The sequence below is a fragment of the Eriocheir sinensis genome, chromosome 6 (assembly GCF_024679095.1).
Source record: "Eriocheir sinensis breed Jianghai 21 chromosome 6, ASM2467909v1, whole genome shotgun sequence".
Classification (NCBI taxonomy): domain Eukaryota; kingdom Metazoa; phylum Arthropoda; class Malacostraca; order Decapoda; family Varunidae; genus Eriocheir; species Eriocheir sinensis.
This window is the reverse complement of record NC_066514.1, coordinates 20,767,248-20,880,466: the sequence shown is the minus strand read 5'-3', so window position 1 is coordinate 20,880,466 and position 113,219 is coordinate 20,767,248. Positions and strand designations below refer to the sequence as shown.

At 44.2% G+C, this 113,219-nt stretch overlaps 1 protein-coding gene and 3 long non-coding RNA genes across 4 annotated transcripts; 2 read left to right on the top strand and 2 right to left on the bottom strand.

The window, feature by feature from the left end:
• Positions 1-6: 6 nt before the first annotated feature.
• LOC126989997 (uncharacterized) lies at positions 7-2,338 on the top strand. Its single transcript, XR_007743937.1, has 2 exons — positions 7-224; positions 461-2,338. It is a non-coding gene; the product is annotated as an uncharacterized LOC126989997 (long non-coding RNA).
• A 12,895-nt stretch (positions 2,339-15,233) lies between these two features.
• On the bottom strand, positions 15,234-36,697 carry LOC126990005 (uncharacterized). The gene is made up of 3 exons (XR_007743942.1): positions 36,587-36,697; positions 20,477-20,695; positions 15,234-15,420 (listed from the first exon to the last, which is right to left on the bottom strand). It is a non-coding gene; the product is annotated as an uncharacterized LOC126990005 (long non-coding RNA).
• A 3,578-nt stretch (positions 36,698-40,275) lies between these two features.
• LOC126989926 (dnaJ homolog subfamily C member 3-like) lies at positions 40,276-91,170 on the top strand. Its single transcript, XM_050848529.1, has 10 exons — positions 40,276-40,443; positions 45,839-45,949; positions 48,081-48,280; positions 53,290-53,433; positions 58,832-59,013; positions 62,326-62,476; positions 75,184-75,373; positions 78,984-79,152; positions 86,588-86,697; positions 90,225-91,170. Exons 1-10 carry the CDS (start codon positions 40,365-40,367, stop codon positions 90,389-90,391), a joined length of 1,503 nt encoding a protein of 500 aa, XP_050704486.1. The 5' UTR covers positions 40,276-40,364; the 3' UTR covers positions 90,392-91,170.
• On the bottom strand, positions 90,839-103,710 carry LOC126989934 (uncharacterized). Its single transcript, XR_007743898.1, has 2 exons — positions 102,819-103,710; positions 90,839-91,704 (listed from the first exon to the last, which is right to left on the bottom strand). It is a non-coding gene; the product is annotated as an uncharacterized LOC126989934 (long non-coding RNA).
• Between the last annotated feature and the right edge of the window lie 9,509 nt (positions 103,711-113,219).

Here is a 113,219-nt window from a genome sequence, read left to right as displayed (position 1 = left end):
TAATTTCATTTCAAACTTTCCAGGGAGAATTATTGTGTCAAAAGATGAGTCTAATGCACACTGGCAGCAAAATGATTACAAAGGCTTTGCACCCAATGTGGATTGGGATACAGTTGACTTCAAGAAATCTCCTGCAATCCAAGAATTACCAGTTATCTCAGCTATTTGTGAACCCTTAGAAGGAGAGACAGTAAAGGTGAAGAATGGCAAAATAAAAATTAGAGGTGAGTGAAGCAACAGGCTTTAGTGTCTCATTACACTTAATTATTCTAATGTAGGATTTGGTTTTGGTATGAATAAAGATTTCAAAGTGGATTTCTATGACCCTTCCCATACTGTGGCCATACAAAAAAACTGGGGTGTAATGGTAAATATACTTTTAATATAAGGGGAGTAGTCTTCTAGACTAAAAATATTATGATTCCTAATGATCATTTCATGATTATTATTTCTTTGGCAGGTTATGCATGGAGTGGTGGCGGCAGGAAGATTGTTAGGGTTGATGTCTCTAGTGACGAAGGCAAAAACTGGCAGGCAGCTGATGCGCTGGAGTCAGATAAAGCACGCCATCCTCGAGCATGGGGCTGGACCATCTGGACAGCAGAAGTACCGGTACCTAAGGGTAAGTCTAAGGTGCAGCTGTGTGTCAAGGCTGTAGATTCCCAGTACAACACTCAGCCAGAAAACTTTGAAAACATATGGAATCTTCGTGGGGTGCTGAGTAATGCTTATCACAGAGTTAATATTAATTTGGCTAAGTAATTTTGTGCCATAAATGTTTAGATGGCATACTTAAGTCATTGTTCAAAATGAAATGAAATAGATGAATATGAAAAGTATTTTTAGTGGACTATCCAAAAAGTTACAAAAATAATATATTTGTTATTTTCTTAATGTATCAAAAATGATAGTCCTGACACTTATGTACAGTGCCCTTGCATCCAGCGTGTGTTTGTCCAGGGCGTTTCGTGTCCAATGCAGCAATTTTGGGATATTATTATTATTATTATTATTATTATTATTATTGTAACACATTTAAAATGGTCCAACGTGTAACTAACCGTGGCCCACAAGTGGCCCAAATCCACAAATTTCTGTAACACATGTAGTCTATGCATGTAAGAATTTTTATTGTATTTTTAAGGTTTACTCGACTTTCAATTTCCAACTAATATGGGGCAGCACCTGTCTGGGAATCCAAAATTGCTACAATCTGGGGAAACGGCCCATTCACAGACGTTTACAATACTCTCTGACAGTCGCCAATATTCAGTACTTGCCCTGAACTTTTACCACATTTTGTCCAGCACATGCTTCTTTCTATGAAAATCAGGCAATAAAAAATGAAATGAATAATAAAAGCAATCGTAACAAGTAGTTGTTCAACTGATAATTGTAGACTGATAAGGATGTATGTCTCAAAAAGAAAAAGTTTATTGAACCAATAGGTTTGTCCAATATTAATTTTGTCCAACACAAATTCCTGCATTGGACACAAGGCCACTCACTGTACTTGTATATACAAAATAATTTTTATATAATTCCAAGGCGAATAATCAGTTAGCTCACTTTCTGTAAATCCAAGTCCAGGGCAGTAAGAAGGTTATTGCTGATGTACATTTGCACAATATAGATCACAAAACACCTAACTAAGGTGATGAGCCAGCAGCTCTGCAGTAGTTTACCACCATTTTTTGAGTAGAATCACTGATCCATGCATTAAAATTCAAACATTATATTTATTACTATTGAAGATATCTTGTCAGGGGTTTCGATATTAATTGCTTACTAGTTAGTGCTTAATATCTTTAGTGTAGTAAGGTTTTGGATATATGTATTTGACTTTCAGTACACACACTATATTGCCATTTACAACCTTTTACAGTACTTTAACTGGCTAACACCTATGCCTTAGTGATTAGACCTTTAAAAAGTTTTTAATTTGATGGGAATGTGGGCGTATGGTCTCCTAGCAAGGGAACACAACTGTTGACGAGATAAGTTCTCAAGTCTTTCCTCCAGGCCTTGACCTCCCCACTTCACAGGTGAGGGGATTTATGACCATTGTCATAAGTAACATGGTGCTAACACACACACACAGTGAGTATAGTAGGAAATGGGATTTTATGTCAAAGCTGAGTATTGAATGATGCACTATTGTAAATCAATAAATAAAACTACCTTGTAATTTTCAATTGATTTTGATTGGTAAAGTATGCTCAGTATCCACCTACCATGAGTCATTAAGACAATGTGTATCTTAAATATTACTTCAATGTTTCGTCTTCTGGAGACTTTTCTTTACGCAAGTGATGCAATAAAAATGCATAGAAATTACCACAGGTTATATGAATTCCCACAGACATTGCATAATCTTTATTGAATATAATATAATACTAAAAAATGTTACCTGCACAATGTGGTGGTCACATAAAAATTTGTGGATTGTAACTTCTTGCCATCTTAATTAATATTTGCATTCATAAATGTCGTAGTAGTAATTTTGTGTGGGTTAGTCACAATAGTGGGCTCATCTAAAGACACTAGCATCTCCATACTACATATTCTACTTTCATTCTCTGTAGGTCACCTATGTCATGAAATACCAAATTGGTTTCTTCATCACTAGAAAGTAGAATGACAGTGGATTACTACTGTTGAAAAAGTGAAATAGATATGAGTTCAAATCATAAATGGGGTATTAAATGTTTATACCGCTTTTTATTCCATGCTACATTTTTTTTTAGCTACAGTCAATGGGGGAATACGCCGGGGGGTGCATCACCTCGCCCACCCTATAATGCCAAGTGCAGGGGATTACTCATCTCCATGCAGGCCTCCTTCCCATCCCAAGTACCTCTCGGGAGGCTGTATCGACTTGCTCAAGCCACAAATTCTGTGGGCATCCCCTCGGCCTCCTCTGCTCAGGGTGAAGTAGTTCTTGGCTCTCAAAGTGCCGCATGTGGAGGTCAAGTCTCTGGGACTAAAGGTCTCCTCGGCCAAAACCAAGGTCTAGTCATTTGGATGCATGCTGGATGACATAATTCAATCTGTTAATTCATGTGGTGAGGATGTCAAGGTTACCAAAAGTTTCACATATCTTGATAATGTTGTGCATAACAATGGTGGGTCATACCAGGAAGTCACTCGATGGATTGGCCTGGCCCAAGGTGTTATGGACTCACTCAACACGAGTATATGTCGTTTTCAATATTTATGCAGGTGGACAAAGATTATAATCTTTGTCACTTGTGCTCCCTGTCTTATTGTATGGTTATAACATGGACACTTAATAGTGACTTGGAGAGGTGTGTCAATGCCTTTAGTACCAAGTACCTTCACAGGATCATGGGGTATCCCTGGAATGACTTTATACTGAACCAGCGACTCCTTAATGAAACAGAATCGAGGCCTGTTACCAGCTGAACTCATGAATGACAACTCTAGCTATATGGGCATTGGGCACATGGCATGCCTACCAGACATCAATCCTGCACACAGGGTTTTTTCTGTATGAGACAACCCTGAATGGAGGAGACCAAGGGGATGGTGGGCCACGTAACTCATGCCCGAGGAAAGTCGATCAATCCTGCCGGGAAGGAGTTGAGATGGAAAGGGTAGCTGCATGGGAGAGCTTGGTAGGAAGGACTCTTGGCAGTATAGGCAGTGAGTGAGTGAAGCAAAGCCCCTGGGCATATTCTCCCCCAGCCCGTCATGGCGCAGGCAAGTGTTTATAGAGGCACCATCTTCTCTTTGCTCATGTTGCCCCCCAGAACTCCTCCTTGATTCCCTTGGACAGTTTCCTCTAAAGTCTGGGTTGATGGGTGGTCTTCAGGACAGCATGTGGGTATTTTTTTAAGCCACTCGGCAGTGACTGAAAAATCCGAAGTGGTAGCGTGGGGATTCGAACCCGCATCGTCCATCACGCGGTGAATGTGGGCCCAGCACACTACCACTGCTACCACTCAGGTTTCAGAGGATATGATCCCTCATTTTTGGGGAATAACTCTAACAAAGCATTGGACTACGTTCATATTTTGTCAGATTGTTTCAGACCTCCCACTAATTTTTGGCACCGTCGTTTAATAACAAAATGAATAATTTAGGCACTTCCCTTCTATACATAACAAATTCTACATCAAGGAGCTGTCCTCCAGCATCGTGATGTTGCTGTGATGTCACTCCCCAGGCTACACCCCATAGTTACTTTCCAACATGAGTAGTCAACAGCTGAAGCAAGAAAACTGAGAGGAACTGTTTCTGAAGTATTTTATTTTGCTCTATCTTACTATTAAGAGTTTACTCTGTTTTCTGCCAGGAGGAATGTGGCATGGGAAGGGTGCCTGCATGGAGAATCGCCAGGGGAACCCCTGTGAGTGGCACCGTACAGTGGGTGAGGCAACACTCCGCCAGGGCGTATGCCCCAATTGATTGACTAAGTAATCTAATTTTTTGGCTCATGATGTGCAACAATGTCTTGTGCAAGTGATGGCAGGCTCACTTTTCCTAAATATCATTATGCTATCTTGATAACAGTGGATAAATACAGTAATCCTGTCAGTGGTAGGAGTAGCGGTATCACCTGTCAGTGAGGTGGAAGGTAACTATGGGGTAGACCCTGGGGAGTGACATCACAGCAACGTCACAATACGTTCATGCTGGAGGACAGCTCCTTGACACAGAATTTAGCGTTACGTAGAGAAGGGAGTGCCTTAATTATTCACTTTTGTTAATCAACGATGGGGCCAAAAATTAGCGGGAGGTCTGAAACAATCTGTCACATGGCCTCTGAAACCCATAGTAATAGTTTGTGATCCTCTGAGAAGATCAGGACGTTCCAGAAGCCCACAAGCAAAATCCTCTGGAGGTTAATCCCTGGCCTGGTTCTACAGGCAGGTGCTGCTTCTTCATCCCCAACCTCTACTTATCTTTTGGGGGGACTGGGTCTTTTGAGGGGAGGGGGTGAAAGTCCTTCCCTTAACCAGCCCAGATCAGAGGCTGGACTAAAGCTACTAAAGCTATTGAACAAATAGTTGCATAAGATAAAAGAGAGCTCTGAAGCATCGGTATTATCAGATTTTAGATAAGTTGGAAAGGAAGGAAAGTAAGCACATTTTTATACCAAGTTGTAAGTGGTAGACGACATGGTTCTGCATCATAGGACACATGCACAAGATGCAGAACCTAAATCTGCCAACAACCTTCCTTCCTTTCTAACTAAGGTAATCTACGAATTGCTAATACTATTATGTTAATGAGCTTTTTCTAATGTCATACAACTATTGTGTTTACAGTAGCTTTATAATTAGCATGGAATAAAAAGCGATATAATCATTTATAACCCTAGCTTTGCCTTGAACTTATATTATCTCCTTTCTTTTTTTCTTTTTCTTTTATCTCCTTTCTTTTTTTCTTTTTCTTTTCAGCACAATAGTAATTCACTATCATTCTACGGTCGAGTGATGAAAAACTTAGTACATATTACGTGATACAAGTGAGCTACAGATAATAGAAGTAGAACCTGTAATGTGGAGAGGTACATGTATTTAAATGATTGAGACAGGCTGCCTTATATGTCACTGTCCAATCACCAATGAAGAGGCTATGGTGGGCAGAGTCTATTGTTGCTACATAGAAATTAGGCTATAGAAGATATGAGGCAAGAAAATATCACACGACACTAAGAACTAAAATGATTATCAAATAGACATACAGCACAATAATAACTGCCATATTATGGTGGACTTCTTTCAAAAGTGTATAATACAAACAAAAGTGGTCCCAACAATTCTCTTTTATGACCCCCTCTCAAAAGATTTTTAAATTGAACTTAAAACATAGGTTGATGCACATTTAAAGCAATGCCATGTAATATGAGTTGTTTTGTAGCACTTACAAAATGTTATCTCAAAGCAGACACTCAGACATCAAGGTGCCAAAATGGCCTTTTCAAATGAGTCACAGAGAGATGACAGACTGACAGGCCCATGAAGTTTCTTTCTCAATGATGTTTTAAAGAGAATTGTAAGAAAATGAACAATATGGGAATGATAATATACAAGTGCATTAAAGAGCACCAGGAGGTTAACTTATTGGTGGAGTTTAGTACTGCTCCAAGAAAGTGGTATAAGCATTGATCACTAAGGATGGCTAAAAGTGCTTATACTGTATTTCCCACCATACAAGAAGCACTTTTTTTAAAATGAAGATTCAGAAAATCAGCCTGCGTCTTATACCCTGAAGGTTAGGTTTTGGTAGGCCTAGGGGTTATTGTTGCTGGTACGAGAACAACACCCAAAACATCTTTTGACATAATAGTTCCCAGATGTCCCCAGAATATAATATGTTTATAAATTATTAGATAATGATTACAAATGAAAATAATGCTAAAATATAAAATTAACAGTCTGTCTTGATGCTGTAGATGCAAGACTGCCATTGTTAGTGTAGATACAAGATGGCTGTTGTTGTTTTTTGGCGCTAACACCTTACACAGATAAAATATTGCATCACTGTAAACAGTAATATCCAGCTCAGTAATAGTTACAGTATTCTGTGAATTATTATTATTATTATTATTATTATTATTATAATTATTATTATTATTATTATTACTGTAGTCTGCCCCTTCATGCCCCTGTGGCATTGTGTCTCGTCCCCTTGATTTATAGTCCGTCCGTTTTGTTTACATACACACAGGGTTGGATGAATTTCAGCACGGTACTGTGTCTATTGTCAACTGCTTGTCATACAAGGGGTGCAGGTTGTTACATTTATCACATTTGCCAACAAACAAGGGGTGCAGGTTATCTCATTTATCACATTTACCGACATTGTCCCAGCCAAGTTTATTTTTATTTTTATAAAAGTAAATGATGATATATGTTTTGAATTGAAAAATGCTTGAAATATGAGTTTGTTCCTGCACCCCTTGTACGCCAGTAAATGTGATTCATGAGAAAACCTGCATCCCTTGTATGACAAACAGTTGACAACATAGTACTGTGCCAAAATTCATCCACCTCTTTGTGTATGTTATCAAAGCGGACAGACTAATTCAAAGGGACGAGACTCGTCACACCCCGCCGCCCTGTGGCAGTGGTTTGTTTCCATGCAGCGTCTCGCCTGGCCGGCCCCTGACAGCCCCGCCTCACTTGTTGAAGCCATATCCATAATTTATATCAAGAGAGTAGCATTATCAGTGATATGATACTTTCTGCTCTTCTGATTTTTTTTCTACTAAATATATCTTGCCAAATTATAGGTGTCTCATGGCAGGAAATATGGTAATTGGCACCTTTTCTAATTTCAAACAAATTTCTTGCATTGCACTGTATGACTGGAAGTAACTAACACTCATCAACAGAGAATGGCTACTTCCCTGATAGTTGCCATATATTCGTAGGACAATATGGAATACTGGTTGTGTCAAGAACACAACCTGTGCCATTTTGTGGCTACAGTAAGACTAAAGAACAAATCTCCCCACCCCTAATCTATGCCTTTGGGTATTATGTTACTGATTATAGTGTAATCTCTTTTTCTGCAGAAAATTATTATTTAATTCCATGAAAGTTGAACAGTTGCAGTGATTCATGCTAGCAATTAAATGTGCAAAGTAAATAACATAATGCTTTTGGTGATAAATAAAGTCTGTGAACCAACAATTATACACCACTTAATAATTTGCATTACAAAGATGATTTACGTACCAGAGCCTTATTGTGAGGGCATTCTGTGGATCCTGGAGGCAACCAGATGTCTGATGTGCAGTCACCACCTGGGTACCTGAATAAAATGAATTAATTTTATATATATATATATATATATATATATATATATATATAGAGAGAGAGAGAGAGAGAGAGAGAGAGAGAGAGAGAGAGAGAGAGAGAGAGAGAGAGAGAGAGAGAGAGAGAGAGTGTGTGTGTGTGTGTGTGTGTGTGTCAGTCAGTCAGTCAGTCAAGTCTCGGTTTACGAGTTTAATCTGTTCCGGAATTTTGCTCACACCAAAACACTCATAAACCAAGACGAATATCCCCATTGAAATTAATGTAAATCCCATTAATGCGTCCCATATCAAAAAAAAATTTATATAAAAATCATTTTACATGTAATTTTTTACAGAATTAAAGTAATTTTACTAACGAATAGCAATGATCAATAATATGAAACAGAAATCAATGTGTTACAGTTGTTATGGAGACTCCCGCATCCGCTAACTACGCTCGAGGTGTAGGCTTCGCCCCAGGGTTTAGTAGCCATAGTTTCCCTATTCTCGAGGCACCGGAACTACGTTCGACCACCAACATGAAGCTAACCCGACACATCGTGTGAGATGGAGAGTGAACGGGAGTCAGTCACATCCAGAAGGGCATACAAGCTGCTGAGGTTCGCCCCCCGTTCCTGTTGCGAGCATAGTATCCACCATCCCTTTTAACCATCTTTCTGGGGTACATTGTTAAAGCACAAAGAACTCACACTGTAGTGCTGAAAACATGACACGAGCGCATGGATACTATTTCTACAAGTTTACAATGCGGACTGAGACTAGAGCTGTCATCTGGCAGTCAAAAATTACCCTAGAGCCTAGACTGAGCAAGAATTAACCCCAAATTTTGCGAAATTCTAGCGTTTCTTGTTCTGGCACGTCAGATTTTAAAGAATTCCACCCAATTCTTGGCAAGAATCGGGGTCCTCTTTGTAGCCAAGCGCCAAGGGCTTTTGTACAGCCACTGTCTTGCTTGGCCACAGCTCCACAGACCTATGGCGATGACCATTTCTGAGCTTCCTATGGGTAACCTGCCAGGTGGGGGTGGATATTGTGTTCATGAGGTTACTGTTGTGTTACTGTTGCACCACAGACCATTTTAAAGCATCACTGCAGGATAAGTAAGAACTTCCCAGTATGAAAACTTCATTGTTAGAAACAAGAAGAGGACGTTTTAAGAAACTCCATCGCATGCAATGACGCTAAGTAGCTACTGAACTACTATTAATGAACTATAGATCCCGTAGCACTGACTAAATTAACAAGTGTTATCCTTAATGAGTGACAAAATGAGAAAGTGTTGGTTCATCAAGATAGAGCGCTCTGGCGGAATACAGGAGGGAGGTGAAAAACAGTCTTAAGAATGGGAGTCTTTCAAGAAGGCCATAATTATCACTAGATGACCTTAGGGTTACAAACTTGCCACCCTTTCCTTAAATTACGAACACCATTTGTTCCAGATTTGCCTCAGAATGGTTAAACAGATAAAATTCAGTATTTTAAAACTGTAGTGAGCACACTTTCGGTGAACCACAAAGCCAGTCCACAAAATTATGTTTGTCAAGGGTCGTCCTGAAATACAGTCATCCCTCAAATAGGTTTTTCCAATAGTTGGTTTCGGTTTTATGTGGATTTTCATTGAAGATTTTTTAGGATTTTAAATTTCAACCAGCAGGAAATTTAAAATCTTTAAAGATCTTCTATGACAATCCGTATAAAACGAAACCAACTATTGAAACCATACTATTTGAGGGCGACTGTACAAATACGGATCGTAAGGTCTCTTCCCCCATATATATATATATATATATATATATATATATATATATATATATATATATATATATATATATATATATATATATATATATATATATATATATATCCTCTCGAAGTCAATTATCCACAGTTTCATGGCTAGTCCAAAATTTTTACCATCCCAACTTTCACGCTGATTTGACATGTTCGGGTCACGTCTACTTACCATCAGCGTTACACACGCTACCTTTAAAGGTAGTATCACACTGGACGATTTCCTCCAAATATTGTGGCTATGGCAGAGAGAGAGAACGGGAAGAGAACAGGTCATTTGAAGCACGCAGTTGGCGGCTGCCTTACGATTGGCTGACAGTTCTGAAAACGCTTGTGATTCGCTAGGAGTCCGATGGCGTCATCGCCCGGCGCTCACCCTATCAGCGGCTTCACTGCCATAAGGCAATGCATTATCACAATGGCCGTTTCATCCAACCGTTGGGACTCGCGCCATCGCCAACGAGGCAGTTCATGGTTATCTGTAGCTGGTGTCACACAGGGCTTTTTCTTCCCTGCGTTAGCAGCAGCTTGAGCAACCGGCAACTCCAACTTTTTCAGGCGTCGTCGCTGGCCGGCGTCGGTTGCCCGTATCCACATCCTGGCGTAAACAAAAGCACTTTTGCCCTGTATCATGTTGTCGTCTGCTAAATGAAGGGCAGTCGCGACTGCTGCCATTACCCAAGTTATGGACTTGTTGCTGCGGTTAAATGGAAGGAAGAAACAGTTGTGGGTGTGGCATGCCTGTGGTTCATCCATGCCAGTTCTCATTGTCACCACTGCGGCGTCGCAGCTAGCCCACCATCTTGACTCAACCACATAAACACATGGATCGAATAACACACACACACACACACACACACACCAGAGCTGGGCACTTCCGTACCTCTGTCCGCACCTCCGCTCCTCCGGACCTGCGGACCTTTAAACGAGGTGCGGAGGTCCGAAGTGCGGAAAGTTTTTCAAAAGTGCGGAAGTAACAGGTGCGGAACGGCAGTATTTTAAGTCCGTACCTCCGCACCTGAGGTTTTCAAGGATAAAAAAAATGAAAACGACAAACAGTCCGCGCTCTGCAGTAATACTTCCGGTCGTTTACGCGGTCTGTGCTGCAGGGCATGTTTTCCCGCCACTTGAGTGACGTCACTCATTCAGATTTACGGCCCGGTTCAAAATATACCGTTTGTCGTCCGTCTTAAAGGAAGTGCGTCATCAATGACAACACCACGTGCACGGATAGCAAGAACCCAAGGTGTTGGTTTCCTTACGTCGAGACACGTCTCCTGTTGCCATATTGTACAAAACTGGGAATGAAAGAAACGGTCACATTATTAAAACAATGTCGCTTAGATTACCACTTTTAATTACTGCGTATCAACCTTTATATTGGAAGAAAAAGGACTTCATAGCTATCATTATCAGAGCAGTGAACTGGCGTATGGTGAAGGTATGGCAACAGTCTCACAGATTTAAAACATGATAATTTAAATTTAGACAAGATTTAAATTTAAAAGCACAAGGTATGACGGTGACGTCACTGATGACGTACGCTCTTGCATGAGTAACTGATGACCTTGCCTTGTATTTTTTAAGGTACGGACTAGATTTTCAGGCGCGCTTTAATAGTTTTGGGTACGGTACCGGAGGTGCGGAGGTGCAGTACCGGAACGAGTGAATTTTAGGCGCGGAAGTACAGGTACGGACTATATGTGTTTCGAGGTGCGGAGCGGTACCGGACTACCGATATCCAGTAACGCGCCCAGCTCTGCTTATTAGGAACCATTGCAGATGTTTCTGACAAACAGAAATGACTTCACCATTTCTTGAGTGTGTTGAACATATTTGGTGAGTGGCTCACATGAACCAAACCTAGCTCTTGGCAAGAAGAGAGCAGTCGCCTTTAACACTGCTCTCTTCTTGCCATTGGGTATGTTTGGTTTGTATGAACCACTCGCCAAATAAGTTCTAACACACTCTAGGGAATGGGGAAGCCATTTTTGTTTGTGAGAAACATCTGCCATGGTTCATGATGAGTCTGGTGTGTGTGTGTGTGTGTGTGTGTGTGTGTGTGTGTGTGTCTTTGTTGTTACTCGATCCACGTGTTTATGTGGTCGGAGTCTAGATGGGTGGGTTGGCCGCTCATGCACAATGGTGACAATGAGAACTGGCACGGAGTAAACACAGGCATGCCACGCCCACAACTGTTTCTTCCTTCCATTTAACTGCAGCAACAAGTCCATAACTTGGGTAATGGCAGCACAAGCCGTGACAGCCCTTACTTTAGCAGACGGTGCCATGTTGATACAGGGCAAGTGCTTTGTTTACGTTGTGGATGTGGATACGGGCAACCGACCCTGGCCCGGAAAAGTTGGATTTGCCGGTTGCCCAAGCTGCCGCCAACGCGGTGGGAAGAAAGGCCCGGTGTGACACCATGTTACGGACAACTGACAACTCGCTCCCGGATGGGCACACAGGAGTTGCCAGCAGCCACAACGGTTAGAAGAAAACGGCCAGTGTGACACTGCCCCAAGGCAGCGAGGCCGCTGACAGGGTGAGCGCTGATGACGTCATCAGACTCCCAGCGAATCACAAGCGTGTTTTCAGAGCTCAGCCAATTGTAAGGCTTCATCTGTGGTTTTAAAACGACCCGTTCTCTCTTCCTGTTTTCTTCCTTTTTCCAAGGTATGAATTTTCAGATCACAAGGGAGTAAAGGAGGATAAAAAGTGATCTCCGGGGGGCAGCATGACCCAATTATAATGGCGCCCCAATCAACAGTTGCCTGCGCCATGACAGGCTCGGGGCTGACCATCAGGCCTAGATGGATAGTCTACCGGTGCCATAGCCCACATGAAAAAATAAAAAAATAAAAAACAAATAAAAAAAAATTATTTGGTGCACATGTGGGTCTGACTTTTGGGTTTGATAATTACTCAAAATAATCACTCACATTAAAAAAACAACCCTACGATTGGCTGAGCTCTGAAAACATGCTTGTGATTCGCTGGGAGTCCGATGACGTCATCGCCGGCGCTCACCCGGTCAGTGGCCTCGTTGCCTTAAGGCAGTATCACACTTGGACAACCGGCAAATCCAAATTTTCCGGCTGTGCGTCACACACGGCCAAGGTCAGTTGACCGTATCCACATCCACAACGTAAACAAAGCACTCGCCCTGTATCAACATGGCGTCGTCTGCTAAAGTAAGGGCTCTCATGGCTTGTGCCGCGCATCATGGCGGCTTGTGCTGCGCATCATGGCGGCTTGTGCCGCGCATCATGGCGGCTTGTGCTGCGCATCATGGCGGCTTGTGCCGCGCATCATGGCGGCTTGTGCTGCGCATCATGGCGGCTTGTGCTGCGCATCATGGCGGCTTGTGCTGCACATCATGGCGGCTTGTGCCGCGCATCATGGCGGCTTGTGCTGCGCATCATGGCGACTTGTGCCGCGCATCATGGCGGCCGAGCATCATGGCGGCTTGTGCTGCGCATCATGGCGGCTTGTGCCGCGCATCATGGCGGCTTGTGCCGCGCATCATGGCGGCTTGTGCTGCGCATCATGGCGGCTTGTGCTGCGCATCATGGCGGCTTATGCCGTGCATCATGGCGGCTTGTGCTGCGCATCATGGCGGCTTGTGCTGCGCATCATGGCGGCTTGTGCTGCGCATCATGGCGGCTTGTGCCGCGCATCATGGCGGCTTGTGCTGCGCATCATGGCGGCTTGTGCCGCGCATCATGGCGGCTTGTGCTGCGCATCATGGCGGCTTGTGCTGCGCATCATGGCGGCTTGTGCCGCGCATCATGGCGGCTTGTGCCGCGCATCATGGCGGCTTGTGCTGCGCATCATGGCGGCTTGTGCTGTGCATCATGGCGGCTTGTGCCGTGCATCATGGCGGCTTGTGCTGCGCATCATGGCGGCTTGTGCTGCGCATCATGGCGGCTTGTGCTGCGCATCATGGCGGCTTGTGCCGCGCATCATGGCGGCTTGTGCCGTGCATCATGGTGGCTTGTGCCGTGCATCATGGTGGCTTGTGCCGTGCATCATGGTGGCTTGTGCCGTGCATCATGGCGGCTTGTGCCGTGCATCATGGTGGCTTGTGCCGTGCATCATGGCGGCTTGTGCCGTGCATCATGGCGGCTTGTGCCGTGCATCATGGTGGCTTGTGCCGTGCATCATGGCGGCTTGTGCCGTGCATCATGGTGGCTTGTGCCGTGCATCATGGCGGCTTGTGCCGTGCATCATGGTGTGCCGCGCATCATGGTGGCTTGTGCCGTGCATCATGGCGGCTTGTGCCGTGCATCATGGTGGCTTGTGCCGTGCATCATGGCGGCTTGTGCCGTGCATCATGGTGGCTTGTGCCGTGCATCATGGTGGCTTGTGCCGTGCATCATGGTGGCTTGTGCCGTGCATCATGGAGGCTTGTGCCGTGCATCATGGAGGCTTGTGCCGTGCATCATGGAGGCTTGTGCCGTGCATCATGGCGGCTTGTGCCGTGCATCATGGTGGCTTGTGCCGTGCATCATGGCGGCTTGTGCCGTGCATCATGGTGGCTTGTGCCGTGCATCATGGTGGCTTGTGCCGTGCATCATGGCAGCTTGTGCCGTGCATCATGGTGGCTTGTGCCGTGCATCATGGCGGCTTGTGCCGTGCATCATGGTGGCTTGTGCCGTGCATCATGGTGGCTTGTGCATCATGGTGGCTTGTGCCGTGCATCATGGTGGCTTGTGCCGTGCATCATGGTGGCTTGTGCCGTGCATCATGGTGGCTTGTGCCGTGCATCATGGTGGCTTGTGCCGTGCATCATGGTGGCTTGTGCCGTGCATCATGGTGGCTTGTGCCGTGCATCATGGTGGCTTGTGCCGTGCATCATGGTGGCTTGTGCCGTGCATCATGGTGGCTTTTGCCGTGCATCATGGTGGCTTGTGCCGTGCATCATGGCGGCTTGTGCCGTGCATCATGGCGGCTTGTGCCGTGCATCATGGCGGCTTGTGCCGTGCATCATGGCGGCTTGTGCCGTGCATCATGGTGGCTTGTGCCGTGCATCATGGCGGCTTGTGCCGTGCATCATGGCGGCTTGTGCCGTGCATCATGGCGGCTTGTGCCGTGCATCATGGTGGCTTGTGCCGTGCATCATGGCGGCTTGTGCCGTGCATCATGGCGGCTTGTGCCGTGCATCATGGCGGCTTGTGCCGTGCATCATGGCGGCTTGTGCCGTGCATCATGGTGGCTTGTGCCGTGCATCATGGTGGCTTGTGCCGTGCATCATGGCGGCTTGTGCCGTGCATCATGGTGGCTTGTGCCGTGCATCATGGCGGCTTGGCGCAATTTTCAAAATTCAGTCGTGGTGGCTGCTCACGCTAACTGAGGCTTACGCGCCAATTAATTTATTTCTTGGTAGATGGTGGCTCGCGCTAATTGCGGTTCGCGCTAATTGATCTCGCGCTAAGTGGGGCTCTACTGTATATATATATATATATGTATATATATATATATATATATATATATATATATATATATATATATATATTATATATATATATATATATTTATATATATATATATATATATATATATATATATATATATATATACGTACACACACACACACACACACCTCTATCTGCAAACATAATAAAAAAAGAAGCAGACCTACCTTGGAAGTCTGAATGAGCTCTTCCACCAACTGATGGAATAATGTGGAGTTTGCTTGGAGTCTGTGTACTGCTACAGTCTTTCCCCTGATTGAGGAAGCATTTCTCTGTGATAGAGAACATGGCTTGCTTTGAAGTATTTTAGTCCAAAGGTCTTCATATTTTGCTATTCGTGTCATTTTTAGGATTCCACCACTGAAATTTCATAAGGTGAAAGATTAGATTAAGGGAACACAAATTTTATAGAACAGATCATCAGGACTACAAACAAATGGCAACAAACTACAGATGACGGTTGATTTCTGCATTTACGAAAAGAACATTACGTCTATAGATTTGCTAAAAATTCAGTAAATATTTGACTTTGTGGATCAATGAGTTGTTGAAAAGTCTGGATATTCTGAGCGAGGCTTTGAACCCCTTCACTACGGACTGGGACCTCTTCTTTGGCAACGACGCCCTCTACGCCCGTGACGGGATACACTTGACGTTCAAGGGTGTTGAGGCTCTCTCAGGCTCCCTTGAGCGAGCACTTGGTACCCTGAGGGATTTTTTAGTATAGGCGAGGCGGGGAGGAGTAATGGGAGCAATAGGAGGAGTAATGGGAGAGGACATCTAGCTAATAATACAACCAGGCAGCTTAGAAGTAGTTCTAGAGGAGTAACAGAGGACGGGCTAAGAATCTTCTATACTAACAGCAGGAGCCTCAGAAACAAGATAGACTTACTAAGGGGTGAAGCTTGTTCAGAAAATTTTGACATAATAGCGATCACTGAGACATGGATAGACACTGCCAATAGAAATTTTAGATCGGAATTTGAAATAACGGGTTATCAGATGTTTCACAAAGACAGAAGGGGCAGAAAGGGAGGTGGAGTTGCGCTATATGTTAAAGACTCACTTAAATGTTTAGTTAACAATTCAGTCAAAACTAACATGGATTCAAAATCAGTTTGGGTGGACGTTTACAAAGGGAAAGAAAAACTAACTCTAGGAGTTTTGTACAGGCCACCCAACCTCAACAGGCAGGACACAAGTAATCCTAAGGGCTTCTTTCAGATGTATAGAACAAAAACACGGGAGAAAATTGGACCGCTGAAAACAAACACAGGGGAGCTAGTAGAAAATTACGAAAATATGAGCACATTGTTGAACGACTACTTCCTTTCAGTATTCACACAAGAGGATCGAACGACTATTCCGGAAAGGGTTCAGGTGTACGAGGGCGGGGATGGCGATAAATTGAGGGATATAATCATTACCAGGCAAATAGTTCAGGATGAGATAGATAAGCTTAAGAGGAATAAGTCGCCAGGTCCTGACGGGATATTTCCGAGGGTATTAAAGGAATTAGGTGATGTAATCAGTGGCCCACTAACCGACATCTTTAAGATGTCGGTAAATACTGGCTATGTGCCCAGCTTATGGAAAGTAGCTAATGTGACGCCGATTTTCAAAAAGGGGGACAGGTCGGCTGCTTCAAACTATCGCCCAATTAGCTTAACATCGGTTATAGGCAAGATGCTGGAGTCCATAATAGCCAGGAACATTCGGGAGCATCTAGAGAAACACAGCTTAATTCATGACTCGCAGCATGGGTTCACGAAAGGTAGGTCATGCCTCACTAATCTCTTGTCCTTCTACAGTAAAGTATTTGAGGCGGTAGACAGAGATGAAAATTATGATGTAATCTATCTTGATTTTAGTAAAGCGTTTGACAAAGTTCCTCACCAACGACTGTTGCTTAAATTACAGGCTCACGGTGTAGAGGGTAAGGTTTTGAACTGGGTCAAGGCGTGGCTTAGCAATAGGAAGCAAAGAGTGCAAATCAATGGTAAAAGATCTGACTGGGGATGTGTTACGAGTGGGGTCCCACAAGGTTCGGTATTAGGTCCACTCTTGTTTATTATTTATATCAATGATTTAGATACAGGAATTAGTAGTGATGTCAGTAAGTTTGCAGATGATACCAAGATCGGTAGAGTAATTGAGTCAGATCAGGACGCTAGTATTCTCCAGGATGAACTAAACAGATTGCATGACTGGGCGGATAAATGGCAGATGGAGTTCAATGTAGGGAAGTGCAGTATTCTGAGTGTAGGTAGGAACAACCCCTCACATAACTATTGCTTAAATGACACCCTCATAAGCAGGTCTGGGTGCGAGAGAGATTTAGGGGTCTTAGTGAGCTCTGATCTCCGTCCAAGGGCACAATGCATTCAAGCTAGAAATCAAGCTAATAGGGTACTGGGATTTATTTCAAGGAGCGTAAGCAACAGGAGCGCCGAAGTCTTCCTCAAACTATATTTAGCATTAGTTAGACCTCATCTTGACTATGCGGTTCAGTTCTGGTCACCTTACTATAGAATGGATATCAAAATGTTAGAATCGGTGCAGAGGAGGATGACTAAGATGATTCAGGGGTTGAGAAACTTGCCATACAAGGAAAGACTCAAACAGTTAAACTTGCATTCTCTAGAAAGGCGAAGGGAGCGTGGAGACATGATCGAGGTTTATAAATGGATGAAGGGCTTTAATAAGGGAGACATTCATAAGGTTTTGTTGGTAAGAGAACCGGGTAGGACACGAAGTAATGGGTTTAAACTGGATAAATTCAGATTCAACAGGGACATAGGCAAAAATTGGTTTACTAACAGGGTTGTGGATGAGTGGAATAGGCTTAGCAGTCATGTGGTGAGTGCCAATACAATTGTCACATTAAAAAATAGACTAGATAAATTCATGGACAGCGATATTAGGTGGGGTTAGATACACGGGAGCTTAGGGTCAAAGGAATTGCCTTGTATAGGCCTACTGGCCTCTTGCAGATTCCAACGTTCTTATGTTCTTATGTTCTTACAGCTGGGTGAAAACAGCGCCCCGCCCTGTATCCGGTCTGCCCGCACGCACCAAATTTCATGATGATCGCCAGTATGGGTTCCGCAAGGGGCGTTCAACTGGTGATCTTCTTGCTCTCTTAACTGACTCTTGGTCATCCTCTCTTAGCCGTTTCGGTGAAACTATCTCAGTTGCGCTAGACATATCGAAAGCCTTCGACAGAGTCTGGCACCAGTCTTTGCTTTCTAAACTGCCCTCTTTCAGATTCTATCCCTCTCTCTGTTCCTTTATCTCCAGTTTCCTTTCCGGCCGTTCTATCTCTGCTGTGGTAGACGGCCACTGTTCTTCCCCTAAACCTATCAACAGTGGTGTTCTCTTCCTGTTATGCATCAGTGATTTTCTTTCCATAACAAACTGTCCTATCCATTCATACGCTGATGACTCCACTCTGCATTATTCAACTTCTTTCAACAGAAGACCTTCTCAACAGGAATTCCATGACTCAAGGCTGGAGGCTGCAGAACGCTTAACTCTTTCATGGCTAAACGCTCACAGCGAGCGTTAGGCGTATTTGCTGGTGGTGCTAAACGCTCGCTGTGAGCTCCAGCCGCACTCAAATCTCCCGGGTATGAGTGTTCCAACAATATTTCTCACAACACAGGATTGCCAATTGAGTGGGTTCTCCACTAAATTTGGTGGAAAATCATATCAGCCCAGCGCGGAAAATCTACGGACGAGCAACTGGTGGATGTTGTTGTCCAATATAGCGACATTTTTGCATAGCTTCACCTATCACATGACTGATATTTTGACCTAATAGTTGTAAATTTTGCAGTTGGCAATGCTGCCCTGCCAGCACCCCATCATCAAAAGAACTACAGTAGTTGCCTTACGGCTGACCGTCACGCACGTATAAATGTATGTCTTCACAGGCAACACCCCCTGAACGTGCCTGTACATTCGCAGGAGAGGCTTACATTACCAAATCTTATAGATCTTGGCCTCCTCTTTCCAATGGTGTTTTTGTTTTTAGCTGTGATGAATAGTTTTTGAGATACAGAGGTTAAAAGAGCGAGCACTAGCGTCACTTGCTGGTGGTGCTAAAAGCTCGCTGCGAGCGCCAGTCGCACTCACAGCAAAAAACACCCCCTGAACGTGCCTGTACGTTCGCAGGAGAGGCTTACATAACCGAATCTTATAGATCTTGGCCTCCTCTTTCCAATGGTGTTTTTGTTTTGTAGCTGTGATGAATAGTTTTTGAGATACAGCAGTTAAAAGAGATCCCCTTCCCCCACTGGGGTGCCCGAGCGCGCCTGAGGGGATAGTCTCGTTGCGAGTGCTTAGCAATGAAAGGGTTAACCTCAGACCTTACTATCATTTCCGATTGGGGTAAAAGGAACCTTGTGTCCTTCAACGCCTCAAAAACCCAATTTCTCCACCTATCAACTCGACACAATCTTCCAAACATCTATCCCTTATTCTTCGACAACACCCAGCTGTCACCATCTTAAACACTAAACATCCTCGGTCTATCCTTAACTCAAAATCCTAACTGGAAACTCCACATCTCTTCTCTCACACACTAAACCAGCTTCCTCGAGGTTGGGCGTTCTGTATTGCCTCCACCAGTTCTTCTCCCCCACACAGTTGCTGTCCATATACAGGGGCCTTGTCCACCCTCGTATGGAGTATGCATCTCATGTGTGGGGGGGCTCCACTCACACAGCTCTTCTGGACAGAGTGGAGGCTAAGGCTCTTCGTCTCATCAGCTCTCCTCCTCTTACTGATAGTCTTCTACCTCTTAATTTCCACCGCCATGTTGCCTCTCTTTCTATCTTCTATCGATATTTCCACGCTGACTGCTCTTCTGAACTTGCTAACTGCATGCCTCCCCCCCTCCCGCGGCCCCGCTGCACTCGACTTTCTCCTCATGCTCATCCCTATACTGTCCAAACCCCTTATGCAAGAGTTAACCAGCATCTTCATTCTTTCATCCCTCACGCTGGTAAACTCTGGAACAATCTTCCTTCATCTGTATTTCCTCCTGCCTACGACTTGAACTCTTTCAAGAGGAGGCTATCAGGACACCTCTCCTCCCGAAACTGACCCCTCTTTCAGCCACCTCCTAGGATTCTTTTTAGGAGCAGCGAGTAGCGGGCTTTTTTATTATTGTTTCCTTTTTTTGTGCCCTTGAGCATATGCATATATAAATGTATCCTCGACCAGCATGTATGTCTCCATAAAATAATTTGTCTTACAGAATCCCAAAATAGAAAAACAAAAGAGCTCTGTTTACTAGGAACAGTACGCCCTGCACAGTTCTCAGGCTGGCTAAGTGAGGCACTACTTGTATAGCCAATTGAAACTCCATGACTGCATAAAACTGAGTCTGCAATTCCATGTTTGTACTCACAGTGCAGGAATGCAGTCCATGTGTTCAGAAGAGAGAGTAGTCACGCCCACGTCGACGGTCCCCACGTGTAGCCTTCCTCGCCACGTGTACCGCACCGGCGGCCCAGAGCCATCCATCTCCGGCAGTGTTGTCCCAGAGGGCTGGTCAAGGCGTGCTGCTGTCTCCACGGTGTGTTCAGGGTGCGCAGGCTGCATGGGCTGTGTAGGCTGCATTTTCCCTCTGAGCCCACCACAATAAATGGATTTAGGAACTGCCTACATCAGCACGTTACGCTATTTCCTGCCACCTAATTGTTATTTCTGTTTACAAAAATAAGTCTAGAAAAACAATCCTGTAAATTTCTTTATTCAAGCTTTTATTTTTTAGAGTAAAGGTGACAGATCACGGGGAGAGAACAGAAAACAACAATGAAAAAAAAGCCTGCAAATCACTGCTCCTATAAGAGTTGAGAGTGGCCAAAAGAGATCAATTTTGGAAGGAGAGGTGTCCTGTTAGTCTCTCTCTCTCTCTCTCTCTCTCTCTCTCTCTCTCTCTCTCTCTCTCTCTCTCTCTGGTTTTTTTGTGTTTTTTTTACAGCAGAGGAGTCAGTTCAAGGTCATAAAAAAAGGTAACAAATGTTAAAAAAAAGTCTGCTACTCACTGCTCCTAAAAAGAGTTAGAGGAGTGGCCGAAAGATAGGTCAATTTCGGGAGGAGAGGTGTCCTGATACCCTCCTCTTGAAAGAGTTCAAGTCATAGGCAGGAGGAAATACAGATGAAGGAAGATTGTTCCAGAGTTTGCCAGCGTGAGGGATGAAAGAGTGAAGGTGCTGGTTAACTCTTGCATAAGGGTTTTGGAGTACGTATAGGGATGAGCTTGAATAGAGAGTCGTGTGCAGTGGGGCCGCAGGAGGGAAAGTTGGAAAGTTTGGTTTAGTCAATGCAACATCTGTGGTCATATGCCGGAGAGAGACAGAGAGGGAAGGAATTATAGGAGAAGGGAACAGATCCCAGGAGACGGGACACAACCCCCGATTAATACCTGGTACCCATTCACTGCTGGGTGTTCAGGGGCGTAGGTTATCGGAAAAGCCGCCCAAATTTTTCCACTCCACCCGGGAATCGAACCCAGGCTCTCTCGGGAGTGAGCAGAGTGTGCTAACCACTGCACCACGAAGCCCCCCGGCCGCAGGAGGGGGGGAGGCATGCAGTTAGCAAGTTAAAAAAAGTCAGCATAAAAATATCGCTAGAACATAGAAAGAGAGGCAACATGGTAGCGGAGTTTAAGAGGTAGAAGACTGTCAGTAGTAGGAGAGGAGTTGATGAGATGAAGACCCTTAGACTCTACTATGTCCAAGAGAGCTGTGTGAGTGGACCCCCCCCACACGTGAGATGCATACTCCATACAAGGGTGGACAAGGCCCCTGTATATGGATAGCAACTGTGCGGGGGAAAAGAACTGGTGGAGATGATACAGAACGCCCAACCTCAAGGAAGCTGATTTAGTGAGAGAAGAGATGTGAAGTTTCCAGTAAAGATTTTGAGTTAAGGATAGACCGAGGATGTTTAGTTAGAAGAAAGTGACAGCTGAGTGTTGTCGAAGAATAGGGGATAGGTAATTGGAAAGTTTCATTTAGTCGGCGCAACATCTGTGGTCATATGCCGGAGAGAGACAGGAGAGGGAAGGAATTATAGGAGAAGGGAACAGATCCCAGGAGACAGGACACAACCCATCGGGGATAGGTGTTTGAAAGATTGTGTTGAGTGGCTAGGTGGAGAAATTGAGTTTTTGAGGCATTGAAGGACACCAGGTTCTTCTTGCCCCAATCGGAAATGATAGCAAGGTCTGAGGTTAAGCATTCTACAGCCTCCAGTCTAGTCTTGTAAATCCTGCTGGAAGGGTCTTCTGCTGAAAGAAGTTGAATAGTACAGAGTAGAGTCGTCAGTGTATGAGTGGATAGGACAGTTTGTTGTGGAAAGATCATCAATATCAGTATCAGAAAGTATCAGTATCAGAGAGTGGGAGACAGGACAGAGCCCTGCGGGACACCACTGTTTATAGGTTTAGGGGAAGAACAGTGACCGTCTACCACCACAGAGATAGAACGGCCGGAAAGGAAACTGGAGATGAAGGTACAGAGAGAGGGACAGAAACCGTAAGAGGGAAGTTTAGAAGTTTAGAAAGTTTATAGGCCTACCGGCCTCTTGCAGACTCCAACGTTCTTATGTTCTTCTTATGTTCTTAAAGCAGAGTTGTGCCAGACACTATCAAAAGCTTTTGAAGTGTCTAGTGCAAATGAGAAAATTTTACCAAAGCTGCTAAGAGCAGAAAGTTGGAAAGTTTGGTTTAGTCAGCGCAACATCTGTGGTCATATGTCGGAGAGAGACAGAAGGGGAAGGAATTATAGGAGAAGGGAACAGATCCCAGGAGACGGGACACAACCCCCGATTAATACCTGGTACCCATTCACTGCTGGGTGGACAGGGGCGTAGGGTATCGGAAAAGCCGCCCAAATTTTTCCACTCCGCCCGGGAATCGAACCCGGGCTCTCTCGGTTGTGAGCCGAGTGTGCTAACCACTGCACCACGAAACCCCCTGGGCCTGTCAGTAATGCTAGAAACACATGTACTATGCAATATAAACCAACTGGCAAGCTGAGTAATCTCCAGTGAATCAAGCTCAAGACCAAGATAAACAGCTGTTCCAGGGAGGAGGCACAGTTGATTCAAAGCCAAACCAGCCCACTAAAACATCCCAGAAGAATGACTTGAGTCTTATCAGATTTTTGGAGGTGTGTGTGTGACAGTTATCTGCTAACACCCCACAGCCCGGCCAAAGCTCGGCCCACAGGCACATCAACAGGTACAGTACATAGTATACGTGTTAAAGTAGGTTCACCCAAGTCTGAAGTGAACAAAATCATTCGGCAGCAACCTGATTTAGTGGATACTGAATGCTAGCCTACGCATAGTAAACAGTCGTGTGTATCAATAATATGCAGGCTGCAATAACAAATAAAGGTAACTCTCGATTTACGCGAGTTTGGTTTACACGTTTTTTAAATAACGCAGGGTCCAAAATCCAAATCAATGTTTAATTTACACATTTTTTTCACTTATACGCAATATTTTATGGAGTGGCCACCAGATGTCTCACGCAACTGGACTCACACGGCCACACAGCTGAGCTCAGTTCTTCCTCGCGCCGCTTGAACAACAATACAGTACCCACGCTGCCACGCTACTCAACAACAACAACACCCTCGCTGCTGTGCTACCACGAGGGGAAGGGCAGCCAGAGGAGGAACCACGAGAGGGAGAGGAGTCAGAGTGATACAGTAGGCAATAAAGGTACAAACCTACCTCTTGTTTGATTTACATTGTTTTTGATTTACGCGACCTCTTCAAGGACACAATACTCACGTAAATCGAGAGTTACCTGTACTGACAATTATAGTCGATTTTGAGTTAAAAAATAAAGGTAAAGTCGCAAACAGCTGCTTTACTAATATAAAGCCTGCTAATTCCCTCAGTGGTGGACAGCTTCAAGGCTGTTTGATAATCATAATCAGCGATCTTGCAAATTAACATAATCGACTATAATTGATGGTATTTGTTATTGCTGCCTGCATATTCTTGACACTGATGACTGTTTATTATGCGTAGGCTAGCAAACAGTATCCACAAAATCGGACACGCTGTATGGCTGCAGGTTGCCAGTGAACGATTTTGCTCACCTCAGACTTGGGTGAACCGACTATAGTGTAGGTTAACCCATTCCATACTGTGACCCCCAAGCCTGCGTCATGTACTGAAAGGGTTAAATATGCTCCCCCACCCAAAACTCCCGATTTCCCACGAGTCCCCCAATTAAGTTGAACCTCTCTGCGAGCTATTTTGCGGCTGCGGCAGCGGGCCCACAAACAGCATCAAAAAGTCAATCTTTTTGTCATTTCCAGAGAAAAATACTATCTCCATGATAAACAGCATTATATTTTGTCCAGAAATAAGCAGTCAGCATTTTGAAATTAGTGACGTCATTAAAACGAATCTTTACCTTACCTGGATTTCTAACCTAGATGGGGGACACGCCCCATCCAAAAACTGCAATGTCTACAACCAAAATTGCAGCTGATGATTTTCATGAAGATGGTCAGATGGTTGGCTAATATGACAGCACAAGATGGCACAGACAACTACTAATTTTCAATACCCAGTCAATAACAACAATCAAAACAAAACACCCAAAGAACAGCCAAACCACGTGGCAAATTAATCAAACTCGTATAAGATCTGACCAAGATGCTTTCCCAGCTGGTGCTTGAAGGAATTCACTGTGGTGACAGAAACAGCAGAATCCGGCAAGCTGTTCCAAATTAGAAGTGGGCTTTCACATCAGTGTTACGACGGGGGACATAAAGCTTGTAGGAGTGACCTCTAGTGCCCCTATTGTGATTTCTCGTCAGCAAATGATCAAGATTATGACAAAGTCCTTTTAACCCGGTAGCAGCGAGGATCATGTTTCTTAATGGTCCCTCTATGTGAGAAAAATGAGAAAAAATCACCCCTCACACAAACCCAACGCATTTGTGATCAGATTATATATCATCTTTTTTTGGGAGTTTATATCATGGCACAAATTTGGCCCGTCGCTGCTACACGGTCAAACCATAAATTTGGCCCGTCACTGCTACACGGTCAAACCATAAATTTGGCCCGTCACTGCTACACGGTCAAACCATAAATTTGGCCCGTCACTGCTACACGGTCAAACCATAAATTTGGCCCGTCACTGCTACACGGTCAAACCATAAATTTGGCCCGTCACTGCTACACGGTCAAACCATAAATTTGGCCCGTCACTGCTACACGGTCAAACCATAAATTTGGCCCGTCACTGCTACACGGTCAAGCCATAAATTTGGCCCGTCGCTGCTACTGGGTTAAAATTTTAAACACCATAATAAGATCAGCTCTGATCAACCTGCCATTGACTGAGTTGTGCGAGACGATCCCTATAAGGCACGTCACAGAACCAAACGATTTTCTTAATCCACCTTCTCTGAACAGCTTCTAGTAGTCTTACATCACCCAAATATCCAGTAAACAACACCACAGAAGAGTAGTCAAGGATTGGCCTAATATGTGAAATAAAAACCTCTCTCAAAGTCTAGAGTTCTACAAATAGTTTCCTTAACCCGGTAACAATAGGGATCATGTTTCTTAATGGTCCCTCCAAGCAAGAAAAAATGGGAAAAAATCACCCCTCACACAAACCATTTCATAATATATATCAAAGCATTTGTGATCAGATTATGTATCATCTGTTTTGAGGGGTTTATATCATGGCACAAATTTGGCCCGTCGCTGCTACACGGTAAACCCACAAATTTGGTCCGTCGCTGCTATACAGTAAAGCCACAAATTTGGCCCATCGCTGCTACAAGGTAAATTCACAAATCTGGCCCATCGCTGCTATACGGTAAAGCCACAAATTTGGCCCATCGCTACTACAAGGTAAATCCACAAATTTGGCCCATCGCTGCAACAAGGTAAATCCACAAATTTGGCCCATCGCTGCTACACAGTAAAGCCACAAATTTGGCCCATCGCTGCTACACAGTAAAGCCACAAATTTGGCCCATCGCTGCAACAAGGTAAATCCACAAATTTGGCCCATCGCTGCTACAAGGTAAATCCACAAATTTGGCCCATCGCTGCTACACAGTAAAGCCACAAATTTGGCCCATCGCTGCTACACTGTAAAGCCACAAATTTGGCCATCGCTGCAACAAGGTAAATCCACAAATTTGGCCCATCGCTGCTACACAGTAAATCCACAAATTTGGCCCGTCGCTGCTACACGGTAAATCCACAAATTTGGCCCATCGCTGCACATCGTAAATCCACAAATTTGGCCCATCGCTGCTACGGTAAAGCCACAAATTTGGCCCATCGCTGCTACAAGGTAAAGCCACAAATTTGGCCCATCGCTGCTACACGGTAAATCCACAAATTTGGCCCATCGCTGCTACACGGTAAAGCCACAAATTTGGCCCATCGCTGCTACACGGTAAATCCACAAATTTGGCCCATCGCTGCTACACGGTAAATCCACAAATTTGGCCCATCGCTGCTACACGGTAAATCCACAAATTTGGCCCATCGCTGCTACACGGTAAAGCCACAAATTTGGCCCATCGCTGCTACACGGTAAAGCCACAAATTTGGCCCATCGCTGCTACACGGTAAAGCCACAAATTTGGCCCATCGTTGCTACACGGTAAAGCCACAAATTTGGCCCATCGCTGCTACACGGTAAAGCCACAAATTTGGCCCATCGCTGCTACACGGTAAAGCCACAAATTTGGCCCGTCGCTGCTACACAGTAAAGCCACAAATTTGGCCCATCGCTGCAACAAGGTAAAGCCACAAATTTGGCCCATCGCTGCTACACAATAAAGCCACAAATATGGCCCGTCGCTGCTACACGGTAAAGCCACAAATTTGGCCCCTCGCTGCTACACAGTAAAGCCACAAATTTGGCCCATCGCTGCAACAAGGTAAAGCCACAAATTTGGCCCATCGCTGCAACAAGGTAAAGCCACAAATTTGGCCCATCGCTGCAACAAGGTAAAGCCACAAATTTGGCCTCCGCTGCTACACAGTAAAGCCACAAATTTGGCCCATCGCTGTTACACAGCAGTCAAATTTGCCCATCGCTGCAACAAGGTAAAGCCACAAATTTGTTATCGCTGCTACACGGTAAAGCCACAAATTTGGCCCATCGCTGCTACAAGGTAAAGCCACAAATTTGGCCCATCGCTGCAACAAGGTAAAGCCACAAATTTGGCCCGTCGCTGCAACAAGGTAAAGCCACAAATTTGGCCCATCGCTGCTACAAGGTAAAGCCACAAATTTGGCCCATCGCTGCAACAAGGTAAAGCCACAAATTTGGCCCATCGCTGCTACACAGTAAAGCCACAAATTTGGCCCGTCGTTGCTACAAGGTAAAGCCACAAATTTGGCCCATCGCTGCTACACAGTAAAGCCACAAATTTGGCCCGTCGCTGCTACAAGGTAAAGCAACAAATTTGGCCCATCGCTGCTACACAGTAAAGCCACAAATTTGGCCCATCGCTGCTACACAGTAAAGCCACAAATTTGGCCCATCGCTGCTACACAGTAAAGCCACAAATTTGGCCCGTCGTTGCTACAAGGTAAAGCCACAAATTTGGCCCATCGCTGCTACACAGTAAAGCCACAAATTTGGCCCGTCGCTGCTACAAGGTAAAGCCACAAATTTGGCCCATCGCTGCTACACAGTAAAGCCACAAATTTGGCCCATCGCTGCTACACAGTAAAGCCACAAATTTGGCCCGTCGTTGCTACACAGTAAAGCCACAAATTTGGCCCGTCGTTGCTACACAGTAAAGCCACAAATTTGGCCCATCGCTGCTACACAGTAAATCCACAAATTTGGCCCATCGCTGCTACACAGTAAATCCACAAATTTGGCCCGTCGCTGCTACTGGGTTAAGGATACTATAGCTTATGCCACTAGCTTCGCCTGCAATCTCTCTCACATGAAGATGGAACTTGAGTGAAGAATCAATCCTGACCCCAAGATCTTTGTGGTTGTCAACATCTATAATGGGTTGCCCACCAATGAAGTACTGCAAGAGAACAGGTGCATCTTGGAAACTTCTACAAAAGTTCATTCTGACACATTTTCCAATTGAAAAAGACAAACCCTAAGATCTACTTGTATTGAAGAGTAGGTTAATATCCCTCTGCAGATGAAGATGGGAAATGTTATGGTCAGGTTTCGATATTACCAAGGCTAAAAATAACTTAAGGTCATCAGCAAAGAGACAAAATTTACAGTTTAAATCAGAAAAAAACATGATTGATATAAATAAGAAATAGCAAGGGACCAATCTCTGAACCCTGTGGGAAAAGTTGGAAAGTTTCGTTTAGTCGGTGCAACATCTGTGGTCATATGCCGGAGAGAGACAGAAGGGGAAGGAATTATAGAGGGAACAGATCCCAGGAGACAGGACACAACCCTTGATTAATACCTGGTACCCATTCACTGCTGGGTGGACAGGGGCGTAGGGTATCGGAAGAGCCGCCCAATTTTTTTTCACTGCCCGGGAAACGAACCCAGGCTCTCTCGGGTGTGAGCCGAGTGTGCTAACCACTGCACCACGAAGCCCCCCAACCCTGTGGGACACTGCTACTAATCTCAACATGATAACTCTCACAGCCAAGCACAACCACTTTCATTTCCCTGCCAGTCAAGTAATCACTCAGGCAGCCCAGCCAACAGCCTTCAACTCCAATGCTTGCTAACATTCTAAGTAACAGTCTATGCTTGACAACATCAAATGCCTTTTTAAAATCAAAAATATAACATCCACTGAAAAACCTTGATCATAGTTTTTTTTTTTAAGTCGTGGCCTATTGCGCCAGTAGGCTTCTTCCCAGTGGATCCTGATGGTCGGACCAAGGCTTCATCCTGGTGGAGCCTGAAGGTTGGCCCACTCTGTTCTGGCACAGGCGAGTGTTTATAGTGGCGCCATCCTGCATTGGCTCATGCTGCCCTCCTGGAGCTCATCTTTAATCCTAGAATCTAGAGTCCGGGTTGATAGGTGGTCTTCTGGACAGTATGTGGGTAGTTTTAAGCCACTTGGCGGCGGCTGAAAAATCCCAGTTTGGTGGCACCGAGCAGGGATTGAACTCACGTTGTCCTGAACGCGGCGCCGTCACGCTATCCATTCAGCCACCGCCTCCCCCGTGATCAGTAACATAGTCATAGTTGTATAATAATTGCTCAGACACTGCCCTGCCAGATCTAAAACCATACTGATAAGGTGAAAGTAATTGACTGTTCCAAAAAGGCAGACAATTGGGAGATTAAAATACTCTCAAAAGATTTTGGACCCACAGATGTCAAGCTTATAGGCCTGTAATTAAGAGGATCAGAATGAACTCCCCCTTTACCCGGTAGCAGCGGGGATCATGTTTCTTAATGGTCCCCCCAAGCGAAGAAAAATGAGAAAAAATCACCCCTCACACAAACCATTTCATAATATATATCAAAGCATTTGTGATCAGATTATGTATCATCTATTTTGGGGGTTTTATATCACGTCACAAATTTGCCCCGTCGCTGCTACACGGTAAAGCCACAAATTTGGCCCGTCGCTGCTACACGGTAAAGCCACAAATTTGGCCCGTCGCTGCTACACGGTAAAGCCACAAATTTGGCCCGTCGCTGCTACACGGTAAAGCCACAAATTTGGCCCGTCGCTGCTACACGGTAAAGCCACAAATTTGGCCCGTCGCTGCTACACGGTAAAGCCACAAATTTGGCCCATCACTGCTACACGGTAAAGCCACAAATTTGGCCCATCACTGCTACACGGTAAAGCCACAAATTTGGCCCATCACTGCTACATGGTAAAGCCACAAATTTGGCCCATCACTGCTACATGGTAAAGCCACAAATTTGGCCCGTCACTGCTACATGGTAAAGCCACAAATTTGGCCCATCACTGCTACACGGTAAAGCCACAAATTTGGCCCGTCACTGCTACATGGTAAAGCCACAAATTTGGCCCATCACTGCTACACGGTAAAGCCACAAATTTGGCCCGTCGCTGCTACACGGTAAAGCCACAAATTTGGCCCGTCGCTGCTACACGGTAAAGCCACAAATTTGGCCCGTCGCTGCTACACGGTAAAGCCACAAATTTGGCCCGTCACTGCTACACGGTAAAGCCACAAATTTGGCCCGTCTCTGCTAAGCGGTAAAGCCACAAATTTGGCCTGTCGCTGCTACGGTAAAGCCACAAATTTGGCCCGTCGCTGCTACACGGTAAAGCCACAAATTTGGCCCGTCGCTGCTACACGGTAAAGCCACAAATTTGGCCCGTCGCTGCTACACGGTAAAGCCACAAATTTGGCCCGTCGCTGCTACCAGGTTAAATAGTGGCGTCACATTAGCTTCTTTCCAGTCTGAGGGGACACGCATTGATGAAAGGGATTTTCTGAACAGTAGCTACAGGGGGTAACTAATAGAAGGGGCACATCTTTTTAAAAAGACTGAAGGAATGCCATCAGGGCCAGAACAAGCAGAAGGTTTTAACTGAACCAAAATATTCTCTATCTGAAAAATATCAAAACATTGAATATAAATTTATTATCACGCTGCTGTATAGGATAAGGATTGAGCAAGAACTCTCTAGAAAATACGGTGGACAAAGCCCCAACGAAATGGCTTGCCATATCTGCAGCCTCAACACACCATCCGTCCTCACTATATAACAGCCTAACAGTTGGACGCTGAGCCTTCTTATGACGGAGGTAAGCATGAAAACACTTCACATCAGGGTGACCAGCAGAGACAAGAGAGCCTTCATAATTAATGACAGAGTGATGAACAATCTCTTTGAATTCCAGGGATAAACGGCTAAAAACATACCACAACTTTAACCTGGTAGCAGTGACGGTGCAAATTTGTGGCTTTACCGTGTAGCAGCGATGGGCCAAATTTTTGCCATGATATAAATCCCCAAAAATTGATGATGCATAATCTGATCACAAATGCTTTGATATATATTATGAAATGGTTTGTGTGAGGGGTGATTTTTTCTCATTTTTCTTGCTTAGAGGGACCATTAAGAAACATGATCCCTGCTGCTACTGGGTTAAAGCAATAGGAGATGATCTGCCAAACACTGAACGAGCATCTTTATAATTAAGCCAAGCCTGCCGTTTACGACGTTTGATATCATTAGGTACCGTATGCTTGTGGTCCAAGGAGGCTTTAGTGAACAGGGACCTGGTTTCTTGGGAATAAAGCGGTGGAATGTATTGTACAATAAACACTTTAATCTAGAGTAAGACTGATCAATATCTAATCCCATAAATTCAATGTCCCAGTCAATATCCTTGAAATGCTTGTTTATTAAACTGTACTTTCCTTTGAAAAAATCATATTAATCCTTTAAATTCATTGGGCTGGATTCAAGGGGACAAACTAGATAGTCAAATAATACTGGAGAATGGTCACAGCCAGAAAAGGGGTCAATCAAATTAACATTCGATATTCTATCATTTTCAGTGGTAAAGATCAAGTCCAATATATTGTTATATCGAAGATAAGTAGCCTGCTTGACCCACTGTATAAGACCCACAGAGCCAAAAAAATCGAGAAATTGCTCACCAAGTAAAGAATTACCAACAGGAATGTCAGAGGACCAATCAACGGAGAGCAGGTTAAAGTCCCCAGCCAAAATAAGTTCTTTATCCTCACAAATAGACTCAAGGTAGGAGATGAGAGCTATATTGTCCACCAAAGAATTACTTGGAGGTCTGTAAACAACCACAACAGTAACACCAAAGTCAGGCAAACATACCCCAACTGTGTTGGGATGATCATTAAAGGTTCTGCCAACCTTAATGTCATCCCTAATATAAGTCCCAACCCCATGTTTTCTTAGGTTAGTGAGTCATTTCTAAAAAAATTGTAACCAGCAATACCTAACAACAGGTATAGAATTAAGCAAAGTCTCACACACACCACATAATGCTACATTACAGCTAGACAGTAAATCTACTAGCATACTAACTGTATTCACCAAACAATTTAAGTTCAAAAGAACAAAATTAATAAAGAATTTATGAACAGGTACGCTAACATCGGTATGTTTGGAAACAGAGAGGTCTATTGATTGTTTTTTGTGGAGTCAACAGTACCAGGACGGACAAGGGGGTCAGGCTCAGAGGACACAGAAGCTGCAGCAAGGCCAGAGCCCCTACCTAATCGGGTTGCCTGACCGGGCAAAGAATTCATATCAGTACGACCAGCAGCCCTCTTTCTCTGCAGCTCCTCTCTCTGATTATAAGTGAGATCCCTAGAAATAAAAACTTGCCCACATTGGCTATTAAATAATTTGTTGCTCCTTGATTATAATTCTTGTTTCAAATTGGAATTGGGGATTTTAGCTCTGACTAGAGAAGGAGAAATTGGTACAATATCAACTAAGGTTATCGGGTCCAATCTCTCTGGCAATAGGAGGTAATGGGGTTAAATTTATCTTGGAAGTCTTCTCCAAAGGTGTCTTTCACCGTGATATGGACGCACTTGTAAAATAATACCCTCTATCCTCTCCAATTGTAAGAATATGAGGTCTAATATGTTGCCAATCTGTAAAAGATAGACTCATTAACCAACTGTGTGAGACCCAATGTTAGAAAGCACTAGTAAAATCTCGGGACATTAACTCTTTCAATACGGTGACGCGGACGTTGGCGTCACAGTATGGAAAGGGTCAAGAGGAAATGGAAGAGGATTAATCCTCTTCTAAACCTCTCAATCCTCTTCCATTTCCTCTGAAGAGGTTTAGAAGAGGATTAAGAGGTTTAGAAGAGGATTAACCCTTTCTGCCATACTGAAAGGGTTAAGGGTGACACCATCACAGCCCCTCTCATTGCCCCATTTGTTGGATGGCAGGTTTAGGTCACCCAAAATAAGTAACTCCTTGCCCATCCAAAGTCATAAAGGAAATTTGGTAAATATGGAGATTCACTGTGCACGTCCAATATTGCCCCCACGAGAATAATAACCTTTCCAAGGTCTCGCATACTGTTGTACTTCTCTAGTTTTACTGGCGCATCATACATGTGGGGGGGGGTCCAATGGGGGCACAGCACCCCCCCTGGTTAGGATGGGTGTTGAAGGCCACCCACGTTAGAGGTTAGGTTATGTAAATTTCGGTCGGAGAAGTTTAAATATGCTCCCCCACCCAAAAAACCCAACTTCCCACGGGTCCCCCAAGATCATTAGAGGAAAGGGATTAGGCCTTTTTCTTTACTTTTAACCCGCAAACTGCTGTACGCCTTCTGGGCGGCTGAGCGGTAAGCTGCTGTAAGCCTTCTGGAAGCGGGCTTTTCAAACAGGCGCCAAAAAGTTTCCGCCGCGGCTTCAGATACTGCCAGAAAAACATTTTTGTGATAGAAAAATCTAAGAAATATGCAGGATACAACACATTTCGAGCTACAGATATGTGTATTGTAATATTTATGACACGTTTATGTAACTTAGATATCATTTATTGAAGGTCAATCTCTCGCTGATATAGCCGCACTAGGCGACGCACTCAGAATCTCAGTCCCGCAGCTTACGGGTTAAGTACTTACGCCTTCATATTGTGGTTGAGGGACATGTATTTCATCCCTTAACTATAATATGGAGGCATAATATCGTATTTTGGAGGCACGTACGGAGTCGATCTCCACAATTGCTGGAAATTTAGCAAAGTAATGTTTTCATGTTCAGAGTAGGAAGGTGAATGATATATTGAAAAAACATGCAAATTCAACTGCAAAAGATAAATCCTGAATACATTGGGAATATCATCAGAATTTTAATTGTAGTTTAATCCAGTGCTTAAGCATCAGCAAATACAATGCTTGGGTACATTGCCCTCCGAGAGACTTTAAATATAGGTGTAGTCGCTTACATAACCTCCTTAATTCGGGTCACCTTTACACAGGTCATTTCATTTCATTTCTAGGGGACCCACAGAGGGACACTCTCGGGTGGCATGATATGCAGGGGCTGTGCGGGGGATTCAAGGGGCCAGGACAGGATTAGGATAAGGGTTAGGATGAGGAAAGGTATTGGGACATGGTGAAGACCCAGGATTATGGAGATAATGATTGATGATCCTATTCCTAAATGTGTCAAGAGTGGGACTATTAACTACACGAGAAGGGAGATGATTCCACTCTTGGATGTTGCGGGGAAAGAATGAATACTTGAATGTACTCGTACTTGTGTTAGTCTGGCAAGTGTTTATGTGAGGGACGAGATTCGGTGTGCAGAAGGTAGTAGGAGTTGTCACCCGCCTTTGAGCTGGATTCTGCCAACCATCAAAGTGAGTTGGAGATGCTCTTAGAGGTAAATCTTGAGAATAGCAGCTCCTAGTGGGTGTGTATTTAGGGCACGGTTAGGTGGTAATTACAACATTTCTAGCACGTGCGACAGGGTTTTGACAAGCGGACAGGTGTGTTTATGTCACAAGGGTGTATTTTATCCACGCTGGCCTCACGATTTCTTCCAAGTCGATGGGCGATGAGACTGCGAGCTCCAGGGTGAAGAAAGGGAAGAGCCTGCACAGAAAAATACACCCCTAGTGACATAAACACGTCTGTCCGCTTGTCAAAACCCTGTCGTACATGCTAGAAATGTTGTAATTACCACCTCACCGTGCCCTAAATGTGCACCCGCTAGGGGCTGCTATTCCTAAGATTTCTGGATCTGGACGAATAATGCGCAGGGGACCCGTACAGGTGCATAACACGCATATTTGTGTTGGCTGTTGGGGGGACGGGGGAGCCAGGTGTGCAGGGGAGGGAAGTGAATCAAGTGTAATTGTTAATGTTGATGTGTTGTGGTGACAAGTGAGTGTGTCTAGTAGATTTACCGGTAGTAGTTGTCGTCTGCCTTTGAGCTAGGTTCTGCCAACCATCAAAGTGAGTTGGAGATGCTCTTAGTAGTAGTAGTAATAGTAATAGTAGTAGTAGTAGTAGTAGTAGTAGTGGTAATAGCAGCAGTAGTAGTAGTAGTAGTAGTAGTAGTAGTAGTAGTAGTACTAGTAGCAGTAGTAGTAGTAGTAGTAGTAGAAGTTATAGCAGCAGTAGTAGTAGTAATAACAGCAGTAGCAGTAGTAGTAGTAGTAGTAGTAGTAGTAGCAGCAGTAGTAGTAGTAATAGTTGTAATAGTAGTAGTAGTTGTAATAGTAGTAGTAGTAGTAGTAGTAGTAGTAGTAGTAGCAGAAGCAGAAGCAGTAGTAGTAGTAGTAGTAGTAGTAGTTTAACTGGTTCATTCTGGAGAGTGATCACTGTCATTTAGGGAACAATTACATTGATATTTATCTAAGAGCATCTCCAACTCACTTTGATGGTTGGCAGAACCCAGCTCAAAGACGGACGACAACTACAACTACCTTCTGCACACCGAATCTCATCCCTCACGTAAACACCTACGTAAAGGTGACACCAAGGAGGTTACAAGGTATTATTCTATATTGTCACCACTTTCACACCCATGAACGCCTTGGTGCTCTAAACCAAGAGAGCCCGGGTTCGATTCCTGGGCGGAGTGGAAAAATTTGGGCGGCTTTTCCGATACCCTACACCCCTGTCCACCCAGCAGTGAGTGAAACCTCACACATCATTGGAATGTAGATGCAGATTTTTCAGTATCAGATGTATTGATCTCTGGAACTCTTTGTCTGATGCAGCTGTTAGCTGTGATTCTATCACATCTTTTAAAAAGCATCTCCATGTCCAGTTGGGACAAACTCTTTTTGAATATATTGACTGAAATTTAACTCTGACATTTTCCCCAGCTGTTTTCTTTTGTGCATATGGCACAAAACTCAGCCACTTCTCATGCACTTGTTGCTATGGACATAACTATATAGTTGAGTAGCTGGCAAGTTGTGGGGTACCCTAATATACTATTAGCATATCTCCCTCGAGTTGTATGTCTAACTGGAACATGGTAGCCAACCAGGTGAGAATGGGTACCAGGTATTAATCGGGGGTTGTGTCCCGCCTCCTGGGGTCTGTTCCCTTCTATAATTCCTTCCCCTTCTGTCCCTCTCCGGCACATGACCACAGATGTTGCGCCGACTAAACCAAACTTTTTTCCTTGGTGCTCTATATGAAGGGTTGAGCGTCCATACAAGAACGAGTGATTTCCGCCGGTAAAGCAATACGGCAACGTGCTGTATGGACCCTGAACCCTTCATGGAGCACCAAGGCGTTCGCGGGTGTGACAGCGGTGACAATATAGAATGATACCCCTATTTTAACAGTTATTACCCTTGGTGCAGCATCGAGTTCATTACCTCCCTCCAAACTGATAGGAAACACTGCAGTGACCATACACATCATACATAATCACCACGTATCATACATATACATAATCACCATATTGCGAACCACCGAGCTGCATGTTGCCGTGCCTCGCCTCTCATGCCTCTATTGAATCAACCGCGTTATTACAGATAGCTGACACTCAAGGAAACATTTGTAATAAGGCGATGTATACCTGTGACGTTGCGGGGAAAGTGTCGCTGTAGTATATGCCTGAATGACCCTCCTTACCTGAGCGCTGGCTAAAAACTGAGCTCCCTCATGCTTCCGCCTCGGCCCTCGGAGCTCAACGTTGCCAGATTGTCGTACTCAGTCTCCTGTTTGCCAATTTCCGCCCCCAAAACTGCCTCCTCGACCCCAGTAACTGCCTTCATATATAGTTATCGTTAAAACGGTTAATCACTGGTGTTTTTTTTTTTGGCAATAGCTATGCCTCAGAAACCGGTATATACGAGGCTATGAGTACGATAATCTGGCTACGGTGCCTCGGCTTTCATTCGACCCCCGCCATCAGCGTTACCAAATGATCGTACTCACCACTCAGCACATTGTATTTTCCGGTTTCTGACTCACGGCTATCGCAAAGACACCGATAAGTAATGATTTTAACGATAACTTTAACTGGAATTTCGTTATCTGTGTGGGTAGGGAAAGTTTCAGGCCCAGGAACTGATAAATGCGATGCTTTGAGTACGACAATTCCCGGAGTCCCGCTCGCCGTCGCAAAATAGCTCGCAAAGAGAGGTTCAACTTGCTTACTTTTTATATATTTTATGTATTTGCTTGTTCTGTATCGGCTCCAGTACATGCCGCAAACACCAGAGCAACACTTTTAATCAAGACAAGACTTTATAACAAATGAACAGGGCAGATTCTTTACAAAAAATTTACCCCACATCGACGTTCACTCATTCAGTTCTTGCTTGTTTGATGGTGGTGTTTTGTTGTCTTGCGGGCAATATCAGCCATCACAAAGATCACAAGTGGACGAACTAGAACAAGGACAGGCATATTAACAGCCTGTTGTGTATTCCCAAGTGCGCACACGTGGTGGACAGAGAGTTATATACCTAGAGCGCGCGAGCCAGACACTCGGGTGCGGCAACCGGAAGTAGCTCGGCCGCCATCTTTGGAAGCCCAGTCCAGCCAACTCTGTGCTCCAGCCGGCAACTTCAAAGTGGACTAGGTGTGAAAAATGGAACCGGGTTATGAGAGCTGAGCTAGAGGTGTTGAAGGTTTGGGGTTCAAGATGAGATCGTGCTGCGTGCCAGGGTACGTTAATTGTCTGTGTTGTGTTGATTTAGCACGTCGAAGGAATTTAAAAGTGGAATAGGATCAGCTGAGAAGAATGAGAATGAGAAATTAGGTACGTCGCATCTAATGCAGATCCACGAGACGCTATTGTCAACCAATCCAGCGTAAGTCGGCGTGAAAGATCCGATACAGCTGACGTGGTACCAGAATGTGTCCTGATACATGCCATGGGGTGAAAGTGCTGCACGAGAACAAGCAAGATTAAACCAAGGCTTTTTAGCGTGAGGAGTAGAGAAAGAACGTGGAATGTATGCCTCCATTCCAGAGACAATCACCTCTGTGATGCGCTGGGCACACACAGAGAGGTCTTTCTCCTAGAAGCAGTAATCATTCCACGGGAAATCGGAAAAGTACATCCTCAGGTCGTCCCACCGAGCTGAAGCAAAATGCCAGAAGCATCGCCTCTTCGGTGGGTCCAGAGGGTGTACAGGAGCGATAGGACAGGATGCAGAAATAAGATTGTGATCGGAGGAGCCCAACGGAGAGAACAGTTTGACAGAGTAAGCACAAGGGTTAGAAGTAAGAAAGAGATCTAGTATGTTGGGCCGGTCTCCAAGACGGTCGGGAATACGTGTAGGGTGCTGGACCAACTGCTCTAGGTCGTTGAGGATAGCAAAGTTGTAGGCTTGTTCACCAGGCTGGTCAGTGAAAGAGGATGAAAGCCAAAGCTGGCGGTGAACATTGAAATCTCCCAAGATGGAGATTTCAGCGAAAGGAGAGTGGGTCAAGATGTGCTCCACTTTAGAGTTCAAATAGTCAAAGAATTTTACATAGTTAGTAGAGTTAGGTGAGAGATAAACAGCACAGATGTATTTAGTAGTAGAATGACAGTGAAGTCTTAACCAGATGGTGGAAAATTCAGAAGAGTCAAGGTCGTGGGCACGAGAGCAAGTGATGTCGTTGCGCACGTAGGCGCAACATCCAGCTTTGGATTGAAATTTAGGATAGAGATAGTAGGAGGGAACAGAGTAGAGATTGCTGTCAGTAGCCTCAGAAACCTGTGTTTCGGTGAGGAAGAGAAGGTGAGGTTTAGAGGAGGAGAGATGGTATTGTTCAGAATAAAAATTAGAACGAAGACCGCGAATGTTGCAGAAATTGATAAGAAAAAGGCTCGAGGAGTTATCAAGACAATAAGAGCTTACGTTTTGATAATCAAGTTTTCCCTTTAAGACTGCTTTTATGATAACTCGCTTTTCAGAATCCGGAAATTGTGGTCTTGTGGTCTGTGTCTGGGTCTTAGGCTGCGTTTACACCAAGCACGTCGCGTCCCGTCACGTCACGTCACGTCACGTCAGGTGAAAAATAGAACCAGCTCTATATATTGACTTGACGCGACGCGACGCGGCGTGACGTGACGTGACTGGACGGAACCGGTGTAAACGCATTTTTCAAATATCCATACAAATCAGTGTTAAACTGGGGTGGCGATTCATGACTTGACGTGACGTGACGTGACGTGACGGGACGCGACGTGCTTGGTGTAAACGCAGCCTTATATCTAATTTAGGCTTCACTATATTGATTTTATCCTTTTCTCTCGTATTTCCCAGATTTTATAAATCGTTCTTTTACTTTGTTCAGTCACTTGCTCATCAAAAAGGAGTCTTCCAATTAAATCAAGGCCTTTATTTTTTTATCACTTGTCCCCTACCATTGTATCTTTTTTATTTTTTTACGTGAACACCTACAGCGCCGGTAGGCTCTCTTGAGGGGCCTGGATGGTGTTCGGCCCCAGCCCGTCATGGCGCAGGCAAGTGTTTATAGTGGCGCCATCTCCTTTCCTGGTGCTACTTCCACATGTATCCTTCGTTGTATAATCACACTTTGTACTGCCTCTCTCCATCGCACTATATACTCCCTCTGGTTATTCTTCGCCTCCCTGGACCTGCGGCTATCTGGTGAGCATGAATGGGTCTTTGTTGCGCCTTCCTATAAGAGGTATGATGGCATGCTCCTCCCTTCTCCTTTGTTGTTTACTTGCAACAATAAACTATCAATCAATCAATCAATATATTTTCTTCGTCTTCGTTATAGGGTCGTTGCAGCATTAATTAAGGGTCGTATCATAAGACATTTCGCCGCCCAAAAACACATATTAGACAAGGCTTTCGTAGGAGTTGTGGGCATTTCCAGGGGTAGTTTTATGACCCTGGTGGTAGTTTGATCCTTCTTCTGTACCGTGAACCTGAAGAAACACTCATTAGAACCCGACTAACCCCTCCTTTGACCTTTAGAAATAGCTGATGTGAGAAGCGAAAGTGTCTTACAATATCTACCTAAATTTTTTCCCCGTTCTTCCCCATAAGCATCACACTACAGCAAAAAGCGGTCCAAATCTTCTCTATCAGCTCCACACATTACAGTTTGTTGGCTCATTCCTAAATCTAAATTCAAAAATGGCGCGGCGGGAGGACAACCAATAGCCGCGGACCACGACCGTAGCAAACAGCATGAGCAGGACTAACTTAGAGTGACAAAAGAGCATCGTTTCGGGGTGTTGGCAGCGCTAGAGAGGGGATCCAACACTCCCTTGCCTCGCCTCCACACCCCCGTCAGCTGAACCCGGACCGTATGATCTTGGTGTTTGTTGTTGTCCTCCGTCTATAGGGCAGAGGGACAGCGGCGCCGCGGAGGTTAAAATGACGATATTTGGTTCTCTCCATCGCACTATATACTCCCTCTGGTTATTCTTCGCCTCCCTGGACCTGCGGCTATCTGGTGAGCATGAATGGGTCTTTGTTGCGCCTTCCTATAAGAGGTATGATTGTGATTTGAGAGAAGTAGGAATGAAATCTTACGGGCCTTGGAGGGAATGCATGGGAGGCCTTATCAGTGGTATGCCAGGCGCTGTTCCTGCCTGATATAACCTTATTCTGTTTTTTTTTTCTTCTTCTTCTCCTTGTTGTTCTTCTTTCGCCTCCTCTACTCTTTCTCCTCCTCCTCATCCTTTAGCAAACTCTCCTCTTTCATTTGTTCTGTTTCTTTTTCCTCTTCTTCTTTCTCCTCCTATCCTCGTTCTCCTCATCTTTCTTCTCCTCTATCCCTTCTTCCATTTCTTGTTCTTCTCCTCCTCCCTCCTTTAGCAAACTCTCCTCTTTCATTTGTCCTGTTTCATTTTCCTTTCTTCTTTCTCTTCCTATTCTCGTTCTCCTCATCTTTCTTCTCCTCTATCCCTTCTTCCATTTCTTGTTCTTCTTTCTCCTCCTCTACTCTTTCTCCTCCTCCTCATCCTTTAGCAAACTCCTCTTTCATTTGTTCTGTTTCTTTTTCTCTTCTTTCTCTTCCTATCCTCGTTCTCATCTTTCTTCTCCTCTATCCCTTCTTCCATTTCTTATTCCACCTCTTCCATTTCCTCCTCCCCCATCTTTACCTTTGCAAAGCATGTTCGTTGATATTGTAGACTCGTCTGTAAATAAATCTTGCAGGAGGTTGATAGTGACGTGTTGTATTTATTTATCGGAATGCAGTGGTGTAACTGATATAGCTTATGGAGGATAAAACCTGAAAATATTTATGTATAAGGTTTATGATTGCAGACTAGTCCATTGTATTTTGGCAGTGGGGTGAGGGATAGGGGTCAGGTCAAGTTAGGTTAGATTGAGTGTTAGATTGTATACCTTAATTACGTGTGACATGGTTTACTCCGTGCCATTGCCATTGTTATCAGGGTCGGCTACCCTCATCTTCATATTCCCCTAATTCAATGTTTCTTAATTCGGGTAAATCTTAAGAATAACGGCTCCTAGCGGGTGCACATTTAGGGCACGGTGTGGTGGTAATTACAACATTTCTAGCACGGTCGACGGGGTTTTGACAAGCGGACAGGCGTGTTTATGTCACAAGGGTGTATTTTTCCGCGGGGGCTCTTCCCTTTCTTCACCCCGGAGCTCGCAGTCTCATCGCCCATCAACTTGGAAGAAATCATGAGGTTAGCGTGGAAAAATACACCCCTTGTGACATAAACACACCTGTCTGCTTGTCAAAACCCTGTTGTACGTGCTAGAAATGTTTTTTTACCACCACGCCGTGCCCTAAATTCACACCCGCTAGGAGCCGCTATTCTTAAGATTTACCTTAATTCGGTGTGCTAGCAGCCCATGTGGGTTATGAAATCAATTTTAGGGGCTGATGGGAAATGCTGCATATGTGGTGGCAACAACAAAATATCAAAGGGATGGATACCCCATGCTCTTTACCCTTCTTTTAGTAGGATGAACAACATCTATTATAAAGCAGCACTTCACTTTACAGTTGAGATCAGTTTAATTAACACACTGGTATCTTGTTTCCTACATGGTCAGCTGCTTTCCTGTTGTCATATATGTATTTTGCTAACCTTCAAACCTCCTGGAAATAAGTAGTAAAGAGTGTAGAAATAAAAACAACTCCAAAAATGCCCATGAAATGTATGTGGAAACATGCACTGCAATAAGTGGCAAAGCTGACAGTGTCCCGCGGCTCACCACATCTAAAATTAGTATTTCTTTCCTATTTGCTGTTTCCTATTTTGGGTGTTTTCTTCCATTTGGTAGGTTTTAAGCTCTTTCAAGTGATTTGAGGGATTAGATGTTGTGCAAATGAATAATAACTGGAATACGGCCATGTCAAATGTACATTTACTGTAGAGTCTAACGTCATTATATTGTTGACGGCCCTGCGGTGCGCTGGCAGTGGAGTGGGGCCTGAAACCTCATCAACAGTAAATGGTAGGAACGGTTGGCTATGTACATCAGATTAGATATGAGGACCCCGGAGCTCAAACGGCGTATGCGCCAGTAAGTTAATTTTGAGTAAAAGGCTTCCAAAGTCAAACATAGTTTACACAATGAAAAACACACAGAAACTAATATCTCAAGGAGACGAATTCAAGGATGTAGTGTTTGTGTGAAAATCTGCCTATAATTATAAAAAAAACACTCGAACACCAGATGGTGTTTTTTTTATGTACGAGTGTTTATTAGACGGTCATCCCACTGGCGGCAGACACCTTGCGACAGCCCCCGATTTTCAAGGTTGCAAAGTGTCTCGAGATGTTGCAGACCAAGTCGCAAGGTGTTGGCGGCATGGTCTCGGCCTATCTTGGGCTGTCTGCAACAGTTGTCGTCATTGGTGATTTCTTTGGCTGAGGCAAAATTGTCACAGACATCTCGCGGCATCAGCCATGGCGCTGACCCTTGGCGACAAATGTTTCCGACAGCTGCCTACTGTCTGCAATCGGCTGCGACCAAAACAGGATTAAACTTATATAGTCTGGGACAGTCTGCGACAGTAGGCGACACAAATTTGACATGTCAGCGGCATGACAATAGCAGAATTGCCAACTTGTTAAAATTGGGTGGCGACATGCTGGCGACACTTGGTGACAACTTGCGACAGGTTTGAATTTGCTCTCAAAACTAAGTACCGGCAGCTATCAGCTATGGCCGCCGATTAGTAAGACCGTTTGTTACTGACTAACTCTGACTGTCGCCATATGTCACTGGCTATTGCAGTTCACCGGCGATAGATTTTCCCATTCCTTTTTTTTTTTAAAGGGGCAGTTGCACTGAATAGCAGACAATCAGAGATTGTCGGCAATAGCGGTTGCAAGTGTTTTCCGACAAGCGCCCACACCCACTGATTAAACGGACAAAACTAGAATTTCATTGCCGATACCAGACAAATCGGGATGTCGCACGCTGTCTGCCGCCAGTGGGATGACCATCTTCTCCGATTTAATTGAAAGTGGTAGAGTAAATGTATGTAATGTAACTAATAATCCCTGAAAGTTTCAGAACAATATTCCGAATATTACGTGTTTTATGGGTGTTGTTTTTGGTGTTGGTGTTTTACCGTGTTTTATTAAGACAGAATAATTTTGGCCATAATAAGTGTTAAGGCTAACCTTCTCGTGCACAATGACGCATTTTGCATCATCAAGGGTGATTAAAAATTAAGTTTTCGGTGGAAGTGCGTCAAATTTGGAGAGTTTTGGGATAAGTTTCTTAATGGTAACATATGGCAACCTTTCTAAGGAGCGTAGATGAGGAGCGTGAAGCGATTTTTAGTTGTTAGGCTACTCTGACGGGAGAGGAAAGAAATACAGTTTTCTTGGTGTAACTCGGGAACTAATAGGCGATGAGGATTTTGAGGATACCTTAAGAATCCTCACTAAATTCCGGTTCTAAACATATATTCGGCTAAAAAAGTTGGCCCACAAAATTTCGAGATAGCGAGTGGGGAAGAGTTAGTACTTAGGATTTATTGTCTACAATACTCTATACGGAGACTTGAAACGAGTTTGTATTGTTTATATATATTTTCCTCTATTTATATTTGCGCATGTTCTAGTACAAGTCTTTATGAAGCCATTGATACCAAATTTATTGGGGTACGGGTATTTATTGGGGTCCAATGCAAGATGGCGCCACTATAAACACTCGCCTGCGCCAGAACGGGCTGGGCTGACCATCAGGCCCCACCTGGAAGAAGCCTTGGGCCGACCATCAGGCCCCACCAGGAAGATGCCTACCGGCGCAACAGGCAACGACGTAAAAAAAAAAAAAAAAAAAAAAAAATAATAATAATAAAAAAATAAATAAATAAATAAATCTGTGAGGGTAAAATACGTCCGGGAATGTAAAGTATCGCAGCGGGAAGAAAAGGGCTGGTCGGGCCTGAGAAATGCCTGATGAGTGGATCAAAAACTTATTGGAAACTTACGGTGCACGAGAGGGTTAAGCTGCCTCCCTTGATGTAAAAAAAAAAAAGGGGGGGGGGGATTGTCAGGAAACAGGTCTGCGAATCTACAACCACATCATACAGTGGCTTTACCTTAATCATGTATTTGCTTTCACTGTTTAAGCAAAATCTATCCTCTAATTCCTGGGGGTCATTTTTTACCCAGCTTCTATTTATATGAAATACCTGAGTTGGTTTATACTTGAATTTATTTTAACCTGGTAGCAGCGATGGGCCAAATTTGTGGCTTTACCGTGTAGCAGAAACGGGCCAAATTTGTGGCTTTACCGTGTAGCAGAAACGGGCCAAATTTGTGGCTTTACCGTGTAGCAGAAACGGGCCAAATTTGTGGCTTTACCGTGTAGCAGAAACGGGCCAAATTTGTGGCTTTACCGTGTAGCAGCAAGCAGCCAAATTTGTGGCTTTACCGTAGCAGAACGGGCCAAATTTGTGGCTTTACCTGTAGCAGAAACGGGCCAAATTTGTGGCTTTACCGTGCAGTAGCAGCCAAATTTGTGCCATGATATAAACCCCTCAAAATAGATGATACATAATCTGATCACAAATGCTTTGATATATATTATGAAATGGTTTGTGTGAGGGGTGATTTTTTTCTCATTTTTCTCGCTTGGAGGGACCATTAAGAAACATGATCCCCGCTGCTACTGGGTTAAATAGTAACTGTGTTCTTATCATTGCTCCAATAATGGATTTTTCAGAAGAAATATCTCAATATACTTGTGAGGAATGAATATATTGCTACTTCCAAGATCTGCATTATCAGGGCTATGTGCTATGCATAAGGATTGGTTAACCTCTTGACTGCGGATTTCCTACAGTCAGACCTCACCAAGCTACAGGAATGGAACAAAAAGTGGCTGATACTATTCAATGAAAAAAAAATGTAAAGTCCTGCACCTTGGGAGGGGATATCCAGCACACCAATACCACATGGGAAACACTCCACTATCCACCACAGAGGCAGAGAAAGACATGGGAGTGTATGTTACCAGGCTACCAGTGAAGGGATATCCAGCACACCAATACCACATGGGAAACACTCCACTATCCACCACAGAGGCAGAGAAAGACATGGGAGTGTATGTTACCAGGCTACCAGTGAAGGGATATCCAGCATACCAATACCACATGGGAAACACTCCACTATCCACCACAGAGGCAGAGAAAGACCTGGGAGTATATGTTACCAGGCTACCAGTGAAAGCCAAATCCATGCCAATTCATGAGACGGGTTAAGAGAGGGAATCTTTAGACTGATTGGATTGGATAATGTTTAGTATCTGATCTGATGTGATTATTTTTTATGTGTAAACCAAGAGCCAATACTTAGTTTGTATTTAATATGAAATCTGTTCTCATTTGTTTTTGGCAGAGGTTGAATGTACCAGTGCAGCAGAAATTGACAGACATCTGGAGATGGGCGTGCAGATGCTGGCCAAGGGACAGCTGCATGATGCTCTCTCTCACTTCCATGCTGCCATAGGTGAGTGTAGAGTGTATCCCCTCACCTAGACCTCCTTTTGTCCCATCATTTAGCACTTTAGTTAAGGCCTGTTTTTTACCCTGGTAGCAGCAATGGGCCAAATTTGTGGCTTTACCGTGTAGCAGTGACGGGCTGGACCAAAATTCAGTCGTCTGCTCAGGAGAAAAATCCCAGCGATAAATTGTCAATATGCAGATTTAACTGGTCTCCAATCAATATAATGTATGTAAATGTATTATACTTTTCGGAGAGGTGGTGGGTGAATGGATAGCGTGACGGCGCCGCGTTCAGGAGGACGCGAGTTCAATCCCCGCCCGGTGCCACCAAGCTGGGATTTTTCAGCCGCCGTCAGGTGGCTTAAAACTACACACATGCTGTCCAGAAGACCATCTATACACCCAGACTCTAGATTCTAGGATTAAAGATGAGCCCCGGGAGGGCAGCATGAGCCAATGCAAGATGGCGCCACTATATATACTCGCCTGCGCCAGAATGAGCTGGGCCGACCATCAGGCCCCACCAGGAAGAAGCCTTGGGCCGACCATCAGGCCCCACCGCGAAGAAGCCTTGGGCCGACCATCAGGATCCACCAGGAAGAAGCCTTGGACCGACCATCAGGCCCCACCGCGAAGAAGCCTTGGGCCGACCATCAGGATCCACCAGGAAGAAGCCTTGGACCGACCATCAGGCCCCACCGCGAAGAAGGCTTGGGCCGACCATCAGGATCCACCAGGAAGAAGCCTACTGGCGCAATAGGCCACGACGTAAAAAAAAAAAAAAAAAAAATCTGCTCGCAACTGTGCATTTTGCTTTCCCTCACTGGTTGATTAGCAGCACAGAGCAGTTGGCAGGATCAGTCAACTTGCACCATCCACAACTTGACAGGCATCTCGTAGGTCTTGCCTGCTCAGGGTTTTCTCTTGCACATATTATTCCATGTGCAAAATCTTGCTCTGGGAAGTGTGTCTCAGGTTGATGAAATTAGCATTCATGGATTGTCCAAGTAAAATACCTCAATTCAGCCTCACAGAGTAGTCACTCTCTTCATTGATACCTCTTAGTTCAGTGAAGACATTTGTTACCCTTGTGATAATTTGCTCCTTAACCTGGTAGCAGTGACGGGCCAAATTTGTGGCTTTACCGTGTAGCAGCAGCTGGCCAAATTTGTGCCATGATATAAACCCCAAAAAATAGATGATACATAAACTGGTCACAAATGCTTTGATATGTATTATGAAATGGTTTGTGTGAGGGGTGATTTTTTCTCATTTTTCTCGCTTAGAGGGACCATTAAGAAACATGATCCCTGCTGCTACCGGGTTAAAGTCTATTTAATTACCATCAGCTCATCAGCTCTCCTCTTACTGATAGTCTACCTCTTAAATTCCGCCACACTCTGCTCACAACCGAGAGAGCCTGGGTTCTATTCCCGGGCGGAGTGGAAAAATTTGGGTGGCTTTTCCAATACCCTACGCCCCTGTCCACCCAGCAGTGAATGGGTACCAGGTATTAATCGGGGGTTGTGTCCCGTCTCCTGGGGTCTGTTCCCTTCTCCTATAATTCCTTCCCCTTCTGTCTCTCTCTGGCATATGACCACAGATGTTGCGCCGACTAAACCAAACTTTCCAAACTTTTCTTAAATTCCGCCGCCATGTTGCCACTTTCTATCTTCTATCGATATTTTCACGCTGACTGCTCTTCTGAACTTGCTAACTGCATGCCTCCCCCCCTCCCGCGGCCTTGCCACACATGACTTTCTACTCAAGCTCATCCCTTTACTGTCCAAACCCCTTATGCAAGAGTTAACCAGCATCTTCACCCTTTCATCCCTCACGCTGGTAAACTCTGGAACAATCTTCCTTCATCTGTATTTCCTCCTGCCTATGACTTGAACCCTTTCAAGAGGAGGGTATCAGGACACCTCTCCTCCCGAAATTGACCTATCTTTTGGCCACTCCTCTAACTCTTTTTAGGAGCAGTGAGTAGCAGACTTTTTTTTTTTTACATTTGTTACCTTTTTTTTATGCCCTTGAACTGACTCCTCTGCTGTAAAAAAAAAAAAAAAAAAAAAAAATCCCAACCATCAAGAAGCAAAGCACAATCATCTCACAGCACCAAACATTTGCCTCAGATGGTGACCCCAACAATTACATGAGCTACTATCGGCGTGCTACAGTCTACTTGGCCTTGGGGCGCTCCCGGCCTGGACTACAGGACCTGGATGAGGTGATCCGGCTCAAGCCTGACTTCACAGCAGCACGGGCCCAGCGAGGTGGAGTGCTAGTCAAGCTGGGGCGCCTGGAGGAAGCTCACATGGACCTGGAGAATGTGGTAATGTGCAGATTGGCTGTTTTTTCTTGTCTTTTTTTCCATTTTACAAGCTTGTCTCTACCTTACGACTTTGCCTTTATTTTCTCCTTATAAATTTGGGTTTATTTTCTCTAAGTTTAATACAAGTAACTCTTGATTTACGCGAGTATTGTGTCCTTGAAGAGGTCGCGTAAATCAAAAACAATGTAAATCAAACAAGAGGTAGGTTTGTACCTTTATTGCTTACTGTATCACTCTGACTCCTCTCCCTCTCGTGGTTCCTCCTCTGGCTGCCCTTCCCCTCGTGGTAGCACAGCAGCGAGGGTGTTGTTGTTGTTGAGTAGCGTGGCAGCGTGGGTACTGTATTGTTGTTCAAGTGGCGCGAGGAAGAACTGAGCTCAGCTGTGTGGCCGCAGCGCCGTGTGAGTCCAGTTGCGTGAGACATCTGGTGGCCACTCCATAAAATATCGCGTATAAGTGAAAAAAATGTGCAAATTAAACATTTCTTTGGATTTTGGACCCCGTGTTATTTAAAAAAACGCGTAAACCAAACTTGCGTAAATCGAGAGTTACCTGGACCACAAAACCAGTTCATAAAATTGTTTGTCAAGGGTCGTCCTGAAATACGTGTAAAATATGCGTCGTAATGTCCCTCCCTCTTCCTCCTGCCTTCACCAGCAGCGGGCAGTGGCTGTCAGTCATGGCAGGCCAGAGAAATTTTAGGGTTGCTACCCGTTCCTTAAAAAATGGATTCGTTCTGTTTTGGAGGATGGGATGTTGCGTTCCTTTTTTTTTTTTTTTAAGCTCAAGTTGGCAACTCTGAGACTGTTCCCATTGTTTTCCTCTTTGAGCACTCTCATCTTGTGGCGAACAAAGGGAACCCTCACTCATGTCTTTGACTTGTACAGAGAGACACGCCAGTCCTTGTTGAAGGACCGACTTGGTCAGCTGATAGAGTCTGTCTATCAGCATCCTCCCCTCCCCTTCATGAGCCGCCACCTGGCAAGGGTCTGTGGCCCCTCCCCGGAGGGACATACACGCTTGACCCTGACATGCTCCATATAGCCACGAGTGTTCCCACCCTTGAGGTGGTGACAAAAAAAACTTGTACAAAATGGATACTCGTGTAACAGGTCACTGCTCATAAACCAAGACATTTTTGTGATTTTTTTATTTTTTTTTTATTTTTTTGCTCGTAAATCAAAACACTCATAAACCAAGGTATGACTGTATTTAGTTTTAAAAGAATTTTTAAAGGAATAAAACCTACTGATATGTGTGTAATAAAATGTAGGTTCAGTCTACGGACCTAAAAACCCAACTTTGGATCATGGCCTGCCATAAAGGCAACGACAGAGTACTGCATAGGTGCTTCTGTCCATACTCATACTATGGTGCGCCCCATGGCTTTGTAGCAGTCAGTCTGCACCAGGGAGTGAAATGATTGACGTGCTCTGGGCGCTGAGAAAAGGGTTCGAGCAGCGTTGTCACGGTTAGCACTTGCGGCAATCTCTCCCTGGCTTATTGCAGTCCTGCTGCACTTTGGGGGGATCTGTTACTTGGGATTCGGCTATAAGGTGCGAGAGCCTCAGCCGCTAACCCATTGCTGGGGTGCCTAGCCCCGTGTTCACAGGCAGCCGCTAATGTTCCCCTGCCTGGCCAATCACAGCAGCGGGCCCTGGACCCAACCCAGAAAAGCCCAGGTATTTGTGGCAGCTTAACCGCCCAAGTCTGCACCATCATGTTTACCACGTAGGCTTTCTAGCAGACCCAGCACTGCCACAAGAAACTTTTTACGGGTCCAGTTTTACAAAACTGGAAGGCCGACACTCTGTGCTGTTCTGAGGTGCACACTCGCGGCTTTATCGCTGCGTAGCGGTGTTAACAACCTCGTGGCTACGAGCACCGCGGGCTTTACCACCCGTGTCAACCAGAAGGCATACCTGAGCGATACCTGAAGTGGTCCGGGCCGGCAACGGGCATCAAGAGCTCAAAGCAGGCTTCTATACGGACGCCCGGGCAGGCACCCCAGGGCGCTACCCTTTTAAGCCCGGCAATGAGCCCAAAGTCCCACAGACGCCGGGCAAGTATGCCAGGCCACCCCACTCTGGGTGTGAGTGGGGAGGATATCTAAGGAGTCAGTGACAATCTGGTGCATCCGCTTGCACGGTGATCTGTGGCTGTTTAGTTACACTGTGTTGCCCTTGCGAGCCAGGGGGGGCGGTACCCCCTGCACAGTGCATCCAGCAGAACTACGGGGAGGCCACGATTTACGGCCAGCCCGCACCTCCAGATTGGGGTGGCCCACTGGACTCCCGAACCCCTGCGGCCCCTTTACTCGCCTTACCGTAAGCATGGTTAAATCCTTCTTTCACATGTCGGACCGAGGGCGGTACTTATCCGCATTTCTTATTCCGCCCTCACTCCCGCAGGAGTGCTAGCGGACCTGCATGCCTTCTCCACGGGGACGGAGCCCTGGTCACCTAGTCCAGTCTGGATTCAGGCAGTCATGAAGGCTTAAGCTTGGGTTTGCACTGTGTGTTTCATTTAAACAGTCCTTTGACACTCCCGCCATTTAAATCTGCACTGCCTTGACTCTCGTCACTTCAATATGGTCTGCTGCGCTCGGCAAGAACGTTGACGTGCCAGTTGTACTGTGAAGCACACAGCTTTCCTGCGAACCTTCGCACCAGGGCGTCAATATCATTGCCACGTGCAAGCTGGGGTGCGCCTTACGGGTGCGGTATGCCGCCCAGGCAGAGCTTAGGCCTTAGAGGCATCGCGCGGGCAATTTAAATGACTTGGCAGTGCGCAACAATTTATTTTTATTTTCTGGAAAAAAAAAAAAATTTAAACTCCTGGATACGGTGCACCCGGATAACTGAGGGTTTACTGTATTAGTATTTTCAAGCAATGGATCACCCTTCCCCCCTTTTAATCTGTTAAATCGAGGGCCGAGTGTGTGTGTTTGTGTGTGTATATATATATATATATATATATATATATATATATATATATATATATATATATATATATATATATATATATATATATATATATACATATATATATATATATATATATATATGTATATATATATATATATATATAGAAATCTATATATCTAAAGGGTTAGGGACTGAAAAAACCTTTCGTTTATCGATTTTTTCGTATATCGCCATTTCCCCATAGGATTGTTAATAAATAGGGGTTAGGGACCAGCGCCAGCAAAAAAAAAAAAAAAAAAAAAAGTTAAATATAACTATGCTTAAAAGCAATTTACTACTCACAATACAATGAAAGCATAAGGCTCATAAATAATTAAAACAATTACCATTTCCTGTTCCTTTACTGTTATAGAAATGCATTACATATGTTAGGACAATCCTCTAACTCGTCACTACAACTCATCACTTAACATTGCCAATGTTTACTTCCCAAGCTGTGAAAGGCCAGTTTCACTCTCGTGCCCGAAACACGTGCCAAACAGTACACCACCGCACCACTCCAAGCCCCCCAACCCTCCATCACCCTCACGTTTCTCACGCTGGCTGGGATGTGTTTGGATTCGAGTCGAAGCAAGGGGTTCACAAACTGGCAACGCTAAGTGATGAGCGTTGAAGTGGAGGGACTGGACATGGACACTTGCTGCCTAATCACTGCGAGTGTGCGTGAGGCTGTTGACGGCTGGCGACCGATATAGACATCGGGTCTGAAACAGTGGGCGGAAACTGTCGTACTTTTCAGATATCGAAGCATGTCTTTAAATGAACCGAAAATTGTCCTATATTTTCACTTTCGTATATCCGAATTTTCGTACATCGAGCTTTCAGATATCGGGATTTCCTGTATATATATATATATATATATATATATATATATATATATATATATATATATATATATATATATATATATATATATATATATACATACATACATACATATATGTTTCCAATAGTACAGTTTCGGTTTTATACGGATTGTCATGGAAGAATTTTTTTAGGATTTTTAAATTTTCCGCTCGTCGCACCAAGTAGCCACAGCATGATTGGCAACACTGTTCTATCATAACACCAGCTGAAGGCACCCAAAAGCATTCGAGAAAGGTGTTCACCTTGCAGAAGAATTCAGATTTAGGAGAAGTTACGTTTTGGGATGAGTTACGTTGTGGAAGGGAGAGCATACCAAGAATGAGAGCAGTGTTCGCTGTATCTATCACAGTGTAAAAGAAATTCTTGCCGCAGTAACTGCCAGTGCTCCAAGAGTGCTATATGAGTGGAGATAAAGCCTCGTCGTTGCTATGGTAACGGCGTCTCACTCGCAGCAAAATGGCGTACGCTGATCTTCCTGGCAACGTTTAACATGCATTACTAGCTGTCCTGGCTGACGAACTCCTTACAACAGAAGATGAAAAGGAAGCTGCAGTGGTTATGGTGGCACAGAGAGGTGAAATGCAATGGAAACACTTATATGTGTTTGTTTGGGCCGCCATGTTTGCTGATGGCGTCATCACAGCACGAAGGCGCTCCACCTCTCAAAGCCGGGAGCCAGCGGACGTGCCGAGTTGGTAACTCATGCTGCCGCATCACGCGTCTGAGAGCACTTGGGACGTTCCGAGGGTCCCGATTCCCTCTATCAAATGCAGCCCAGGAGTGTTTCTAGGGGTGGCACTAATTTTATATGGATTTTTGAATAGTACGGGGGTCCTGAGTCCCTAACCCCCGTACTATTTGAGGGGCGACTGTATATATGTCATGATGTATGAGCCAAAGAAAATGTATGGATTTTATTTTTAAGCAGCCGGCATATTTTTGTGACTTGGACAACATAAATATAGGTGAATGTAATCCCCCAAACTCTTATAATCTATATTGAGTGATAAATAGGGAAGTTTTTCTCCTGATGCACGATTGAGGACAGGACTGTGGAAGCACAATCAAGGTAGCCATGCATAGCTGTTCAGCTTGTGCTAAACAAGACAATGATGAAAATCATGAGAAATATTCTAATGAAATGTTCCATTGCAGCTGAGGAAAGAGCCAGCGCATGAAGAGGCCAACCGACTGTATGTGATGATTGAGCCCCTGAAACGTGAGATATTAGAGGCTTTCTCTAATGTCAGGATGGGACGCCACCACCAGGCCATCTTGCTGCTCAAGAACATAATTGAGGTGAGGATTATTAGCACCTCAGCTACACTAAATTTAGGATCTAACTAAGTGAATGTCTAATAATGAATGGAATTTCTCCTCAGATACTTAGGATAATTTTTGTAATATGTGATATTTGTACCAATTTGCATCCCCAATTCTTATTCTAATTTACATATAGTCATAGATTAGTCTCTGAAAACTTTGTATAGAAAATTAGCTATTTTATGGCATCTGTGGCTTGAATTCTGGTCTGACTTCCCTCATTCCAATGCACCAGAAACTAAATTAGTGTTCATCAGTCACCTCAGAGTTTGAAAATGATAGGGGGGGACTTCGTGGTGCAGTGGTTAGCACACTCGGCTCACAACCGAGAGAGCCCGGGTTCAATTCCTGGGCGGAGTGGAAAAATTTGGGCAGCTTTTCCGATACCCTACGCCCCTGTCCACCCAGCAGTGAATGGGTACCAGGTATTAATCGGGGGTTGTGTTCCGTCTCCTGGGATCTGTTCCCTTCTCCTGTAATTCCTTCCCCTCCTGTCTCTCCGGCATATGACCACAGATGTTGCACCGACTAAACAAAACTTTCCAACTTTTCCTACAGTTGTGCACTGAGTTTTGCACTGAATCAGAACCATTGTAATCACCATTAAACTCAAACCTGCAAAACTATATGCATTGACATCATGGGAAATAAGCTACCACATTTTGTGGCGTATAACGCGCACCATTTTCACATAAAAAATGCCTGAAAGTTTACCCCGGCACATTATACGCCAAAGGTCCAATTTTTTTTTTTTTATTATTATTCTTTGGGGTGTTTTAACCCTTGGAGTACGGGTGGCGATATATTTCTCTGGATGGTGTGCACGGGAAAAATTTAGACATTTAAAAGAGGTGGAAATGTGTCTTTCTTCTTTGCAATAATTGTATACAGTCACCCCCCGCCGTTCGCGGTCTCACCCATCGCGGTTTCGCGTATTCGCGGTCAACTAATTGTGACCCCCGCTCTGTGCCCCAGTTCAGCGTATCTGTGGATGCATTGACGCTAAATAGGAAGGCAGAGAGAGGAGGGAGGAGGCAGAGGAGGGAAGGAGAGAGGAGGAGGAAGGCAGAGGAGGAGGAGGGAGGAGGAGGGGAAGGGAGAGGAGGAGGCGGGGCAACGGACGTTAAGGCGGTGTCACACTAGCACTTTTTCCGTCGATTTTTCATCGTTCCGCATGAACTTATCGCATGAATTTGTCAGACGATCAGGATCGTTTCCGCCTGCAAATTTCCGCCTTTGTTTACATTTCCAAGACCAAGACCGAGACTTTCCGCGTGGCTTCAACCTGTCTCAAACGCTCTCCTGCAATGACAGCCTTCCTCATCCTGGTGTCACTTCTGGCAATGAGAGGTGTCACTAACTCCAGAAGTCTGTGGTACTGGCTCTTGTCCAACCTGATCCAATTCTTCAGAGTCTCATGATCCTCTAAACTCAGCTCTTTTAACAGCCTGTGGTCCACACTTTCTCTTTCGACAGGCCAACCATGGCGCATCCATGCACGCTTTTGGCTTGTTTAGCTCGTCTAAGTCTCACAAGACACAGTATTAGGTTCAGAGCAGCGTATCTTTGCCGCAGCGTGGACGCCATGTTTGTTTACATTCCCATGGTCTGGGCCGACGGAAAGTTTCAGCCGAAACACCGATTGTGTGTGACAGGCAGCCAAGATATCGCGATTTTCAGAAAAGCAGCGGAAAAAGTTGTGGAAAAAGTGCTAGTGTGACACCGCCTTTAGGTTGCTCCTGAGTGACGTCACGGTTAGACTGTGACGTCATGCTTTCCTATTGGCCAGCAGCTCACTCAGGGACGACTGCTATTGGTCGAGATTTTCTCATAGCAACATTATCCTAAAAAAAAAAAAAAAAAAAAATTCACGCGCCGCCACACTGCAGTGTTGCCAGATTGGGCTACTTATCGCAAATTGGGCTACTTTTGGGAACGAAAAAAACATGTTTTATATGACGTGTCAGAGGTGACTTCCCCAAATGCATATTTTCCCATAGGGTTATAGTCCCGCCGTTCGCGGTTTCGCGCATCGCGCCGAAGTCCGGGAACGAAATATCCGCGAACGGCGGGGGATGACTGTATTCATCTAGTATATATGGTGGTGTAATAAAACTTCTCTCATAATAATAATAAAAAGTTATGACAGCCGAAAACATTGCGTATTTTCTCGTGGCCGTGACATGTCGCGTGGAAGCACCCCCCCCCCCCCACACACACACACAAACACTCTCTCTCTCTCTCTCTCTCTCTCTCTCTCTCTCTCTCTCTCTCTCTCTCTCTCTCTCTCTCTCTCTCTCTCTCTCTCTCTCTCTCTCTCTCTCTCTCTCTCTCTCTCTCTCTCTCTCTCTGTCAATGTCACTACCATAGCAGTCATCAGAGTCACTGTCACTTTGATTCTCCCGTGCTCTACTTCCGCCTGGAGCAGAGGAACTGCTTGATGTGTCATGAGACATGACAGATGTATTCCAAACAAAAGTGGAAAATGATCCGTGGCCTACGGTAGGCTGCACGCTGAGACGAATGAGAGTGTGTATGGGTGCCAGATGCCTCCACCATTCTTCTGAGTCAAGAACTGCTGGTATATTTGAAACGTAGGGAGCGTAGTGTGTTATAATTATATATATGATCCCCGTACGGGTGGGGCGTGTGGTAGCGCACTTGTATATACGATCGCCGTAATGTAAGGGTTAATTTTTTTTTTTCCGTCTTGTCCAATAACAAAGGCAAACTTACCTTCATTATTGTTTATGATCCATCGTAGTCCATAGCTGTCTTATAATATGTTACCATAGAATACAGGGCGATCAAATAATTACTATAAAAAAATGAAATCAGTGGAGGATCGCCCATGCCTTGTTATCCTGCATTTCCGTCGGGCGCCGACCTGACCCGGCTGCCACTTGCATTGTTTTGATGACTAAGGAGCACTGTTGCCAATTCGAGCATTAAGCTACATAAAAAATCATATTGGAAAAAAATATCCATGTGTTCATTATTAATTATTAATATTAGTGAGATTAATGGGGTAAATATGATATCAGAAACTGTACATCATGAGTCTTGTACGAGGAGTTATTTCACGCAACACCAGCCCGGCCGCCATTTGCATTGTTTGAAAACCACACAAGCACACCCACACAACAAACAGCTGCATGCCGCGTGTCACCAGAACCGTGTGAATTGTGCCTTGCCTAGTTGTCTGTCATAACCTACGAGTGATGGTGGGAATAATATGCTAATTATGATCTCAGAAGCTGTGCATCATCAGTATGTTTACGGGGATGTATTTCTCACAACACCAGCCCGGCCGCCATTTTCATTGCTTTACTCAAGGACACTTGTCAATTCAAGCAGTAAAGATTACACCAAAAATATATAAATTTCGGGAAACTGTACATTGTCAATGTTCTTAACCGTACATATTTCTGAGCATTTTAAGAACTTTTTTTTTTGTCCAAAATTGTTGTCTTAAGTTTGGGGTGTGCGTTATATGCCGCAAAATATGGCAATCAATGCCCAGAGCTCCCCTCCCTTGGCTAGCAGGCTTGCCAGGCTGAGGGAGTTGATCCCCCTGGACTCTTCCCAGCTGGTAGCCAGCAGTCTCCTGCATGTGACCATTGGGGATGTTGTTGGAAGGTTTGGACTTGTGCTGGTCAAGCTTGGTGATCTCGGCCTTGGCATTGGTGCCAGCCATGGAGGCCTTGACGGGGAGGCTGGCAGGAGCCATGGGTAGGGGTGGCATTGACATTCTAGTGGTGGCTGAGGCAGCCAAGGAGGGCAGCAGTGACCGTGACAGTGACAGTATCATGGGTCATACCATGTGCTGGGGGCCAGCTGAGTGGTGGGAAGCAGGGGCCGGATTCATCAAACCATTTACCAGACCTCTCATTGTAAGTTTTTTGATAACTGCCCATTACATGAATCAGTCTTCAGCAAGAACTTACCTCTGGTAAGGCCAAAATTTACCACTGCTCTGAGCATCCCTAAATGAGTTACCAGAGGTCTTGTAAGCTGGGTAAACACTGCCACCTCAGGATTATTCTGCCATCTAACTGCTTGTATCCGTTATTTCTGAACATGACAATGCAGTTATGGTTATCCTCCTAGTTATAGGAGTATGATAATGATGGAAATAAGTGGAGAGACTGGTGCAGTGTATGAGTAGCCACAGCGGCGATGAGTTATCCTCATTTTTCTTTTTCTACTCATACCTGTTCCATAGCTTTAGACAGAAATATCCGAGTGATAAGCTTAGGAGTGTCTGGAATCTACAAACATGAGTTACCACTGTGAAAAGACTGCTGAGTATTTCAAATTTAACAGCACAGCAGTGGGACAGTTATGGCTGGCAGCCGTCAATATGAGTCATAGGTGATGTTTTTTACTAGAATGACCGTGGCTTTGATCTGTGACATTATAGGCCATAATACACCACCTCTGTTTGACCCCTGGGAAGGATAAGCAGCTTATTCCTGGTGAAGTTTGACAGCTTTATCTTACAGGGATCACTCATCACTACAGGGGTTGCCAGCCTTTGAGTAGTTCTTTATGGAATGTAAGAATGTGAACAAACAAGCAGAAAATATGTAATGATAGATTTTTATACTTTATTGCAGATATACAGCTCTTGTGTAAGCTATAGTAAAATACATCTTATTGAGGGAGTGCACTGGTTGTTATTCATTGAAGGAAGGTACAGGCTTGACCTTAACGGCCTCCATATAGCCTCTGTCCTCACCCGGGGAGGTTGGGAAATAAAAAAAAGAACAGTGGAACAAACAGGATGCTCGTATACCAAGTCACCGGTCTTAAACCAAGGCATTTTTTTGTGGGATTTTTTGCTCATAAATCAAAACACTCATAAGCTAAGGCACTCGTAAACTGAGGTTTGACTGTATAAAGATCATGGTCAGCAGGAGTGCAATGGCATGTTCTCTACTTATCATGCCAAGATGATGCTTTTAATATAACTTGTTAAGGAACAAGAATATAATTTCAGTTTAATGTTAGAGACATTTACTTCTTTCTATCATTTCTCAAACAATTTCATCATGTTACCTGTGATATGTTCACAACCTGCCCTGAAGAAGGTTTAGAAAAGTCAAAATGTTTGCATGTGCATTGATCAAAACTTGCATTGTTTTGAAAATTGGGTATTTGAAACTGAAGATACAGGGAAGGAAGTTTTATAGAGAATTAATGAATATATTCTTAAAGTTGCTCTGAAGGATATCAAAAATATGTGAAAGTGTATTAAAATTTATTATGAGAATAGTTTTATGGTTGTGAAATACAGCGAGACACTTGTAGCTCATCTTTTATTTATGTAATTACTTGTAGCATTCCTTTGACTTATCATTCCCACACACAGAGGTGCCCGTGGGATGCTTCTCTCCGAGAGTTGCGGGTAGAGGCCTACCAAGCAGTGGGAGACATTATGAATGCCATCGCTGATGTGCGAGTTACCACCAAGTTAGTGCAGGACAACACTCATGGCTACCTGAGGCTAGCACGTCTCTACTATTCTATTGGGGATGTGGAACAGTCTCTCAGGTGAGTGTGCTGACTAATACTTATTTTTATTTTTGTAAGTTTACAGTACTTTCTCGAGTTTCGCGCTTGCTTCATTCCGAAGGCGTAGTGCTAACCTCGAGGATCGCGAAACTTGGGGTATTGATAACACTGAAAAAGCGCTTATTCATTCCGACCCGTGGAGAAGCTGACATTTTTTCCCCTTTTCACTCCCTTGTTATCTCAAAATACCTACCTTGGAATAAGGAAGAAAATGGGAAGAGAGAACGGGTTGTTTTGAAGCCGCTTGTGATTCGCTGGGGGTCTGATGACGTCATCACCGGCGTTCACCCAATCAGCGGCCTCACTGCCTTAAGGTGGTGTCACGCTGGCCATTTTCCTTCAATCGTTGGGGCTGCAGGCAACTCCTGTATGCCCAACCGGGACCGAGTTGTAGGCTGTCCGTAAGCTGGTGTCACACTGGGCCTTTTTCCTCTCACCGCGTTGGCAGCAGCTTGGGCAACTGGCAACTCCAACTTTTCCGGGTGTGCGTCACACACAGCCAAGGTCGGTTGCCCGTATCCACATCCACAATATAAACAAAGCACTTGCCCTGTATCGACATGGCGTCGTCTGCTAAAGTAAGGGTTGTCGTGGCTTGTGCTGCTGTTACCCAAGTTATGGACTTGTTGCTGCAGTTAAATAGAAGGAAAAATGGTTGTGGGTGTGGCTTGCCTGTGGTTCCTCCGTGCCATTAGTTCTCGTTGTCACCACTGCACGTGCGCAGCCACCCCACCCATCTAGACTCTGCCCACATAAACATGTGGATCGAGTAACAACAAACACAAATTTATAAAATTTATAAACTATTGATTAAAATGGAGGAAGTAGGCAATGAGGAGTTACTACTAAGAGAAGGAAGAAGTGTCAGCAATGTGCGAGGGCACAGTAAAAAGTTGAGGAAGGGAAGATGCTTGAGAGACATAAAGAAATATAGCTTCCCGCAAAGAAACCTGGAGTTTGGAACAGACTAAGTGAGGATGTAGTATTGGCGAAGAGTCATGTCCTCCTCCTCCTCTCTTCTGTTTATCCACACTTTCCTTTTCCATTGCATCACACTAGTCATTATGTAAATCAATCAGAATTTGTACCTTCTGCGTATACTGTGCAGGGGTAACTTTTTGGCACATTCTGGGTGAAAAAAAAGTTAACGTTACACGCCGCAAAATACGGTATAGTTCATTTTTGGTATGTCTGGGAACTATTGTGTCAAACAGAGGTGTTTTGGGTGTTGGTTGTGTACCAGTAACAATAACCCCTAGGCCTACCAAAACCTAACAATCGTTGTATAAGACGCAGGGTGATTTTTCCAATCTTTTTTGGAAAAAAAGTGTCATTTGGCAGGAAATATGGCATATGTTACCAGGCTACCAGTGAAAGCCAAATCCGTTCCAATCTCAGCGGACGGGTCAACGATAATTTTAACTAGAATCTCGATATCTGGGCGGGTAGGAAAGTTTTGGGCCCTGGAACTGATAAATTTGATGTTTTGAATATGATAATTTGGCAACGCTGATCAGTGCGCATGCCGTGTTGTGCACTAAAAGGGTTCATGAGTTCTCACCCACCACAGGCTCAAGGGTCAATAGTACAGAGTTGAGCACCACGGCTATGTACAGTTAACCCAGTAGCAGCGGGGATCATGTTTCTTAATGGTCCCTCTAAGCGAGAAAAATGAGAAAAAAAATAATCCCTCACACAAACCATTTCATAATATATATCAAAGCATTTGTGATCAGATTATGTATCATCTATTTTTTGGGGGGTTAAATCATGGCACAAATTTGGCCCGTCGCTGCTACGATTCTAGGACCAAAGTACGTATGGAAATAGTTCTTATGCATAAAGTTCGTACGCAATTGTTCGTAAGCAAATGTTCGTAAGGGATAAAGTTCGTTTGAAAATAGTACGTACGCAAAAGTTTGTACGCTAAAGTTTGTATGCAGATGTTCGTATGGTATAAAATGCATTATGTAAAATATTATTAACGACAAAAGTTAAATCGGGACAAGTTTGTATAGAAAAAGTTAGTATGGAAATATTTAGTATGAAATTGTTAGTAAGCAAAAAGTTAAATGCATAAATGTTCATCAGGAAAAAGTTCATCTGACAAAAATACGTTAGTAAATGTTAAATGCACGCTAAAGTTAAATATACAGATGTTTGTATGGTATAAAGTATGTATGCAAAGTATTCGTAATGACAAAAGTTCGTCGGGACAATAGTTCGTATAGAAAAAAAAATCATATGCAAATATTCGTACGCAAATGTTCGTCAGGGATAAAATTCTTCTGGGCAAAGTAGTACGTATGGAAAAGTTCGTAAGTATGTTTGTATGGTAATAAGTCGCTATTGCTACATGAAGTTTTTCTATACGAACTTTTGTCTGAAACCCATGAAAAATGGGGGGGGTGTCACTGAGAGCCGACCCTGCCGACAACCACCACCACCACCACCACCACCCGCTTCGCCTCCGCCACCGACAACCAACATCATAACCTTGCACTCTGCGCCGCCGCCTTCCCGTTAACGCAAAATAATATACATTGAGCACACGGGCATGATGAGCCACTGCCTCCAGGTATTATTTCAAGAATAAAGATCTTGTCGCCCAGTACCTTAAGTTTTTTACTGGACGACTGCTTTTTCACCACTGGGACACCTTTTGGTCGCCCAGTTAGGTTAAAAAATGCACACACACACACACACCTCTCTCTCTCTCTCTCTCTCTCTCTCTCTCTCTCTCTCTCTCTCTAGCTATATATGAACTATTTCCATACGTAATTTGGTCCTAGAATCAAACGAACTTTATCCTACGAATTATTGCCATACAAAGTTTTTTTTTCTATACCATACGAACTTTATCTCTGACGAATATTTGCGTATGAACACTTGCGAACGAACATTTGCATACAAACTTTTTCCATACGAACTTTTACGTGTACGAACATTTTTCTAACGAACATTTAACTTTACGATTTTCTTTCCATTACGAACTTATGACATGACGAACTTTATACCCTACGTACTTTAGGCAAACGAACTTTTCCAACGAATTATTGCCATACGAAGTTTTTCTATACGAACTTGTGTCCGGAACCCCGCTGCTGCACGGTAAAGCCACAAATTTGGCCCGTCGCTGCTACCGGGTTAATAGCAAATACTACCAACTACCTTTTTTTACTAATTTCCTCCTGTTTTTAATATAATGTAGGCTTGTATTGATGTTTACATTCTTAGTTTATATAGCAAGCCTCATTGCAGAATACTTATAATTCTCACACTACATTGCAGTGAGATTCGGGAGTGTCTTAAACTGGACCCTGACCACAAGGAATGCTTCCAGTTATACAAGAAGGTTAAAAAGGTGAATAAGTTCAACGGTGATGCTCAGGAACACATGAATAACAAGGAATATGAAGAATGTATTGCATCAGCCAAGAAGGTAAGAAGGGGAACCTTAGACTTTCTTTTCAACCCTTAGATGGGTTTTGAAGGGGAACCTTAGACTTTCTTTTCAACCCTTAGATGATGGGTTTTGAAGGGGAACCTTAGACTTTCTTTTCAACCCTTAGATGATGGGTTTTGAAGGGGAATCTTAGACTTTCTTTTCAACCCTTAGATGATGGGTTTTGAAGGGGAACCTTAGACTTTCTTTTCAACCTTTAGATGATGGGTTTTGAAGGGGAACCTTAGACTTTCTTTTCAACCCTTAGATGATGGGTTTTGAAGGGGAATCTTAGACTTTCTTTTCAACCCTTAGATGATGGGTTTTGAAGGGGAACCTTAGACTTTCTTTTCAACCCTTAGATGATGGGTTTTGAAGGGGAATCTTAGACTTTCTTTTGAACCCTTAGATAATGGGTTTTGAAGGGGAACCTTAGACTTTCTTTTCAACCTTTAGATGATGGGTTTTGAAGGGGAACCTTAGACTTTCTTTTCAACCTTTAGATAATGGGTTTTGAAGGGGAACCTTAGACTTTCTTTTCAACCTCTAGATAATGGGTTTTGAAGGGGAATCTTAGACTTTCTTTTCAACCTTTAGATAATGGGTTTTGAAGGGGAACCTTAGACTTTCTTTTCAACCCTTAGATGATGGGTTTTGAAGGGGAACCTTAGACTTTCTTTTCAACCTCTAGATGATGGGTTTTGTTATCGGAAAAGAAAGTTTCGGGTAGAAGAATAATAGCTAGTGAAATGTACAGTTTATTACAATATACTTTACTCAAGGATACGAGATTATTGACCCAGTAGCAGCGGGGATCATGTTTCTTAATGGTCCCTCCAAGCGAGAAAAATGAGAAAAAATCACCCCTCACACAAACCATTTCATAATATATATCAAAGCATTTGTGAACAGATTATGTATCATCTATTTTGGGGAGTTTATATGATGGCACAAATTTGGCCCGCCGCTGCTACACGGTAAAGCCACAAATTTGGCCCGTCGCTGCTACACGGTAAAGTCACAAATTTGGCCCGTCGCTGCTACACGGTAAAGCCACAAATTTGGCCCGTCGCTGCTACATGGTAAAGCCACAAATTTGGCCCATCGCTGCTACATGGTAAAGCCACAAATTTGGCCCATCACTGCTACATGGTAAAGCCACAAATTTGGCCCATCGCTGCTACATGGTAAAGCCACAAATTTGGCCCATCGCTGCTACATGGTAAAGCCACAAATTTGGCCCGCTGCTGCTACATGGTAAAGCCACAAATTTGGCCCGCTGCTGCTACATGGTAAAGCCACAAATTTGGCCCGTTGCTGCTACATGGTAAAGCCACAAATTTGGCCCATCACTGCTACATGGTAAAGCCACAAATTTGGCCCATCACTGCTACATGGTAAAGCCACAAATTTGGCCCGTCGCTGCTACCGGGTTAAGATGCCAGATGGTATACATATGGCAGCTCCTGAGAGCAAGTTAACCACCAGTTTTCTTTCCCATCAGTAGATATATCTAACTTCCATTTGAAGCTTTCAGTTGTGTTTGGCTCACCTATATGTCTAGTCAGTATGTTCCACTCGTCCACCACTCTGTTCATGAACCATTTCTTGGCTGTTTCCTTCCTGAGCCTGAATATGGCCAATTATAACCTGATGCTGTGCATTCTTATACGTTTTTAATATAAGTACAGTGGACATCCCAAATACATGAGGCAGCATAAGTGTTTGGGTACTAAAAAACTTGTGTACTGGGAATACATATTCTGATGGGAAAATTATGACATGGGTAGCTCCACCCTGACTAACTGGCATTTTTTGTAACTTTGAAACTTCATAAAGGGAAACTTTTTAAGATATATTTTACATTAAGATATATTTTACAGCATACGGTCAGTCCTCGATTTAAAGGACTAAATGGGAAATCAACTAGTGTTCCCAGAAACAGTCTGTTGCTTGGTAATAGATTAAGGTTCATACTGTATTTTTACTGACATCGAAGATGCACTTTTTTTCTCAAAGTAAGACTAGCAAAAAAAATAGCATGCATCTTGGATGCCAAAGGATGCGTTACCCTTAAGGTGCTGTCACACGGAGGTTTTCTGGTGTCTTTTATTGACATCCAGCCGCCGGTACCGGTGGCAAGGAGCGCTCTTCCTATCACACGCGCAACAGATGTTTTCGGCCTCAGCACAGATCAAAACAACCTGGATGCTAAACATATATCGAGTACATATATATAAAAAAAAAGGGTTTACCAGGCATTACAGGTCCCATGTTGAGATACTCCTTCAGAGCTTCTGCTAATTTCTTGAAAACTTCTCGCTACATATTTCTCTTCAAATAGTTTTCATCCCTGGTGTCCCACAGACACTTGTTTTCCCGATAGAGCTCACAGAGGGTGGCAAGAGCGTCCTTGGACCAAATAATTTGCTCCATGGCCAGACAACGCCGCCCCACACAACACCTGAAAGTGTAAACAAAGACGCCAGTACTGGCTTCAAGATGACGATAATTGGCGTCTCGTGACGTGTCTAGCCACCAATGCTGCCATCAAAATGCCTGTATTGGTGGCTATATGCCAGTAAAGTTGCCCGTGTGATAGCATCTTTAGGCCTAACCTAGGCCTATAAGAAGTGTATAGATATAAGATGTTGAAGGCCTCTGACCACACCCCACGTCACATCCTGCCACCACACCTGACATCACACCCAGCCACACCACACCTGACATCACACCCAGCCACACCACACCACACATCACACCCAGCCACACCACACCACACATCACACCCAGCCACACCACACCCCACATCACACCCAGCCACACCAAACTACACATCACATCCAGCCACACCAAGCCACACTGCACTACAGTAGGTACACTCAGCAACACTACGCCACCCTGCTGTGTTGCACCATACACAGAATACAACATCACCTCCCACATATGAATACCAGTAGTGTTCTGCTGCATCAAACTTTTCCATTATGAACAATCCTGGACCATATACCAGATTTTTGCTTGATAGTGCCATGCATTCTGCAGTAATAATGCTGATTCAATCAACAAAGCATTCCTTGCTTGATATTTCAGAAAACAAAGTAGCCTCAAAGTGACCAACCTTGCCCAACCAACATCACCAACACTATAACCAAGAATCCGACTGGCCAATGATGGCGTACAGACCGTCTTCTTCCTTTCCAATACTTGTACGAGGCAAGTCAGCAGACAGTCATTCACACGGCCAACCTAACTCACCTGTCCTTTAAAAAATATGAATGAATTAGAATGGAGAATAGTGTGCAGTGTAAATAACTTTTGCAAAAAGGATAGACAAGGAGAGATTCAGCCTGAACTGATTTGTTGAGAATAAATAAGACATCCAGGTCTCAAAAAGGACAGGCCTGGCAGCCCTGTGTAACTGAGCACAGAGCAGCCTAGCTCAGTACTGAAGCGGGAGTGGAAAAGCATACGAGTCTAAGGCTCTTCGTCTCATCAGCTCTCCTCCTCCTACTGATAGTCTTCTACCTCTTAAATTCCGTCGCGATGTTGCATCTCTTTCTATCTTGTATCGATATTTTCATGCTGACTGCTCTTCTGAACTTGCTAACTGCATGCCTCCCCCCTCCCGCAGCCCCGCTGCACATGACTTTCTACTCATGCTCATCCCTATACTGTCCAAACCCCTTATGCAAGAGTTAACCAGCATCTTCACTCTTTCATCTCTCATGCTGGTAAACTCTGGAACAATCTTCCTTCATCTGTATTTCCTCCTGCCTACGACTTGAACTCTTTCAAGAGGAGGGTATCAGGACACCTCCTCCTCCTGAAATTGACCTCTCTTTCGGCCACATCTTTGGATTCTTTTTGGGAGCAGCGAATAGCGGGCTTTTTCATTATTATTGTTTACTTTTTTTGTGCCCTTGAGCTGTCTCCTTTGATGTAAAAAAAAAAAAAAAAATACAGGAATCAAATTTGTTGGGTACAGGATGTATCACATGTTGATGGGTTCTTCTGCTATGATATCGTCCATTGATTTATATCATTGAACTATAGATATATTTGTGCCTAACATCACTAAATATTACATTTCCACAAAAAATCCACGTTAAATCTATTCCCATAGAAAGGCCCCATAAATTGCTTGCTTCAAGTGTCCTCCCACAAGAGCTCCCACAAAAATTTATTTCACCCATAAATATGTGGATACAGGTAACTCTTGATTTACGCGAGTATTGTGTCCTTGAAGAGGTCGTGTAAATCAAAAACAATGTAAATCAAACAAGAGGTAGGTTTGTACCTTTATTGCCTACTGTATCACTCTGACTCCTCTCCCTCTCGTGGTTCCTCCTCTGGCTGCCCTTCCCCTCATTGTAGCACAGCAGCGAGGGTGGTGTTGTTGTTGAGTAGCGTGGCAGCGTGGGTACTGTATTGTTGTTCAAGTGGCATGCAGGAAGAACTGAGCTCAGCTGTGTGGCCGCGACGCCGTGTGAGTCCAGTTGCGTGAGACATCTGGTGGCCACTCCATAAAATATTGCGAATAAGTGGAAAAAAACGTGTAAATTAAACATTTATTTGGATTTTGGACCCTGCGTTATTTAAAAAACCTGTAAACCAAACTCGCGTACATCGAGAGTTACCTGTACTTCCCACAAATGGGCGGCACTGTCCCTAGAAGAGCACCCAGGTACAGGGGCAGTGCCGGATTTACCAAGTGCGGGGCCTGTAGCAGATTGATTTGATGTACAGATAATGACCGGGAAGTAATTGAATATTTTATAGATTTGATCTACATTCTACAACAACAAAAACAAAAACAACAAAAGTCTAATGTAATGTTTTATTTGCAAGGAGAAATATAAAATAAAAACTTCAAACAATGACATTCAAAGGTCTTTTCGACGCATTTTGATCTCTGCAAATTTGGCAATTATTTCAGAGGAGTTCAGTGACTTCAGAACGTCATTTTCAACATTCAGAAGAGTTAAATAGTGTAGCCGCTCTTGCCCCATCGTGTTTCGTAGGTAGTTTTTAATCAACTTCATTTTTGAAAATGATCTCTCTCCAGTACAATTAGTTACCATCATACATAGATAAATGCGTAACAAATTGTCAATGTTAGGAAACGTGGTATCAATATTGTTTTCTTTAATCAAAGTGAAATAGTTGAGTTCTGGAGAGGAGCAATCAACACCAATGTGCTTTACAAATTCTGAAAACTGAGGTAGTTCATCTTTCAATCCGTCTTCCAAATCATGGGGATATGCTTCTAAAAGTCTGTCAGCACTTTCTTGGATCTGCGCAGGTGTTAGGTCATGCAGATTTCGCAAAAAACTAAACCGTGTGTTCAATTGAGTGTATGCCTTGACGTTGCTCCAGCGCAGATAGTAGGCTGTCCATTACTGCAAGAAAAACTTCCACCGGAATCGGTCTTTAGGTGATTGATTATCTATTGCATCTGGAACTGAACGGCCACTGCCTACATCCTCATCGCGCCTTCGATTTGAGCAATTCTTCTTGTTCTTGTTGGTCGGTAATCCTGCACTTGAGTCAGGTTCTGCGCCTCTGACTCAAACGTATCAATTGTTCTCTGAAATTCTGTAGAGATCCTGCCAAAGAGGCACACAATGCTGAAGCAATGTTGAGATCTTGCTGCTTTGCTTGAAGAGGCTTGAGTTGCCTGGGCGCTCCAGTAAGCTATTCCAAACAACCACTAAGATTCCAGTTTCCAACAACTCCATTTTCTCGAGGAGTCCATTTGCCTGCTGTCGACATTCTGCCTTTTGCTCTTGGTCATTCATAAGTTTCTCCAGTGCCTCCTTTATAAAGGAAAACACTCTTTAATAACCTTAATGGCATCAGCTCTTGCGGACCACCGTGTTGCAGAGAGCCTCTTTAGCACTCCACCACCTGCACGCTCCAGAATGGACCACCGGTGTGTTGAAGCAGCAAAGAATACATAGATATTTTCAACAAAGTCAAAGAACTGAACTACTTCTGGACACGCTTGTGCAGCGCATACACCAACTAAATTCAACGAATGAGCATAGCATGGAACATATTCTGCAGCAGCACCAAATTTTTCTTTGACAAGTGCCTGTACTCCATTATATTTCCCGCTCATGTTGGACGCGTTGTCGTAACTCTGTCCACGACAATCGGCAAGATTGATACCCTTCTCACTGGTGTACTGTACGAGGCTGTCGAAAATCTGCTGAGCAGTATGGCCTTCCATTGGCAGAAATGCCAGAAACCTTTCCACAGGCCCTGTTGGCTTGACATATCTTACTGTGAAACAAAGCTGGTCCGTGTGAGTAATGTCCGGGTTGAATCTATTGTTATGGAAAAGTATTTAGCTTCTTTCAGTTCACTGACGATTGTATCTTCAGCTGCTTTTCCCAATATCTCGACTACCTCTTCGCAAATGGTCTTTGATAAGTAGGAAGTGTGCCCTTTTCCACGGTTCGCATGCATCTTGATGTGTTGGCACAAGAATGGATCTACAGTTGCAAGAAGCTCCAACAGTCCCAAATAGTTTCCGTTGCTAGGAGACCCTACTGTTTCATCTGTTCCTCTGACGGCCAACCCTCTGTCACACAAGAACTTTATGACATTTATGAGCCTCTCAGTAGGGAACCCCAGTATTTCTTCTCGTCCTCAAGTTGTTTCGTCAGGGCAGCATCAATTTTTCTCCATCTTTTCGGAGATTGATCAGGTACAGGACCGCAGCTTTGTGCCTCGAACTTAACTTCGTGTCTCTCAATGAGCAACTGTGCATTTTCCAGTCATTGAAACCTTCACAAAATACGTGCAATTCAGTGTTTGATGAGGCTTCTAGTTTGCAGATAAAACAGTACAAATTGCCTTTGGTCTCGCTGTAGCATAACCACTCCCTAAGCCGCTTTTCATTTGTGGTTTTATGTACATGAGTAAAATATTGCTTTTACAATATCTATTGCAACCTTCAGCCCCATAGAATCTCTTTGATTTGGTAAAGTCACTGTTCATGTGTTGACATTCTGAGCTGCCTCTTGCTGCCCATTTCCTTTTTGTTCATATGTAAGAATTAAAGGCCACTCCCCAAATCATTGGATTGAGCTGCCAGATCTGGAATGATAGGTGTTGGTGAGTAGCAAGGCTGTTGAGTTTCTATTGCCTTGGTTGGTTCCTGTTGTTCTTGCTCTGTAGTACTTGAGCTTGAGCAAGGCTGCTGAAGTTCCAGCATAGTATCATCATCATAAGTAGTTGAACCAACAGCAGATGGTGACGTAGTAGAAAAAACGTTGTGAGTTTAGGCATTTTTGCAGTAATTTCTGTTGCTCTTCTGATGCCTCTCTCTTTCTTCTGGCTTTCTCTGCTCCGGAAGATATTTCCTTCCCATATCTCTGGCTCGTGAAGTCATTGTGAAGTCAGTCCTAAACAGTGCTTAAACAAGCACAAAAAGGGGAGGACACACTGGTCACCCCCACAGAGCTTCACACAGCTCAAAACACCACCAAAAAATAAACAGAGTAGTCCCCAGGGCCTGTCTTGCTCCTTCAAGGAAAACAACGGCGGGACACTCTCTCAACACCCACAGGTCATACCCCCAGGTCCACTCCACCAACACCAAAAAAAAACACAGGACCATCAGGAGAGAAAATAACAGCAACACACTCCTCCTTCTACTCCTCCCTCGGACTCCAAACACTCCTCACAGACTATGTACACACACAAAAGAAAATAAACACTGGCTTTAACTGGTGTAGGGCAAGACTCAGCCACTACAGGCCCTCTCAAAATAAAAATAAAACACACCAATCTCACTCACACACAGACAGACAGACAGTCAGCACCCTCATGGTGCCCAAGAACAAAGGGAGGTCAAGCAGCCCCCTTAAGGCCTCACAAAAAGCCTATACAGTGCAAACAACAAGCACTCAAATAAGGGAGGATCTCTATCACTCCCAGTACCCCTAAGGGCAACTGCTGGCGTCAACACGCCCTTAGCAGCTCTCACTCCAAACTATTAACCGCCACCCACGGTTGACTTATACTCCCATCAACACAGGGGAGGAGAGACACCACCATCAACAAGGGCCAAAACTCCCCCAAATACTACTGTGTATGAGGCCTCAGCCAGCTTGTGTCACTGTTTACTGAGGGAAAAAGCACACAAAGGCAAGAAAGCCCCACAACATTTACGTTAAGATTCCCCACAACAGTAAAGCAGAGAGCACAAGCCATACACGTCTATCTAGAGTGGTGGTAAGCGCGTCTCTGCCTGCCAGGCCTCTGCCTAGCTCGCTGCTCCCTCGCGGGTAGCCACATCGTGACATTACTTCACTTTCCTTCTTGCTCTCTCAATACACTCGCTACTAATTAGGTTCTATCATCACACACAGCCAAACACTTCTACACAACCCTCAACACTCTTACGCACTTCAAATCCCCCAACAACACTACACAGCCACTAAACAGTTCACAAATTATCATACGCAGCATCCCACTTACACTCCCTATCCTCCTCCAACGCTGTCGCCTTTACAACTTCGTCATAAGGACTCACCTCACTAGCTACTCAACAAACACACCCTCCTCATCACCCACTCTCTCATCATCAACTACACACAATCCCCACCACTATTCAACTCCCGTAAACAACCTACAATACATACATGAAGGGTGCGAAGGGATGAAGGACCGGGGTCCCTAGTCCCCCTCACGGGCCTCACGACAGCCCGCGACAGCACACACACAAAGAAATATTTTCTTCCACATAACAAGTCCCCAATTGTTACAATTTATTTATTTATTTATTTATTTATTTATTTATTTATTTATTTATTTTTTTTTGCTCAACCAAGCGCGGGGCCCTTGTGAAGCGCGGGGCCCGTAGCAGCTGCTACATCTGCTACTATGTTAATCCAGCACTGTACAGGGGGGTCGCCTGATATGCGAACTTGGGATATGCGAACCACCTCATATGTGACCTCCTTCCTCCCTCCCTCCCCCCCTTGGGGGGTGGAGCACGTGGGAGCGGTGACTTGACTCGGTAGTAAGAGAAAAGTTTTTTTTTCATTCATTTCATGTTCCCGACTTCGCTAACATCCATTTCCTACCAAATAATGAACTTGCTGTTACTCACTTCCCGAAGGAAGGGAAATAAACAATGGCGCAATCTGGCAACTCTACTCTGTGAGACGGCTCCACGTGTTCTCTTCATCAGTACGTCTAAAGCAGCCATTGCTCTCACAAGCTGTGTCTGTGCTGTGTGCAAGCTAGCCTGTGGGCTATTGTTGTTGCTGTTGTTGTTATTATGGCGCCTCCAAAGAACTCGAAAAAGCAGTTTATTACATTGGAAACTAAGTTAAAAAAATGTGGCTGACCGCCCATATACCATTATTTACATGCTTTTTAAGGTTCCTAATATGCGAATTTGCGATATGCGAGGCTTTGAACCGCCCATATTCTCGCATATTAGACGACCCCCCTGTACTTTACAAAACAATTGATCATGTAGAGGAGCCCGAGGCAGAGACATTTTTACCCACTCTGACTCTTGCCAAAAATACCAGATAACTCTGATTCTGACTCAACACACCTGCATGTATATATGACACATGGAGAGAGAGAGAGAGAGAGAGAGAGAGAGAGAGAGAGAGAGAGAGAGAGAAAAAAAAACATACAATACAGAACACGTGTGTACACAGTGACACGAGTGGAGTGCGTACACACATGTATTCTGTTTTTTTTTTTTTTTTTTTTTTTTTTTTTTTGTGTATATATATTTTTATAGTTTATGTAGTTATTTTTTATATAGATTTTATTCTGCCCTTTGAATAGGCAGCACATGGCAGTGCACCTTTGGGTCTGTAAATAGTATATATGTATCTATGTTTAAATGAGAGAGAGAGAGAGAGAGAGAGAGAGAGAGAGAGAGAGAGAGAGAGAGAGAGAGAGAGAGAGAGAGAGAGAGAGACTGCTTAGCTTACCTCACATAAAAAATGCATTCGAGAGGATGCATTCATGACTTATATAAATGGTCTTAACCTGGTAGCAGCGATGGGCCAAATTTGTGGCTTTACTGTGTAGCAGCGATGGGCCACATTTGTGCCATGATATAAACCCCCCAAAATAGATGATGCACAATCAGATTGTCGTACTCAGCCGCATATATTTCCCGACTTCCTACCATATCGTTATTTGTGTGGTTACGACAGTCTTGGAGTGGTGGCTGAGTGGTAGCGTGCTGGGCCCACATTCACCGCGTGATGGACGACACGGGTTCGAATCCCCACGCTACCACCTAGGATTTTTCAGTTACCGCCGAGTGGCTTAAAACTACCCACATGCTGTCCTGAAGACCACCCATCAACCCGGACTCCTGAGGAAACCGTCCAAGTTAATCAAGAAGGAGTTCCGGGGGGCAGCATGAGCTAAGAGAAGATGGCGCCACTATAAACACTTGCCTGCACCATGACGGGCTGGGGCTGACTACCATCCAGGCCCCTCAAGAGAGCCTACTTGCACTATCGCCGTTCACGTAAAAAAAAGAAAAAAAAAGAAAAGAAAAAAAAGAAAAAGAAACCCATCAATATTTAACAGTTTTAACGCTAACTTTAATTTCCTGTTGTTATGTGTGTGTTTACAACAGTCTTGGAGCCTAAAAATGATGAATGTAATGTTCAGTGTACCACAATTTAGCAACGTTGGCACCAACCCTCAAATCAAAGTGCCATAAACACCTACATCACTCAAGTGTACTAACGCAATAGTAAAGTCATAATTAGACAGGAACTATTTGTATGAAAAACACTTTGGGCGGAGTGGAAAAATTTGGGCGGCTTTTCCAATACCCTACGCCCCTGTCCACCCAGCAGTGAATGGGTACCAGGTATTAATCGGGGGTTGTGTCCCGTCTCCTGGGATCTGTTCCCTTCTCCTATAATTCCTTCCCCTTCTGTCTCTCTCCGGCATATGACCACAGATGTTGCGCCGACTAAACCAAACTTTCCAACTTTCCAACACTTCTAGGCTATAAATATGAAATAATAAAATGAAAAACAATAACAAAAAAAGTTCAGCACACAACCAATGTTCATCGCCGTTTCTTCCTTTTCCAGTCATTTCACAATGTCTAATTTCACTTCCATTGTGATTTCTTTCCTCTTTTTTGAAGCACTGCCATCAGAAGAGTCTGCCTTATGCTTGGGAGACATAATGAAGGCCAAGAGTCGATGGGGGGCTTCGTGGTGCAGTGGTTAGCACACTCGGCTCACAACTGAGAGAGCCCGGGTTCGATTCCCGGGCGGAGTGGAAAAATTTGGGCAGCTTTTCCGATATCCTATGCCCCTGTCCACCCAGTAATGAATGGGTACCAGGTATTAATCGGGGGTTGTGTCCTGTCTCCTGGGGTCTGTTCCCTTCTCCTATAATTCCATCCCCTTCTGTCTCTGCGGCATATGACCACAGATGTTGTGCCGACTAAACCAAACTTTCCAACTTTCAAGATTTGAGATTCTACTGTATGTGCCTTTATCAATGTCTACTATTCAATGTACACTTATCAAATTTTGTAACATTTAATTAATGAATTGTGTTTGAAAACAATTTTTATATCTTAAAAACCTATTTTGGATGAAAAATATTAACAAAAATCAACAGAAAATATCACAAAAATGTAATCGATTTAGTTATAAAATTTAAAAAAATTAACTTAGCACAAAAAAACTTACCTGATCGAGAGAAACGGGTGTGATTTTCGGATTCAGCGGTGCAAATTTGTCCTGAATCAGTTGAAAAAACTTAGACAACTTACTTTTTTTTTTAACCCAGTGTAATCATTAACCGTGTAGCAGTGATGGGCCAAATTTGTGGCTTTACCGTGTAGCAGCGACAGGCCAAATTTGTGGCTTTACCGTGTAGCAGTGACGGGCCAAATTTGTGGCTTTACCGTGTAGCAGTGACGGGCCAAATTTGTGGCTTTACCGTGTAGCAGTGACGGGCCAAATTTGTGGCTTTACCGTGTAGCAGCGACAGGCCAAATTTGTGGCTTTACTGTGTAGCAGCGACGGGCCAAATTTGTGGCTTTACCATGTAGCAGCGACAGGCCAAATTTGTGGCTTTACCGTGTAGCAGCGACGGGCCAAATTTGTGGCTTTACTGTGTAGCAGCGACGGGCCAAATTTGTGGCTTTACCGTGTAGCAGCGACGGGCCAAATGTGTGGCTTTACCGTGTAGCAGCGACGGGCCAAATTTGTGGCTTTACCGTGTAGCAGCGACGGGCCAAATGTGTGGCTTTACCGTGTAGCAGCGACGGGCCAAATTTGTGGCTTTACCGTGTAGCAGTGACGGGCCAAATTTGTGGCTTTACCGTGTAGCAGCGACGGGCCAAATTTGTGGCTTTACCGTGTAGCAGTGACGGGCCAAATTTGTGCCATGATATACATCCCCCAAAATAGATGATGCATAAATTGATCACAAATGCTTTGATATATATTATGATATGGTTTGTGTGAGTGATGATTTTTTCTCATTTTTCTTGCTTAGAGGGACCATTAAGAAACATGATCCCCGCTGCTACTGGGTTAAGGTATTATTTATCTCTTTCCCTTTTCCCTAATCCATGATGCTCGCTTCCTATCCAGCATTTTTCTCTATTCCTTCTACTGGAATATTAACCCAATTGAACTGTATATTAATGTTACTGATTTTCCTCCCAGATTGTGAGGGAAGAGCCAGAGGAGCAGGAAGTACATTTCTTGGCCTTTGATAAACTATGTCAGTGCAACACCCATGTATCACCCACTGAGGCGGTGACTTTCTGCCAGAAGGCGCTCAACATTAAGGAGGAGCCAAGGCTGTACTGTGAAATGGCAGATGCTAACATTGCCAATGAAATGTTTGATGAAGGTGAGTTAGTAGTGGACAGGCCTTGGGAGGTAAATACTGAAAGATGATACACCGGGTATTCGATATATGCGAGTTTGAAATATGCGAATTCGCTTATATGTGACTAACTTAAATGTGCCAAGTATTCGTTTTATGCAAGAAAAATTCGCTATAATGTGAGTAGCATTGCTGGTGTGACTGGTTGGTGAGGTATGGTGGCCAACTCGCACTAGAGGGCTGCGAGTTCAAATGTTTTCCCGCACTTTCCTCGCCTATAATTAACCTTTTCCTTCCTCTGATCCTAAAGTTAATCCACAGGTAGGTAATTATCAGCTCACATCTGTACTAATGTGCTTTATTGTTGCTTTAGTGCTTTATTATTGTGAAACGGTGCCGGAATAAATAGTGTTCGAAAACGGGTAGTGGAACATAACTCCCTATAATTAATGGGATGATAGGTTCGATATATGCGAATTCACATTATGCAAGCTCTTTGCAGAACCTAACCCTTGCATATAATGAAAACCTGGTGTATTATAAAGAAAGCATAGGTAAATGGTGAGATGACAGATACTAACATTCCGTCCAAATGCATGAGGAAGGGTATTTTAAAATGGACAAGCCCTCTTGGGGGAGATAAGGAAAGGTGAATATTCTAAATAAACAACTGAAGCAATATATAAGGGCTTCAGGAAAGGTTTATGGAGAAAAGGAGGAGATTGTATCATGTTTTTGTAGATCTAGAGAAGGCATTTGACAGAGTACCAAGGGAAATTATAAGATGGGCATTGAGAAGGCAAAGAGTACCAGAAAGATTGCTTGATATGGTGATTGGACCATATTAACCCGGTAGCAGCGGGATCATGTTTCTTAATGGTCCTTCCAAGCGAGAAAAATGAGAAAAAATCACCCCTCACACAAAGCATTTCATAATATATATCAAAGCATTTGTGATCAGATTATGTATCAACTATTTTGGGAGGATTATATCATGGCACAAATTTGGCCCATCGCTGCTTTTTTTTATATTTTTTTTTTATTTATTTATTTATTTTTTTTACGTTGTTGCCTATTGCGCCGGTAGGCATCTTCCCGGTGGGGCCTGATGGTCGGCCCAAGGCTTCTTCCAGGTGGGGCCTGATGGTCGGCCCAGCCCGTTCTGGCACAGGCGAGTGTTTATAGTGGCGCCATCTTGCATTGGCTCATGCTGCCCCCCGGAACTCGTTCTTGATTCACTTGGATGGCTTCCTCTAGAATCCGGGTTGATGGGTGGTCTTCAGGACAGCATGTGGGTAGTTTTAAGCCACTCGGCGGTGACTGAAAAATCCGAGTGGTAGCGTGAGGATTCGAACCCGCGTCGTCCATCACGCGGCGAATGTGGGTCCAGTACGCTATCACTTCGGCCACCGCCTACACGGTAAAGCCACAAAATTAGCCCGTCACTGCTACCGGGTGAAGGTACAAAATCGAGAATGAAAACAGTGGTGGGAACATCAGATGTGTTTGAAATTGGAGTGGGGGTTCAACAGGGATCTGCCCTTAGCCCACTCTTGTTTATACCAGTAATGGAGGAGGCAACAAAGGAAGCAAGAGGAGAGGCACCATGGGAGCTGTTGCATGCAGATGACTTGGTAATAAATGCAGAGGCAGCAGAAGAAGTGAAGGAAAAGTTTAATAAATGGAAGGAAGGAATGGAGGAGAGGTTTAAAAATTCATATGGAAAAAACAAAGTACATGGTGACTGGAAAAGAAGCAAGAGAAAAGATTAAATCAGGAAAATATTAATGTGGATGGTGTGGGGAGGGAGTAGGTGTAAATTCTGTCTTGTGTACATGTTGCAGGCAGTGGTGCCACCATAGATGCTCAGGCCTCAGAAATGTAAGAGGAGTGCAGAATTTTACATGCCCAGCTTGTGTAGGGAGACAGCAAGGACAAGAAACTGAGAGGGATGAACTAGAGGAGGAAAGCTGGATGAGGTAGAACATTTCTGTTATTTGGGAGATGTTCTGGACTGTGAGGCAGGAGTGGAGAGGACAGTGGGAGCGAGAGTGGCAGCAGCGTGGTTAAAGTGGAGGGAGGTGGCCGGTCTACTCGTGAATTGTAGCGTACCTCTAAAGAGCAGAGCAGGGGTGTACCAAGCGTGCATTAGATCAGTGATGTTGTATGGAGCAGAAACATGGGCGCTAACTAGAAAATTGATGGAGGTATCGAGAGCAAGTGATCGCAGAATGGTGAGGTGTATGGCGGGGATCAGGTGGCAAGATAGGGTGTCCAGTGCTGATGTAGCTAACAGATGTGGAGTAGAGGACCTGGAAACAGTGCTCAGAAGGGAAAGACTCCGATGGTTTGGACATGTAAAGAGAGCAGGAGCGGATACAGTGCTGGAAGTTTTGGAGAGATTGGAAGTAGAAGGAAGGAAACCATTTGGTAGAACTAGGAAAACGTGGAGAAGGTGTGTACAGGAAGACTTGGCATTGATGGGATTGGATGAGCATCAGGCAGAAGACAGAGTAGAATGGAGGAGAGACATAAAGCGTCCAGCCGCTGAGGGAGAGTGAAAATGGATGTTAAACGAAATGATGCTGATGATGATGATTGTAGGAAAACTAGTGTAATTATTTGGGAGTAAGCTAGCAAGCAGAAGAGGAAGTCTGATTGGTGACATAAAACCTGATCAGATTTTATTTGGTTGAAAATATTGTCCATTAACCCGGTAGCAGCGACGGGCCAAATTTGTGGCTTTACCGTGTAGCAGTGACGGGCCAAATTTGTGGCGTTACCGTGTAGTAGCGACGGGCCAAATTTGTGGCTTTACCGTGTAGCAGCGACGGGCCAAATTTGTGGCTTTACCGTGTAGCAGCGACGGTCCAAATTTGTGGCTTTACCGTGTAGCAGTGACGGGCCAAATTTGTGGCTTTACCGTGTAGTAGCGACGGGCCAAATTTGTGCCATGATATAAATCCCCAAAAATAGATAATACATAATCTGATCACAAATGCTTTGATATACATTATGAAATGGTTTGTGTGAGGGGTGATTTTTTCTCATTTTTCTCGCTTGGAGGGACCATTAAGAAACATGATCCCCGCTGCTACCGGGTTAATGTGTTATGATTGGAGTATTGGCATGGGAAGAGAATACCAGTTGACCTTATTATATATACTGTATGATTTTAGAGGATTTAAAATCTTTTCTTACAATTGATAGCCACACACTTAGTGGTATTTGTATTACCATAATTAGTATATAAATCATTTTAATATGGTGATAATGATGATGATACTCACATTATATCAGCACTGTGGGACGCTTTTACAGTCGTTTTGTTTGTTTTGATTGTTACCAATGGCGGCGATCGACGCTATAGTTTTCCACGTGAAACTGGCCGATGGGGTAGTGGCGGCTGCAGAGGATGCGAGAGGTGTTGAGAGTGTGTGGTAAGGTGCGGGGCTAGGCTAACCCCGCAGCCGCCACTACCCCATCGGCCAGTTTTAAGTAGAAATTCTATAACGTCGATCGCCGCCATTGGTAACGATGAAAACAAACAAAATGACTGTGAAAGCTGCCCTTGGTGATTCCTCTTCTCTGTACAGAATGGGAAATGGAGTTTTGATGATAATTTTTTTCACAGCTGTGAGGTACTTCCAGAAGGCTCTAGATATTGATGAAAGTCTACAGAGGGCAAAAGAAGGTCTAGAAAGAGCACAAAAGCTGAAGAAGCAAGCGGGTAAACGTGACTACTACAAGATTTTAGGAGTCAGAAGGACGGCCAACAAGAAGGAAATCACCAAAGCATACAGGTAAGAAGAGGCTGGATAATACATGACACTCGGCTCACAACCGAGAGAGCCCGAGTTCGATTCCCGGGTGGAGTGGAAACATTTGGGCGGCTTTTTCGATACCCTACGCCCCTGTCCACCCAGCAGTGAATGGGTACCAGGTATCAATCGGGGGTTGTGTCCCGTCTCCTGGGATCTGTTCCTTTCTCCTATAATTCCTTCCCCTCCTGTCTCTCTCCGGCATATGTCCACAGATGTTGCGCCGACTAAACAAAACTTTCTTTACATGATAGTTGCTGCATCTATGTTTAATTGAAAAGTAAAATGAGTCCATTAACCCCTTGACTGTGGATTTCCTACAGTCAAACCTCACCAAGCTACAGGAATGGAAAAAAAACTGGCTGCTACAATTCAATGAAGAAAAATGTAAAGTCCTGCACCTTGGGAGGGGATATCCAGCACACCAATACCACATGGGAAACACTCCACTATCCACCACAGAGACAGAGAAAGACCTGGGAGTGTATGTTACCAGGCTACCAGTGAAGGGATATCCAGCACACCAATACCACATGGGAAACACTCCACTATCCACCACAGAGACAGAGAAAGACATGGGAGTGTATGTTACCAGGCTACCAGTGAAGGGATATCCAGCACACCAATACCACATGGGAAACACTCCACTATCCACCACAGAGGCAGAGAAAGACATGGGAGTGTATGTTACCAGGCTACCAGTGAAGGGATATCCAGCACACCAATACCACATGGGAAACACTCCACTATCCACCACAGAGGCAGAGAAAGACATGGGAGTGTATGTTACCAGGCTACCAGTGAAGGGATATCCAGCACACCAATACCACATGGCTAACACTCCACTATCCACCACAGAGGCAGAGAAAGACATGGGAGTGTATGTTACCAGGCTACCAGTGAAGGGATATCCAGCACACCAATACCACATGGGAAACACTCCACTATCCACCACAGAGGCAGAGAAAGACATGGGAGTGTATGTTACCAGGCTACCAGTGAAGGGATATCCAGCACACCAATACCACATGGGAAACACTCCACTATCCACCACAGAGGCAGAGAAAGACATGGGAGTGTATGTTACCAGGCTACCAGTTAAGGGATATCCAGCACACCAATACCACATGGGAAACACTGCACTATCCACCACAGAGGCAGAGAAAGACATGGGAGTGTATGTTACCAGGCAACCAGTGAAGGGATATCCAGCACACCAATACCACATGGGAAACACTCCACTATCCACCACAGAGGCAGAGAAAGACATGGGAGTGTATGTTACCAGGCTACCAGTGAAGGGATATCCAGCACACCAATACCACATGGCTAACACTCCACTATCCACCACAGAGGCAGAGAAAGACATGGGAGTGTATGTTACCGGGCTACCAGTGAAGGGATATCCAGCACACCAATACCACATGGGAAACACTCCACTATCCACCACAGAGACAGAGAAAGACATGGGAGTGTATTTTGCAGGGCTACCAGTGAAGGGATATCCAGCACACCAATACCATATGGGAAACACTCCACTACCCACCACAGAGTCAGAGAAAGACATGGGAGTGCATGTTACCAGGCTACCAGTGAAGGGATATCCAGCACACCAATACCACATGGCTAACACTCCACTATCCACCACAGAGGCAGAGAAAGACATGGGAGTGTATGTTACCAGGCTACCAGTGAAGGGATATCCAGCACACCAATACCACATGGCTAACACTCCACTATCCACCACAGAGGCAGAGAAAGACATGGGAGTGTATGTTACCGGGCTACCAGTGAAGGGATATCCAGCACACCAATACCACATGGGAAACACTCCACTATCCACCACAGAGGCAGAGAAAGACATGGGAGTGTATGTTACCAGGCTACCAGTGAAGGGATATCCAGCACACCAATACCACATGGGAAACACTCCACTATCCACCACAGAGGCAGAGAAAGACATTGGAGTGTATGTTACCAGGCTACCAGTGAAGGGATATCCAGCACACCAATACCACATGGGAAACACTCCACTATCCACCACAGAGGCAGAGAAAGACATGGGTGTTTGTTACCAGGCTACCAGTGAAGGGATATCCAGCACACCAATACCACATGGGAAACACTCCACTATCCACCACAGAGGCAGAGAAAGACATGGGAGTGTATGTTACCAGGCTACCAGTGAAGGGATATCCAGCACACCAATACCACATGGGAAACACTCCACTATCCACCACAGAGGCAGAGAAAGACATGGGAGTGTATGTTACCAGGCTACCAGTGAAGGGATATCCAGCACACCAATACCACATGGGAAACACTCCACTATCCACCACAGAGGCAGAGAAAGACATTGGAGTGTATGTTACCAGGCTACCAGTGAAGGGATATCCAGCACACCAATACCACATGGGAAACACTCCACTATCCACCACAGAGGCAGAGAAAGACATGGGAGTGTATGTTACCAGGCTACCAGTGAAGGGATATCCAGCACACCAATACCACATGGGAAACACTCCACTATCCACCACAGAGGCAGAGAAAGACATGGGAGTGTATGTTACCAGGCTACCAGTGAAGGGATATCCAGCACACCAATACCACATGGGAAACACTCCACTATCCACCACAGAGACAGAGAAAGACATGGGAGTGTATGTTACCAGGCTACCAGTGAAGGGATATCCAGCACACCAATACCACATAGCAAACACTCCACTATCCACCACAGAGACAGAGAAAGACATGGGAGTGTATGTTACCAGGCTACCAGTGAAGGGATATCCAGCACACCAATACCATATGGCTAACACTCCACTATCCACCACAGAGGCAGAGAAAGACATGGGAGTGTATGTTACCGGGCTACCAGTAAAAGTCAAATCTGTGCCAATCGCAGCGGACGGGCTAATGCACACTCTCAAGACAAATATGTACAGTAGTCCCACGGTAAACACATATTTTATGCACATTTTCTGTTATCACGGTTCAGCATGAAAAGGAATGTGAAATAATCTTTTGTTTATAATGGATGATAACTATTATATAAAGCGTTAGTATTTATAATAATCATATTTTAACCCGGTAGCAGCGGGGATCATGTTTCTTAACCCCTTCACTACGGCCGGGCCAAAGCAGCTCCCTGCGTCATATCTGAGATCGCCGCGCGCGCCAAATTTCAAATGTTGCCTTTGAATATTACAAGTTTTCAGCCACAAACTCAACACAATCATAATGTATTATATATAAAAAACATGCAGAATTAAATGGTGCACATAAAGAAACTCACTATGGTCGGGCCAAAACAGCGCCCCGCGCCGTATCCGGGATGGCTGTGTTTACCAAATTTCAAATGTCGCTATTGAATATAACAAGTTTTCAGCCATAAACTCAACATAATCATCATGTAATATATATGAAAACATGCAGAATTAAATGGTGCACATAGAGAACATAAATTAATTGATAATTTTGAGATGTAAGCATAAATATAGATAAAATAACTCGTATATTGGCTAAAGCGAGCCAGGATGCAGTATGCGCATCCTCGGATATGGTACAGGGCACGCAAGGACGCAGTATACATGTCCTCGTGTTGAAGGGGTTAGTGATCCCTCTAAGCGAGAAAAATGAGAAAAAAAAATCATCACTTACACAAACCATTTCATAATATATAGCAAAGCATTTGTGATCAGATTATGTATCATCTATTTTTGGGGGTTTATATCATGGCACAAATTTGGCCCGTCACTGCTACACAGTAAAGGCACAAATTTGGCCCGTCGCTGCTACACAGTAAAGCCACAAATTTGGCCCGTTGCTGCTACACAGTAAAGCCACAAATTTGGCCCATCGCTGCTACACAGTAAAGCCACAAATTTGGCCCGTTGCTGCTACACAGTAAAGCCACAAATTTGGCCCATCGCTGCTACACAGTAAAGCCACAAATTTGGCCCGTCGCTGCTACCGGGTTAATAAATAAAAATCACAAATTAATAGAAACTGGCAACTGTGGGTGCATTTGGTTCACTTGGTTAGGTGCACAACTCCCTCAGGGGGGGGAAGGGGGTTGAGCCAGACTGGACCATGGATCAGCTGGGCACAACAAATATGACTGCCAAAAACAACAGCTCTTCCACAATGCTTAGTACTTAATACTTCACAATACTTTAGGAGCAGAAAGTAGCGGGCTTTTTTTTCCTTATCGTATTTTTTGGTTGTTTTAACGCCCTTGCACTGTCTCCTCTGCGTTAAAAAAAAGAATGCCCCCTCCCCCAACACAACTTTTTTTTTTTTTTACAGCAGTGGAAGCAGGTCAAGGGCAATACAGAGAAAGTGTAGAGAGTAAAGCCTGCTATCCACTGCTCCTATGAAAGAAAAAAGTAGAAGTGGCCAAAAGAGAGGTCAATTTCAGGAGGGGAGGTGTCTCAATACTCTCCTCTTAACCCGTAAACTGCGCCAGACATCTCAAGATAGTTAGCCTGCGCCAGACATCTTAAGATGACGCATGTTCCAAGGTGGATATTTATATTTCCCGCGATGCCAAAGTATATTCCAATGAACCTTGTGTGGCAACATCATCCCTCTTTTGCACCATGTTGTCACCATCGTCATATTAGTTGCTCTTTAGCAGCCATGGAGAGTAGAAGTATGTCATCTACTGATGCTAACCAGTCTCATATTGCTCCTGCGGTCGTGAGCGTGGGGGAGGCATGGGAGGGGGTAAAAAGAAATTATTGGTAAAGAGAAAGATCGCAGTAGACAAATCTGAAAGAGACAGTGATTCAGATTGTATTCAGCCATCAGATTCAGCTGGTCTGAGGAAGTGTGGCAAGCGTGAGCATGATTCTGGCTCTCAGGGTCACAGACGCGCTGCCAGGCAGTCTACTCTGCCACCGACACCAACAAAATTTTTACCAATGCTAGTAGACCCTGATGAATCACTGTCATCTCTGTCTGATGATCCAGAGTGGCAGAAAGATGAGGAAAATGACAGTGGGGGTATAGGAGAACACTCAGCTAATGATCTGAGTGAGGGAGGGGTGTCAGCTGGTGTGGGAGAGGAGGGGGAGGCAGAGGGAGAGCAGGAGCCTCAGAGACGCGAGACAACGCGTGTGACTCATATCCTCTTGATAATGATGCACAAGAGGTTGATTATTGAAATTGACAAAGTGATGTTTCCTGTGATATATTTTGTTTGTTGTAACTGGAATGAATAATTAGTGGCAAGAGAATGTTCAGACGTGACTGTGCCGTGTGTCACCTTCCCTCTGCCACCGTCCTGTCTACCCCGTCACTACCAGCGCTCCCAAGGTTGCCTCATATCCACAACCTTTATCCCGCCATCATTGCCACATCAAGTGAATTATTATTTTTTTTGCACTATTTGGTGGTCAACATGTCTCTCTTGGGTGTTGTAATACTAAAAATTGTTTTCCAGCAGGTTATTGTTTTGCCATTTATTGCGCACCCAGGAGCTATTCCCGAATCTCAATTGCGCAGTTTATGGGTTAAAAGAAGTCAAGCCATGGCAGGAGGAAATAAAGATGAAGGAAGGTTGTTTCAGAGTTTACCAGTGTGTGGGATGAAAGAATGGAGATGCTGGTTAACTCTTGCATAAGGGGTTCGGACAGCACAGGGATGAGCTATAGTAGAAAGTAGAGTGCTGTAGGGCTGCAGGAACGGGGAAGGCATGTAGTTAGCAAGTTCAGAAGAGCAGTCGGCATGAAAATATAGCTGGCGGAATTTAACCCGGTAGCAGCGACGGGCCAAATTTTTGGCTTTACCGTGTAGCAGCGACGGGCCAAATTTGTGCCATGATATAACATCCCCAAAATAGATGATACATAATCTAATCACAAATGCTTTGATATATAATATGAAATGGTTTGTGTGAGGGGTGATTTTTCTCGCTTGGAGGGACCATTAAGAAACATGATCCCTGCTGCTACCGGGTTAAGAGGTAGAAAACTGTCGGTAAGAGGAGAGAAGTTGATGAGACGAAGAGCCTCAGACTATACTTTCTCCCAGAGAGCCGGGTGTGTGGAGCCCCCCACACGTGAGATGCATACTCAATATAAGGCCGGACAAGGGCTCTGTATATGGAAAGTTTCTGGGAGGGAGAAAAGAACTGGCCAAGACAATACAGAATGCCCGACTTCGAATAAGCTGATTTAACAAGAGATGTGAAGTTTCCAGTTGAGATTTTGAGTTAAGGATAGACCGAGGATGTTTAGTGTAGAAGGTGACAGCTGAGTGTTGTCGAAGAATAGGGGATAGGAGTTTGGAAGATTGTGTCGAGTTGATAGGTGGAGAAATTGAGTTTTTGAGATGTTGAAGGACACCAAGTTATTTTTGCTCCAATTGGAAATGATAGTAAGGTCTGAGGTTAAGCGTTCTGTGGCCTCCAGCCTGGAGTCTTCTATCTAAAGAAGTTGAGTAATGCAGAGTAGAGTCATCGGCATAAGAATGGATAGGACAGTTTGTTTTGAAAAGATCATCAATGAACAACAGAGAGTGGGTGATAGGACAGAGCCCTGTGGAACACCACTGTTGATAGGTTTAGGGAAAGAACAGTGACCGTCTACCACAGCAGAGATAGATCAGCCCGAAAGGAAACTGGAGATAAGGGTACAGAGAGAAGGATAGAATCTGTTGGAGGGTAGTTTGGTAAGCAAATATTTGTGCCAGACCATATGTGGCATTTTATATGTCTAAGGCAACAGCAAAAGTTTCACCAAAAAGCCTCAGGGAGGATGACCAAGAGTCAGTTAGGAAGGCAAGATCACCAGTAGAACACCTTTTGCAGAACCCATACTGGCGATCAGAAAGGTCAGAAGTGGATAGATGCTTAACCCGTAAACTGCTCTAGGGCTGTGGCGAGCTATCCTTGTGATGCGGCAGTGTTAAAAAAAGGTCGTGATTACAGTATCGGTAAAGATAGCATCCCTCCTTTCCTTTCCTGTTTCCTGTTTAGCTGACGACATTAATCCATATAAAAAAAAATGCTTCCTTGAAAAGCCAATATAATTTTCATCCATATCAAATAACTTGAGTGATAAAAAATAACTTCAGCCATCCCTCAAATAGTACAGTTTCCAATGGTTCGGTTTTATGTGGATTTTCATAGATTTTTTTAGGATTTTTAAATTTCCCGACAAGCAGGAAATTTAAAAATCCCAAAAAGATCTTCCATGACAACCGTATAAAACCAAAACTGAACTATTGGAAACCGTACTATTTGAGGGATGACCATAAAAAAGCTACCTTCTTTCTGGCGGGGAGGGGCCATTCATCATTCATGTTGGAGGGTCATGCATCGCCGGTCTAGCACAGTTTTTTGTGCTATCAACATTTGTTTCACTAACGGCTGTGTATGTAAATTATCTCCATAATGAATTCTCTCCAACAGGTCACTAGCCCAGAAATGGCATCCTGATCACTACAGTGGAGAAGAGAAGAAAAAGGCAGAAAAAATGTTCATTGATATTGCTGCAGCCAAGGAAGTTCTAACAGATGAGGGTAAGTTAAAGTTGTCACTGTAGTCTGTGTTGTTCCATGTGTCCACTCGTGAATGTATACATGGGCACCTGCACATTGTTGGTTCGTGAGTCTCTGAAGATCAACTTTTTATTTTTAGTGATATATTTGAATGTTTATGTATGCAAAGAACCCTCAAGCCCTCTTCTATAAACCATAAACATGCTGATTTGCATTGATAATATACCATACAAATATATGAAAGACAAGCTTGTATCAAACATTATAGTCAGATCATACTCAAACATTTTATAGCCTTTCAAATATCTAGAATTCATCTCATTGCTGGGGGTGGAGGGCTTCATGGTGCAGTGGTTAGCACACTCAGCTCACAACCGAGAGAGCCCGGGTTCGATTCCCGGGCGGAGTGGAAAAATTTGGGCGGCTTTTCCGATACCCTACGCCCCTGTCCACCCAGCAGTGAATGGGTACCAGGTATTAATTGGGGGTTGTGTCCCATCTTTTGGAATCTCTTGCCTCCTCATATAATTCCTTCCCCTTCTGTCTCTCTCCGGCATATGACCACAGATGTTGCGCCGACTAAACCAAACTTTCCAACTTTCTCATTGCTTGCATATAAAATAACATCTGGCTCTGCATGTCCCTATACATAAAGAATTTTGATCAGGTATTGCATGTTAAATATGTGGGTAATATTTGAAATAGCCTAGCAAAACATTCAGCAGTTATTATTTATTTTCAAGTTATTTTGAATAATAATCGTTATTTACATACATTCAGTAGATTATTAAAATACCCTTTATTTGCACTTGCAGAGCCATATGTCTTTTAATGTACAGGTAACTCTCAATTTACGTGAGTATTGTATCCTTGAAGAGGTCGCGTAAAACAAAAACAATGTAAATCAAACAAGAAGTAGGTTTCTATTGAAAAATAGATATTCACTTCATTCAGTGGAGAGAGAGAGAGAGAGAGAGAGAGAGAGAGAGAGAGAGAGAGAGAGAGAGAGAGAGAGAGAGAGAATATCCATATCACCGAGATATCCACTCAGGCACTCAGTCTCAGCCTCACTCGTGTGAGGAAGAAATGAGGGACACCATGAGCGACTGTCTGGTATTGGTACCAGTACCAAGCCGTCTGCTACCGGTACCAAGCAATCTGGTACTGGTAACGTACCTTATAGCTGGTACCGTTAGTACCGGTACTGGTACCAGTACCTGCCCACCCCTATTGTTGAGTAGCGTGGCAGCGTGGGTACTGTATTGTTGTTCAAGTGGTGCACGGGAAGAACTGAGCTCAGCTGCGTGGCCGCGGCGCCGTGTGAGTCCAGTTGCGTGAGACATCTGGTGGCCACTCCATAAAATATTGCGTACAGTAGAGCCCCACTTAGCGTGAGATCAATTAGCGTGAACTGCAATTAGCGCGAGCCACCATCTACCAAGGAAAAAATTAATTAGCGCAAAAGCCTTAGTTAGCGCGAGCAGCCACTACGACTGAATTTTGAAAATTGCGCCAAGCCGCCATGATGCACGGTGGCCTGGGTGGCCTGCCTCACACCACAACACAGCCCCCCGCCACCACTTCCCACGTGGTGCCAGTCTCTCATGCTCTCTAACGTCATCCTGCCCCCCTTGGCCCCCCTCGGAGGCTGCTCGCCTCCTGCTGGGGGCGGTGCACACCTTGCTGCCCGTGTGGCGCCGCAGCAGCCACTGCCACACTCCGTGTCCTGGCCCCGCCGCCGCCTCCGCCGCCATCCTCGGGGGTGAGCTTCGCCGCGTCGGCACTGCGGGCCGTCACTATTACCTGCCGCGGCGGGGCAGATGAGGCAAGGCATCACTATTGATTGAGTGGACACCGTCACCGTAACACGCTTGATAATAATGAGTGTGATGTCTGCCTGGCTGGGCATGACGCCCACACACGCCCACACCCTGCCCGCCGAACCTTTGCTGGGGCCGAACTCTTGTCACACCCACTTGCTGCCGCCGCCGACACCTTGGGCCGCAAGAGTCACCATCACGGCTCGATAACTGATGACTGTGTATTTTGAGTAATTATCAAACCCAAAAGTCAGACCCACGTGTGCACCAAATAACTTTTTTCATATTGGTTACTTTATTCAATTCGTGCGAATTTAGTTAGCGCGACCGCATTCATCCACCTAATTCTCGCGCTAAATGGGGCTCTACTGTATAAGTGAAAAAACGTGTAAATTGAACATTTACTGGATTTTGGACCCCACGTTATTTCAAAAATGCGTAAACCAAACTCGCGTAAATTGAGAGTTCCCTGTACCTACAATGAGATGAATTATAGGCATTTGAAAAGACATAGATCATTCAGATATGATCTGATGATACTGTTTGATATAAGTTTGCCTGATGGACGAGCCTCCCATAACCCACTTAGCCAGGGGGGCACCTCTTTGGCCAACTGGACAAGGAGTGGCTCTCCCATTACGCTGGTCGCGGGTCCGATCCCCGGCGCCGGCAAACCTTTTCTTGTCTGGATTACTTTCTCGTGTGTTTCGCTACATGCTGTGGTCGTGTGGGAGTGTAGTAAGGAGTAAATCCTGGCATTTCAAATTCATGTGCTTGTATGGTATATTATCGATGCAAAGTGTTATGTTTGAGATTTATAAGGACAGTTTTTTTTTATACACATAAATGTTCAAATATATTATTGAAAAAATAGCTTGAATGTGTATCACAACAGTTGATTTTCAAATATTCACGAGCTGGAAATGCCTAGGTGCCACATCTATCAAAATTCCTGCTTTAACTCGGTAGCAGCGGGGATCATGTTTCTTAATGGTCCCTCCAAGCGAGAAAAATGAGAAATAATCACCCCTCACACAAACCATTTCATAATATATATCAAAGCACTTGTGATCAGATTATGTATCATTTATTTTGGGGGGTTTATATCACGGCACAAATTTGGCCCGTCGCTGCTGCATGGTTAAGCATTTATAATGGCTGTATGGCAATGTCACTTTGAGAGAAACCATGTAAGGAATTAGAGTACACTGATTTCCCCCCCCAGTGTTTCCCCCCCCGCCAGTGTGACCCCAAAACACAATTTTTACCAGACGTCCTTTACCCTACCATGCTCACCTGCACTATAACTTCCCCCACTCACTGATACATGGCATAACACTACTCCACAGACCAACTGTTCCTCATCATTTAACAATATTATTACAAATCACCTTTCCAAGCCAAAGAGAATGAATGACACTTGGAACACTATGCAACTGACTCCACTCTTTCAAGGGGCTTTGTGGTGCAGTGGTTAGCACACTCGGCTCACAACCGAGAGCCCGGGTTCGATTCCTGGGTGGAGTGGACAAATTTGGGCGTCTTTTCCGATACCCTACCCAGCAGTGAATGGGTACCAGGTATTAATCGGGGGTTGTGTCCCGTCTCCTGGGATCTGTTCCCTTCTATAATTCCTTCCCCTCCTGTCTCTCTCCGGCATATGGCCACAGATGTTGCGCCGACTAAACGAAACTTACCAACTTTCCACTCTTGCATCATCCCCAACAGAGATGCGTGCTAAGTTTGACAATGGCGAGGACCCGCTGGATCCTGAGCAGCAGCAAGGTGGACCTGGAGGCCACGGCTTCAACCCATTCCAGCACTTCCACTTCCACCACGGGGGCTTTCATGGTGGTGGCTTTCAGGGAGGGGGATTCAAATTCCACTTCAACTAGGGCTTTTCATAGTGTTTACATGAACTTGTATTTATTGAGTGTGCATGGAAGTGTGAGATAAAGTGAATGATTTGACAGTATTTGTTTTCTTTTGACATTTTAGTATGATGATGATGATGTATATATATTTTGGCAGAAAATTGCAAGTTCTCTCATTCTACACCAGCATCATGTCATGCATTTTGAAGTCATTGTAAATCAGGGATCATCTTTAGACTGCCATCTTTATGATTGACACTCAGTGCCTTGCAGATCAATCACTTACCTTTCATGAGTTTTTTTCCAGTAAATGAGGCATTAATTTCTTTACCTCTTAGAAGCTACAGTTTTTTCCCTGGAAATCATCTGAAATGGCTATGCTCAAACAGTGTGTCCTGAGGTGCTTCATTACCCTAAGAAACATGTCACTCCTTCAGAAGCAGTGGACTGTCATCTGGCCTGTATCTCAAGTTTAATTCACATTGACCATTCAAAAGCATCCTTGTTTCTTTTTTTATGCGAGTCATTAATGTAAATGTGCTGCTGTGCCCCGCCTGTGTGTCATCCTGCCAGGTTGGCTTGGGACGTGGTGGACAGCACCTCAGTGGAGTGTGCATGTGAATCATGCAATTTGTGATACTCAATTTACTATAATTTAAGGCATGTATATGAAAAGCTGAAGGTTATTATTGATCTCCTCCTTTCTTTTTACTTCTTTGTTAAACTGCTAACTCTGAATATTCTTCATAGTTCATGACTTACACTTGTTATGTAAATAAAAGGCACTCTAAATACATTAATTTGACCATTGATTTATTTCCTTGCCTGGGAAACTTCTTTCCATATAGAAGATAATGTAAGGTCCCAGCTTTTAGGTCAATAACCTGATCAGTGTGCCAGCCCCTGCATCTAGCAAGGACCATTGTCTGTGGTTTCTGCCACCAGGATGCCTCACCAACAAATTCATGCATGCTCAACACTGTTACATTTAATACCTTGTTCAAAATGTATATACCCAATGACATACCCTACCGACTTAATGTTTTGTTGACCCGTCCACTGCAATTGGCATGGGTTTGGCCTTCACTGGTAGCCTGGTAACATACACTCCCAGGTCTCTCTCTGCCTCTGCGGTGGATAGTGAAGTGTTTCCCATGTGGTGTTGGTATGCTGAATATCCCCTCCCATGGTGCAGGGCTTTACATTTTTCTTCATTAAATTGTAGCAGCTACTTTTTGTTCCATTCCTGTAGCTGGTGATGTCTTCTTGTAGGAAACCCGCAGTCATGGAGTTAACCCAGTAGCAGCGTGGAATCATGTTTCTTAATGGTCCCTCTAAGCGAGAAAAATGAGAAAAAATCATCACACACTAACTATTTCATAATATATATCAAAGTATTTGTGATCAGTTTATGTATCATCTATTTTGGGGGGTTAAAATCATGGCACAAATTTGGCCTGTCGCTGCTACACGGTAAAGCCACAAATTTGGCCCGTCGCTGCTGCACGGTAAAGCCACAAATTTGGCCCGTCGCTGCTGCACGGTAAAGCCACAAATTTGGCCCGTCGCTGCTATCAGGTTAAATTCAGCTGCAGTGTTGCATCTTTCTATCCTCTATTAATATTTTCACACTAACTACTCTTCTTAACTTGCTAACTTCCTATGTTTGTATTTCCCCCTGCCTACGATTTGAACTCCTTCAAGAAGAGAGTATCCAGACATCTCTTCTTCCAAATTGACCTCTCTTCTGGCCCCTCATTCTTTTTTCCTTTTCTGCAGCAGCACTGGGGGCTTCGTGGTGCAGTGGTTAGCACACTTGACTCACAACCGAGAGAGCCCGGGTTCGATTCCCGGGTGGAGTGGAAAAATTTGGGCGGCTTTTCCGATACCCTACGCCCCCGTCCACCCAGCAGTGAATGGGTACCAGGTATTAATCGGGGGTTGTGTTCTGTCTCCTGCAATCTTTTCCCTTCTCCTATAATTCCTTCCCCTTTTGTCTCTCGCCGGCATATGACCACAGATGTTGCGCCGACTAAACCAAACTTTCCAACTTTCTGCAGCAGCACCCAGCAGGCTTTTTTGTTGTTGTTTTTTGCCCTTGAACTGCCTCCCTTACTGTAAAATCAACAACATTCAAGTACCCCAGAATAGTGCTGTCACTTATATCAAAGGCTTTTGGTGTAAAATGGGCAACCACAGCAATGAACCCTCTCAACACAAGGACGAATATGTTGCGTCCTCGCCGTGCTTGTGAGATGTCTGAGTACACATATACGTACTGCGTCCTGGCTGAGTTCTGTTGGAATGATGTAATTTTTTTCCTGGATATTGTACAAGAGCTTTCAGAATTTAGGTCGTATATGGTACGCTGGAAATAAAATTATTATTTATATGGGACCAATACATAGAAATAGGTCAGTTTACCAGAAAATACTCTCCGCTGTGTTCTGTGGTTTGTCTTCAGAATATTGAGAGCAACTAAAGTATAATTATTGTTTTTTAGTTTCGTATCGTAGTAAGGGATTGAGTGACCCCCACTGTCCACGGCTTCAGTATATGATACATCTAATGAGAGTGACGATAAATGCATTTATGGGGAGGCGGTGGCTGAATGGATAGCGTGACGGCGCTGCGTTCAGGACGACGCGAGTTCAATCCCCGCCCGGTGCCACCAAGCTGGGATTTTCAGCCACGAAAGTGGCTTAAAACTACCCACATGCTGTCCAGAAGACCACCTATCAACCCGGACTCTAGATTCTAGGATTAAAGATGAGCTCCAGGAGGGCAGCATGAGCCAGTGCAAGATGGCGCCACTATAAACACTCACCTGTGCCAGAACGGGCTGGGCCGACCATCAGGCCCCACCGGGAAGAAGCCTTGGGCTGACCATCAGGATCCACCGGGAAGAAGCCTACCAGCACAATAGGCCATGACGTAAAAAAAAGAAGAAAAAAAGAAAGTATAGAAAGATGCAGCATAGGAAACCCAATGAGAAGGCTTATATACCACCACCATTCTGACTTGGAGGTGCACTTATCTCCCCTTCTACTCTCCTAGGCCATACTTATAAAGCTAACACTTCGTCTTAGGCTCGCCTTAGCCTCTCCCATCCAACTGCCTCCCACACTGCGTAATCCAATGACATACAAACCTGTCATATTTTAATTGGTTTACCATAAAGACAGCCAGCCATTTTCTGTGGGTTGCCATCTAGAAAATTGTTTTGGATAATCATGGTTGGATAATCTTCATGTTGTAAGATTTTGATTCCTTATGTCTTTCCCCTTCTTCCCCAAGCTCCCAAAGGCTCAGAGGAAGTCTCCAGTTCATGTTGCATTATTTCCTTACCTTGGTACATACACCGGGTATTCGATATATGCGAGTTTGAAATATGCGAATTCGCTCATATGCGACTAACCTAAATGTGCCAAGTATTCGTTTTATGTGAGAAAAATTTGCTATTATGCGAGTAGCAGCGCCGGTGTGACTTGTTGGTGAGGTATGGTGGCCAACTCGCACTAGAGGGCAGCGGGTGCTAATGTTTCCCGCACTTTCCTCGACTCTAACTAACCTTTTCCTTCCTCTGATCCTAAAGTTTTTGTTTGTTTAAAAGGTATTTTCATATTATGTTTATCTGTACTAATGTGCTTTATTGTTGTTTTAGTGCTTTACTATTATGAAATGGTGCTGGAATAAATAGTTAGAGGGTTCGACAAATGGGTCATGGTGTAGTGCGGCAGCGGCCTGATGAGCGAGCCTCCCATAACCCATTCAGCGAGTGGGGTACCTCTTGAGCCGACTCGGTAAGGAGTGGCTCTCCCGTCACGCTGGTCGCGGGTTCAATCCCAGGCAGCTGATTTACCTTCTCCTTGTTGTAATTAATTTCTCGTGTGGGACCAAGAAAGTAATAGAAAAAGACAATAGAAAATCTCGTCATTAAACTTCTCTCTCCCACGTGACTTAAGTGAAAAATTCCTCCTCGTCGATCCTCGTGAAAGAAAAGCCTAACTAACCATCCTTGGCACCTTCACTATGAGTCTATGAGGCCATGGTCAGACCCACGCGATGCTGACCCATCACTGGTTCGTCTGTCTGTCTGAATGTCTGCCCTGCCGCGCACCATCACCTAATTCACAGTCAATACTTTAATTATTTAAGAGGATTGATTGTTCTGGGTTTCCCTGCATTACAGTGGAACATAACCCCCAATAATTAATGGGATGATAGGTTCGATATATGCAAATTCACATTATGAGAGCTTTTTGCAGAACCTAACCCTCGCATATAACGAATACCTTGGTACATGTCTTTCCCCTTCCTCCCCTCCCATGGCCACAAGGAAGTCCCCAGTTCTTTATGTTGTATCATTTCCTTACCTTGGTACATGTCTCTCCCCTTCCTCCCCTTCCATGGCCACAAGGAAGTGTCCAGTTCTTTATGTTGTATCATTTCCTTACCTTGGTACATGTCTCTCCCCTTCCTCCCCTTCCATGGCCACAAGGAAGTGTCCAGTTCTTTATGTTGTATCATTTCCTTACCTTGGTACATGTCTCTCCCCTTCCTCCCCCCCCATGGCCACAAGAAGTCCCCAGTTCTTCATGTTGTATCATTTCCTTACCTTGGTACATGTCTCTCCCCTTCCTCCCCCCCCATGGCCACAAGGAAGTGTCCAGTTCTTTATGTTGTATCATTTCCTTACCTTGGTACATGTCTCTCCCCTTCCTCCCCTTCCATGGCCACAAGGAAGTGTCCAGTTCTTTATGTTGCATCATTTCCTTACCTTGGTACATGTCTCTCCCTTTCGTCCCCTCCCATGGCCACAAGGAAGTCCCCAGTTCTTTATCCTGCAAGATCTTCCTTTGGGAAATACTATATAGTCTAACAACCATATCGTCACCCTCAAAGCAATTGTCTAAGTAATTTTTCAGTGATTTTCGGGTTTTTATCTTCATCAATTTTTCAACATGTGACGGACGCCCATTTCTGTTTAGTTCCCTTCGTCATTCAGGGTTTGAGTGTTCTAGAATTGGCCTTTTCATTTCTACCTAAATCTTAAGCCAAATGAGATGATGACAGTTCTTTTCTGATTTCCTGAGAAGTAAAAAATATAATGACTTAGGCGGTTTGTTTACGAAGGTGACGATATTCTTTTCCCATCCAAAATTGAGTTCAGGGTCAAAGAAGGCTCCAAACTTTCATGACTGAATATATATATATATATATATATATATATATATATATATATATATATATATATATATATATATATATATATATATATATATATATATATATATATATATATATATATATATGGCTAATTACATACTATAGATTATTTACAAAATTATGCGTATTATTTTAGTACCTAATAATACTACAAAAAAAGCTTTTTTGGAAAGAAGTTAACAGAGAAATGGGGGAGGAAAGAGTGACATTTCTTGCATGAAGAGATGATGTGCTTGTGAGAGGGAGTGAGGAGATAACTGGAACATCCTGACACTCACTTCACATGCCACAATGAACAGACACATGCCACAAAAATACTTTCTAGTAGTGTAATGCTGACTTGCCTGATGGGCGAGCCTCCCATAACCCTGTTAGCCAGGGGGTACCTCTTTGGCCGACTGGTTCTCCCGTTACGCTGGTCGCGGGATCGATCCCCGGCGCCGGCAAACCTTTCCTTTTGTCTGGATTAATTTATCGTGTGTACGTTACACGCGGTGGTCGTGTGGGAGTGTAGAAAAGAGAAAAATTCTGGCATTTCACTGGTGGCAGCAACTCTACCCCGGGGAGATTGTTCTCTTGCACGAGGGAGCACGGGCCTTTGCCAAAGGCGGCCCGTAGCAGGGAGCCGACAGACCGACTCTATCGGTGATCGAAATCTAGCCGACCAAGTCGGTCTGTCGACGAGGACTGGCGTGTCTCTGTACCCCCAGGGTGAGTCCCCCTTGATTTATCCCCAGATTCTCCATTAGTTGAATTTTCTTGTAACATCATTTAGTGCCCCGAATTTCCGGGCACGACAGTAGGTCCACACTTCCCCGGTTTTCCAGGGATCTACGCAGACACCATCACAAGAAACAAATGGCTCAAGCACACATATTTGACAAGGCTTTTGCAGGAGTTTGGGGCATTTTCAGGGGTAGTTTAATGACCCTGGTGATAGTCTGACCCTTCCTCTGTGCCGTGAACCTAAAAAAACACTCATTAGAATCCGACTGATCTTTTCGGGCTTTGGAAATAGTTGGTGTGGGAGGCGGAAGGGTCTGTGAACACCGACTAAAAAAGTTTGGCAAAGACTCTACAGACGCGCGCAGACACAACACATCAGGCAATAGGACAAAAAAACACCAAAAGGCACTTGCCAAAAACATAAAACTAGCGGAACAGAAACGCAACTTACCTCGCAGACAATATAAGAAATAATATAAGCTTTTTCAAATTCTTTAAGGCATGCAAACATGACACTAACACTATTACATTACTGAAAGAACAACAATATATCACAGTAGTAACCAGCCACAACACAACACAAATACTCAACACAGTTCCAGTTGGTGTACACACAAGAACACAACCTGAGTGGTAGCGTGCTGGGCCCACATTCACCGCGTGATGGACGACACGGGTTCGAATCCCCACGCTGCCACCTGGGATTTTTCAGTCACCGCCGAGTGGCTTAAAACTATCCACATGCTGTCTTGAAGACCACCCATCAACCCGACTCTAGAGGAAACCGTCCAAGTTAATCAAGAACGAGTTCCAGGGGGCAGCATGAGCCATGCAAGAGAAGATGGCGCCACTGTAAACACTTGCCTGCGCCATGACGGGCTGGGGCCGACTACCACACGAGAGCCTACCGGCGCTATAGGCGTAGAAGTAAAAAAAAAAAAAAAAACACCAAACATGCGCCACACAGCCCCTTCCTCCAATATACAAAAATTACTGGAAGGACTTGACACTAGTAAATCCACTGGCCCCGACAACATCATCGCCTTCATCCTTAAATCCTTTGCCCCCATCCTCCACAGGTCCACCACGCTTGGTTATATATTTTTAGAACACGCAGGCCAACGCGGCTGCCGTGCTGAGGGTCTGGTATAGTATTAGGTAAAGGTGCGTGTTCTAAAAAAAAATAATAACCACGCGTGGTGGACCTCACATGCGTGGGCTAATCGCTAACCAAGCGTTGGATCGTTGGCAACACTGCTCACCTCCCAATGGCTGCTTCCGCCGCCACCAAAACAAATGTATGTATATGCCTTTTCACTACCATCGCTAACCACCCAACAACACTTTTTACTAATGTGGTTTAATAATAATTTGTGACTATTGAGAAAGAGAGAGAAACCTCACTCGCTCGCTCGCTTGCATAGAAAACGGGTGTGAACGGCAGAGCGGGGCGGAGTGTGCTACGGGGAACCTCCTGATATAGTATGTACCCCCTAAAAGTAGGTTTTTTACTGGTTTGGGCAGAAAAAAACTATCTCCACTAATAAAATAGTCATATTTTACCCATGAAAACATAATTTGTGTCTTGAAAATAATACGCCTACTTCTACATTTTTACCTGGAGCCGGATTCATCAAGCCACTACAAGACCGGTCGTTGGTATAAGTCTTTAAGTAAATCTGTCCTCTACGAATGATCTTTTTGTTTAGGCTGCTCCGGCCTGGCCTGGTCGACACTTAATTCTTTCATTGCCATTGGAGTCGCCTTAAGATCAAGAGCGTTCCTAAATGATGGAGTTACCAGAAGACTTACCAACAACAGGTCTCGTAAGAGGTTTGATGAATCCGGCCTCTGATTTGTAATGGATACTGTACTGCGCTTGATTTGTTTTTATTTTTACAGGTTGTGCCGATATGAAGGCCCTGGGTCTGCAAATGGTTTGGTAATAAATTAGAATCACAGCGCTAATGATTAATGCCAGACTAAACACACTAGACCCTAACTGGAGGAAGATAAATGAAGACACCAACAAATATGATATGCGTGAATTTGATTGATTGATTGATTAAAAATTTATTGTTGCAGGTAAACAACAAGGGAGAAGGGAGGAACATATGCCAGCCCAACCCCCAGGCAGGACAGAGTGTGATTATAAGACTATATAGTACAAGTGTGTAGGCAGCACCATGAAAAAGTTGGAAAGTTTCGTTTAGTCGGCGCAACATCTGTGGTCATATGCCGGAGAGAGACAGAAGGGGAAGGAATAATAGAAGAGAAGGGAACAGACCCCAGGAGACGGGAAAGTTGGAAAGTTTCGTTTAGTCGGCGCAACATCTATCTGTGGTCATATGCCGGAGAGAGACAGAAGGGGAAGGAATTATAGGAGAAGGGAACAGACCCTAGGAGACGGGAAAGTTGGAAAGTTTGGTTTAGTCGGCGCAACATCTGTGGTCATATGCCGGAGAGAGACAGCAGCGGAAGTAAATAAAGAACAAGTGAACAGACCCCAGGAGACGGGAAAGTTGGGAAGTTTCGTTTAGTCGGCGCAACATCTGTGGTCATATGCCGGAGAGAGACAGAAGGGGAAGGAATTATAGGAGAAGGGAACAGACCCCAGGAGACGGGAAAGTTGGAAAGTTTCGTTTAGTCGGCGCAACATCTGTGGTCATATGCCGGAGAGAGACAGAAGGGAAAGGAATTATAGGAGAAGGGAACAGACCCCAGGAGACGGGAAAGTTGGAAAGTTTCGTTTAGTCGGCGCAACATCTATCTGTGGTCATATGCCGGAGAGAGACAGAAGGGGAAGGAATTATAGGAGAAGGGAACAGACCCTAGGAGACGGGAAAGTTGGAAAGTTTGGTTTAGTCGGCGCAACATCTGTGGTCATATGCCGGAGAGAGACAGAAGGGGAAGGAATTATAGGAGAAGGGAACAGACCCCAGGAGACGGGAAAGTTGGGAAGTTTCGTTTAGTCGGCGCAACATCTGTGGTCATTATGCCGGAGAGAGACAGAAGGGAAAGGAATTATAGGAGAGAAGGGAACAGATCCTAGGAGACGGGAAAGTTGGAAAGTTTCGTTTAGTCGGCGCAACATCTGTGGTCATATGCCGGAGAGAGACAGAAGGGGAAGGAATTATAGGCCGGAGAAGGGAACAGACCCCAGGAGACGGGAAAGTTGGGAAGTTTCGTTTAGTCGGCGCAACATCTGTAGTCATATGCCGGAGAGAGACAGAAGGGGAAGGAATTATAGGAGAAGGGAACAGACCCCAGGAGACGGGAAAGTTGGGAAGTTTCGTTTAGTCGGCGCAACATCTGTGGTCATATGCCGGAGACAGACAGAAGGGGAAGGAATTATAGGAGAGAAGGGAACAGATCCTAGGAGACGGGAAAGTTGGGAAGTTTCGTTTAGTCGGCGCAACATCTGTGGTCATATGCTGGAGAGAGACAGAAGGGGAAGGAATTATAGGAGAGAAGGGAACAGATCCTAGGAGACGGGACACGACCCCCAATTAATACCCATTCATTGCTGGGTGGACAGGGGCGTAGGGTATCGGAAAAGCCGCCCAAATTTTTCCACGATAAGCCCGCAGCACCATGAAACTAAAAAGATACAATGATTGATTGATTGATAGTTTATTGTTGCAGGTAAACAACAAGGGAGACGGGAGGAACATGCTAGGAATGAATGCACAACAAGGGAGGGGGGCGGAGAAGGACATTGAAGTAGACGACTTAAAACATTTCCTGCTGCACTGCAAACAATACTCAGGAGTTAGAAAGGAACACTCATGTGTACAGCAGCCATGCAAAAAAGACGTAGACGAACACCTAAGCTGACATATTATTACTGAAAAATAGCAATAAAGGAAGTGAGAAAATAGAAGAAAGGAATAATATTACTTTAAAAAAAATCTGGAAGGAAAGACAAAGATTTCAGAAGGGTAAAACACAAGTGCAAAACCAGTGAAAAAAAAACTAGGTGTCAAGTGAATATCGAAAAATAAAATAAAAGTTAAGGCACGAGAACATTGACATTGATTGAAAGGGAATTCCGGGAGCCGTTGCAAAGGCATATCCCGGGACTACATCTGATGGATGCCACGTTATCGCACTCATCACACTGGATTTTTCCATTTCTGACGCATAACGACTGTAAAAAGCCTCCTTAGTTAAGATTTTTGGTGGTAATTAAAAGTGGGTGAAGTTATTCCTGTGGGTGCGATGTTTTTTTTTAGTTTGAAATTGATAAATATACGAGGCTGAGTACGACAATTTAGATCTGACCTGTACACAACGTTGCCAGACTGTCGTACTCTGCCTCGTATGTTTGCCGATTTTCGACCCCAAAACTGCTTTCATCACCCAAATAACTGCCTTCATATATGGTTATCGTTTAAATGGTTAATTATTGGTGCTTCTTGGCAACAGTTATGGGGCAGAAACCAGTAAATATGCGGCTCTGAGTACGATAATCTGGTACTAGTACCTGTACAGCAAGAGCAAGAGCAAGTGTCGGCTGCTGCTGGTTTGTTTACGATGCTGCTGAGGCGGCGATCCACGCTCTCCTTCTCTCACTTATTGCGTATCTCTCACAGTGGCGGCGGGGCTCCCACGCCTAACATAAGCCCCTTTACTGCCAGAACATATGCCTTAACGATACCTCGGAGCAATAGTGTCAACGAGAGAGTTAGCCAAGAACGGGAGGCCGGCGGCTCGAGTGGTGAGGGTGGTGGGAGAGTGACCCCGTCAAGTGACCTGGCCCTGCGGCGCCTGGTGACCTCCCTGTCCCCGGAACAACAGGCTCTCCTCCTCACCGAGCTTCACCGAACACAGGCAGAAGTTGCTCGGAAAAAGGCTGAAGGTAATACTCTTGCTTCCAGTCAGTGGTGGGATTCAATTTTTTTAAGAACAGGTGTAGTGCGGCGACTATGCCTGATGAACGAGCCTGCCATAACCCACTTAGCCAGTTGGGTAGCTCTTTGGCCGACTCGGTAAGGAGTGGCTCTCCCGTCACGCTGGTCGCGGGTTCAATCCCAGGCAGCCGGGGAATACCCTCACTCTTGATTAATTTCTCGTGTTATTTCGATACACGCAGAGGCCGTGTTGAGAAATAGGAAGGATTTGGAAAAAAAGCTCGTCGGGGCATTACACAGGTTCTCTCACTCCAGGACTCACTAACAACAGGTTTTCTCACTATCACAGTCTCTAGAAGCAAACCATGCTGGCTGGCCTGATATAAGTGCAAAGATTGGTCTTTGGGTTGCCACATGCTGCAGTCTATAGCCAGTCTACTTAAAACTGGCGGACAGCTGGGGGACACCTGCGGGTCAGCTAAGCCCCGCACCTTGCCACACGCTCAACAGTTCTCGCCCCCTCTCATATGTCAGGCTTTTACTACCTTTAAATGAATTTAAATAACGGATAATCCAATAAGGTCATATAGAGTTAAGATTGTTTTGTTTTTAAGATAATAACAAATATTTTGTGTAAATACCACGACACTTGACAACATTGTATTCCAACATTGTCAAGTGTCCTGGTTTTTACACAAAATATTTGTTATTATCCTAAAAATGAAACAATCTGAATACTATATATATATATTATGACCTTATTTGATTATTCAATTATCTAATTAAATTCATTTAAAGGTAGTAAATAGCTGACATATGAGAGGAAGAGGGAGGTGTTGAGAGTGTGTGGCAAGGTGCTGGGCGGTGCTGACCTTGGCTGACCCCCCAGCCGCCACCTCCCGCCCGCCAGTTTGTCGTAGAAATACTATAGCAAGTGAAATTATTTATTTTAGTTATTTTCCCAACTTTAAAAAAAGTCCAAATAATGGTTAAAGCATAATTAATACTAAGCAGACAGTATTTGCTTAATGACTATTAAAACGTTTGGGTAGTTGCAAATGTTATCCATTAGAATATTACCAGTTGTGATACTGTTGTGCTGACATTTTTATATCAACTGTTTGCAGTTATAAAATATTTATTTTCAGTGCTTCAAATATCTTTTAATTAGTTTATTAGTAATGCTTATTTTTTATTTTTTATTTTGCTGCATATTACTAAGCAACCTTTACTTGTGAGGGGTAATATCAGTTTATAGTAGAAATGTGTTTGAATACTGCATTTACATTACATGTTGCCATTTTGAAAAGGAAAAGTAATAAGGAAAATGCTTTAGCTTAAATCTTTTATTCATGATCTCTCAGCCTTGCCTCTTCCACTTTTTGTTCTATTTGACCCCATCCATCAGCGTGGCAATGTTGTCAATAACTATACGGTTGATCAGAACGCATCAAAAGTCTAATGGGCTTATTTTGTGTCTCGGCCCTATGCCTATATATGGTATTTATAGACTCAAACGGTTGTCAATGTGATCTTGACATATTTAAGATCACCATTCCTTATGTCGTGATGCGTGACTACAGAAAATAATAGCTACAGCCTAAAAAAAAAAAAGAAAAAAAAAAAAACTTAAATCCTACCAGCTACAGTGGTCTGAAGATCATTGTGAGCCCTGGGGAAGTCCTGTGAGGTTATCACAGGCATGACAGCTGGCCTGTATTCTTCAGGAAGACACAGGTGAGGCGGATGACAGTTGGTTCTGGCAGCAGTTGCTGTCGGTGTAGCCTTTGTAACAGCGCTCTCGTTCGAATCGGTGATGCCACATTTGTCTTGAACCCGTGTTTGGCTCCACCCGACATCAAATCTGGTTTTAGTCGTGTTTTCGACTTTCAAAAGCCAGTAACAGATCTATGAGGGGTTTACCAAAATAAGTTATAAGTATAAGGTGTTCATGGGGTGAAAAAATGAGAACCCCTGATTTAAGCTAACATGTACAACCAGTTCTTGGGAGTAAAGAAATTCCAAGAACAGGTTCTTGCGAACCGGCTGAATCCCATCACTGCTTCCAATTCTAGAGCGATGCAAGCTTATTTCTCCACAACGACTTAGACGTGTCCTCAGCAAAGAAGATTATTGGCTACTTGAGAATGACACTAACCAACTAACAAACATTAGAGAATCATTACTTACTTGTTACTTGTGTTTCTTATTTATCTGGTCCCACTTCCACCGAAGTGCTCTGCAGGACCCACATATTTTAATTCATTAAATTTTCAATATTGATCACAACTTATATGCCATGTTAATTGTCAATGTTTCCACGTCGTAGCAGTCAGAGAACAGGAAAGTTTTTAGTTCTTTCTTAAATTTGGAGAGATCCTTTGTTCTTCTAATGTCAGGAGGGAATTTATTGTACAGTCTTGGGGCGGCAGAACTGAAAGCACACAATCCAACATTTGAAGAGTATTGCGGTTCATGAAGTGTGATTCCAGAAGTGGCTCAGCGAGTGTTAATGCCTTCACCTGGCTGTATTTCATGTAATAATTCTCTCAGATACGGTGGACGGTCAGTAATCAAAGCTTGATGTGTTGCTTCCAATAGGCACACCTAACATTACCAAATGTGGGGTACAAACTTGGCGGAGGGACTGTTTTTTTGGGCGCCATTAAAGGTAATGGCTAAAGAGTAACTTAGCCGGATATTTTGTTTTTATTTATTAATGGTCCACGAGACATCCTGGAGTTAAATCAAAGTATGTGCTCATCTTTGTATTCATTCATACACACACTGGTAACATTTCTGTGGAGTCTGATTCACTTATTAGAGTGAAATTCTGTTGTGATAAACAGTCACAAATTCGTGTCACTAGTAAAAATGAAACTAGTAAATTAAGTTTTGCCTCCATGAAATATACACAAATAGATGAATATGAAAGCTCACGAAGTCACAATAAGTGACATCACCTGCTTTGTGCAGTAAAAGTGTGCTATTTTAGGTATCTGACACCCGCAACATGGCAGGCTGCTGCTGCCTCGGCCACAGATTATTGCCAGGTTGTCACACTCAGCCAATTACATTTCCCAACTTCCTGCCCCAAAACTGTCTTCTGGGCTCCAAAAACGAAATTGATTTATAGTTATCGTTAAAAGAGTAAGATCCTGATGTTTCTTGGCAATAGTTAGGCGTCAAAAACTAAAATACTGTGCTCTGAGTACGACAATCTGGCAACGGTGGCTATACGTATTTTCATATTATTGTTCTGTTGTTTATTCAATGTTGTGTTCAAGAAAAAGAATACTCATGATTTTAGTTAGTTTTTGGTTACAAGGATTCTTTACGAAATACAAGTATAACATTACCTTCTTTTACTTAGGAAACGTCCTGAATCCTGGATCGGCTATGATATTGTTAGGTGCACCTATTCTAGAGTGATGCAAGCTTATTTTTCCACAATGACTTAGACGTGTCCTCAGCAAAGAAGATTATTGGGTACTTGAGAATGACACTAACCAACTAACAAACATTAGAGAATAAGGTAATACTTTATAAGAAGTCCGCCTTCCCCTCCGCCTCTCCAGCCCCCCCTACCCCCCAAGACAAGCCTGGGGAACTGTGGGGAACCGGGGTTTGGGGGGAAGAAGCCAAAATCACTGAAAAATGGGCTTACAAAATTTCCCTAGAAAAATCTCTAAATTAAGGAAAATTCCCTAGTCTCGAAGATTATTGGCTACTTGAAAATGACACTAACCAACTAACAATAGAGATTCATTAATAACCTGCTTGTGAGCGGATAATCACACTGACATGATTTCTTGATGTATAAATAAACACCCACATTGGCAGACGATAGTTATATTTTTAACCAAACAGTTTTGGTGGACACTGCCACCATCTTCAGTGGTGTCAAGGAAGAGTAGAAGTAGTTACAATGGTTTACAATTCTCCAAAAAAATATAACTCTATCATGTGCCAGTGTGGGTTTTTGTTTATACGCAATTCTGTTGTCGAGGCCCAAAACTACGCACTAATGCTTTGTAAATCCGGCCCCTGGATTCAAATGGAAAAATTTCGAACACAAGAAACTTGTGTTCGAACCTGCTTCACGCATTCGTAGGTGATACCAGTAAGTGAATACATAGTCGTATATGACGGTTGCAAGATTTTTATGACGGAGATTACTTACTGTTTGGTTAAGATTGTTTTCATCAACATGTCAGTATCTCATCTCCTATTTAACCCTTAAAAGACAGGTATTGTTGTCACTGAATGGTCCCTGGATAAAGGTAAAAACAACAACTGCCATTTTGTTGTTGTTTATTCAGATTGTATTAAGCGTCCTAACTCACTGAACACAGCGGTGAAATCCAAATTGTGATACTTTGTTGAAGAGATTTTCTATTCTCTTTTTCTATTACTCGCTCGGCCCCACACGTCCTCTGCGTGTATCGAAACACATGAGAAATTAATCACAACAAGGAGAGGGTATTCCCCGGCTGCCTGGGATTGAACCCGCGACCAGCGTGACGGGAGAGCCACTCCTTACCGTTTCGGCCAAAGAGGTACCCCACTCGCCAAGTGGGTTATGGGAGGCTCCCTTATCAGGCCTAGTCGCCGCACTACAATACATTATGTAATAGTCACGCTACAACATGTGAAATCTAGCCAGGGTGTGAGCTGCTGCCACAAAACACTTCTCTGGGCTGCTTGGGGCTTGGGACTTAATAGCCGATATACTTGTGTTCCAAACATTAACTCTGGAAGAAATTGAAGACAGAAAAAACTATATCACAACAATATGGAACAGAAGAAAAAAGAAGAAAACTGAACAAAACTAAAAGACAACAACGCCAATCAAGAATAAGTCATAAGTGGGAGCTGTTACAAAGGCAATCCCGCGCCCACTACTGGACTGGACGAGGACGCTCAGCACGTCAACACAGGCTGGCCACGGTGGCGGCATGCTTCACACTTCCTCTCTCTCACAATTGAATGTCAATAATATGAATTGTTCTCTACACTGACATAATTTAGACTACATCTTATGACAAATCCACATTAACCCGGTAGCAGCGGGGACCATGTTTCTTAATGGTCCCTCTAAACGAGAAAAATGAGAAAAAATCACCCCTCACACAAACCATTTCATGATATATATCAAAGCATTTGTGATCAGATTATGTATCATCTGTTTTGGGGGGTTTATATCATGGCACAAATTTGGCCCGTCGCTGCTACACGGTAAAGCCACAAATAGGCGCACCTAACAATATCATAGCCGATCCAGGATTCAGGACGTTTCCTAAGTAAAAGAAGGTAATGTTATACTTGTATTTCGTAAAGAATCCTTGTAACCAAAAACTAACTAAAATCATGAGTATTCTTTTTCTTGAACACAACATTGAATAAACAACAGAACAATAATATGAAAATACGTATAGCCACCGTTGCCAGATTGTCGTACTCAGAGCACAGTATTTTAGTTTTTGACGCCTAACTATTGCCAAGAAACATCAGGATCTTACTCTTTTAACAATAAATATAAATCAATTTCGTTTCTGGAGCCCAGAAGACAGTTTTGGGGCAGGAAGTTGGGAAATGTAATTGGCCGAGTACGACAATCTGGCAATAATCTGTGGCCGAGGCAGCAGCAGCCTGCCATGTTGCGGGTGTCAGACACCTAAAATAGCACACTTTTACTGCACAAAGCAGGTGATGTCACTTATTGTGACTTCGTGAGCTTTCATATTTATCTATTTGTGTATATTTCATGGAGGCAAAACTTAAATTACTAGTTTCATTTTTACTAGTGACACTAATTTGTGGCTGTTTATCACAATAGAATTTCACTCTAATAAGTGAATCAGACTCCACAGAAATGTTAGCAGTGTGTGTATGAATGAATACAAAGATAAGCACATACTTTGATTTAACTCCAGGATGTCTCGTGGATCATTAATAAATAAAAACAAAATATCTGGCTAAGTTACTCTTTAGCCATTACCTTTAATGGCGCCCAAAAAACAGTCCCTCCGCCAAGTTTGTACCCCACATTTGGTAATGTTAGGTGCGCCCATTTGGCCCGTCGCTGCTGCCGGGCTAAGAACTTACCTCGCAGACAACATAAGAAATATGTAACAAACGAAACTTTTTCAAATTCTTTAAGTTGCGCAAACCTGACACTAACACGATTGCATCACTGAAAGACAACACTAACACATCAGTAGCCAGCCCACAACACAAAGCACAAATACTCGACACACAGTCCCAATCGGTGTACAGACAAGAGCACAACCTAACACCAGACAAGATAAGATAAGATAACTTTATTGTCACATTGAATACAAAATACAACATGAAATTTGTTTTGGCATTGAGCTCATCCATTCGCTAAATATACATATTTTGCATTAAAGATACTAAAACCGGTACATTATTCACAATATCATACCAGTCATTACTTTTATACACTTTACTAGGTTATATTTATTTACACAGTTAAGTCCTTAGATGGTTGTACAGTTTTATACTCTTTGGAACACAAGAATTCTTAAACCCACTTGTGTGTTGCATAGGGAGTGCTAATCTCCTGCCTGATCTAAGAAAGGTATAGTGACAGTTCAGTGGGTGATTTATATTGTCCATAATCTTATCTTCCTGTTTCATTACATTGTTATTGTACAGTTCATCTAGTGGTACAGTTTTTGCTTGGAGTCTACTGGCGGTCTATACAATCTTCTTCAGTTTATTCTTATCTTTACATGTTATTTTTCCATACCATAATGTATGTAATTGTGAAACACAGGATTGAAACATGGCACACAGTCCCTGGTATTATTCTAGTGTTTGCCCATACTCACCCCTCGCAACCAAAATTGGCTAGGGGGCCGTTGAGACTGCAGGGAATGCGGCGGTAAACATGAAATGCATTGCAAATACTTAGTTTTTGAGTTATGGGAGGTTGAGAAATACCCTAGATGTAGGGAAATTCCTTTCATTTACTTAGATGTAGGGAAATTTCGTACATTCTGGGATTTTTTACCACGTACGGAAAGCACGCAATTTCACTCAGTCTCCATACCAGAGGGGGGGTCGAGGGTGGCGAAGCCTCCACCCCCCCCCCCCCTGTTACAGTAATAAGGTACTAATGAAGCATCTAAACGGTAAGTAATTTCCGTCATAAAAATCTTGCAACCGTCATATACGACTATGTATTCACTTACTGGTGTCATGTACGAATGCGTGAAGCAGGTTTGAATGCATGGTACTTGCGTTCGAAATTTTTTCATTTGAATTCAGGGGCCGGTGTCACGGACCAGAAGTTACAAACGAGGATCTGCGCATGTGTGGGCGACTCCGGGGCAAGGTAAACAAACACGGGCTAGCCTTGGAGGCAGAAGTTCCTCGTAAAAGAAAAAAAACTGAAATAATAGGAGATGGAGCGTGAAGGAAAATTTCACCACTTCACAAAATACATGGAGATGGTGGAGTGCTTTCTTCTTAATGATCCCTGGCTGCTCTACAGGTGATAAAAGAGCAGTAATTAAAGCAACGATCGGGACAACCAATACAACGTTGATGGTAAGAGAAGATGGCGCCACTATAAACACTTGCCTGCGCCGTGACGGGCTGGGGCTGACTACCAACCAGGCCCCTCAAGAGAGCCTATCAGCGCAATAGGCGCACACGTAGAAAAAAAAAAAAAAGCATTTATTTTCAACTCATACGACACTCATATTCGATCGTGTGAATCTAATTAAGCTATATATCATCTTGTCTGAAAGTTCCTTGCAGTTGTTTACTTCGCCCACGCATGTGCAGATCCTCATTTGTAACTTCTGGGCTGTGACACTGGATTTACAAAGCGTTAGTGCGTAGTTTTGGGCCTCAACAACAAAATTGCGACTCACCAAGCTCCACGGTAAATAACTACCAGCTATTTGATGATGTCATGATCAGGTTATTAATGACTCTCTAATGTTTGTTAGTTGGTTAGTGTTATTCTCAAGCAGCCAATAATCTTCTTTGCTGAGGACACGTCTAAGTCGTATTCAGCCAATAGCGATGCTCCGTGTAGGTACGTACATGCGTGGAGTGTTTGGTGGTTGGTGGGTCAGTATCAGCGTGGATTCTTTTATGTTCAGTTTGTTCCCTCGCTGAGTTTGCCTTGTTTAAAGAAGCGTACAAAGACGACGAAGAATCGTTGAAAATTCTTCAGGATCACGGTGTTCTGCCTCGCCACGTAGTGTGTGTAACGTGTAGACATGGCTGCATTTATCGTCGTTATGGCTAATGTTGAAGAAGGGGACGTAGGCGCCTCTTTCAAAGTTAACACTTATACATTATTGAGTAAATATGGAGATTCACTATGTGGCTCAAATATTGCCACCACGAGAATACTAACCTTTCCAAGGACTCACATACTGTTGTACTTCCCTAGTTTTACCGGCGCATCATACATGTGGGGGGGATCCACGGGGGGGCACAGCCCCCCTGGTTGGCAGGGGGGTCGAGGGGGGTGAAGCCCCCCCCCATTAGAGGTTAGGTTATGTAAAGTTCAGTTAGAGTAGTTTAAATGTGTTCCCCCAACCAAAAGAACTGATTTCCGGTGCATCATATATGTGGGGGGGTCCAGGGGGGGGGCACAGTCCCTCCTTGTTAGCAGGGGGGTCGACGGGGGTGAAGCCTGCCCATTAGAGGTTAGGTTATGTAAAGATTGGTTAGAGTAGTTTAAATATGCTCCCCAGCCCTAAGGAACCGATTTCAGGCCCATCATACATGTGGGGGGGTACAGGGGCGGGTGCAGCCTCCCTGGTTAACAGTGGGGTCGAAGGGGGCAAAGTCCCCCCCCCCCCCCCGTTAGAGGCTAGGTTATGTAAAGTTCAGTTAGAGTAGTTTAAACATGCTCCCCCACCTAAAAGAACCGATTTCTTCCTTTTACTTTACTTCTAAGTTCTTGTGCCTTCATATTATGGTTGAGGCAGATTCGAAATGTGGTTAGTCAGGATTCACGTGTTTGAACAGGTCTGGCAGGAGGTTCGGGAGCCTGCACTTGTGAGAGAACCCGCAGTGCTCTCTAGGGCACAGCGCTGGACGGATCACGGGTAGCCAGTGGTTTTGCTTGTGTCGATGATAAACAATGAAGATACACCGTGTTTGGTTCCACGGACTCTACTAGCAGGACAGAAACCTTACGATGAGGTGACAAAGTACCTGAACCGGTGGTAACGAGAGGGCGTGAGTGTGGTGTAGGCGGTTCATGTGGACGCAGATGGCCGCGGGCGCCACGCCAGACCGGTGAGGTGAGCATCGTTTGGTGGGTTCACTGGGTGCTTTGTGGTGCAGTGGTTAGCACACTCGGCTCACAACCGAGAGAGCCCGGGTTTGATTCCCGGGCGGAGTGGAAAAATTTGGGCGGCTTTTCCGATACCCTACGCCCCTGTCCACCCAGTAGTGAATGGGTACCAGGTATTAATTGGGGGTTGTGTCCTGTCTCCTGGGATCTGTTCCCTTCTATAATTCCTTCCCCTTCTGTCTCTCCCCAGCATATGGCCACAGATGTTGCGCCGACTAAACCAAACTTTCTAACTTTTTTTGGTGGGTTCACTACGCTTCTCTCCCAAAACAAGCGTGGGCTCCAGTGGGAATGCGTGGTTTCCGTATGGGGAACACTACATTTGTTGCAAACACTTATTTTAGTAGTGATGGGAAGAAAAAATCCCTAAATGTAGGAAATTTCCCTTGATCCAGGGTATTATTCCTCCCCCCCCAACACACTAAAAAATATGCGATTGCGACGGATTTCGTGTCCCCCACCTGAAACCCCGCATTCCCACAGGTCCCCAAGCTTGTTATGTGGGTGAGGGGGAGTATGGGCAAACACTAGAATATTACCCAGTCCCTTCCCCCAAATAGCCCCCCTTGACATTACGACTTAACGGATTACAGAAGTTACTGGAAGGACTTGACACTTCTAAATCCACTGGCCCCGACAACATTTCTGCATTCATCCTTAACCCTTTCCTTGCTAAGTGCTCGCAACGAGACTATCCCCTCAGGCGCTCTCGGGCACCCCAGCAGGGGAAGGGGATCTCTTTTAACTGCTGTATCTCAAAAACTATTCATCACAGCTACAAAACAAAAACACCATTGGAAAGAGGAGGCCAAGATCTATACGATTCGGTAATGTAAGCCTCTCCTGCGAGAGTACAGGCACGTTCAGGGGGTGTTGCCTGTGAAGACGTACATTTACACGTGCGCGACGGTCAGCTGTAAGGCAACTACTGTAGATCTCTTGATGATGGGGTGCTGGCAGGGCAGTATTGCCAACTGCAAAATTTACAACTATTTGGTCAAAATATCAGTCATGTGATAGGTGAAGCTATGCAAAAATGTCGCTATATTGGACAACAACATCCACCAGTTGCTCGTCCGTAGATTTTCCACACTGGGCTGATATGATTTCCCACCAAATTTAGTGGAGAACCACTCAATTGGCAATCCTGTGTTGTGGGAAATATTGTTGGAACACTCATACGCGGGAGATTTGAGTGCGGCTGGAGCTCACAGCGAGCGTTTAGCACCACCAGCAAATACACTTAACGCTCGCTGCGAGCGTTTAGCAATGAAAGAGTTAATCCTCTTCCATTTCCTCTTAATCCTCTTCTAAATCTCTTAAGAGGAAATGGAAGAGGATGAAGAGGGATTAAAGGAGGATTGAGAGGTTTGGAAGAGGATTAATCCTCTTCCATTTCCTCTTGACCCTTTCCATACTGTGACGCCAACGTCTGTGTCAGGGATGGAAAGTGTTAAGCACTGACATGTCCCACACTTTCTCAAGCCATGAAAACACTGCACCTCATCTTACTATTCTCCAGTAAAAGAGATTTCAGCATGTACGCCATGACGTCCAGAACATCATCTGATGGTTGGTCTGTAGACTGTGGGTCGCGTTGCCATGACAACCCTCGCCATCAAGTCCTACAAAATGTCTACTGTCAAATGTCTGTTGTGTGCCTACTGAACAGAGTCAAAAGCAAACAAGATGTCAGCTGGAACGCAGGGATGTATTAACCCAGTAGCAGCGGGGATCATGTTTCTTAATGGTCCCTCCAAGCGAGAAAAATGAGAAAAAAATCACCCCTCACACAAACCATTTCATAATATATATCAAAGCATTTGTGATCAGATTATGTATCATCTATTTTTTGGGGTTTAAAGCGTGGCACAAATTTGGCCCGTCGCTGCTACACGGTAAAGCCACAAATTTGGCCCGTCGCTGCTACACGGTAAAGCCACAAATTTGGCCCGTCGCTGCTACACGGTAAAGCCACAAATTTGGCCCGTCGCTGCTACACGGTAAAGCCACAAATTTGGCCCGTCGCTGCTACACGGTAAAGCCACAAATTTGGCCCGTCGCTGCTACCGGGTTAATGATGCACATATGGTAGGTATTTCTACAGCATGTAAGGAATGCACAGAACCATTACAATCCAATAACCTTAAGTCATAAACACAGCTCTGTGGAAGTGTAGAGCTCTTAGGGTCACATTATAAGACACTTCGCCGCCCAAGAACATATAATTGACAAGGCTTTCGTAGGAGTTTTGGGCATTTCCAGGAGTAGTTTTATGACCCTGGTGGTAGTTTGACCCTTCCTCTGTACTGTGAATCTGAAGAAACACTCATTAGAATCCGACTGACCCCCTCTTTGACCTTTAGAAATACTGGTGTGAGAAGCGAAAGTGTTTTAATACCGCCCTTAGCTACAAACACAATAATGGTTCGTATTATAAGATATTTTGCCACCCAAGAACACATATTTGACAAGGCTTTCGTAGGAGTTGTGGGCATTTCCAGGAGTAGTTTTATGACCCTGGTGGTAGTTTGACCCTTCCTCTGTACTGTGAACCTGAAGAAACAGTCATTAGAACCCGACTGACCCCCTCTTTGACCTTTAGAAATAGCTGATGTGAGAAGCGAATGAGTCTTGTAATACCGCCCTTAGTGCCTCCGAAAGCAGGATATGAAATATGTTCAGGAGA

Bases quoted from the DNA above. Each gene is read 5' to 3' on its own strand.
- LOC126989926 (XM_050848529.1), top strand. From the start codon at position 40,365: ATGACGATATTTGGTTCTCTCCATCGCACTATATACTCCCTCTGGTTA. The intron at 48,281-53,289 runs GTAATGTGCAGA...GTTCCATTGCAG, and splicing joins ACATGGACCTGGAGAATGTG to CTGAGGAAAGAGCCAGCGCA. The intron at 53,434-58,831 runs GTGAGGATTATT...TCCCACACACAG, and splicing joins TGCTCAAGAACATAATTGAG to AGGTGCCCGTGGGATGCTTC.